A 144,179-nucleotide genomic window follows, 5' to 3' on the forward strand; every position below is an offset into this window, starting at 1 on the left:
GTTCTCAGTTTGTTGGTATAAATCGTTATCTATAAGGCCGTTACCATTAATTTTCTTGATTAGAATTGTAAGATTTAATAAGCAAAAAATGACAAGAATTCCATGTTTTGTAACCTGAAATACAAAAATTTTCGGCTCGCTCGCCAAAATTTATCACACAAAAAAAGATAAGAACAAAACGTGATGATGACGCGGAAATATACAAAAATTTTCGGCTCGCTCGCTGCGCTCGCTCGCCAAAATTTATCTAAATTTATTACATTTAAATCACCCTCAAAAGACCCCTTTTAAGTGCTTGAAAAAGCATATCATGTAGACTTTTTTAAAGTCCCTACCGGGATGGGCTTGGGGTTGAACACTTTTTCAGAAATTAGGGGCGCAATTTTCGCGCTTGCCCCGGGCGCCGTTTTCCCTAGATACGCCACTGCGGTAACCCCACCTGCTAAACACACAAACAAACAAACAAACAACTAAAAAATATCGGCATGAAATAATTATTAAGGAGAGAACTTGTTCTTGTTTTATTCAGGGAGGTGAGGCACCTCCTTGTTTTGTTTCAATAAAGAGCAATTTAGTAGTGATGTGTGAGCAAGTCAATAGGAAATTAATGAGGCGATCACACCTCATCAGATCGACGCATCCTCCCTTTGTGTATATACGGGGTCATTCACAGTCGAAAGCATAAGGATTGATGATGCATCCCCTAAATAGATTGTCTTTCGAATAAATTAAGAGTTCGAAGTGATGGAAAGAAAGGTCATTGATGTTCAATTTTGTCTCTTACAATAGTATAGGCCTGTATATTGAAATATCTGTCTTTAAATGCAAACCTATGAGAACATGAACGACAGAGAATTAAGATATTGAGAAGAATCATGGACCCACATTAGAGTACTAATCTATTTTCGATTGGAGCATAGGTGTTGACACGCGAAATGTTTTGCTACACGATGGCTCTGTTTTGGTTTACTAAAGCTGGAGGCCTATTAATTTTACAATTTTACTTTCCAATCAGCGGGCTGGCTGCAACTGACCTCCTTCCCCACCCCCGCCTCCGGTTCCGTTCCCCGGCTACATTGAGTGACCGATGAGACGCGAAATGCAGCTGGACACGAGTCTGAACACACATTGCTAGAAAACGGCTTTCTGATTTTTTTTTAATAGCTTTGGGTTCTCTGACACCACTACAGTGTATATCTCTCCATTTACCTATATCATCTTGCAGTGTATGTATGTATGTATGTATGTATGTATGCATGTATGTTGGTGGGTACGTAATTTGTATATGTATATATATATATATATATATATATATATATATATATAAACAAAGAAAGGGACGAAACCATAGCAGGGCTTTCTATAGCTCAGTCGGTAGAGCACCAGTCTGGTAATCCGGAGGTCTCGGGTTCGAATCCCGATGGAAACCCATTATAATATATACATACACTCTGTAATAAAGAGAGAGAGAGAGAGAGAGAGAGAGAGGGAGAGGGAGAGAGAAATGGAAATAAAGTTGAAAATTGAAATCACCCCTCCCACCCCCACCCCCCCCCCCCCCCAAAAAAAAAATGACCAACACAACAATACATTGTATTGTAAACATATCTGCATAATCTACACAAACTTTTCTGCATTCAGATCTCACCCCTTTAGTATTATATGTATTGATACTGAAGAATACTGATATATTACAAGAGCCTAGCACAAACACCTATAATGCACATGCTGCACGCCCACAGCTTACCCTACCCAGGGAGGTCCACGACTATACCACAGTAATAATCTACCTCCGAGAGGCAGACCTGAACTAAATTTCCCATGAGGCCGTCAGCCAAGTGAAGTGATACTAATGCTGACGGTCTCCTTCTTCGTTGTTAAATCGAATTTATTACCTTCTGTGATTTATACAACCGTATATGTTTCATGATGATTATGCTGCAGTATCACATGTTTATGAATTTCTCCTTTTTCTTTGTAATTTTGTCAGTTTTGTTCAATTCTTTACAACAAAGTAATTCTATATTGTTTTCACTTGAGAAGCAGAATAAGTGCAAATAAACGAACAATTATCGTTTTCCATATGTGCGATCTCTTCCGTTTGTCTTTATGTTCTGTATTTCTATTAACACACAAAATTGTTTTGATGTGAGACAAGACGGTGGCAACAACACCTAAAACATGCATTCACTGAAATATTCATGTTTCACGTCAGCTTTGAGTTAGTCACCTAAGCAGAGAGAGGATCACTCAATTGAACTTCTCGGCGATACTTATATACCGCCATCTTCGGTGAGACGTGGTAAGTCGCGGAATGGAGCTACCTGTGCATGGAGTATTAAACGGAAGGGTATTTTACATGGTGCGCACGAAACCCCAACAAAATATATGATACCTCTTCCTCCTTCTTCGTCCCATGTGTTGTATAAGTTTTGTTAACCCTCTCTGTGCCAAGGACATGTTACAGTGTGTGCTCTGCTATATGAGGTGTTCTTTATGAATCGCCACTCAAACCACACAAAGGATTAATGAGAAATTGACACACCTACTCACAAATCTCGTACTTGGGGGCATTTTATACAGTCCACTAGTCTAAAGTGAAGTATGATATTCGGCAGAAACTAATGGAATTTTTGCAATTGACTGTTGTTCTTATACAAGATTATGCAGCCATGTAACAAATAGAATCCCATTCAAAAAGTCATGGAAATTTTCCTCATCTGATATCATGGATATCACATGGTGTTATCACGTAAGCAGATAGTTAAAAGTTAAAGATTAAAAGTGGCGTTTCTGAAGTTTTTGATGAGGTTTCAGTGGATAAGATGAGCTATTGAATTTTCGTCTGAGGTACTTTTAATGTCGTTGGGGTTCACTAGCTTAGCTTTCGAGATAGTTTCTTTTGTAATAGTAAGTAGGCCTAAAGGGCAAAAATTCATAATATGTTCAAAGACTGGTTCATATTCAATTGCAATACGTGCAGTGAATAGCCAATTTGTCATTCGACATAATAATATGTATTGATCGATCAATGAAATCAAATGATGAGGTCATCGCATCAGGGCTATTACTATATCGGGCGAGCCTCTATGACACTTGGGATAGGATTCTAATTTGTCTCAGAGTCTGTTCTATCTTAACTTAATTTAAAAAAAAAGACTCTAAGAATGAAAGGGATCGTATAGTTTTGGTTGAGACCTAACTTCAAGTTTCTAACATTTTTGGTGAGATAGTGAGAAACCTCTCATGAAATATGAAAGAACATGTAATTCTACGAGGAATTCAAAGTTTATTTGATGAAAATTTGTTTTGAAATGGCTGAGATATCCTAACAGAGTGATCTGAATAAAATGTGGGACCCACCTTATTTCTGTGCCACATGAGACTCTCGGTATAGAAAGTCTTAATGGCTTTCAAATATTACATGACTAATAATAAGCCCCAAATAAACATGCAGTGATCTATTTTACGTAATGTATAGAAAGTTGTCGAAATGAGAGTAATATTGCTGCATCTTCCTGGGAACAATATGCAATTATGTACGGAATCTTCAGTTGCTAAAGGGTTAATGGAATTGCAGAGACATGATGTATACATGTAAAGAAAATTCCAAACAGAGAATAAATCAAATCAAATCATATCAAATCAAATCAAAACAAATCAAATCAAATCAAATCAAATCAAATCAAATCAAATCAAATCAAATCAAATCAAATCAAATCAAATCTAATGGAGTAGAGTTTGATAGCAAAACAAGCGTACTCCATTCGTGTAAACTTGAGATGTTTGCAATTAAAACCGCTAAAAACAACGGAATTAGTAAGTATATATGGGATATCTTTAATCATAGCTCCAAGATTTTTTGTTTTGTTTTGTTAAGAAACAAGTGAGGTATCAATGATGAGTTTTTTTTTTGTTTTTTTTTTGCTCTGTCTGGTGACAGACTTACTCTAAAATGTTTAAAAGATGTGCTTAACCTATGAAATCAAACTCTTCACATTATAGTACCCTGATGTTCAATCTATGCAGTTACAAAGTTAGGATTTAAACATCTTATCATACTGACATATCATTTTTACGTCCTCTATGCCTGAAACTCAAACTAAGAGATCACGCGTATTCTTCTAACATTAAAAGATAATCTTTATTTCTAATTGAACATGCGTTTGACATTAATAGCTTATCCTCTTAATGTTTTTTTTTTTCTCCGTGAGGTACACTGTCGCTGCAGGGACTATTCTATCGTCCCCGGAAAAAAAACCCAAACAAACAACAACAACAACAAAATTATAGGAACGTTCAGTTCAGCTCAGTTTGTTTTATATCTTCATTGGTAGAAACGAAATCCTTATGACAAAATCAACGACTTTCACATCAAACAAGAGTACTTGAAATAGATTTAATTACGGGTATGATATACGCATATGTTTTATCGTATCTTCACGAGGTATACAGATGGAGGAGACCGTTATCTCTAAGAAGTTCGCTTGACTGGAATAACGACCTCTTGGCGATATGGTTTCTCCAAATTCTTTCCTCTATTTTTCCCAAACACATACACAGAGACAAACGACCTGAACTTCCGAGTATTTCCAATATCTTTTAGTCGAGGAGGACAGCACAAAGGAAATACAACAAGACAAAAACGAATTGAAGGGAAAAATAAGGGCATATCTATACAAGTATATGGAAAAGTTTAAAGAAAAGAATTAAGTGCAAGAATTTGGAGCTATCATAATACAAGAGGGGAAAACAGCTTTGGTATATTGCGCTATCTGTTTCATACTTAACGTTTGTTAAGCATAAGTTTGTTAAGCCTAGACGTGTTGTGTAAACTGCTATCAAGGATTGTTGTGCCACAAGGTGAAAGAGTCTGAAGGGGGAAAAAAAATCCAATCACGGAGGCTCAACATTGTGACGTCACGAGAAACGAAGGAAGCCTGTGAAGTTGAATAGCTTTGAATGGTTCAGGTGTCAACGTTGTGTTGTTGTTGTTGTCTTTTTGCGGTGAGACGATTACAACAGAGAAATGGTACAGCTAATCAAACAAAGATGAACCCATGGAAATGACTGCGCACGCATTTCATAGAACGAACTGAAGGTGGACCACCTATTATTGTGGTATCCGCGAATTATTGTCGAGAGAAGTGCAAATCGGGATCATTCGTGGAACTTGCGCACAAATCGAAACACCGCCATTCCTTTCTGGGATCCTGCTACGCCTTTTGGCTTTAAGATTTCGGATACTCTTGATGACACGTCTTGAAATACATTCTCACGACTGACAAGATCCATTCTGAAAGAAAGGAGAAAAGCAAATAAGCAAGACTTGATTTGGTTCATACGAGAGAATTTCCGTGATAACCCACCACAGCAGACGACAATCTTTCGATAGTTGAAAATCGCTTACTATCGTGCTGTCTGCTACGGAGATAATATTGTGCTTAGCGAGCCGCGTGCGTATAGGTAAGGTGGACGTAGGAAGTCCCTGGAGCACCATGGAGGAATATAACGAGGACGAACCTGAATTTACTCCCGACCCAGAAGCTATGCTAGACGAAGCAATCGAGGAATCATGCCGCTGGATAAAGGTAGGGTAGAATTCAGTTTGATAGGTTTAGAGATCATAATTTGACGTATGATTTGTCTGTGCGCATAGGATGGGGAGGTGCGGTGTGCAGCCATGGGTAAGTGCGGTCAGGCCGTATGTACGGAGTGGCGCAGCTCCACATTACCCGGGCTGTCCCGCCCCGAAAACACGAGGCACACCAATACTTCCTGGTTCGTTCTATAAAGAGGCGCCAATACAAATCGTCCCTTTCCTTTTATTTGGCAGTTAACCCATTTGAAATGTCCTGCAAACTTTTCGAGTAAACACCACACACATTCCGCGAGTAGGTGAAACACTCATGTCGTAATGGAATGTTTACCGACTGGACATCCAAGCGGTGTTGTTGTTTTATCCCTGTGCAGTATAATTTCTCATCTCGTGGCTCCTCGTAAAGAAAACAAAATGTACCTATTCAGTGAATACATTAGAAGAGTTTACCCTTCCCTTAATATTATATAGACATTATTTAACCGCATATTGCTTGAATAGCGAATGGATCCATTAATCCGTAGTTTGAAATTTCAACCGGAACAAATTTAAAGTAAAGATCACGTTTTTAGTTTCTCCTACAGCGGCGATGCCCGAACAAAAGATGAGATTTCAATCGTATAGTTGTGGTCAACAAATTTCTAAATGACGGCCTTGCATGAGTACTGTATACAATATCGTCCAGTTTGTATAAATGCGACCTTGTAAAGATAGATATTCAGCACTCTGATCTATTGTGTCCAACCCCGCTTTATATTATGCTTTTAAGACAGTAACAAATCTATGCGCCCTTCAAACATAAGGGCTTATAATAAATGCTCTCGAACATTTCACTTCTTATGACTGATGGTGAACATGTCTACCTATGGAGCTCAGTAGCTCTATGGTCCATGATCATGATCATTTCTGAACGTTTAAGAACTGACAATTATTAGATGGCCACCAAAGTGTGTGTCCAAAATCGGGTGAATCAATTACTTTCCATCAGCTAACACACTAATGATCATTCAATGCAGTGGAGACTGCGCCAGTGTGATAGTCTTGGGAAGATTGCAGTATACGTGAACAGCGCAAGAACCCTTTGTAAGTTACGTCCGAGAATGAGATGTCAGGTGCGGCGGCTGACGTCTGGCAGAAATATGCGGAAAATGTTATAACGACCATACGGCTTCAACAGAAAGTGTACGTGACGTTCAAGTTTAATCGTGTGCCTATCCCGATGACAGAAAACTGCCCAGACTGCCGTCACGTTGGTATAGTCATGGACCTACTTTGTAGGTCCATGGTATAGTGAACGTCGATTAGTGACAGCGGTGATTTATTTATGATAGTCAGTTAAAGGGACCATTCCCTCCCCCCCCCCAAAAAAAAAAGAAAAAAAAAAGAAAAATGATTCCCGAAATTGATTATTCGTCTTCACTTATCGTGCAGACTTTTGCGGGGCTGATATCAATCATGAAAAACCACGCAGGCTTTTGTGAACTGACTTCAAACCTGCTTGGTTGTTTTCGTAATAAATTATATAGTACATTAAGTTCGACCAGTTAGTTCTAATATAATGGGGTATGTTATATATAAGGGTATACTCTTTCATCGATCACGATAGCAGTCTACGCAGACTTCTGATAAAGTAATGACATAAATAAGAAAGTTGCTCGTTTTGATGGGATCCTACATCTTGCTGGCATTTGAATCATTCGCCCCATGACACGTGATCATTATAACCTTCAAACTTGGACTGGAAAAGTTGAAAACGTTTTGACGTAAACAACATGCCACTATTTCATCTACTCATGACCTGTTAAGACAGAATTTCCGAAAGCGATAAACGTGTCTTAATGCCTGATTGAGTTATGTGGTATACTACTAAATTCATCATGTTATTCATCGAAGTCACTCTGAGAGTATAGCGCTGCTTCATCTTTACGATGTGAATCATGAAATATTTTCAATCAAGTATTACTTTTTATTTGAATCAGATTCCTCCGCGATTTCTTTATAAGCACAGCTACAAGTCGTAAAATCCCGCATAGCTTGATACTGCCTTGTCTTTCCGTATACGGGGTGATCAGTATGTTGATGGCAGGGAGGTGAAGGTAAGTTTATATTTAGTCTGTGTCCGAGAAAATCTGTCGGATTGAATGAACAAGAGACAAATCATACAGAAAAGTCTGATTCTCTCGATGTAGAAGACACGGCTTATTTTACGGTCTGCCGACAGAAATCATGGAAATAGACTGTCTGGTTGAGCGGGCCTCACCTTTCAATCACCTTGGCAAATGCAGCATGGCCAGAGTTACATGTATATTCCTTGATGCGACACAGACAATTTCGGACGGTTATGACCCATTCCGACATCATCCCAAGATTTCGACCTAGTACAGTGTATATAGTATAGGGTATAATCTTCCAACACGTTTCCATGTGAGGATACCAAAGAACAGTAGGAATTGGTATAATTATTGTGGTTGGAATTTGCTTGCTAATTTCCGGTTTGCTTGTATGTGTGTGTGTGTTTTGTGTGTGTGTGTGTGTGTGTGTGTGTGTGTGTGTGTGTGTGTGTGTGTGTGTGTGTTTTGGGTTTCTTTTTTTCATCACAGGGTCGAGCAGCAGAGGCTAGTAAATGTCTCTGAATAGCAATGATTTCTAACACTCTTTTGGAATGTTTACGTCTGTCATTCATCGTGAAGTTGTTTCAATTCAATTCAAATGATTTTATTTCCATGCAAAGTAAGGCAATATACATAGCGCTTACGCGAGTAAAGAATTTCAAATCATACAAATTTCAATAATGCATAATACAGTCATAGTAATTTTGTGTTTATATTTCGGTAAATGAAGACATAAGCAATTAAGACCATATTTTAACAATATTATTATGGAATAGAGAAATCAACTAGAAAAGCAGAGCCTGCAAATTTTGTGAATTGCTCTGAAAGATAAGGGCATCTCAAAATCAGTCTAGGACTCCATGCATGAAGATCTTGACATTATGACGTCAGACAAAACGGACAGAGAGAAAAGTCAAGGACAAGAACAAAAACAAGGACGGAACTGGCAGGAAAAACAAGCCAAAGATGGGCAATAGAAAGAAAAGGAAACAAAAATGAGTGTCTACAATTAGGCTCTTTCGAAAGATCTTCAAGGCATAAACGCTTGAGGTTCGATGAAGATTTGCCAACTAAATAAACCCTTGCACTATTGGCAATTCTAAATAACAGAAGTATATTTTTTGTTTTTTGTTTGGATGACAAAAGTCATTTTCCTAGTTTTGATTTGAAGGAAGGAAGAGTCAGAGCATCTGGGAGAGTGTTGTCAAGACTGTTCCAAATCTGGGGCCGGTGAAGTTGTTTGCATTCACTGTCAATAGCATTTTGTAAAGCTAGGCTTGAGACATTGAAGGTATCTCTCAGTCAGCCTAAAACATTAAAATATTCTATCTTAGCTGAAATGTTATTTAGGTCGTGAGCTCGGATCGAATGTTCTAGATAATAACATATCGTCAGCTTGAGTTGTCGGTCTTTACCACACTGAGACCGTTTCGATTCCCGACTCCCGTGAAGTTTCAAAAACTCAGAGCTACAACCTTTATAGGTCATCTTACTTCTAGAAAATGGTTGTTATGCATGAAATCAGATATCAACGAAAGTTTCAGCGAGAATCGAACACAACGTTGCGACAGTTCGGTGTTGGAGGACCTTTTGACAGTTTGAGGGTCAACAGATCATCTGACATGGCGTCATCCGGGGACTTCGAAATATCCGTGTAGGTCACGTGATCAAATTTGTCGCAAGCATCAAGTTCACCGGGTGTGTATACAAAATTGACAGGTTTGAAAATGTATGAAACTCAAAGATTCTATTTTCTCAACCTTTGAAGATCCATATTGACTTTAGCACTTACTTTCACGTACAACATTCTCGTTCGGGAAAATTTTCTGGAAACGTAATTCCCTTTGATTGCCTGCTTCATCGTGGGTTAGGCTTTCTAGCGAACATACTCTTACTGCAACTCAAATGATGTAACATAATCACAGATTCGGGTACTTCATACTCTACTTGCATGCCAAATACTGTTAACAGTAAGGAAAACTTCAGTGTCCAAAAGTAGACATGAAGACCCGCTTAAGGAAACATTGCAAACATGTTCGCTGCACACCAGGTTACACTGTTTTAGCTTCAGTTTGACATGTGTTTATTCGAGTCTACAGATTGTTATCTTCAGAGGAAATTTGCTGGAAACTTGGAGGACTTCCGAAAGAGGGCTGTAATCTTGCAAAGGGAAGCGTCGAGAAAATGTACTTTTGTTTTGCGCGTGCCCGCGGAGCATGTTCTCCAATGTTGCCTGCGTACTTATCCCGATGACCCCACCATTATCAATCTGTAGGCATATTGTATCGTCGGCATGTAACGGATCAGCAGCGAACACCAACCATTATTTGGCTATGAACAGGTTAAAGTCCAATGATATATTTATACAAAGGCTGTCGACATAACATCACGTCTTTCTCTTGTAATCTCCGAAGCTCGTATTTTCCCCCCTTAGCGATATGTATTCAGAGAGAATTCTACAGGCAGATTGATATTGACACTTCGCTGAAATATTTGATTAAAAATGATTAAAACCACACACTTCACTTCCTGCTTGCAATAGATAATCATGTGTACAGATGTTCATTGCTGATATCGTCAAAGTGTACTGGTTTGGAACGGCACATATTCAGAAAGAGAGACAGGCAGAAAGATGTGCACATTGGTTGTTTTCTGGTATGTTTCTTTACAAAAAAATTGATGTCAGCTATGAAATAAGTTTGATCTTTGTCCTTCTCGATAACATTGATAGGATATAGTCCATCGTGCCATCGGTTGTATGCCCTGTTTACCTCGTTCATTTTGCTCTTTATTCCTCTTATATATGGGAATAGATATTACTTTGTCACAAAGTTAGGCTTAAAATACCATTGTTGTTTTTGTGGTTATCGTCTGAATGTGGGTGCGGTGTCAACTGTATAGGGTCAATCTGCTTGATACGATTGGGAGGGACCTATAGGCCTGTAGGAAGCCCTCTTTTTCATTAGCCGAAATTGCATTCATTTGTGTTGGTACACTGTACTGATGAGACTGTATCAGGTTTTCTTTACTCAGGAGTCAACATAGTGTTGTCTATCGTTCAGCGTCATTTCCCTGTAATGCAAGAGCGTGTTAGAAAAACAACGTTATATACAGAGACGTATAGCTAATGCATGTATACTGACGAGATGGTTATGACTTGCTGTACGGCGCCACACTAGCCCAAGTTGAAGATAATATCAGGATTCAATAACGGTGTCTGTCATGGTTTTCTGTCGTATTGTTTCCATACATCATTCTGTTTAAGAATGTTTGCGCAGCTGTGATTACGACTGAGACGTGAGATTTCATTTCTGTGCAGGGTCATGACTTACAATCAAGTTCGCTAGCTTAAAACAATGAGGGCATTCTTACTCAAATTCATGAAATTCTTCCGTCGAGAGGTTTTTATGCAACTGATTGATAATCGATTACGCCGCTGAAGGGCAAATTGTCAATCAGAGAGTATTCTTGTAATTCGTTCATACATCAGCAAGTATACCTGTAGGCAATCCAAATTGCGATGCCTTATTTTTTTAAAGTTTAACACGACAGCTTCTATAAAAAGAGAAAATGGGTGACAATTTTATGGATACATTTTGCTATGTAATTCCGATGTCAAACATGTCCCAGTATGTTATCATATAGCCATCATGTTTTTCGCTGTCTCCTCATCATTAACAGGTCTGTTTGTGTCCAATTGCATGCAATGTCTGTATCTCTCTGCCTTTCGATGCATCTTTGTCTATCACAATACAAAGACACAAAACACGTACACAAAAAAAAAACAACAACGCGCAAACACACCCGCACACTAACGAACTTTCACACACCAACGCACTATTTTTTTTCTTATTTCTCTTGTCATTCTTCATAGTGCTATCGCAAGCGTGTCATCAAATGCGTCATGAATGCACATCTATAAAGAAATGGACCTGCGAGTAGCTACATAATATATGATAAGGTCTAGCTGCCACGAGACCAAGTTATGAATTGTGTGGCATCCTTCATTTTGTTATGTAATCGCAAAACGAAAAGAAATAAAAAGACTTTCCTTGAAATAACTACAATATATTTTACGAATGCCTTAATTGCTTTTTGTATCTTGGGTTACGTGCGTGCAAGAAACTTAGTATCATTCTGATCATGATCAGGACATAACAGTAGATCATATACTTTGGCGTCGAGAAATGTAATACCAGTGGCATAATCTCATAATCTCAACACAAGAGGTGTCTCGAAAAGTTAACACCAGAGTCACGTGACGACCACTACGACCCTTTTTAGTTCACGGATGGACGCCATGCTAATATAAAGCATGAGGGAATGCACCCTACAAGCTTTGCTTCTTCTGCATTCCTCCCCATCTCCTGCATTTTCGTAATTTCAGAATGTTTTTGTGTGTGTGCTTTTTTGTGCTTTTGTGCTTTTTTCTTTTTCACCTTGTCATTTGTATATCTATAAATTCCACTTATATCACATTTTGTAATATTCACATATATATGTATTTATATTTCATATGGAAGGAAAAATGTATTTTGGAGATGGAAAAAATAAATGAAATTAAATGAAATAAAAGAGAATGTGCACCTAGATTGGCCACTTCCGCTGTTTCGTCAAGGAGGTACTAGGCGAGAAATTACACTTAATACCTCTTTGGTTTCATCAAGTCCTTTTAAAATGGTCATCCGTGGGGGTGTGTTCTCCTGTGTTCAGATAAGTTGTTCATGCTCAAACTACCCCTCAACAAAGTTCGCCAAGGTATGGGGGTCTCCCAGTCGGCTAGTTCCCCATGGGCAGGCAGGTGAATGTGGAGCTGTCGACCAGCTCGGTTGTCGACGCATAGCTGACAGTTTTCCAAGCCTAGTTCTCTGGTTCGAAACACACATGCACTGTGGGAAAGAACTCTTCTCTCCAATAGAGTTATTTTTATTTTTTTTTCTTCTGTGATCGAATTCTTGCTCATGGACCAAAAAGCGTCTCTCTCCAGAGAAATAACAAAGGCCCTCCCACCAGCTCGCCCATTGTTCGAAATTCACGGTGGCTGGCGCTGATTCACGTGTATTATATGTTACATACCCACCTCGGTATTTCAAAATACCTTCCTAATGTCAACAGGGAAAGGGTTATTCCAGCTCACCCGAGTTAAATCAATAGCCTCGCATTCCTTGACGGCTGACAGTTAATATTTGCTCTCTTCTCCTTCTTCGCTCTTTCAATTATTTTTCTCTCTTTATCAACATATATCGCTCTTCTCTCTTTCCTTCCATTTCTTTGCTCATAAATTCGACAACGGTCTTTTACATACATGTACCAACATGACAAGGAAGCCGCAAGTAAACTGGTGCATTGGTAGCGATTCTATTATTTGACCAAGCCCTCTAAATGTTTGTGTCACGTTTTTGGTTTCTGTCGTGGATGTGGACTTACCAAAATAAAAAAACTGGGTCAATGGATCTACATGACATAAGAATTATTAGCTCAAAATAATCGTTTGATAGCCTATGAGGATGTGACAAATCAGGATGTTTTTTTTTTGTTGTCTCTCTCTCTCTCTATGCACCTTTCTCAAATGCTTAGGGCATCTTCAAATACTTAGTGCCTTATGTGAGAAAGTAGGTCACTGTATCACGGTATCACGTTTTGTTACAATGTCACAGTATTTTCCTGTGCGTGTATGTGTACGTTTAACGGTTTATGTTCTGTAAGTATATATGAAAAGTTTAATCGCAAAACGACTTAACTCCATTCTTGACAATTTGAGGTATTTGCGATTAAAGCTTCTAAAAAACAGCAAAAATAATAAGAAAATATGGAATATTCTTAATCGAAATTTGGAGAATATTACTTAATATAATGTCACAAGTGAGATATATCGCTGGAAAGTTTTTATTTTGCTCTGCCTAAATGATGAACTTACTTTGAATTGTTTAAGAATGCACGTAATCAGTTTTGGGATCGAACTCTTCATAATGTGTTACTGTGGAATGGAATAAACCTATTTCTATTCAAAATCCCTTTGTCGTGTTGTCATTTATGTGCTGCAAACGCTTGAAAAACATTCCGCATTACCTGCATGTTCTCCTCGCTTTCTCTTAAAGTATATAAAGACCAATAATTCGAGCTTTCATGATGAGCAAATCCCACAAAGACGTAGAGTCTAGAGCTGTCCCAAGGACGGTATGTTATCGTCAGTTTACTGCTTTGTTTGCCTACATTCGGAATCTTTAAAGGTTATCTGAAATACAAATGCATGTTGATTTGTGTTGATTTATGATACCCTCAACATCATTTTTGCGGTGAAACGAATATCTATATAGAAACATTCCTTAAACTAATTTTTCTTCTATTTTTCTCTAGATTACTTGGATACGCCCACAAAAAAAAAAATCCTTCCAAACCAATATTCCTGTTGTGACTTCATATGTCAACCATTGATAAAATACTGATATGTTTAACAAAAGGCATTGGGATGCACCTTCCCCTCGACCAACGGCGTAGCCAGGATTTCATCTTAGGGGGGGCGGTTAGTCTGCGAGGGAGCGAAGCGACCGAGCCCGAGCGAGCGGAGCGAGCGAGGGGGGGGGGGGGGGGGGAGGATGTAGGAGGAGGGGGGGTGTCCCCCCTCCCACGGTAAGAACTTTTTGCATTTTGTTGTTGTAAATGGTGCAATTTGATGCATGTTTTTGCGCGTTTTATCGACGTGAAACAGTCCCACTTGTTTATGGTAGCAGTTTATTTTGATGTAGATTATTATTGAACAATTTGCCTATAAAAGGATATAATTTAGATACACTTCTTGTATTAATTCTTTTCACTGAATATCATGGACGCGACTGAACCCGAGCGAGCGGAGCGAGCGAGGGGGTAGGGGAGGGTGTGGGAGGGGGGTGTTCCCCCTCCCACGGTAAGAACTTTTTCATTTTGATGTTGCAAATGGTGCAATTTGATGCATGTTTTTGCGCGTTTTATCGACGTGAAACAGTCCCACTTGTTTATGGTAGCAGTTTATTTTGATGAAGATTATTATTGAACAATTTGCCTATAAAAGGATATAATTTAGATACACTTCTTGTATTAATTCTTTTCACTGAATATCATGAACGCAACTGAACCCGAGCGAGCGGAGCGAGCGAGGGGGTAGGGGAGGGTGTGGGAGGGGGGTGTCCCCCCTCCCACGGTAAGAACTTTTTCATTTTGATGTTGCAAATGGTGCAATTTGATGCATGTTTTTGCGCGTTTTATCGACGTGAAACAGTCCCACTTGTTTAAGGTATATAGCAGTATATTTTAGTGTAGATTATTATTGAACAATTTGCCTATAAAATGGTATAATTTAAATACACCTCATGTATTAATTCTTTTCATTGAATATCATGAACGCGACTGAACCCTAGCGAGCGGAGCGAGCGAGGGGGGAGGGGAGGGTGTGGGAGGGGGGTGTCCCCCCTCCCACGGTAAGAACTTTTTGCATTTTGATTTTGCAGTGGTGCAATTTGATGCATGTTTTTGCGCGCTTTATCGACGTGAAACAGTCCCACTTGTTTAAGGTATATAGCAGTACATTTTAGTGTAGATTATTATTGAACAATTTGCCTATAAAATGGTATAATTTAAATACACTTCTTGTATTAAATCTTTTCACTGAATATCATGAACGCAACTGAACCCGAGCGAGTGGAGCGAGCGAAGGGGGAGGGGAGGGTGTGGGAGAGGGGGTTTGCCCCCTCCCACGATAAGAACTTTTTGCATTTTGATGTTGCAAATGGTGCAATTTGATGCATGTTTTTGCGCGTTTTATCGACGTGAAACAGTCCCACTTGTTTAAGGTATATAGCAGTATATTTCAGTGTAGATTATTATTGAACAATTTGCCTATAAAATGGTACAATTTAAATGTACTTCTTGTATTAATTCTTTTCATTGAATATCATGAACGCGACTGAACCCTAGTGAGCGGAGCGAGCGGAGCGAGCGAGGGGGGAGGGGAGGGTGTGGGAGGGGGTTTCCCCCTCCCACGGTAAGAACTTTTTGCATTTTGATTTTGCAATGGTGCAATTTGATGCTTGTTTTTGCGCGTTTTATCGACGTGAAACAGTCCCACTTGTTTATGGTAGCAGTATATTTTAGTGTAGATTATTATTGAACAATTTGCCTATAAAATGGTATAATTAAACACACTTATTGTATTAATCATTTTCACTGAATATCATGAACGCGACTGAACCCGAGCGAGAGGAGCGAGCGAAGGGGGAGGGGAGGGTGTGGGAGGGGGTTGTCCCCCCTCCCACGATAAGAACTTTTTGCATTTTGATATTGCAAATGGTGCAATTTGATGCATGTTTTTGCGCGTTTTATCGACGTGAAACAGTCCCGCTTTATAGCAGTATATTTTAGTGTAGATTATTATTGAACAATTTGCCTATAAAATGATATAATTTAAATACACTTCTTGTATTAATTCGTTTCACTGAATATCATGAACGCAACTGAACCCGAGCGAGTGGAGCGACCGAGGGGGGAGGGGAGGGTGTGGGAGGGGGTGTCCCCCCTCCCACGGTGAGAACTGTTTGCATTTTGATGTTGCAAATGGTGCAATTTGATGCATGTTTTTAACGAGTTTTTAACGAGTTGAAACAGTCCCACTTGTTTAAGGTTGCAGTATATTTTAGTGTAGATTATTATTGAACAATTTGCCTATCTCACCGGGTATAATTCAAATACACTAGTCTTCTTGTATTAATTCTTACACTGAATATCATGAACGCTGTCTGTTCAGCAATCAAACAGAAAAAGCATGCACACAAGGGTGTAGATAGGGGCATATCCCCTGCCACACGAAGGTGATTTTGCGTTTTCAGGCCTGAAATTCAGCGATCTGGTGCAAATTTTTGGTGCAATACTTTTTCATCGAAGTGTTAAAATCACGGAATTTAGCTCTTATTCCGAATGTGCACCATCTGTGTGTATATATAAAGTCTAGTGAGGTAGAGCTTAGGGGAAGGGGGATTCCCCCTCCCGCTCTCGGAGCTTTTGCGTTTTTAGAATTGAAATAAAGCGATCTGGGTATGGCCACAGTCTACTTCTATGCATGGCGGGGGGGGGGGGGGGGGGGGGCGAGCAGGAAGAAGACGTGGGCGAGTGTTATCTCCACCCTTCCCTTCCGATGGAGCTTTTGCCTTTTTAAGGTTGAAATTGAGATATCTCGTATACGCATATTTGATGGAATCAACATTTGGGAAATCACCAAAAAAAAAAAAACAAAAAAAAAAAACAAGCAAACAAACTGATGGGGGGGGGCTGAAGGAGGAAAGGGTCGATTAAAAGGGGAAATTCCCCTTATACATGAGGGAACCTTGAGTTTTCGGAATATAAGTGATAAGTCTTATGCACTCAGAATTATTCATAATTTTTTTGTAAATCTAAAAAGTGTACTTAGCTAGGGAAAGAGGCACAGAGGGGGAGGGTTTGGGAGGGGGATACCCCCTGCCAAGCACGAGAGATTTTGCATATTTTGAATTGAAATTCAACGATCTGGTGCACACTTTGAGTGAAATATTCAATAAAAATATCTTACTTGATGAAAGGTTGCAAAGGAGACCCGCTTCATGTGCATGCATACAGTATACACGCATTTTTTTTCCGCCTCCCAAATCCCCGGTCCAAATCTTAGGGGGGGCGACCGCCCCCATCGCCCCCCCTGGCTACGCCAGTGCCCTCGACTCAGCATAACTTGCATGTTTCTGTAATATTAATGTGACTAACAAAAGACATGGCGAGGGAACATGCAAGTTATGCTGAGTCAACGGGAAGGTGCATTCCAATGTCTTTTGTTAAACAGTACTTTGGCAATGATTGACAGATGAGGTCACAACAGGAATATTGGTTTGGAAGGATTTATTGTGGGCGTATCCAAGTAATCTGAAGAAAAAATAGAAGAAAAATTAATCAAAAATACATGGAATTATTCTAGATATTCGTTTTACCGCAGAAGTGATGTTAAGGTTATCATGAATTAACACAAATCAACATGCATTTAAATTCAGGGAACCCTTAAGATTGTTAGTAAAACTCCTCGAAATAGCACATTTGCTCTTGTTCACACTCTATACAATACTTTAGTGTCACAAAGATATTTTGACATTTTGAGAGACACTGAAGTGTGCCCTTGTGTCAAAGTTTTGCGCAGTTTATAGAAAGAGCATTATATCTGTTTTTGAAACCATAAGATCTCAATCCATGTATCTAACTTTTCCAATTGTCAAACCAAACACCTTGAAACATAAAACAGACATATCTCGACACACTTCACTTCCGTTTATACAGCCTTTATACTTCAAGCATTGTTTGTCTGATTTTTTTTTTATTATTCGGAAACCCTTAATAAACAGTTATATTCAAAACGAAATAACTTTGTGACGTATAAATTAAGGCACAGAAAACATTGATAGCGATGAATTTTCATCCTTTTTCTTTCCATTGGATATCTGTGGCGATAACACTCACACACACCCACACATACACACAAACCACAAACAAAAACAAAAACAAACTAGCAAACAAACATATAAAAGACACTTTCCTAAAGGACATGATCGTGGTCGGTCCACAGGTAGATAAAGTGTAGCACTTTTATTGTGGACACGTTCCCACATTGCTGACGCTTTCTGCAGGACAGCTGATAGGATACTAGTAGTACCTCTAAAGCAGCGACACGTAAGTCACACTCACTGCAATTGGCAGGAGAAATGGGGAAAATAACAAACATTTTCCTGTATGATTACGTAACCATGCACAAATCGGGCACTTCGAGTCAGAAGAAGATGCCAACACTATTAGATACATACTCCCTGTATGTTGTGACGGCTGTACGGGTGTCTAAAAGCCAGGCAGTTGGTTCACATGACATGTTATACACTGTTATTATACCCAACCATCTATACTTGTGCTAATTTTCATTGCAGCACACAACGATTTTATCTTCTTTTTCTTTACTTTTTTTCTTCAATTAGCTGATTTCACGCTTGTAGATGCGAGGATAGATTAATGATACGCTGGTTTTCACACTCTATTATTATACAGGTATAGATTAGTGTATTAATTCATGGTTATTTTTCTTTTGTTTTCTGATTCACTATGCACAGCGGTTGCAATTTCTTCTGTTTGCGCTGGAAAGAATTCAGTAGTATAGTTTACGGTTGAGACGGCAACTACTGATATCCTTGAAAATGTTCAATTATATTCATTGATTTGTGCAAACTTTATTATATTTTCAATAGCCAGGTGCGGGGTGGGGTTGGGGCAGATAGGTTGTGATGCACTACTCGATCATTATAACTTCTGTTTTGTTAATAGAATTCGTCTGCACGTTCTGTCGTTGTAGCACTTCTTTCATGATTTGATTTGCAGTGATATAGCGATGTTATGTTTTATTGCGCGAGATTCATTTGATTTATAGTTTGATTATACTGTACTGGACAATACTATACTTATGCGCGATAGCAAACATACATTATGCGAGTGAATAAATATTAAATACGTCCAAACGCATTGACACTGTATCAAAAGCAATTGTGTATATTATGGCCTTTCATTTGTATTGCTCTAATGTGTTTAACATCAAGATTATTATTATATTTCATTACATCTTATCAACCATTATCAAACAGATACAACGGCCAAAATACACAAAAAGGGTGTCTGAATTTTTCTTAATTCGAGGCTGTGATCGGGAAAACCGGGAAAGTGCAATCCCATCACAGATACAATTTGTAGGTGGATTAAAAACGCATGCTGGCAGCTCATGGAACTAAACAAACACACGGATTTCTTGTTTAGATGTAGCAGATCGTTGAAAGAGTGAGAAACGTGAAGACGTGGCAAAATTTCTCGGACAGGAAGCTGTAAGAATTCTCGTTTTTGTCATAGCAGTGTCAAGGTGAGAATGTCCCGGATGTCAACTTGTTTGTTCTCTGCAGCGATGCGCAGTCGTGCGCACCGTGTTTGACACGTATATGTCGCATCCCAATCGTGACTTTTCTTTGGGGAAAAAAAACATCATTTTCTATTATGTGCAATTCGACGTTCCATACCCATGAGACACCCCCAGCATTGTCAAGCGTCTGGTAGTCTCTAATATTGTAGTGAATGTTTGTTGTCTGAAACAACTTTTCCGGTCGTCGACAAGGTGAAAAAAAAGAGATCAATTAAGTTGAAGAGGTCATCTTCACTGGAGCTGATAAGGCTGGGCCTATGCTGAGTTCTGATTGAAGTAGTATAATGCATTATGTGTGATGTTGTACAAATTATTATAATATGAGGTCTTGCTTCAGTGGAAAGTTATAAAGTACCAGTTTCAATGACTATAATCTCTCAGCTTACTTGAAATGACGTCGTGAAAACAATTATTCAGACACAATAACTCTGAACGAACTTCCTCATCAATACCACTTTGCCTTTACGGGGGTGTAGAAAAGTACTTAAAACAATGAAGGCCTTATTGACACAGGGTATATAGGTTTTTTTAGCGTAGACATAAGCGCTATACTCTTCCCAAAGGCTTTTAGTCGGGCGGTGAGTTGGCTCAGTCGATAGCGCGTCTGCCTCACGTTCACGCGGCCCGGGTTCGAACCCGAGTATGGACTGAGCAATGTTGTGTGTAAGCATACCGTCCCCTCTAGCAAGAGGCAAAACACTCTGTCCCTCGGATAGGACATAAAATGGAGGTCCCGTGTATGAGTAACAACTCATGCACGTAAAAGATCCCGCTTCATTCATTCATCGCAAAGAGCAGGGTGTTTATATCCCAGTGAAGTGGTCCACCTCTCATCCAACTGGACCCCATGGAAGATCAGCTTATAGCTGAATCGATGGGCTATCCAGCCGTCTTCTCAGATGGAAAATGCACAAACAAACAAACAAACCACATCACATTACACGAATATTCATTCATGTGGGTCACGAAAATGTTGAATTTCAATATCATGGAGAGTGAAATATCGTGTAAAGCGTAGGGAGGGCATCGAATCCAACATCTCATTTGCAAGGGTCCATAGCGGTTAATGCCACTGAACCTCGCCCCCCCCCCCCCCCCACGTCGTGGCGTACGTCTTCTCAAGATCGAGAAATACGCAGTATGTGTCTTCTTGTTCGCTTTTCTTCGCGCGACTTTTTCGATGAGTGTGGCATTGTAGCAGGAATGTATTCCGCCCGGATTACACTGCTCGTCAAGTCGTGGAACAACAAGCGTGTCAAGCGGAGAATAGACCCTTACAATCTAATCCTGCCGGAAAATAACAACGGCTGTCCTTGAGGAGCGCTTTGCATCTCTACACGAGTGCATTTTCCCCTCATTCTTTCATTCGTATAAGTGGAGAAACAAACAAAACCAAAAGAAAATATCAGCGAACTTAAATCGCTGCAATGAAACGATGTGAGCCCTGTAATGTGGCGCACAATCATGGCTTATGTTCTGGGCACCTATTTCAGTGTCCCACGAAATCACGAATGGTAGCAACGGAAGCATCAAGGTACGGCATCAACCTCTTTATTTACTTAACGAAAAAGCCAGAGAAAGCGGTGGACGATGGGGGAACACCAATACACTAGTTTGAAACCTGACAAACATCTTCCCTTATCAATCATGATAATCATTAAATTCAGATAAACGGTTATTCTCACCTTACGAATTGGACGAACGTCCGCATTTGGATACGTCACTCTAGAACATTCCTTATGAAGGATTTGTTGATAACTTGTCGTTAACATCTGTTAACATTGATGTTCTGGCCCTATACGTAGTTTGAAATATCTTGGCCCTATAAAATCAAACGTCGCATCCAATAGCTCGTCATATCAATCAACTACTGTAATCTCTCTGAGTGGTAAAATTTGATTAATCTCTTTGGGTTCACAATTTTCACCACGTGGTGCTCATAATGCTTTAGCATATTTCCAGATTATTGGTGTTTCATCCTGAGAATTTAGATGTGATCAAGAATAAATTCGTCACCCCTCAAAATGTTAATGATTTCCTGATATATCAAGTTATGAATCAAGTTGAGTGTTTTATTAAAGTGAACCCACATTCATCAATCAAAATTCGGAGAAGATAGATATTGTACTTTAAAATTAAATTCATATATATTTTCCTTGTAAAAGTAGGAAAATCTCACCAGTCACCAGCATGATTAGTGCCAAACTGGCACTAAGAGAGACTTGTGGCGTTTAACCCTGTCCTCGGCAAATTACCAGCTCAACGTGACCGACATAGAACATTGTGGAATGATAGCAGGATAAAACAAGCCATACCGGTATTTTTTTAATGTTTGATCACTTTATAAACAAACAATTATGTAAATATATAATGTGTGATATAGACAGATAGATTTCTTGGTCGTGATGTTGTGAGCTGATCGTCACTATAGGTTGAAATGACTTAGGCCTACCTTTGAATCCCTGAATGACATCTATTTTACCCCATAAAGAGATTGTGAATCTCTATATTGGACCTCTGATGGGAAACGTATAGTTTCCATTTCAAAGGAGAATGACGCTTTATTAAAATCATAACTCCTATGTTATAGTTTTGTTTTTTAACTGAAAGCAAGAGCAGTTCACAGTGACTGAACATGGCCCGTCCAGCGCTCCCTGAATGCTGTCTGTCCAATTAAAGTCAACTACAATTGTATACTGTACCATCATCCTGGTCATCCCGCATTGTCGTCCCGCGGGATACTGCTGAGTTGGCCGTAATTGTGATTCAAAATGCTCCAGAATGATAGCAATTAATTATTTCATTTCGCTGCGAGAGATTTTAAGCTCATGGCCCATCAAGCTAACCAATAGATTGGATTTAAACATTTCATTAATGTTGTAGAAAGAAAAAAAACACAACAACAACAGTTGAATAGAATCAGAAGAGTTGAGACAGATTATGTAAATTAGAACATTCAGAGAGTTATGAAAGTATACAATGTTCAATGTCAGGTTGACAAAACGAATGTTTATGTGCAGTTGCCTACAGATGAGGGTCATTAAACATTGTATACATTCAGGTGCTCCCCAAGACTGTGTCGGAAGTGGTGCCGTATAATCGTTCTCTGGCTATGCTGCTGGTCTGCCCCAGTAGCGCATTAACAGTTGATATTGTCTATTCTACAGACAATCGCAATTCCAACGTCTTTATCGGGGACCTTATCCGTCCTCACGGAAGATTACCTGGTGGAGGAAGAGACGCAAAAATCGGATTTTTGAAAGAGGATTATTTCGAGCGAGTATAATATGGAGGAAAGGCATAAGATGAGAGCAATGTGGAAAGTGGTGAAGAAGGAAGCAAAAAGGTTGCTTTGATTAATGATAGACTGCTCTAGGTAGGCAGCGTTTGTCCAGACTGTCTCACCTCCCTGGTCTAAGCCCGCTCAAGGGGTTTGCTCTCCAAGAAGAAAGGTCGATATACTCGTGACTGCCTTCAACCATCTTCCGCCAGGTTACTTTGCGGCGCGTGCAGGAGGACAACGCGAAGTGCAAAGGGGACAAGTCACCGGGATGGTTGCCATATACCCTGTTTTAGATAATAATGGAATCGAACACGCGACCGTAATATTTTCATTGTTGGTTGTTGCCTGTGGTCATAGAACTGCTCCACATCCATCCCTCAGCCTCCACGCCCTTCAATAATAGGGGAGGGGGTGGCTCAAATGGCAGACGCTGATATTTGAGGAGGAAGTTATTACTATCGTTAATTTTTAGCGTTCATTCTGCTAGATGAATGATTGAGATTTGTTAAGAACAGAGAACATCATAGTACAGGCAAGATGATGCAAACATGCTAAGGTCTAGCTGGCAGAATTAAAAAAAAAGAAAGAAGAAGATACTTAACTTTGATATTTCTGATTGTCAGAAACACTCTAAACTCTACACCCAGAACATGTTGAATTTATAATGGACAAAATATTTTGATGGAAAATGAAGGATAAATATCATTCTATAAACGAGCAGTAGAAATGTAGAGTCCCCACTCGTATATACAACGAAATTATAACCACTATAGTGAGCAGGCTACAGTGTAATCATCACTATACGTTTTTGATGGCAAGTCGTCATACTTTCGTACCACACACAGTTTAAGACACGTGTTAACATGTTTCGCTTTCCCATCTTTTTCAACGCGTTAATATGGCGTTGTGACGTACATACAAGAATCAAAAGTTTCATCTCCTCTGCACGTCGCAAAACAGTACTGTGTACGACACATGATGTAATATAATTTACGAGCTATAGCGCCCTCAATGGATCTTTGAGTGCTTCAGACTAAACTGCCTACTTCTCGCACACCGCAGACTTTCTGAAAAGTGTCTTAGAGCAGAAGAACCTTGCAAATTTTAGGACTGAAGAGAAACAAGTTGGATTACTAAGATCTGAAACACAGAAAACATTTTTCTCTCGTTAACATAATTATGATAATGATTTGACATTACTTACCTAACACGTCAGAATTGCCAGCAGATGGGATACCTAAAGGTGTCCTTCAATCCCCTTAAAATCCTGTTTTAATGCTTGTTGATGTACAGATCTGTTGAATCCGAGTTGGCCTAGTGTGGCGCCCTATATTTTTTCCCCCTCAGGTCAGACCCAAATTCCTGCCAAAGAATCACTTTATTCAGACGTCTTTTGTACTACACGAGTTGATTTGTTTAGAATGCACATCATACCCTTCTCGAGAAACTTGGAAGTGCTACCTCGCCGCTTTATTGTTACAAATTGCATGGCTGCTCATGTCTGTAAAGGGGAAAAAAGAAGCTTCTTATCGGGGTTTGTGCATAACAAAAGATCTATACAGTCTACACCGTGACACAATAGAGACCGGTTCGGATTCAGCTCAAGCTCGATCGACCGCCATAAATCACGGGTTTGTAAAAGTGGATTGGTTCCAGACATATCATTCTAAACTAATTACCCTCAACTCAACTGATACGCTCCACAAACATTTTTGTGCCATCATCGGAAATGAATGTATCCACATTTACAATGAAGTATGAAAAGAGACCTCCGGATGATTTTCAGACTTTAAGATTTAAACAATAAACTGGTTATACTTGGTATAAAGAGTTTCAGAATTTATAATGATTGGGATGAGGAATGAGAATGATTTCAAAATTTGTATTAAATCACAATGAGCGAGGATGATATGGCAGCTTCATCATAAGAATGAAAGAGTGGGGGTTATAGGAAGCAGAACAAAAAAGAAAAAGAAAGCATGCATAAATTCTACGCAGTTGAACTTTTTAAGCAAGCGGTATTGTAATGGAATTTTATTGCTGCGTTTCTGAAATATATGAGCGTGCCATGTCATCACCTTTTTTTTCAGTGCAATTTCTTTTGGGGTTTTCAGGGTTATGTTGGCTTGGGCTTCTCAAGGAACACAATTAATTCCACAAATCTATACATCGATTTATGTATTTCATGATGTGAAATAATAATAAAAATTGTCTATTCTTCCCCTTTAATCATCAATGCTCGAATAAATCCGGATCAGATGAGAGTTCAAAGATATCTCTTTGAAATTCACTGAACTTGAGCAATAATGACATCTTGCACCTTTAGTAGTACAGTGTATAGTACTATAAGAGCTGACATGCTGCTCCTACACGGACAGTTGTGCTGAATGCTTCATCAAATAAAACTGCTTTTATAACAGAGTAGCTTGAATTATTTCAGTCTATGAGTATATTGTTGATTCACCGTAAACGGGATATAAACGGAATGTCATTTAGGTCTCCTGAATACATCAACGCCATTACTCATTGTAAGTTTCATGTTATCAATGGTATAGAACCTTTCCTGAATCCTACTAAACAGTTATATCAAACCAGAGCGAATGCATCTGAACATTCTTCTTTCGGACAAGCCAAAAACATTTTGTATCAAAAGAGAGGGATGGCAATGGGGGGGGGGGGGGGGAACTCATCGAGGCGTTTCAATTCGATGGGGACATTTTTATGTATTTATTTAGTGTTTGGTAAATTCTGCATCAATTCAGTCATCCTGAATGATTTTGTTTGCTCTACTCTTGATTCAACCAATACATCGTGGTCTGTGATTCGGTCCGTGGAGCAAGCGATCTTATCTCTTCCCATGCGTTCTAGCTGTCCCATTCCACTGGGCAGACTTTTTTCTTTATCAGCGACAAAACCACAATTCAATATGCTGAAGTATGATAATATGCGGAACGATAAATTTTAAAGTGGGACGGTGCAAAGTCTCGTACAAAACATTTCAACTATGTTACTCATCAACTTACCTTTGTTTTGAAGCAAAGCATATAGTAGTAATGATGGTATAGTAGTAGGAGTAGTAGTGGTGGTGGTGGTATAGTAGTAGTCGTAGTAGTCGTTGGTAGTATAAGTCGTAATAGTATACTACTACTAGACTACTACTACTACTACTACTACTACTTTATACTACTACTACGTTGGCAGTAGTCGTAGTATAGTAGTAGTCGTAGTAGTCGTGCTTAGTAGTATAGTAGTAGTAGTAGACGTAGTACAGTAGTAGTAGAAACGGGGAATATAAGCTTCAAAATGGTGGAGAAGCTAGGAAATTGGTGAAGGTAACAGTAGTGAGAGTATTAAGATGCAGATTGACATCGGGCCGTGGCAAGGTTCGACAAATCAAAACCAATGCATGGCCTTGACAATTAGCGCCTTATACTTGGTAGTAATTTTCCAGCAACAAATATCACTGTTCTTTTGATGGCCTACTTATGACCCCTTGGCACGATTCCTTCCCGTCACTGTAACTTGTGTCACTCAGAGTCAAACTGCCCACGCTCGTGTAAGTAGGTAGGGCGACCTCACCCTTCAATTGATCTTTGATGGAAGAATAGTACTTTGTTTGCAAATGCATTGTGGATCATCCATCAAAGTAAGTATTTAGTGCGCGGTCGGTTGAGTTCAACAAAATCATAAGACGAATGTGAAAGGAATGGAATCTTTATCCTCCGGATAGAAGGGTCTTTTTAGTCATTGTCACAATTTTTGCAATGGTAGTTTTCAATGGCAGCGTAGAAAAGAGTCTTTTCTCCCCTCCCCTCTCTCTTCTGTCTGCGATTTATGACCTATTTGTGCTTGGAAACCAAAAACTAATCTGACAATCTGAGTCGAGGCCCTTCCCTATACGAACTCTTCGTGGGTAATGCACGTACTTGACCATAAAATATGTCGTTTTTTTTGCCGACATCGATACAAAAGTGGGAGCAAAAAGTGCGATCAGCTTCATTGTTGTAACAGTGTCATCAGTCAGGGCCGGCGAAACTGGGGGGGGGGGGGGGTGCTTAATTGTATAATACAAAGGAATACATAGGGTCTAAACACTTGCCCCCCCCCCCCCACTTTTTGCCCCGGAAGTGGCAACAGAAAAGGCTCTTTTTGTTTTTACTTGTCAGCCGATTAATGAATCCCGGAAGTGGCATCACCAGAAATAATAAACTGCCTCCCCCCCCCCCCCCGTACTTTTAAAAACGTGGCGCCGATGTAGTAGGCGATTATGTCTCACTGGATGGTTTACTATCAGTCGCTGAAAATACACACACACACACAAACATAGATACGTGCATATACATAACGCTCTGTTTCTGATGTGTTTTTATCGCTGTTTCTTTCTATTGCACACTACACACTCTTTCCCACCGTGATTTTGATTTGATTCATTCAAGTCATCAAAAGACATATAACATAATTATACATAACTCAAATAAACTCACAGAATTATGATTGATGTATAAAACCATAAGGTATACGTACAATTATTCTGTGGCATTCTATGGTAAAATCGCAACCATAAACTCACTCATAATAACATTCTTTCTTTTACTGAAATTAAAACACCCTGACAACAAACATACATCATAAACTTACAAAGTTTGTGATTTGCACACAAACTAACTGCACAAAGTCAGAACACTTTTGGTACACCACAAAGTTCAAAGTTCAAAGTTCAAATTTATTTTCATTTCCATCAAATAAACAGAGAAAATTATATACAATGTATAAGCAGAACATAATTATTTGTAATAATTGCAAAAACGTAAATGAATAATGAATTGATGAAACTACAAACAGATATAAACCAAAATAAAAAAAAAACCGATTTCAACTGACATAAGGTCAAGTTAGGAAGGAAAAAAGAGGGGAAAAGAAAATGAACAGAAAAAGCTGCTAATATAGTTTTGCATTGATATTCATTCAAACATAATGTCCATGAAGAATGGAAACATTTTAACGCATTTTCCATAGTTCTAAAGTTTACATTATACATGCAGGGCCTATATTCTCCAACTGAGGACTTCAACGTTTGACCAGTGTCAGTGATCAGAGAAAGTGTGCAAGCCCGCTATTATAATACCATTATGATTCACTTTTCACGGCGCTAACAAAATGCACTCATAATACGCAAACACATGCAAACTATATACACACGCCCCCAAACAATATTCGTATCCTCTGTAGAATTCTTGTCCGCTTCGTATAGATGCTGTTTATCCGACCTTGTGTTTGCACTAGGCGATAGAATTGAAAACCATGAAAGGAACGCGTCATTTGTGATGACTGCTATCATATGTGCATCGTAGCAATTTATTCCATAGTGCAAAGTTGTTATTTCTTCCTAAAAAATATTCAAAGGAGGGTTCAATGACAAGGGAATTCATCGGCAAAGAATGTCGACCTAGTCAAAAATCCATGAGGCAAAGGTCATATCATTGGCGGGACTTTATGATATATAAATCCTTGGGTATTGTCACAATTTGTCAATATGTGCTACCTTGTCGTCAGCTTCCAGGTTTGTTGTTGCTGTCGTTATCACATCAGTCTGACTCCTGTACCTTTGTCTCACTCACTCCCTGTTGCTGTGCAGTCCGATCCGATTCATTGCCTCCTTCTAACTGCTATCATCAGATTCGAGGTCGCAGAAAGAGATCATGACGCTGTGCACCATCTAAACGACATAATCACTATAATGTATTTCCAAGAAATAAGTGATTCAACCACTTGTATTCATTTCATTTCATTTATTGTCAACCAACCTCGCAGAAAATAGTCTATAGGAAGACTCCATAACAGACAATAAGTCTTTTTTCACATTTGAAATACGCAGACGTTAGAAAGAAATGCCACAGGTTCTTGTTTGTTTGTTTTTTTTTTTCCCACCGTCAATTTCATTCACGGCGGCATAGAAATACGTCAGTATTTTATGTTTATATCCACTACCCAGTGTGGTCAACGGGAACGTCTATGAAGTACCCGTATGACGCCCTCAGAACCATGCAGGGTATACCCATATAATTATCAGTTAATTAATTTATATAATGTCCAAATGATTGATTGAAGTTGGCTCAATGTCATTATCAAATATGTTATCATTCACCGTTGTGGTGTGTGTTTATAATTTTTTTATTTTTGTAATTTTCTTTTATTCTAATGGAAAGAGTGTACCTTTACCAAGCAATTATGGCATAGACTACATTCTATTGTTTTGTATTGTATGGCGGGCTCTGTATCCTATCAAATTTCAGTCTATTCTGAGAATGCCGTTTGTATATTACACATTGATTGTTTCAAATGTGCGCTACTCTTGTAATGACAAGACAAGATTAATGCAAGACATGACAAACAGACTAACTTGCGCCGTGTAATGTTATGGAAGAACCAAGGAGCTTCAAACACGTCTGAAGCTCCTTGGAAGAACGGACTAGATTTTAGTGGACAATAACACTTTCAACTGATTTTTATCTGTTTACATGCAGGAAGTCACCTACCGTGACCTGTCACATCCATCCGACCTCCAGAAGTCACTAGCGAACGGCATGTTGCTGTGCGAGTAAGTCACAAGCCATCAAGTTTTGGAGGGATTTATCTTTGCTGCAGAAAATAAAATTGTCATTTTGTCATCAAGTCATGTCCATATCCCTAAATTCACTGCATGTCTCTTAATTTATGCACTACATATCTCTTATGCAATGTGAAATACTTATAAGAAACACTTTTCTCGGAGTTTCTGTTTGAAAAGTCACAATCTTCAGGTGTGGTGGTGAGTGCTAAGACCGATTTAAGTCGCACAAGAACAAATCAACATTGTAAAAACATCGGTGTTAGATTTAACACCACGGGTGTTAAATCTGTGTCTAAAGAAGTCAATTGGTAAATTATTTCGTAAACTTTATGTGGCATGATGCTAATTTTCTTATAATACATTAAATATTACCTCCAACAGATGATAGTCTGTCAGTTTATGCTCTTTGTTGTGCGGTAGCAACCCTATGTACTGTTCAACTCTGAGAGGATTCAGTTGAACTGAGTCTGACCTGTTATTGTCTGTCTTTTCAGTAAAAAAAAACGAAAAGAAAAGAAAAAGAAAGAGATTCCAGACATGGCTTTGGATGGTATGCGGTCAATAGTTCACCAACTTTGAGGGGAAGAAAAGATGATGGGCGGGTATTGACAATAGAAATCATAGATCAAGGGAAAGATATTTAGAATCATTTCTTTTCCTGTCTGTTTTATTTGTGTATGAAATTCAACTTTGTTTACTCCTGCTCAACAACACAGTGCTTCCAAAAATATTAGAATAAACCTGTCGATCAGTAGTGCATGCATGCCTTGATAAAGGTCTTTAATGATTGAACCTTACGCTCGAGAAATTTTAGGAATTCGAAAAGGAAAATTCGGTCTGCAAATTTCGTGCTCGTCCGCTTTCTTTTATCAGCTTGTTTATTTCTGTCACGGAATATAAGTCTGTATGGGAAACAAATTATATTGTGATTAAAGAGAGAAAACAATGATACGATTAAACAGGTACCTATGGCTGTTGGACCGATATTGTCATACCATCTTTGATAGCATTAAAACTTGAATCTATATATACTGTTAGGATTTATAAAATTTTATGTTCAATTATTGTTTCTCCGTAATCGGCAGCGATTTTTATCTGACACTCTTTTATGTTTGTTTGTTTTCTTTTCTTATACTGCCGTACTGAATAGATTGGTGCTGGCTATCAAGAGGGAAAGTGTAAAACGGCCAAATAAGTACACTCCAAAGGTAAGGAGTTCAATTTGACGCTATATCTCATACTTTGATTTAAATGTATGTACGAATCCTAACATTTTTTTTTTGTATGTGTATTATGTTTGAACGTTTTTATATTAAACTTTTGCTGGTAGTAACCAAGCGAAAATGTGGATATAAATCGAAATATACATTTAAAAGAAAATTAAAGAATAGTGTAAGGTTTTTTGGTGAAAGGATAAGAATTTGTCTCAACATAGTAGTCATTTATGAAGTCATGAAATAAGGGTAAGTGATGCATAACATTGTTTTTGTCGAAATCACTTTTCTATGATGATCAAAAAAAAAAGAGAAAGAAAAAGTGTTAAAATGTGGCAAACTAAATCTTAATACGCGTTCATTACTAACGGCAACATACATTACAGGCTGATATAAAGAAAAAAATATATATAAATGAATGAATTGCATATGTCACTTTCAAATAACCGTTGCTTGTAGAAACCAAAGAAGTTGCTATGATATTAGAAAAACAAAAATCGTCTGGAGTGCAAAGCCATTGGAGACATCAACAGCTCTGCTGGCGGGGTGTGAAGCAGCGCCCTCTTTAGACGAGTCTCTTGGCATTCGTCAGTCCTTGAGTTTTCACCACGGGAGTTCTACTTCTGTGATCTCTTCAGCTTGAGAGAATACGAACAAACTTTTTGCTACTTTTCATATCATTGAATACAGAACTAAATGAGAGCAAACCTTATTGATTATAGTATCGCACAGATAGAGCTTCTAAACTACTTCTTCATGAAAAAGTGTTCATATAGGGTAGGGGCAAAACCATTTATGTCATTGTGTGATTGTATTATGATTCTTTGAAAGACTGACAGGTATTGCCTACAATAGTTATGATTAAAGGCATGATAAAATGGGTGTCTGTTTCGAATTCTCTGAACGGATGTAAACTATTCTAAATGATAGATTGTGTTAATGTGGCTTGATTTCCATTCATAATCATGCAAGAACTCTTAAGAATTTGTATATGCACAATTTTATATGGTTTGTTCAATTTGCCTGTGTTTTATGGTATAAAAATACTAAATTCTGACGTATATCACCCCCACCCCAATTTCGAGGTGTTTCAGATATTTTCATTTAAGGGCACTTGACACTCGATAAGCATGTTTTGACTTGTGATTGTGGGTGAAAGAATATTTCGTCCATCTCGCCGCATAATTTACGCCGTGGCGATTCAACAATTCGTATATTATTCTATTCACCATCGCAGACGCTTATACGACATGACTATTGTGTCTTTTAAGCACCAGTTTTGCTAACTTCACTAACTACTTATAGGCCCACGTAGATATAAAAGAAATACGATAGGTCGTGCTGTTCTTACGAGATACCTCGGTGCCATTGCTACTGTCGAAACGTCAATCATTGCCTTATAATGTGGTATAGGCAAACTGAAGTGTTTCTGAAGAAATATGAAAACTCCATGCAGTATAAGGGGCATTTTATCATTTTTGAATCTTTCAAACGACATCATCCGATACGTCAAGCGTCCAGGATTGTAGGGGCTTGCCACGTATGATTCACTATGTGGAAAGATTACTAGTAGTAGACCCCAAGCTCTTCAGGCAGCAACAGTTTTCATGAGAAATGTATTAAGCATTTTAATTCTGTTAACCGCCAAAATGGAACAGAATATGGTTTTGTTTTTGTTTGTTTGTTTGTTTGGTTGGTTTGTTTTGTTTTTGTGTTTTACCCACTTGGTATCACGGGTGTCATAAAAATCGCCACCGACCTTTCTATCCTGAAACCTATATTGATGTCTGAAGGATTGTTTTTTTTTTTCTGTTCTTTTAATATGTATGATTATATATATATATATATATATATATATATATATATATATATATATATATATATATATAATCATTTTTTTCTTTGCAAGCGTGGTTATTATGAAAAGACGTCTAACGAGACCAGTGGTTCGGTCCTGTCTAATGATATAGACCTAATTATTTGTATCACCCTGCCTGCAAAGATTTATCCCTCGTTGCCTCGAACACCTCGATCGTGCTTAAAAAACAGAAAGCCGTAAAGAAAAATCCCAACATGGCAGCAGTGATAAAAGATGAAGTAAGCATGAAACAGAGAACACTCATCATCTGATTAACGAACAGGGAAGATAACCGTTCCTTCTAAACAAGATGGAATGTCACAATCTTGTCTATATTATTTCTCCGTTCTCAGACAATAAATTTCCAACCCACAGCAAGGTTTGTCTGATCAGGGAGGTGGGTACAGCGAACTGATTTAAGTCTCAGCACACCAACCTAAAATCATGACTGTGTACGCATGCATCGCTGACGTATGGGACTGAAACAGTTAATTAGGGCTCGATGTTTACGGTGATGGCCCTTCGAAGCGTTCGTTTACGGAAAACGGCGATTAGTCCCAAACAGCCATAATAGTCATCTATGATTTTCCCCTTTCCCTGTCTACGTTCTTCTTCGTCCCTGTCAGATATATTTGGTTTGGACATCATTAATTAGCACCATGCGCCCCACCCACCCGTGGTTAATTTGCTTCCAGACAATGAGATATTACACGTGCTAGTGGCGCAATCCCAAAGGCCGACAAACAGAACAACACTAATCTCTTCTCAGATTGTTTTGCATGTATACAATAGGCGTGGCATGCTATGGCAAAAATCAGTTAGAACACATCATTGCAAGGTCAGTTGCTCTTCCAAATTTTGATAAAAGATGAGGTTTACGACCCCACGTAATTTCTAGAAGCATGTTTCTTGAAATATCCGCGCTTTTTTTCGTTTGTGACCTGAAGGCCACACGTAGGCTAATAACGTACCGTTTCTGCGACCTCATGGTACCTGAGTGACTTCCGAAAAAAAAAAGTCGATGTGTATCTGTCATCAAAACACATCATAATGTAGCGGCTGCATGTAAAAGCGAATTTCTAACTAGTTATATATGTTAACAAATTCAAATCTTTCCATTCTGACTTATGCAGTGGTTATCTGAGTACATGATAGTGATGTTATGCTACAAGTACAACGACATAAAGGGTCATGCAGGTTTATGTGCATGAATAGGCCCATATGGATGTTTTTCGACTTTCATATGTGATTTATGTTTGCTCAAACACAGTTCTCAAGAAATCAACAATCGGGGGTGAACATGAGTATGATTAGATATTGTCATATTTAATCATGTTTACAATAGTTCATACAATGCGTATGTAACTTTTCTCTTTTGAATCAAATTGTTGAGACCTGGGAGGTGAAAAGAGACAGATCGAGCAGATCCATTATGTTTTCAATCGAATTCGAATCTATATATCCGTCAGCTATACAGTCTTGTAATTTTTACTGTGATAATAGATATCTAGCTTGCAGATCGTTTGTAAAATAATGTGTGTAGAGTAAAACTAAAAGAATGAGAAGCGGGATTTGGACTCTGATAACATTCTTTTTTCTACTGAAACAATGAAAAGAGTAGAGTGCAATTATAATGGTATAGTGTGATGTATTACCGTATACGTACGCCAAGCTCCAAAGAATACTGTGATCGAGCAAATTCAAATTTGCACATCAGTCAATACATGAGAAATGTTTGAATACTGCGTAGGTGCGATATTTGTGACGAATCACATTAAATTATTAGTGTATGATTCAAACATGCCTGCGTTTAGAGTGTGTTTACCATTCGTAATGCAGTCTCGTTTAAAAACAAATCTACCAATCCGACAGCACCACTGTTTGTACACATACTGTCAAAAAATGTCCGGAATGCGGTGGCAGGTGTAGTGGGTGATTCTATTTTTAAAAGGGATGAGTAACCTCAAATCATGTGCATATATTAGCAGAAAGTGAATCACGATAAAAAAATAAAACCAAATGCACCTTCGACTAATTTAATTTATTATATAGCTACATGTTGGACGCATAGATTTGTGAAGCTATCTTTTCATGAAAGAACATACAAAATACTCCTCGGTGGGAGCGCCTTTTTTGCGAAAATGGTATAAGCTGAATATTTGAGTGCGATCAATATCGTCTGATTTCTAGTCCACGGTGATTTCGTGGCTCCCCTACTAGCTTTGCACGCAAGGGGCTGGGGTACAGAGTAGTGCACCGAATAAACAGCGTGCACTGCTCTCCTTGTGATGGTACCATACGCGGAGTAGATGTGTCACACAGTCAGTCTCAAGGCCACACAACTCAACCACGTTGTTATTGCGAGCGTCGGTACTCCACTCCGCAGTAGTAGCACACGGCATTCAACCTGAGCGGCGATCGTGTGCGTGTGCCGCGTGCGTGAGGACACCAACCACCGTCGCCAACTGCGCTGTGTGTGCGTGCATGTATGTGCTGCATGCTGTGTGTGTATGTGACTGGAAGACAATCGAGGAGGGAGAGTCACCGACGCCTAGACTTCTGCGTTACTTCTAGAAAGGATTGGTGATTTTGTCTCGCAAGTCCTTAACTGACGCCATTAGCTGCATTTTTTAGTTCAACATCTACTCTGCCATTTGAAAGTGAGCAAGGTACGTAACATTACAGTAGCCTGTACATAAACACGTTGAAATCGAATCCGATGATGATCGTTGCGCGCAGGCGACCCCCTGCCTGCCTACACCCTGGCCTGGCTGGCCCCGGGGTCCGTTTCATGATGCGTGACATGAAGTCATCACAAAACTCAAAAGTAGGGCCTACTCAAAACCCAAAAATCTTTAGAGAAGAACTCTAACAGTGTTACATATAAATCTCAGAATGGCCAAAGTCGCTCATCCGTCGCTGTGATCAAAGGGTGACAGATTTTCAAAGAGAAGTGAAAAATCAATTTCATGAAGTCTCTCGTAACATAAGTAGAATCTAGTAGGCCCAGAAACTCGACTTTTTATACCAATCTTGTGAGCAAAACGTTTCATCATCGACCTTCAGCTACATCTGATCTGTAGCGCTGCTAGAAAGTTGTCCACAGCAAGAAACCACCCTCTCCAGCTCTTTGCAGCAGCTTACAATACAAAACAGATTATTCATAGTTAATTAGTAAATAATACAATGTATCTCTTAGACATTTATAATAATAGATATCTAGTTAGGAGAGTGGATCGTATCACCATGCTGGACACTTTTTTTAAACGTGGCTCCGAATTCTGTACTTGGACTCGGAGGATGACATTTTTGCCGAAAATAGTAGATTACCGGTATCTAGATCCTCTAATAAAATGTTAGATCTACCAGTTATTCACAAACCCAAAGTCCCGAAAATTACAAATTTGGCAGAACTATGATTATGAACATCATTCACAATTTTTGTAAAATAGACTTCAAATATACTCACCCCTCTCTAAAAAATTGTCTTTTTGCATTGTGTAAAAATTGAATTACAATTTGTATAAATCTAATTCCGGACATGATTTTTGTAATGGAATAATTGATGTCTTTCGCACCTTGTCCTTGCACCAGAATCACAATTCATACCCACGATTCACTGTACACATTCTTACCGAGCTGATGACAAAGAAAAAATCTGCAAAGGAGGCTCAAATTTTGTATTTTCCAGTAAAAATATCAAACATGAACATTACAAACAGTTCATGTGATAAAACCTTGTGATAAATCGACATCTTCTAAAATCTGAGGTGAAATGTGAATTTTTTAGCGTTTTTATATTTTTATGTCAATTTTTTTTTGCGATTTCATGCCATACAACGCTCTGTGAGGATCTACGAAGTCCCGTATGTATTGAATGTCATTAGTATGCAAAAATGTGTGCGTCCGGAATTAATGCTGTTCGGTAAATAATTGTAGAACTTTTGTGTCTAATAAATGTGAGTCACATAATAACCAATGCTTATATACGCCAAAGTCCTTTTTATCTTTTTAATTTTTCAGGAATTAAGATGCTGAAAGCGTTCAAGCAAGCATTTTTATTATGTTTGAGAATGTGTGAAAAAGCCCTAGGGTGGTCAACACAAGAATGATACCTATCTATGCCATGGATCATGATGGATACCTATGGATGATACTGAGTGTAGCTTGCAGGCTTTAGTTCAGGTCTACAATGTACTAGTAGATATTGTCAATAACTATAAGTTGGCTGGGTCATGGCCTGGTGGAATGGGTTTGTTCTTCCAAAGCTTGATGGATTTTGTGGCAGAGATCGTTCCCAATTTGTGGCACGAGGCGATGGGCTGTATTGAGTTGGTTACAGTATTTCTAACAGCACGTGCAGATTGCACGCATGCGGCGAATGCGTGTCTGATGTGCCATACATGTATGACGCAAACCGAAACATGGCCCTCTATTGTAGCCCTGTTTGCAGCCTCCCCTGGAGCATCGTGGAATTGTTCATTTTATGTATCATTTGTGGTGTTCGGAAGCAGACACTCTTTCTCCCAACAACTCAAATTGCCCTCAAAGAACACAATATATTTGTAAATTAGTATATCTTAGGCATACAGTATGTACATTTTCTTAAAACCTTACAAATGTAATTTACTGATTACTATTAGTATTAAAATTTCAAATGTACTGGCTTGAGAGGCTTCCATTTGGATTTCCAGTTTTTCTGGTAGAGAGCCTTGAGTGTGCTTAATAGTCCCACTTAGAACAGTTTAGGCAAAAGTTTTAGTGCGCAATGGGAAGTAAGAGTACTCTCCCACATGATTGGGCGTTCTCATCAACAAATGAAAATATGTCCCTGCCGCAAACGGAGATAATAGTTACTCTATATAGTGAAATTTGCCAGCTAATTCCATAGCCATCATACTCCATAGCATCAATGGTACTTCAGTGTACACAGTGTACCGTGCTGTTCGTAAAGACCATTCACATCCATAAACATGTAGACCATGCACATACAATTCACAATACCCGGTATGTGTAGATCCTGTCTGTTCATCATTACGTCTGCCAAGGAGGGTATGTTTTTGTCAGCGTTGGTTTGTCTGTGTGCATAATAACTTAAAAAGTTGTGAATGGATTTGGACGACACTTTGATAGGAAAAGTTGATAATGACTCAAAGTATGGATAATTACATTTTGGTAGTGATCTGGGAATTTTTATGAATTTTTGAAGGATTAAATTTTTTTTTTTTTTTTGGCAAATAGAGTCAACAAACTTAGGAGTTCAAGTTGCACCCATTTGAGGTTATAACATACCTTAACACCAAGGTCAGTGTTTGGTTGCTGGGTAATTGGAGTCCTTGCAGATCCAAGACCATTCCAAGGCATTGTGTATGCTCTAGCGAGTCTAATTTTTTGTGAATAATGACTTCCCACCAATTACACAAATGGTAAAATTTGTAATTGTGGAGTACAGCAATGTGCAAAGAAATGTATACGTGTACACTTCGCAATCATGTCGGGATCAGGGTAGATATTTTGGGGCATTGTTAACTTTGAATAGCACTTGTCTCTCAAAATTCACGAAAATAAAAAGCTCAAGAAATAAATGGAGTACCGGTAAAACATATTTTCGCGGCATGAAATTTTCGCGAATTGTAGCCGACGGCCTTTTTCGCGGCATGAAATTTTCACAAGTTGCCTCTAAATATTCAATGCATAGACAAGAACTTTCGTGTGCATTATGATTACGTTAATCTTGGCTCTCACAAAATTCACGAAATTAAAATGCACACGAACATTCCTCGTTTTGCAGTATAGTACATCACCTGTGGACATACCAGTGTTGTTGATCATCACATGTTGAATGCAGAGGGATTTTTATTTTGTGTTTTGTACATGTTTGTCAGAACCTGTTCTGTTTTCTGATGCTTGGATGTGTGCCTTCTGAAACATTAGTCAGGATCACCAACAAGGTTCTGATTTTTTTTTTCATGGCTTTTTACCATTTCAAATCATTTAAAGGGTATCTAACCATTGATATTTCTGATGCTTGGATGTGTGCCTTCTGAAAAATTGTGTAATAATCAGAACAAGGGACATTGTTACATACAATTGTATATCAAAGATACCAGGCATGTGCAATGTACATGTGGGTCTTTGCCATCATTAAAGCAAACTTATCTCCAAGTATTGTGATTTGATGACAAGAGTCTCGCATCTGGAGTAAAGTTTACGAAATATTAGACCGAGACTTCAAGTATGGATGACTCGGTATAGAGCAAGGTTTAGAGAGAATCTCAATTTTAGCGTCAGGCACCAGTGTGTCAGATTTGATGTGACAAGCTCCTGTGTAAATCTCCCCAGTAGATCACATTACCACGCCTGTTACAATTCCAGGGGTCACAGAGGTCAAAGCCAAGTTGTGGTGCCTACAAAATTTTTGTATTGCCCTCCCAATTACACTCTAGTTTGTGTGCCTTGGAACTAGGAGAAAAGGGAAAGAAATCATTTGCTGTAACTTGACCCAAGGGAGATCCTCCAGTTGTCATATGAAAGGACAATAAAATTACTGAGACAAATTCCTCCAAACTCGCAGTATCCCATATATGAGAATTTTGATCTCTCTTTCTTTTTAACCTTTTTTTTAGGGGGAGAGTGGAACCAACTACAATATACAGACTTTGTACATGTTATGGGTATCACAAGTTAGTTTGACCCTTCTCTGTGTCAGTTGTTTGTTTGCCCTGTGGGACATTCAGAATGACGTTCATCCAATGTACAATGTGACATTCCTGCTTCTTATCGAAAGTCCTCAGCGACACTGGTGTAGGATTTCCCTGCCCTGGAAGATTTTATGAGTGTATCTGACACATGCAACTGGTAGGCCTACATTGTGTATCCAACATTTGTCAATAAAGATATTTTCTTGTCCTGACATCTAATTCATTAGTGCTGTAAAACTATACATTTTTATGTGCACGAAACCTTCACAAATTTCACGAGCAGCCAAGATTTGCAGAAGTAAAATACATGCAAAAGTTTGTGTCTTCATAATTTCAATCAATTCAATCAATCATAGTTTATTTCCAATCATCGAAAATCAAAAAACATAGTACAAAGTATACATGTGATGAAATATTGTTCAAACGTTTGCATAAGATTCATGTAATATATATACGAGACATATTATAGAACAACATATAACATGTACAATATTTAGGAAAACACTGTATAAATACTTCGTGGGCGAGCGGAAAATAAATTCGATTATGGAAAATAGTGATCCACTAAAAAGCATAGCTTGTCGGACGTGGATCGCTAGACAAATAATGAGTAAATTATATACTATTCTATAACAATATACATGTAATTATTTTGAGATACACCGGTTGGGAAAAAATATAGAATACCAATGCTAGTGCCCGGATAATGCGTTGAATGCCAGTGGTAATTTGTGAAAGTTTCAAGCCGGGGAAAAAAAGGCTGTCGGCTCCAATTCACAGAAAATTCATGCTGCGATTCTCAAATGTTTTGGGTTTTACAGTACCTCTCCCATTGTGATGTATCCTGTCAGTGACAAAGGGATTTCGTACAGCCAAAATATTTGACATATTGATAGTGGGCGTCACAGAAATTACAAAACAGAACATAACAATGTATTCCAGTGTTATATGGGACATATATACCCGGAGGTTCACTCCTATACCACAAAGAGGACAGAGCATAAGAAAACACAAGAGTTAGATGAAAATTTGAATGATTTAAACAGTTACATCCATTGTCCATTTAGCCACCATTTAAATGAAGTAAATGAACAATGCATCCAAGGGTCTTCACACATTTGTAACCTGGATGAAAATTTGAATGATTCAAAGAGTTATATTAAATGGGTTAGTCAAATACCGGTTAGTGATTGGCTAAACACAGTCACGTGATGGAGGCACATTCGTTATGTTCCCCCATGGGCGAACATTTTTGTAATGTTCTCCCATGGGAAAACATTTTCATGTAACAAATGACAGAAGGCCTAGGACCGCGCGCGCACAGTGAATTTGGCTCTGCTGCTGCGCGAGCGAGCGATCGAGTGCATTGTTATAGTGCCTGTGGTTGACGTTGACATATTTGACCATTAAACCCATATAATATAACAGATGATGACTTTTGATGTCGGGAACATGTACCAAACGTTCCACCCTCAGGGTTTGAAATGCTATTTCGGGAGGCTATAAGTCCCTCGACTTCGTCTCCGGACTTATAACCTCCCTCATCAATAGCATTTCAAACCCTTCGGGTGGAACATTCGGTATGTTCCCTCCCCCGCCAGTCATCATCTACATAATGTTGTCCATTCGGCCACCATTTGAGTGAAGTAAATGAACATCATATCATTCCTAGAGTCTTCACACATTTGTAGCCTGCTGCATTTGAGTGTACCACATGGTAATACAATATATTTAGTGATGTACACATACATTGTACGTGTATGGTATGTGTGAGAATGTAAGGTGTTGCTAATTTCATCTGCATACATACTGAAATGATGACCAGGTCAAATAGAAGGGGTTTTGGGAGGTTTTGAGTTGTTTTTTTTTAATACAATTTTTATGCCTTAAGGGATATTGAGAGGTACAAGTATTATCAAAAACTTTTACCTGCAGATTTTGTGAGTGAATCTGCTGGCATGAAATTTTGGCAGTTCTGTTCATATGAAATCTTACACTTCATGCTGATTTTGTCTGACCTGCTTCCTAAAATACATTATGTGAGCCATTAGAATGTGATCAGTGTGCATAATGCATGATGAATATTTGAATCAAATTTTTGACACAACACATACATGCCTAAATACTATAGCAGGCTTGCAAATGGATTGGCTATCCCTTTGTACCCAACTGATCTCGTTTGTAGGAAGTAGATTGTGAAAGCAGTCCAAATCTGTCAAAGGAAATTGTAACAAATCAGCACACAGCACTGACAACTATCCTACAGTAAAACCACTTTTTCTGTTTCAAAAGGTTTTAGAGCTATTAAAATGCAAGCCTCGTAAAGTGATTGAAAAGAATGCAGAGCAAGCCCCAACATTTCTGTCCTCTCCCACTATGTATTACATAACCAACCTACAAGTATTATGTCCCTTTGTCTTGCCTCTTTCTTTCTTTTATCACATGTCTTTTGTCCAGTGCATTTGACAAAGGGCCCTCAGTTTTCTTCCCAGGAGAGGTTCTTTGCTACAAGGTACATGTAGTTTAGCTTGCAAAGACTTGTTACTTTATGCCACTGTATCACTGAATGCTTTGTGTGTTACAGTCTTCTTTTTTGTGGGCAGGAGGGTTGGTTTCTAAAAACGAGGTAATGATATTGCAAGCCCTTTAATCACAATGAGGTCGAAGTCAGTAGAGGTTTGAGGTTCACCTCCTGAACCAGTTCACAGTCTTTAATTAACCCATTGTAGACTTGTCCCAAGTACGTGTAAAGTCGTAACTTTATAGCATAAGATATTTTCAGGCCTACTGATTGTTCTTAATGTAGCAATTAATGCTTTAATGTTAATGCCATTAAGGCAAACTACATACTGTAGCACTCCTGTATGTATTATGGCTACTGCAATCATTGGATCCTGTTTGCCGTGCAATAGATGACAAATATGAATTTCTCAGTAAATATAGTGCACATCTCACAGACTTGATCTTGGCCACTTTTATGGCTCTCATGGAGAGTTGGTGGGGTGGGTTCTCCAATGCACAGTCAGTTCTATATATTTGATCTCGACTTTCCACGGAGAATGATAGAGATTCTCGTTAAAAACATGCCTGATTAGGCAGGTCGATTGGATTATAATGCGATAAAAACAAAGTCGTAACTTTATAGTATAAGATATTTTCAGGCCTACTGATTGTTCTTAATGTAGCAATTAATGCTTTAATGTTAATGCCATTAAGGCAAAGATTGCAGTAGCCATAATACATACAGGAGTGCTACAGTATGTAGTTTGTGATGTCAGGTATAAAGAAACCAATGTAGCATGCACCTGAAAGTGCATCATTATATGTATTGTCATATAGATTTTATAAATACACAAAAACATGAACACAAACTTCGAAACATGAACAGTAATCTGAAAGATGGTGAACTGTCCGTGAAATTTGTAAGTGTGTTTGTAACTCAGCAGAAGTGGTAAAGGATGAAACTAAGGGTAAAGGTAAAACCAGAAAGCGCATGCATTCGAATCTCGCAAATTTTGCGAGAGCCAAGACTCGCGAAATTACAATACACACAAAAGTTCTTGTCTACACTGTATGCTTTCAATGCCAGTGGCAATTTGCAAAAAAAATATACATATGCTGTGGAAAAGGCCATCAGCTCCAATTCGTAAAAATTTCATGCAGCAAAAATATCTTGCATTACAGTATCATAATGCATGTAAGGAAGGAAGCTCTCCACTACAAATTTTTACTTCTCCCATTTCATCTTTTCTCCTTTTATGCTGATGGATGGCATTACCTTGTTTTCTGACCGAGTACATATTGTTTGCTGGAATCAGCATTTCTACTTGACTCAGTTTTTCATTCGCTTCTTCATTTTCATAATTGGCACATGACAAAGTAACAATTTTGTAGCCTTAGGAGGATTAAATGAGAACAAGTTATAGTATGACTGTTGTACAGTAAGTAACAGAGGTAAAAGAAAAGCTCTTGATAACTTGGAGATGAAGCCGGCTGGTGATGTATATAACTTATTTTGACAGTAAAAGCATAACAGGGACAAAAGTTTTAAAGTGACATTCCATCCCCCCCCCCCCCCCCCCCCCCCTAACCAAGAATGCTCAGGTAGGATTGCAGGTAAACAAAAAAGTTATTTGTGAACCATTAGTTCTTAGAATCTGACACAAACATCAAGAGTTCTAATTTCATTTTGAGATCCCTGTGTGTTACCTGGAAACCATCCTCGGCTGATGTACATGTTTCAAAGTGTGGGTCTGCGACTGATAGACTACAGTACTACATACAGTAGTATGTGTATGTAATGCCTGGATGTTTCATTCAGCAAGTCTGGATAGTGCCTTGGTTGGAAGCATGTGTGCTGCTGCTGAAATGAGCTTGCCTTATTAGGTTTTGTCTGTGCAGAAATCCTTAAAAAGCAGTATTGTCTTTAATTTGAGAGCAGAGGAAAGATGGAGCTCACGATTACTCCCCATAATGACTACAGCTACAGCAGTGCAATATCAATATTTCTTTCTTTTTAAGCTGCCAATTTTTTTTTTCTCAGAATCAATGGCTACACTGACCAGTGATGAGGGCATTTTGAGCAGGAGGAAGTACTAGAATACCAGTATTTTCACAGTTGCAGGCATCATTGGATCCTGTTTGCCGTGCAATAGATGACAAATTTCTCAGTAAATATAGTGCACATCTCACAGACTTGATCTTGGCCACTAATATGGCTCTCATGGAGAGTTGGTGGGGTGGGTTCTCCCATGCACAGTCAGTTAGAACTATATATTTGATCTCGACTTTCCACGGAGAATGATAGAGATTCTCATTAAAAACATGCCTGATTAGGCAGGTCGATTGGATTATAATGCGATAAAAACTAATACATTTAATATCTTTAGGACCTATACAGTATCATGCAACTGAAAATTTGGTTCACTTACAGTATGATTAAAGTTGGGTCTCCACTGAAGTGCATAGGCCTACATACAATATGCACTGCAGTTCCCAATTATCACCAGGTAAGAACAGTACAACTTCGAAGTACAAATTTTACCATCACAGACTTTCTTCACAGTGTTTTATAGAAAAGAGCAAAAAAGTTCATTGTTGTCCCACTGGGGAATGTTACACCAGGATATCGAAGGAAAGCGAAACATGAGAGTAATATGTATAGGTAGCTGTGTCTAGTTTGTCGTGAATGTGATCTGTTTGAAACAAGAAATTTGCTTGCATCCTTGTATTTTTACTGGTAGACAGATCCTGCGTTACTGTTGATAACAAAACATGCTGTTGTATACATGTAGCATGGTGTGAGGTACATTTTTAGCTCAGTAAAGACCATGTACTCTCAGACCCTTTGCAGCAGCATGAGTGCTCACAGACAATGCACTTAAAGTCCTCATCACCTACTCACATGGAAGGAGTTTTTAAGTGAAATATGTCAATCCACATTTATATGTAAGTTGACTAATGACTGGAGTAAAGCAAGAAACCATACAAGTGTGTGAACAGAATGATAGACATTGCATTTAGCATGATGTGAGATAGTATAGAATTTCAAAGTTAAAAGCCCAATCCTCAACTCCACCAATATTTTATCATCCCTTTAAGTAAAAATGTGCATAAAAAATTGTCTGGGCAAATGTCTTTGGTATGGATGCTAAATCAAATCCAAGGGTACCATGAACTACTATAGCCTTCTTTTCATGTGACCATATCATTTCATCAAATGTTGAATTTTAATGAATTTGTGTTGAAAAAAAAAACCACACCCAAAAACAAAATTTGGAATGCTTAACTTAGTATGTACGTCTCCAGCAAAGTAACTTTATATCTTGAAAATATATGAATCAGTGATATTTGGCACTAAACAAAAAGGCACACAACCAGCAAGCAACAGTCAAGGAACCCAGCTAACTCTTTTATGGTGCTTCTCGTGCTGACCTCTTGACTAACCTACAAAATGGTTCCAACTGTCATGATATGGTGTGTTGCACGCAGTCATTAATCTTGAAGTTGACATCAAATATGCAATATATCATCTACTTTAGCCAGTTGAATTAAAAACCTACGCTACTCTGGGGGTAGGGGGATGGGTTATACTACTCGTTGCACTCATTAGTAATTCACATGCACTGGAGCTGTCCAGTGAATTGTGATCGATGGATACTTCATTCAGAGGTGGGGCAAGACTCCTTGTTTGGACTGGGCATGCTCTTCTCTTGTCAGTTCTATTGTTCCCACTCAGGATTGGAATGTTTGACCCTTTGTCCTCTGAATACAAAAAGGAGAAGGTATTAACTTTGCCCTTCTATGGAGTGACCTATAACATGGCAAACAGATTAACTGTGCAGCAGACCATGCTGACATTGACTAAATACTTCATCGAGTTCACACTGCTGTATTAAACTATAGGCAAATCAAAAACTAACAAGAACAAGGAAGCAAATTTTACTCCAAAACCAGCCAGGAAAACTACAGTATAAACTAGGGCACAAAGCAGTATTTAGAGTGCCTTGTAAATTTTCATTGAAGATTATCTGATATAAATTATGCTATTTTTATAGACTTAATTGTAGATTACAACACAAAAACTAGATGTATACTTGTGCATACTGTACAGCTTGTTGTGGATACAGTGCATGTGCATTTTGCAGTAAAGATAAAGCAGAGCTTGTACAACTGGTAGCATTTCTGCAAATAGTGAAATTGATGGAAATTTACGGAAAATACGATGTATACCAGTAAACCTCTTTATTGAAGCTCCTCATAATTTCAGCAGACATGAGTTTTCACTAAAAGGGGCATAACACCAATATGTGGGGACAATATTCTCGTTTTCAGATTTGTTGTTAAGAGCTTTAGAAATATAGACAGTGGTATTTCTGTTTTATGTCTTGAATTTCTTGTGAACAAAGCTGTATTTGTTCTACTGGCAAACCACAGAATTCTTGATGCGACCAATGAACATGTTTGTTACAAATTTAACATCTGAAAGCACTGTGTGTGCTTGTTTGTGTGTGTAGCAAAACAGTGTAGAAGTGGTGTCTTTCACAGGGGAGGTACTGTTAGGAGGAAGGAATACCATGGACTTCAGTGGTTTAGGACTCATTTCAAACAGACCAGTTGTACCAATTTGGAATGCTGCGGAACTTCATTCTGTTTGATATCAAATCATAAAGAAGTGTTCAGACTGAAGTCAATTCTCTCAACTTACCAATTTTTTTTCAGTGTGAAATACAGTGTATCTTTTGGATTTAATCCAGAGGAACAACTGCTAAAAAATGAGCTGAAGTAAGTGATACCCTCCTCCAATAGGGTAACCTTTAAAAAAAAATCAATGTGATTCAGTGGGAGACTCCTATCTAAAATGTAGTAACTACTACTGCATACGCCAATATTTTCGCGTACAGATATTTTCGCAAATCACGGTATCAGTGGCATTTTCCCGTGTTGTTAAATTCGCGATTGATAGTAGTAGTAGGGTCTACTGCCAAGTCCGAGAAACATGTTCAAACACTTGCCAACGCACTCATAACGTTTTTCCATTTGCATTGTGACTCTCAAACATGAAAATAGAAACGGCACAGTAGAAGATTTATAAAGTGAAACAATTACGGCACTCACAAGTACTCAGTACCTACCAAATGTTGCAACAGATAGACGACAAAGTTTCAGAGCTGCGCTAGCGCTAGCGAAAGTTTTACATACAGTATCCTATATACACGGCCCTGTCGTTGTACACAAGTGTCGCGCTAGCTACACCTACATTGTAGCTGCGCATGGCGTCTGCACGGCCCTGCGCACACGGCGTCTGGTCGGGCTACATGCATCTCTAGGCCTCACCCGTGTACCCAACCACGTCAAGCCGATGTTCGTTCACGTAGGGTAACATAGCACGGAGATTGCACATTTTAATGCACGTTTAGCATCGTACTGCACTATTCAAAGGTCTTCCACAATCGGTCGCACCGTAGTGTACGTACTACATATAGTAATATAACATGTGTACAGACTGGGCGATGTAACAGCCGCGTTCTGGTCCGGCCAGCGTTGGATGCATTTTGTCATCAATTTGCACATAAGGTATAACAGGGTAATATTTTTGCGTGTCTTTAATTTCGCAATCTGCCCGAAGCTCGCGAAATTCGCGAAAATAACAGCGTATACAGTATTCATTAATTAGTGCATTTCTACAAATGAACAAGAGTGTGATATGCTGCTGTGGTATGGGGTTTCAGTACTGAACTCTACTCTTGCTATTGAGGTAATGTTGGCACACATCTATCTGATGCTAGAGATTTATGTTTCTGTGCATGTAATATTTTCATTGCATTTCATCGTTTTTCAGTCTTTGCAAAGTTTTGGTGGAAAATATCTTGCTTGTGACAAAAAGAGTTTCTCCCCTTCCGAATCACAGCCCGATAAGACAGAATAGCAATGAGAACTACAAGTGTGAAAATGCTATCAATTACTCTTGACTTTGCTATTCACTTTTTATGTACTGTTAATGTGATTTAATGATGCCTGTAGTTCCTCAGGGGTCGAAGTCAGGAAGTCTTCCTTGGGAAAGGAAATTTGTGGGAAAAAATGAAAGTTTAACCATACATTTCATATGCATATCCTGCAATGTGTATACCGTATATAGGCCTAATGCTTTTCCTGTTTATCCCTGGATGCAATATCCCAGACAAGTCAGAGCACAATTTTGGCGCCAAAGTCAATGTAAATTTCCTGTGCTCTCCTGTAAAAGACCTATTAATGGGTAGTCAGTAAACCTTAGTACATTTGTATGTTTACTTTTTTTAATCCTATGCACTGTATTTCCTGTTATGTCAGGTTTAGCACAAGCAGGATGAAGGGGTTTAGGACCAGGATATCAGGGTATAGAATCAGGGTTTGTGTGTTCCAACAAAAGACTCCTGTTTGGATTGGAAAATGTGTGATGAAGGAAACAGTGTCAGACACTGTAACCGATTTTAATCAGGAGGAAACCAGCTACATTGTACATGTGCATTGTGTGATTGAACAGAGTGCCAATAAAAACTTAGAATCCAGTAAGGGATTTACACTTTAACCTGACTTGTTCATGATTATATTTCTGATTAAATATCTAGGATTATGAGTTCGTAATACTGTAATTCTTCATCAGGGAGTAGCGTATACAATAGAGTAATAATTCCTAGAAAAAGAGTTTGGGAATGAGACTAAAATTTTGAGAAGGTTGGAGAGTCAACAGCTTGACATTTACATGAAATGGAGGTGGGTAAACATGAGTTGGCTCAGTGGCACTGTGCAGGGAGGGTTGTGGATTCGTCAGAATGCGTGGATTTGTCTTTGTCACCAGAACTTTGAGTCAGTTTATGTGGGGATTCCACATGAATCAGTTCTGTCAACACATGGCTTGAATAACAGTGGCATTCTCTAGGCTGTTTGCTGTGTCACCCGGGACAGTCACATGGGTATTCACCTGTTTGGAATTGGTGCATTCATCTCTTCCCTTAGGAGTCAAGCAGTTTTCCTTCCTGTATGTTATTAGGAGCTCTTTCACATGAGGTGTGCGTTCACCTAGTCGCATGGTGCATTACTAGTACTGTACATTGTTTTAGTTCGAGAACATTCTGTTAACCATACTGCACACAAAACAATCATATGAGAGCATTCAGTATACAGGCCCTGGTTTATGACAAATCAAGTGTAATTATTGTGCAAGGAGTAGAAGGCTAATGGTATAGACTTGCCCATGATGGTCTTTGAAAAAGTTTTGTACATTGTGTTGATGATATGGACATATCTTCGCTGGTTTTGGAGATAGAATTTAGGAGGTCAACTTAATATGTGTCTGAACACAGCTCAGGCCTGAGGCTATACAGTGTTTGAGTATGACATCTTTCAGTCAAGAAAGAGTGTGTGCTATTTTCTTTATATGTGTGCATTGTAAATGTCAAAACAATTGGTTGTTTCATAATACAATAAGCAGTCACACCATAACGTTGCTACATACAGACTTCAAACATGGGAAAGTGGTCTCAAACAATGTACAGTAACAAAAGAAGTCCTTTAATAGTGTGAATACGTGTATAGTACCTCAGAGAGCTCTACAATCTTCTGCATCCTGCTTCTCACCTCCTTACTGACAACATTGGCAGATATCTATGCTAAAATCTGGCATAATTCCCCCAAGAGCGAGGGGATGTGGAGTATGGTTTTGCATGCTATCCATGTTGATTTACAGTACATGTTATACTGTAGGCCCTTCGTGGCTCATTTCTTCAGTCAAGCAAAGCATTGACAGTGTTTTTAGTGGTAGAATATGTCCGTAGACATGGAATCAAGTTTCATTGTTTACTTAATTACTGTAGTCATGTTCATTTGATCTTTCAGTCTGAAACACTGTAGTGTCAGATTTATGTCAATTATGAAAGTGAAGGGTGCTTCTACACAGCTTGGAGTGCAGTAACTAAAGACTTGTCAGTCATGTCAAAACTTGAGTCCTATCCTTTCTGTTAGACAATATGATTTACATGTGTACCTCGCCTTGTTTTACCCTTTAGAACTATGTAACTATGTACATACATGTAGATCTGTAGGCCTACTAGTCTTGTCGCATCAACATCGTGTATAAATCATGATTTATTATGATATAGAGTGTGTTTTCCCTGTGGGAGGTTTTCATCAGGGTGAATATCCACCATACTGTATGTATATCAATACCTGCCTACAGTAGTTCTTCAGATGTCATCTGCTTCCTGCTCTTGCACTGCCTACATGTACAATATAAATCAACAATCTTTGAAAGAGCATTACCATGCTCTTTACAATACCTGCACTTGCCATGTACAAAATACATGAATGTTGTGCTCCTCTGTAAGAAGAGGTATATTCCGCAGAACGCTGCATTCCAGTTTGTGCACTTTACCCCCATGTGCAGGAGCTCTACTTCCATTTCATAGCAAGCTTCATTATGGTGGTGATGAAGGTCAGATGTCATTGTTGGAGAATACTTTCAGGTGTCTGCTACCTCCAGTTCTTGGTCTGTGGTGCAAAGGTGTTGCACTTGCAGTCAGCTTTGAGTATATGTGCACATTACAATTGTACGTGGAAAATTTGCACTGTTTGTGGAGGTTTCGTGTGTCTTTTTACTACAATCAATAATCAAAGAGTAGATTACATGCTGTAAATAATAATACAATATTATGAGTGTGCTTCTCAACATAGCTCGATATTTCGCCAAGGCATTGTGTTCATATACTGTAGGCACCTGTACATCATACAAACATATTTTTAGAGTATTGTATTTCACAAAATGGGGCTTGTATCACAGTCTTGTGGGATGTTGAATTGACGATCAAGGACCACATTGACAAAACAAGAGAGAGGTGTTATCACTTTTCAAAAGAAAAGGTCTAATTTCCCAATCTTTTCCTGATTTTGTAATTTTAGCTGGGAATGAAACTTGGTTGATTTCAACAAGACTTTCACCTTTTGAATAATTACATGACATTCTTTTACCTCTATCTTCATCATTTAGAACTACTTGTACAATCTGTGTTAATATCACTGCCTTCGAAACTACGTTCTATTTTGAAAAGATTTCTGTACAAAATCTGAGGATTACATCTGTAAATTACTGAGGATAACATACCGTAAATTGTACATCAGAGGTGGGATTCACAGTCTGTTGTGTTACAGTGTACATACCAGTACAAATCCATGCTGTCTGTTGTTTAGGGTGATACATTTTATACCATCGCACAGCATAGAAGTTACATTTTTATAAGGTACCCTGTAAAGGAGCTGCTCAGATTCTGCCGGCTTCCATCGCATGCTCCAGTGTACATGTAGTTTGACTGGCAATATAAATTACAAACAGTAGGAATATGATCTATCCCTGCAGTGATTGAATGAGTAAGCAATGTCGTTGTAAATCAACAGTACAGTGCAAGCACATTCATCAATCATGCTTCTACACTGTATAAACATTCCTAGTTGTCAGTGCTTTTAGATTATAGATGCATGATACATGTACATGTATGACTACATACAAATTTGTACAATGTAGGGCCTAAATGTACATGTACACATAGTGTACTATAGCTACAATTGTAGGCATATGAATGTACTATAGCTACAGTGTGTACAATTTAGGCATATGAAAATTTGATAAAGTCTTTCTTCTCATGTAATGTCCCCAAAACATGGGAAAACTTTCCATTTTTTGTTGTTAGTGTGGACAGTTGTTTCATGAGTTACAATGGTACTGTATGTACATGTATCATTACAGTCAGTATTTAGGTGTTGAAAAAAATCCTCAAAATACATTATATAGAATTTTCCCATTATTTCATAGTGTAGTGATGAAAAACATATCAAACCACACTTGAAGGCAAGATGTTCCCTAATATTCAACAGAAGCTTATGAATGGTATATTTTTATGAGCTAAGTAAAATAATTTCCATGTTCTATCCTATTTTACAAACCAATTTGGTATTTGAGTTTTTCTGTATACTGCTAGTCTATCTATTCCATGTCCTGTATAAATTTCTGATATGGCATATAGTATATAAAGAAATATTCTTTGTATGTTTGTTTTCTGTGTACCTCACATTCTATGCCTCTACTGCCAAAGTGTTAAGAAGGCATGTATGTTTTGGGTTTGTCCATCCACCTGTAGTGTCTATTCTTTATGCCTTAAATCTGGTTTGTGTGATAAAAAATGATAGAGCTTATCGTCGATTTTGTTTATACTTGGCCAAGGTATATATACATACAGAGTGTACTACTGTACAGTACGTGTACATGAGTACATGAGGTAGGCCCATACTTTTACCAGTATAGATGAGAAGGTACTTTTTATAGGCAAAATTCCTTGAGGACAAAGGTAAAAGCTGAATGGGACTCATTGTACATATATATTTTTCTGTATTGCCTCAAATGAATGTACATGTAAATCTCGCTCTCACCAAGTTATTTCTTCCCTTTTCAGCAATACGTACATAATGTACTATGATCAGAACATCAGCAGCATTCCTATGTTTGAACATTAACCTTACCATGTTTTATGTTTCATGTCTAACTGAGTCAAACCTTAAAGTGATCTCGCATTATATGTTTAAATTTAATGCAATTTGGGTTTTTGTGTGGAAAAGCTCAATGAACAGAAAAATATGAAGTGTAAATTCCTCCGTGAAGTCTCCTGACTATCAGTGCAATGTCTGCTCTTCTCTGCAGCAAAATGTGAAAAATGTTTGTTTTCTTTTCTTTCGTTTGATTTGCAGGAAAATGTCAGGGAGTTTTTGAAGGCTTGTAAGGAAAAACTTGAATTGGAACCTTCCCAGTTATTTGCTCCAGATGATCTAGAAAGCACCTCCAGGAGATTGAGGTAAGACTATCGTCATGGTAACCGTAAACTAGGCATGGGGTATTGTGTTTCCCTGGATGTCCTTGCAGGGGATTTCATGGGGTCGCATTGGGCGTAAAGTGCGACATTGAGTGATAAGCTAGTGGGGAATTCGATGCAGGCTGTGCAGAAATGAGCAAGACATTCCACACACATTCTTCCTTATTCTCTTAGTCTGTAGTAACATTCCATATCGGATCATGTGACTCCCTTGTATCATATATCTTCTCAGTCGTGTCAGTTTATGCACTGTGTGTTGCCTCTTAAAGAAGAGAGCAGTGGTAATTGTATATCCTTAGCTTTTTTAGCCAGTATATTACATTGGCCATTATAAACCTGACGATCCATAAGGCCTGGGAAAACCCAGGGGTGGATGTAAACAAAAACAAACACACAAAAAAATGAACAAAAACAAAGTACTGTGCAAATGAGAATGGGACATTTTCATGTCATATAGGTCATAATGATGTTGCCATTGATACAGCATGTTTTCCAAAACTTCCCCCAGTCATCATCTTCAACAGAGTCACTCCTCTGTGTTGGTACACTGACTCTGCACAGTGAAATTGAGTGGAGAAAGTTAATGTCAGTGTTTTTAATATCCATGAAGAGAAGAAGTCATATCATTTCAAAAGCTCCTATAGGCCATGCATTGTACTTGTATGTTATTATTTTGAACCAGTTCTTGAGGACTTCTGTTGTCTTAATGCTTCATGAAATATTGTGTCCATGTTCACAAAAAGTGCTAATCATCATGTGAACATATCATAATGTCAACCTGACAGTAATTTTGGATATGTGTGCATGTAGTAAAAAGAAAAAAACAAACATCAATAACATTGGTGTCAGAATAGCATGTACAAGTAGTTCTATTCATGATGACACTTTTTTTTTTGTCAATAAGAAATGGTTGTTCAACAAAGATTTTGATCATGTACAAAGTAAGAGTTATTACAACATCATACAGCACTTTTGTTAAGATGTTAGATAAAGTTCCAATATGAATCTTCAAAGCCTTTTTTTTCTGTATTGATTTCATAATTGTATTGGTCGTCATTTCAGATTAATTTAGCTTCTTTTCATTTATTTGAGGCCCCACTAGTATTGTGGACAAAAATGAGGGTCGGTCACATTCAAGCATGCTTCATACCCACTGACAGGCAAATTTGTTGAGGTGCCACTGTGTATTTCTGCTGAACATCTGACAGAATAATTTAGACTTGATAGGTTTTCAATAGCTGCCACCGATATGAGAAATGGGCTATTGATTGATGTCTTGCCTCGGCTGAAGCATTATTCATCCAGCGTCAATGTGCTTTCCAGATATACGTTCATTATCAATTGAAATTCCATTTCAGGGCAGCTGGCTCGTGATATTGTGGTTACCGGGGAGGGCCGATCTTTTTTTCTCCCTCCAAAGCACTCTGCATATTTACATTGTATACATCTACTGACTGCAATTCAGTTTTGTGAGGTGTGTGCAGAGTGTAGTGGATGTATGTTGTTCCAAGTGTACATGATAGATAGTGACCATTTTTTTTTTTTTCAATGCACCCACACAATCTCACATGGTTCTAATAGACTTTTTGGGAGGAGACAGTGAGTGACACATTAGAATCTGATGAATCAGTACACTTCTGTCCATAACTATTCAACCAGAGATATGTAGTTTGATGAATCAGAGGTCACATTTGTTTTATTATAGAAAATGGAAAGTGATTACAGAAGTGAGATTTTATGTTGTGCTTCCCGTAATAAGAAGTATGGTTTTTTTTAAATTGTTATGAAATCTGTGAGTGCGATGCATTAATTTATGCAGCTTTATTGTGGAAACTCGATTTATTGTTGCACACCTTTAAAGTATAGTACAATGCACATGTATCCACATTGCGATCTATAATACCCAACAGGTCATTATGATATAATGAACCATTTTCATGTAAAAGATGAAATGTGATGATCAGGTCAATAAACACAACCAGTAATGACTGCAGAAAATGTCAACACATGCCCTGTCAACGAAATGAGATGTGCTCTGTCCTTAAACTTTGGTTATTGCATTTTATCATATCAAAGATCAATTACAATTGATTTGATGTCTTTTTTTGTGGTTTATTTTTTGTTTACTCTAAATGCATGCAAGGGTACATGTATGTCTTTGATTTTTCATTTGCAGAGACTTTTGTTTTGCAATGAAGATCTCTCTCTGACTTACTGTGGAAACAACAGACAAAACGATTCACCTTCTGTGAAAGTGTACATGGGCAAGGTGGCTATTGAAAAAAAATACTCTGACCTATAACTAATTTGCTAAACAAAGGCAAGCACTTTTGAAAGTTAAAATTTACTGGCAAACACTTTTGAAAGTTAAAATTTACTGGCAAACTTCAGTATTCATACGTTCTGTTGATTAATATGTGTACAATAGCCTTTCTGTAAGTGATACATGTATAGTAATGTTCATTTGGTACAATTGTACTTGCTCACATACAGTATGTAGCTGTGAGTACATGGGCGAAGGTTAATCTCTGAGCAAAGATGTGAGTTTATGTGTGTACAGCCTGTGTGTGGTAGCATGATACCAAGTGACGGTGTACAGTCATGTGATATCAACAGTGTATTTTCCCTGATTATAGCCAGAATCAGGGTGCAAATACCAATATTCAGCCAATAAGAGCAAACTGTACATATTTGCAAATGGCGAAATTTGATTGCCATACCCATGGTGTCCTGCAGCACAGTATTCTATAGACTCACTGTATGTGTCATTGTGTGTGTGTCAATGGGTGAGTTTGCTAGCATGCTTTAATCTTGAATACCAAATGGGGCACATGGAAAAAGGCAGTGGTACAATTGTAGTTGACAGTTACTCGGTTTAAAAAAACACCAAAAGGGCCTATTTTGTAGTACCAGTATGTCAGAATTTTGTCTCCAGACCCGGATATAATGACTTACAATTGGCATGTCACCACCATACATAATACAGTGTACATGTATGATAGATATTGACTTGGTTGGAAAGAATGTCAATGAATGTTGGAATTTTCAAAGTTTCAAGTGATTCACATTATGTAAGCAGTAAGATAGTACCTTGTAAGATCCTGAATAGCATTGCAAGGCTTATAAACTTCGCTTGACAGTAACTAGGTAGTAAGAATGCCCCAAATGTGTGAAATTGCCTCTGCTACTAAATGGACGACACGCCTCTGCTACTAAATGAACATCTTCATCACATCTTAACGAATGCTATGTTTCCTGTTTTCACATCTTTGTAGTTGGTCTCCAGCATCAGCCTCGCCCAAGTCAGACAGAGAGAAGCTGAAGAGTGTAAGCCAGTGTTTTTATTTTTCACTTTGTAGCTTTTGGACCATGCTCAGCTGAAAAGTAGAAGAATGGTATAAAAACATCTGTACATACCCCAGGGTACATACCCCAGGGTACACTATACAAGGTACACAACACACACGCACATGCACCAAAGCTGCCAAGTCTTCTGATTCTTGAGGCATCCTAAAATTTACATTATGCAGAGGCGTCAACTGTTTTTGCTGTATTTACAAGTAGTAGTGTGTTGTTGGTTTGTTTTTTGGTTTGTTTTTTTAAACCCAAAATAATGCAGGTTTCATAGAAAATCCTGTTTTTCCCAAATTTTATTATCATACATGTCTGTTGGAAGAACAGTAAAAATACTGTTTTTCAAAAAACAAACAAAAAAAAAAAGCTTTTGCAGCCATCAGAATACTGCAGTGCCATTTACAAGGTTTGCATCCCCTAGTACATGTACATGATGTTGATGTGTCTACAACCATGTTTGAAAAAGGGAAGATAAAAATCAGAGTTTTGGGAATTATTTGAGCCCACTGAGATGCATGTGACATGCAAGTATCTCCCTATCAATGGAATTTTCCTGATTTGATTGGTAAATGTTGGCAGCCTTGATACACACATCCAGTGTACATGTACACACACACACAGTTTAGACACATGATGCATTTATTGGTCATTCTTCTGTAGTGCTAATGTATTTGAGTTCATTGTGCATTTACTGTACCGTGAGACAATGTTTATGCTGTCCTATCCTGGATGTCATGGAATGTGAGCTCTTTGCATTGTAATCATGAAAATGTCTGGTATGTTTATAGCCAGTGGAAGAGGGTTTTCAATGACAAATGCAAGAAAAATCTATCTATTCTAACTTTGTACCGAAATTCCCATTGTGACTCCATTCTATACAATGCAAGCCCTTTGTATGTCCATGGAGCTACTGGTAGCTCCATATCACAAGGGGTATGACCTTCGTGCACTGTAGGCATGTCAAAACATTCCTGGTGGTCAATATGCACAATACATGAAGGAGAAAAGAGGCTGATGGGGTCGGATTGCACGACATGTGTAACTTCTGTAGGCCTACTATTTTGATGGCTTAATATTCCCTTGAATGAACAGGCTTTGTAGCAGTTTTCTGTCAAATTAGAGTGCTTAAAATCTGGGACCATTAACATCTTTATTAGATTTTGTCATGAAAATGGTTATTGCATTTGGAATAAAATGTTGTTCACTTACATTACAATGTACACATTGTATGTACCAGTACGCAGTATATAGGCCTACATGCGAACTCACTGTGCGGAAAATGTACAGAAGACAACAAAATATTGAAGCACTAGTTGTGTAGTCTTGCTTTCCTTACTATTGGTTTGCATTTCAAGTGTGTGCTCTGCCAAGTTTTGCCAAATTTTGATGTAATGACAGAGAAATGGAATAGAAGTGAGGAGCTCTGTCAATGACCCCCTAAATGAGCCCTATTGTTTGAAGGTCAGTGCTGTATGTCTAGTGATGTTCATTGCATCTTTGACTCATACACACAGTTGTTCATACCTTGACCCTGATATTCATTAACACAACGTAGGTGTGCATGAGGCTGTTTGTAAAAATAACATCTGTGCAAATCACTCATGAACTAATGCCTCAAAAAGTTAAGAGTGATCTGAATTATTCACTCCAAATGAATTGTGTAGGTCCACTTAGCATGATACTTTGCATACTTGTTTATACACTTGAACATTATTTGTTGTACACAAACCAGTGGCCCTGCACACACACTGGTAAGTCAAGGCTGCACACTGGCACTGGTCCGACGGTCCCTGACCAGTAAAAATCACTGTCGGACCAGTAACTTTTTCAGGAGTGGACCAGTAAAAAATGGAAAGACTGGGTACTTACTGGTCCGATGGACAGGCCAGACCAGTAGAAAAAAATGGGTTAGTGTGCGGCCCTGGGGGTAAGTGCATCCATCCTGTTGTGAATGCATTATTGTAGTGGTACAAAGTGTAGTTTGATTATCTTTTGTATCAGTTTATGCTGTTGTGATAAGTTAAGTTATTTCAGTGTATTTATGCATTTATGATGGCAGTTTACCCTCTTCTTCTACAGATTGTTACCACTGTGTACTGGATAGCAGAAGCCACTGAGAACATTCCATCATACACTGGGCCAAAGCTTGATTCATACGCCTTTGAATCGGTCATATTTGGAATCTACACACCAAGGGTAAGACACAGATGATCATTGTAAACAGTGTGCTGTCCCGCAATGATTGCCAATTTCCCCTTGAACGACACGCGACAGTCTGACTTTTTATTTTGTTATATAACCATTGGAGAAGGAGGAAGCTAGGTACATGTAGTGTTGGTCTATTTTGTGTTGTTTCATTCTGTGACCAGTTTTTTTTTTTTTTTTTTTCAGGCCAGTAGGGGACATTGTACATTTTTGTATCTCAGTCTGATTAAGAGGCAAGGTAGGAAAACAGATGTCAACTCTAATTTCACCGAGATGTGTGACATTCAGAAGGCAACATCCTGAAGGGGTTGGAAGACAGCCAATGCATTCACCAAGAAGTTAACAGGACTTCTGAAAAATTTCTGTCATGGTATACAAATAGTGTCACAGGTTACTGTTCAATCCTAGTGCTATTGATTTTACCTGAATATCTATTGGGCAGAAAAAAAAAGGAATATGTTTTCATAATTTCCAATCATTTGGCTCCCTGCATGTTGCTTTAGAAAACATAATATTCACGATGTTGATCTGTGGATTTTCCATGTTGATGATAGATATCTAATAGATTACTGAATCACAGATGTGCATTTTTATGATTACTCATTTAATCAGCAGTAAACTTTTTTTTTTACAGCTGGTGCCTCAAAGCATTCATGATTTAGGTCTAAACCTTTCAATTCTGCACGTATGGGAGAGTGACCTTACATGTGGATTTTATGGGGAAATGTTTAATAATCTTTTGCAAGGATCTTGAGAGGAGCATACAGTGATAAAGTCACACTCATTCTAAAATGACCTCTTCCGTTTTGAGTTCTCTCTACCTTCATATTCCATGTGTTGTAACAACATTAATGGTGTAAGATTTATTTACTTTCAAGGTTATATCACATTATTTGATGATTCTGTCTGGAATGTTAAATCAAGGACCCTCCCATGATATATCTTCTTTAACTTTTTTTTTACAAGAATAATCATAGGAATTCAAAGTCTTTGTCTTACCAAGTGAAATGCTTCCGTATAAATATAACCTGTACCTTTGTAGTTTGTGACTTAAATTTTCTGCTTGTAACGCTTGAGGCTCAATGATGCATCGAAAACAACTGGGATAATGTTTGATGTTGAATGTGTGTTTTTTTAAAACTCCATTATATTTTGGGGCTGTTTGCCGCAGTTGGAAACAGCTGAAAGTTGACCATGGCAGCTCAGAGATGTAAATGCATTTCAAAATGGCATTGCATTTATCTCCTCGCAGAAAGGCGATCGTGGTCTCAAACGCATTTCAAATGGCCCTTTGAATATTGTTTCAAATCAGAATTTCTAAATGCATTTGAAAACACAGTTGCATTTATCTATCACCCTAAAATGCCTCAAATGCATTTAGGATTGGGATTCTGCCTCAGAAAATTTGTAGATAAATGCACCCTGAATTTTCAAAATATATGTTGGAAATCTCAATCACTAGAAAACAGCAGTGGGTCCCACACAAGTTACAGAGTTTATTCATATTTGTGATTTGTTTTTTAGAAACAGTGCAAAAGCAGTCAATAATGCAAATTTTTGTTATCACATGTACAAAAATAGTAGGAAAAAAATCAGGCTTGACAAACTACCTAATACGAAATATTATGCATGGAATAACTTACACTTCACCTTTAAAGTAATGGCATTATCTTTGCAGGAACTCTGTGTACCATACTATTCAATGGTCATACGACATAGGGAGTTTATAGTGGACAGCAGTGTGCTTAGAAATTGGGACACATTAAAAAAGAGACTTTTGTGAACATGTATGCAATGCTACTATGTCCTTTTCTGCAGGAGACCCCGAAGTCAACAGCAAACAGCACAGATCAACAAAACGAAAGTCAAGAGGTGAAAGACGACCCATCTGATAGTGTCTTTGAGGAGAACTTTTTAAATCTTCCCGAGACGATAGTGTACAAGGAACCAAAGTGGAAAACTGATCTGAAAGCATTACAGACTGCTGACCCAGAAGGACCCATAAAACCTGTTCGTGGTCAATTAGTGGAATCTATTCAAGCAAACTTTGGGAGGGCAAACGGTGTCGACAATCACGCACCGGTTGCCTCTACCGAATCTCGTGCCGGGAATCCAGATGAAACTGGAAGCGGCGTTGTTCTGAGACAACCGAGCGCAGTGCGATTACGCAGAATGGAGAGGAAACTTGGAGCTGGCCGCAAGGGTCCTCCCACCTCGGCAAAGCCGCACACCCGCAGCCTGAGTCTGCCGGAGTCCTCCAATGTGACGATGCTGAGGCAGAATGCATTGGACTCCAATCACAACAGTGCCACGTACGAGGACCTTGATGATGACGATGAAGACCAGGACATGTGGAGATCGGTAAGAATTTAATCATACTAGCCTCTTGAACTAGCCTCTTAATCATTGCAGTGTATAGTGCTGACTGATGCATTTTTTTTTTTTTTTTTACAGCAAAGGATGTAATTGTAGAGCTGTGAATTGTGAAGTTAAGAATCTTTACAGGATAGGGCATAAAAAAAACACACAAACATTTATTTTACTATAGGATAGATAAGAAGTTCTGCAAAGGACATCAGAATGCCTAAGGCCATGACCTTTGGTGGCCTAGGATTAATTTAAGCCCTGGGTATGAAGGAAGAAATACATGATGCATGCATTATATTCTCAGTGATATAAAATGATTCTTTCAGGACAACATTGTCCTCCAAGTTTTAATATTCCAAGTATATTATGCATGACTAATTCAAAATGAACTATTTGATATGTAAAAACTTTCAAAATATCAATCTTTGTTAAAGATTCAAACTGCATTCAGAGCAAAGTTGTATGTGCCAATGTGCCACTTTCATGCACTTACAGTTGTATTATGCACTTGGTATGTTCTGTGCATGGGTGTGTGTCGTGTGAGTGTCTGCCTGTCTGTCTGTCTGTGTGTAGGGTCTGTAAATATGAAACATGTCCTTACCATTTTCTTTTTGCAATCCATGTCTTCTTATGCATGTCACTGTGTTGGCAGAGTTTCAACTCGTGGAAGATGAAGCGTAACCAGGTGGCCTCCAACGTCCTGGAGAGGAAGGCATTCAGGGAGGAGGTGGAGGTAGCGGAGCAGAACAAAGGCAAGAAGAAACCCAAGACTTTCAGGGAGATCGTGGAAGAGAAGTAAGTACTTCCTTAAATGGCATGTGAATTACTCTACATGATATTGTCTTGGGACCGAGGCTTGGATGCCCCAATTGTCATGTTGTGTGGGAAGCTGTCAAGCGAGGGATGCATTTTGCAAATTCTCGCTCCGGCATTATAAGCACCTCTTATTCTACTTTGTATTTCTGTGGTATGGACTAGATCTGAAAGTCATTGTTAATATGGAGCTAAGCACATTATGCCAAGTATATTATCCAATAAAACCCGATATATGCGTATATAGAGAAATTGGACTTTCATCTTTTGTGTGGCTCACATGATGGAGTGTATCCCTTTCACATCGACTCTTGTATTACCGGGCAAAATGCCAGATACCAGAAAATTTGTATAAATTTTTTGTTTGAACCTCAACTTTACATATCAGATCTATAGTTTTCTGCAGCTCGTTTAAAGAAAGTGTTCCAAAGAGACAGTTGTGTTTGAGTAACCAGTACAAGAAATAAGAGCAGCAGATCAGTGAAAGTTTGATAAAAAAGAACACATGACTGCCAAATTAAGTATCTCATTGGTATCTGAAATAGACAAGCATTACTCAAATACAGTGTAGTACATATTCCATACATGGAGGCGACTGATGAGCTATCATTTTTTGATGCATTTCTTTTGAAGTTCTTGACTCCACTCTATTTTCGAAATGTAACACAAACATTGACATCTACATTATAGTATGTATGTTCTTAATTTTCTGGATATGAGAATTTGTGGCATCAGTGACATATCATGTGTACTGTACGTAAGTTGTACAATGCAACTATTAAACATGCTCACATGATAAAGGCATCCCTTTTGAGGGGCCCATAGCTTGCCCTGTTAGTCCCCATGCTCTTGTTCAAGTGGTCACAACATACTGTGACAAGATTTTGCTCAAAGTTGAATTAATCTGGTGGTCCTATTGTGTTACACATTGCCCTGTTAGCATGTATTTCTTTGCCAGCCGTTTAGATTTTAGCTGACTTTGTTTGTTTGCCCTTGCTTCTTTCTGCTTATACTTGTCAGTAAATGTGGTTGATAGGATTATTGACTGTGTACGAGTACCCATGTTTCAAATCACCTTTGAAAAATTAGGAAGTTACTCCAGATCTGATACAGATTTAAAAGTTCTCTTCTGATGCAGATTTAAAAGTTCTCTAGGATATGTTCTTTGATGTCTGTATTATGACGAGGAAAAAGTGGCAGCAATGGGCTTGACATCTTTGCAGTGTCATCTGAAGGGCTTAAACATACTGCACATGGATCCATGCCTGATATCTACATCCATATTCACACACAAGAGTTATCAGCGTTTGCATTGTGATGCAGAAAATTGTTTTATTTGCCATCGTTCACACTTGTGCGGGACATATTATCATGAGAGTTTCAAACACAAAATCAACAGTATCTGGAACACGACCATGGGCATACTGATATGTATTATGGGATTTAGAATATTGCAAAAGTCTCCGCTTGACATAAGCACTCACACACTGCAAGGGAAATTATTGCAATGCTTAAAAAAAAAAGAAATTGTGGGTCAGATTTTTGCATTGCATTGCCAGTCGTGATAATCAGCACATCTTTTTGTGTACATATGAATTACGAGTTTATTCTCTTCGCGATGCAAAAGTTGATTTTCAAAACCATTAATTTTGGGTGTGTGTGAATGTGACTTATGTGCAGAGTAAGACAAGAGTGATGTGACATTTTAGTATCAAAGTGGGATGACTAATACAGGATCAAGAAGGAAAGATCACCCACCCAGTCTACTCTAGGTGACTGGGTGGAGTGTTTTAAATCTGGAGAATTATAGACAGATGGAGTGCTCTACAGTGCCTGGCAGGCAGTATCTGTTCATCGGCTCATGAAGGCCATGTAATAACTTGAAAAACATCTGGATGAATGCCATTGATATGATATTAATATGTGCTTTGCGATATTTCCCATTTGGTGTAGGAAGAAGACAGAAATGTTTTTGTGTTGGTGAGATTTGGACCTGGGTGTTGTTAGAGATTAATTTGTCAAGTTAGAACTGATATGGAGATTATGGGACGTACATGTAGACATTATGTTATATTGTATAATATACTACTAATGCACTATACTTCTTATGGAAGGAATGCCTGTTGACATATATTCTGTTTTCTTTTGCACCAATATGTATGGGACTTCACTCACTCCTATTCAAACACTGTATTTTTTCATATTTCTGTATACTCGAACATTGTTGTCCCCGCCGAACGAGTTCGAGCAGGGGACTATGAAACGGGCTCCGTACGTGTGTGTGTCCGTGTGTCTGTCCGTCCGTCTGTCTGTGCGTCCGTGTGTGATCAAAATGTTCAATTTGCTACTTCTCTGTCATTTATGAGCCAATTTTAATTCTGTTTGCTTTATATGATAGCACTACATGGGAGCTTTGAAACTTCTACACAGAATTTCAGTTGTGACCTTTGACCTTGACCTTTGACCTATATTGTACATTTTGCTTCAAAATGCTACTCCTTCGCCATTTCTAACCCGATTTCGATTCCGTTTGCTTTATGTGATGGCACTAGGTGAGGGCTTCAAAACTTCTACACAGAATTTTGACCTTTGACTTCTTTGACCTTTGACCTTGATTTTTGACCTATATTGTACATTGGCTACAAAATGCTACTCCTTCGCCATTTCTAACCCGATTTCGATTCCGTTTGCTTTATGTGATGGCACTAGGTGAGGGCTTCAAAACTTCTACACAGAATTTTGACCTTTGACTTCTTTGACCTTTGACCTTGATTTTTGACCTATATTGTACATTGGCTACAAAATGCTACTCCTTTGCCATTTCTAACCCGATTTCGATTCCGTTTGCTTTATGTGATGGCACTAGGTGAGGGCTTCAAAACTTCTACACAGAATTTTGACCTTTGACTTCTTTGACCTTTGACCTTGATTTTTGACCTATATTGTACATTGGCTACAAAATGCTACTCCTTCGCCATTTCTAACCCGATTTCGATTCCGTTTGCTTTATGTGATGGCACTAGGTGAGGGCTTCAAAACTTTTACACAGAATTTTGACCTTTGACTTCTTTGACCTTTGACCTTGATTTTTGACCTATATTGTACATTGGCTACAAAATGCTACTCCTTCGCCATTTCTAACCCGATTTCGATTCCGTTTGCTTTATGTGATGGCACTAGGTGAGGGCTTCAAAACTTCTACACAGAATTTTGACCTTTGACTTCTTTGACCTTTGACCTTGATTTTTGACCTATATTGTACATTGGCTACAAAATGCTACTCCTTCGCCATTTCTAACCCGATTTCGATTCCGTTTGCTTTATGTGATGGCACTAGGTGAGGGCTTCAAAACTTCTACACAGAATTTTGACCTTTGACTTCTTTGACCTTTGACCTTGATTTTTGACCTATATTGTACATTGGCTACAAAATGCTACTCCTTCGCCATTTCTAACCCGATTTCGATTCCGTTTGCTTTATGTGATGGCACTAGGTGAGGGCTTCAAAACTTCTACACAGAATTTTGACCTTTGACTTCTTTGACCTTTGACCTTGATTTTTGACCTATATTGTACATTGGCTACAAAATGCTACTCCTTCGCCATTTCTAACCCGATTTCGATTCCGTTTGCTTTTTGTGATGGCACTAGGTGAGGGCTTCAAAACTTCTACACAGAATTTTGACCTTTGACTTCTTTGACCTTTGACCTTGATTTTTTACCGATATTGTACATTTTGCTACTAAATGCTACTTCCGGCGGGGACATATTTTACGCACCGCGTAATTTCTACTTTTCCTTGTTAAAGTTGCTATGGCAGAAGTGATGTTAGGGCATCTGATCTGTTTTGTGTGTGTTTGTGTGTGTTTTTGCAAATTGCAGAAATTACTGTATATTGGTGAGCTGTAAGCTCCTTTAACAGATAATTAATTGGCCCTTCCCTGTGTCTGATCCATGAATAAGTTGAAGGCAAGTGACATTTTCGTGCCATCACCAGTTGAAGGAGAGGCTTGGTAATTTCAGAAGAGTGTGTTGTAAGAGTTCATGATGTGCCCAAGTACAGGCTACTGTCGTGTCTAGTTAGAGGATTACCTTGCCAGGTTTGCATTTGTTTTTGTAGCTTCAGTAATGAACTTAGAGCCGGGACGTACAGTAATTCTTGATATTGCAAACCTTTGGGGCTGTGTGTACTATTAACACCAAAGTATCATTAAGCCATGCAGGATATGGAAAGTTGTCATTACCACTGTGCAGAATTACCCCTAATAGTTTATATCCTCTGTATCCAGAACATTTGATTTATTTTTGAATCTCATATTATCTGTTACAAGTGCTAATTAACACATCAGGTCATGGAGTAATTTTGCGGCAGAAATTATCACCTTGTCCTCATTAGATCAAATGCTCTGAATTGTATTACATATCCTGTATTGCAGAAAAATGTCAGATGAAACTGGTTAAATTTGATAAATCTTCACAAAATCAAGGGAAAAAACTGCCAACTTAAAGAGAGAACCTAGGTTCATTCTTTTAAAATGTACTGCCAGGTTAAGTGTCAGCTATAAATTTAGCAATAGGCTTTTGATAACTCATAACCACATGCATGTATACTAGGGCTGAAATGAAAAAAAGCTTTAATTCTGACTTATGAAAACTAACAATGGATAATATACAAATAAACCAGGCCTGAGAGGTTTGGTTGAAACTCTGTGCATGAGGTGACATCAGTAGTACTATTTTCTTTGATAGGGGTGCATCCCCAAAGAAAATTGTGCTGCTGAAGTCACCGAAGGCACATGGTCTAATGAGAACCCTGAACAAAGGCCTGGTATATTTGTTTTATATCCCTCCCAGCAGTCCCAATGAATTTTTAAGAGTAACAGCAAAGTAAAGTGGGTGGTTGACTGATCTAAAGTCATTTTTTTCCACGCACAAAATTACAATGTGAAAGTGTATGCATCAACTGTGCGATGCCCTTTATCTCTTGAAGCGTAGACGTCGCGCGTTTGGTGGAAAACCATACTATGATGTGATGTCCCATGCACTAAAATAAGCGCTGGTGACTAGAGTGGTGCGTGTGCGCTTTCGAATATCAAATATCACCATGTTCGTGTGATATTTTTTTTGACAAGGATTTTCATGTTGAAAATATGTCTTGTCACTTTCAGTGCCCTCGAACAATCAGAGGACAAGAAATAATTTGTGAGGGATATAATAAACATTGTAAAGAGAAAAAACATCAACCAGACAAAATGTGGATTGTGGGATTGATGGGTAAAAAAGGCCACACACACACACACACACAAAAACGTGTTCTTAATTACTCATGGATGCAGTTGTAAACTAGTAAAAAAGAATTGCTTTTTTCCACAAATTTATATCATAATCTGCTTTTTATGTTTGTAAATGAGGCTCTCAGTGATTTTTATTAAGTGGAAGCAGGTGAAATTGCCTAGCTTGAATGCTCTGATTCCCAATCATGTTTTCTGAAACTTGCAAGAATTGGAATCTTCTGGAGCACGTTACATGGTTTGGGATGTAAGCACTACACTTTCGATGAAAAAAAAAAAAAGAAGGAGAAAATAGTTTGCAGGACATTAAGGATTTACTTTTCAAAAGAATTCTGCTCAAATGGTATCTTGTTGCAAACATTCTTAAGTTGTGGTATGCTGGAATGTTACTGCTAACTTTAAAACTAACAGTGAGCGACCTTTCGTTTTGACATTATCTCTGCATCTGTTTGCATACATTGTACAGGCACTCCATCCAGATGGCAAAATTAGATAACAAGGATTCGTTGGCTATATAAAAAAAAACATGCTCTACTTCCAGTCGTAACAGTGTAAGCAGTAGGGAGGTACAATACAAGAGAATAGAATTGAATGCAGTAAAGAGATAGGTCAAATAGATTTTAAACTCTCGAGCAAAAGATGTGAAAAAGTCAACTGATTTGATACTTGAAGTGAGAATGGTAGACCAGCATTAAAGTTGTTGTTGTTGTTGTTGTTTTTTTTTATTCTGTTCTAATGACTAGGGAAGTTCAGACTTTGTAGGAATTAGAGAACTGGAAAAAAAATGAAATTGCAGGTTATTTTGAACAAAATGAAGTTCCCTCTTGTCATTTTATCCAATAGCTTGTGCATTAGGCCTATGTGTGCTCTGATTTTATATGCAATAAAGAGCTCATTTTGATTGTGGTTTAGTTATTTTCATGTTTTTTGAAATCTGTTTTTGTCTGTGTGTTTTTATGTGTCATACATTATGTTCATGCATTGTGAACAAGATGAATATAGTGAATGTTTCTTTTGGTCTTATTTTTGTACTGTGCCTGTGTCACTATGTAAAGAAAAACCCCAAATTGCCACACTGCAAAATTGATATTGTGTGTGTGTTTTACTAGATCCTTATGTGACTATAAATTTTTACATCATATAGACTATTCTTATCTTTAACTATCTGAACCTTTTAATGAGATCTAAGGGACCATGTAGGTATGTGCTTGGTTGATAAAGATCTGTGAGGAGGCAGCCAAATGTTGCCTTGTACAGTGGATCCAGACTTCTAATCATGCAGAGACAACACTGCACAGTCCATTTCCCAATTAATCCCAGTGATCTCCCTCTTCTGATGAGAAGCTGAGTAACTGTGGCGATGTGTGTCTTGTGGCGATGACAGTAAATGTGTTCACCAGCATACACTGTCCTCTTATATACATGTACACTGTAGCTATAACTATATTCCGTATATACATATACAGGGTGTCTTCATTGTCTGAAGTGGCATTTTGATTCAAATTACTAGTTGGAGGAATTATATAGGAAGGAAATTAAGCTTGGATCCTTTTTACAGTGACTTGTCCAGTAATGGACTTGTCAGTTTCAATGTGCAGTATGTACATTACAGTTATGCATTTAAGGGGAATGGCTGTGTAACGCATATCAATATAGGTACAAGATAAAAATGTAATGTCCGTCATGTGTGATTTTTTCCTTGGCAATGGCTGTGATGAAATGATCATAATTCAATGTGTAAGCTAATTTGATTACTTTTGCGAGATACTTTGTGTACAGCGTACTGGATGTTGGAATTCACAAGTGATTAAGCCTTTATATTGAAGAAGTATGTGGGAAATTCATCCTACATTTTAGTATGGTATCTCTGCAGTCAGATTCCCATTTTCAACATACTGTAGAATAACATTACGATCACAAAGGCTTTGAAAGTGGATAGCTCTCTGCCTGTGCAATACTCCTGTGCAGAAGCCATTTTATCGCAAAAGGTGCTGCTGATGAGTTTGGGTCAATTATGCAGTATATGAGCCATGGCTGTCTTTATGAGTGCAACATTAATTTGTTTTGATGCATGAACCTCTGTGCAACATGGTGGCCAAATGATTTACACTCTGAGATGCCGACTGTAGACTTATTTCAGTATTTTGAACTGTTTTTTTTTCTTTTTGGCTGAAGAATACTTAGAGTTTTATAGAAAATATTGTTTTCACAAAATTGTATTTACTACACATGTCTACCAAAACGATGCCTTTTCAGCCGGAATACTGTATCGCTGTTTACAAGGTTGGCATCCCTGCATGCTGTAGATCTGCATTGTATTTGAAACACTCTGTATGTAAATTCAGCTGTAGCTTAGAACCTGTTGAGTTTTCAAATGTAGAGTAAATTGAACTTCTGGTGCAAGCTGTATCATAAATAGTTTCCATTGTAACCCTAGAGTATGACGTACCTTTAGATGTACATGAATTGTGCTGGACTGAGAATTACTGTACAATGATAACAAATTCCAGCAACAGGAATGTGTGTAAAAGAAGGTTTAAAAAGTATTGCAGGTAGGGGAACTTTTGTGCAACTGCTTTCTGTTGTGTACACTTAGTTTCAACATTAGTAAATATTGCTTGTTTGTGATTGCATGGATTACAATGTGTGATACACACAAAGAATTCTGTGTTCTGATATTTTTGTGATAGCACAATGGAACAGGCAACAAGCAAAAATTTCCACATTGAAATATTCTCTGTTTACAACAGTACATCATGGTCAGATGTAATCATATATCAAGATCTTCATGCCCTGTTCTTGTTTTCATATCTGTTTGTTTATCAGACAAAGGAGGGAGAAATTACTTGCCAAGAAACTGGAGCGTCGGAAGGACCTGGAGAAGGATGAAATTCACGCCATCCTGACCTCGGTGGATCTGGTGGACTCGTCGGAGAGCGAAGAGGAGAAGGAGCCAGAGGTTCAGGTGGAGGTACAGGAGGAGCAGCATACTCGCTTGGAACCAGTCACAGAGGTAAGGGCATGGAGGTACACTAGCCGGAGCAGCCGTGTCTCCCAGCTCCTGCAAGAAGCTCTCTGTAAATGTGTATGCTTTCTTCACATGATAACTTTCCTGACTTGGGGAGCACAGTTTACCCACTGAGATGCCTGTAACACTTGTGTACACATATGTCTCTCTGAAAATGTTGTGGGACTTGCCTGATTTTGATGTGCTTTAAAGAAATATGTATTGGAAGACCTGGGGCTCATTTCATGAAAAGTTGATATGATCGCAACTTGCTGGAATGGCAAATGTCATGGTAATGACAAGAATCCAGCTTCCTGATTGGCTGTTGCTGTTGGTAGTTGCCATTTCCGCGAGAGTTGCTATCCTAACATCTTTTATGAAATGGTCCCTGAGGTACATTTTGTAGCTGCAAATTGTTAGTTTAATGCTACACCCTCTCTATCCTTGCTTGGTCGTAAGTATGACTGGCTGCATGGAATTTCACTGGTCATGAATATTATACCAGTCATAATTATGTATGGGAACAGACTTTTAGAGCACATGCCTGTGATGGCTATTAGTTTTCTTTAGTTTATCAAGATTATTTTGTGTGATAAAGTTGAAACAGACAAAAAGGTAGAATTTCAAACATATTTTTTAAGTGTATAAGTTTATCTTGGGAATTTTTAATTTTCATTTTTAGCATGACAACCATAAAGAGTACACTATGTATACCCAGCATGCATTATGATAGATCCTGAATACATGATTACCGTGAAGTTGCACTGATTTTTATTTATTTGACAGTGCCCAAAGCCTGCCTTGTTCTATGTGGAGTAAATGCACTGAGCACAGAAACTGACTTGAAGAAGACATTGCAATGATTTTGTTGTGGTTATTTTGTTTAGACATGCCTTGATTAGTCAGTAACAGCACCTATGTTGCCCAGTACTGACTGTTATTGTCTTGATAATTATGCACACATGGGGATATCATTGTGACGTGTCTTGAGGGAATTTTGTTGTGGAAATTATAATCCTGTTCTCATTAAATTGGCAATACTGAATCTTAGTGCATATCATATAGTGGGAAAAGTTTAGATGAAACTGGTCAGATTGATGAAATCTGCATAAAATCAGAAAAGGTGAGTTATAGAAAATTGATCAATTGAAACAGAAATGATGAAGTTCTAATCTTTTGAATATGTTGCCAATTTGAGAATCAGTTACAAATTTAGTTCTTTACAGACAGAGGGTACTGTTACAAACAAAACAAAATATAGATGAATAATAAAAGGCTCAAACAAGTTTTGATGGTACAGTATACCTTCTGAAACAATAATTCCAAAAAGCAGCAAAACCACACAAAAGTGATTTCCGAGACATGATGGTTTATTTGAACATCATTCATAGAGTTGCAATTGTTTTGTATCATCTATGTTGTGATCTACATGGAAATTGAGCTTCATATATTCTGTGTGAAAGTGCATGTACCTATTCATTGAAGTTTTGTTGTTTTTTGTTGGTAGAGTATACTCATAGCATCGATGTCATCTTGTTGCTTTGGCTGTGTTTTGATGAAATCAAGTATTTAATTTGAATTGCATTGTTGGTTTGTCATGTTTTAATTTGAGCTCAATGTATTCTTGTGTTTTATTGCATTCGTATTTGTATTAAAAGAGCTTTTGGTTTGTCTCAGTACTCCTCTAATGACACATGTTTCCTTTTGCCCTCTCCCTCTTCAGAGCCAACCTAGATCCAACACCCTTCCAACCAGGGAGAAGAGGGCATTTTCCTCTTCTTCCTCCTCCTCTTCATCCTCCTTACCTCCCCACAAGCCTGCACCCATCACGGTTACCAGTACTACCACAACCAGTCACAAGCCTCCCCCCTCTGTTGCCCCTAAGCCTAAGTACCGACCCAGCGCAGGAGCCTTTCAACCCTACCGGCGAAGTCAATCCGTTAGTATACACCCCCATATTGGTTATCTTCCCTATCCCATTCCTTTTTTTCCCCCTTGCTCTCATTGTCTTGTCACAGTGTGCCATTGTCTTTCTGTGTATCCAATACCTGTATCCAATACCTGTGTACATGTCTGAATGTTTCTTGCATGTGGAAATAGTGCCTTTTGTGAATAATGTGCATTATTTCAGCTTTAACATCTATTCTGACTACTCACTTTGTCTTGGTGGAAGGCAGCTTTTTCTCATTAATTATTTGAGCATGTTTCTGTTGTCTTGCTTGCATTTGTCGTCCCTGCTGTATCCCATGCCATTTTCTTGTCGAAACTAATCAAAACTTTCTTTCTCAACAATGCATATGAGATTTATCTCTGGACTTGCGATCTAAACTGTAAATCTACTTTTGCTGATATTTGTCGGTAAGATTACTGTACATTCAGTGTAGTGGACAAGTTGTGGGATGACGATTATACTCACATATCACATACACTGTAATTCCCTTCAAAAGGTTACAGTACCATTTCATAAAGACATTCAGTGGATGGAAAATGATTTCTAAATTTGCAAAGCCTTTCTCTACATTTCACACAATCTTCAGTTGCCAACCGTGAATAAGAATGGAATACTTCCTACACTATGATCCTAACACATTTAAAAGATTAAATCATTTCTTTCCTACTTCAACTTAAATATGCTGCAGAAGTTGTGCAAACCTAGTCTGCCAAGATGTTGGCCCGTGCTAATTCACTCTACATCTTGGGCTAGGGTGTCGGCTGGAGGCTTTGTGAAGACACAGAATTATTACATCTTCAAAAAATACCTCGAACGTCAACAAATGTGGTCCACACAGATTCTTGAATTTAGCACAGACATGCAACCATTTTCTGTGAAAGAAGAATGAGTAACCGCAAAGTCACAGTCACCATGTACATGTACGGACTTATGCGAAGCCGATGGATTGAAGTTTTTTACAAAAATGAGTGACAAAAGTACGCACTTGTAATTGTTGAGAGCGTGCAGCAAATGTTTGTTTTGTTGTGACATCAGGGCCGTGCGATGGAACAAAAACTTTGAGTCAATCGTGAGTTTAACATAGGAGTCAATGGAAATGGTGACGTCAGCCATGTGCTATCCATGTTTTTGCTCAAACAAAATTGCACGGCTGACAGCCACAGCGTGCGATGGAACTTTTAACTAAATGTCACGTGATGGGCAATCGACCTTTTGGATAGCAACATTCTTTTTAGGTGTTGTATAAAAAAGAAAAAGTTTCGTAAAGTGGTAACCACAATAACCAACCATACCATTGAATAAGCTCTCATATCAACTTGTTTGAGGGAAAGACAAAGTGCCTTCTTTACGTTCAAAATCTATCTCTGAGAATTGAATCTTAGTTACGAAGAAAAAAAGATATTATTGGAGATGAAATTATTTTGACGGATGTTCTCTGCAGTAGAAAAAAGAGCAGTGATTTATCAAGTTTTCAGTGGCACCACTGTGAGTTAGGTTGAGTCACAAAGTTCTTTGGCAGAGAGGGCTGTGTATTGGAGCCAGGTTGATTTAATGTCTGTCTGAGCGGTGTAGGCACCACGGTGTTCATGTTGGAAACCAGCTTCTTCAGATTAGATCAGTGTTCATAATCATGTGATAAGCTATTAACCCCATCGAGCTGGCAGAACATGTGATTCATGACATGTTATTATTACTCACTCCAGAACAGGAACGATGTGTGGAGCAGGAATGCTGTAAGAGAAGTGTAGGGTAGGAGAATAAAGCAGTATACATTTTTGAAGAGCATTTCCAAGTCTCTTTTGATACATGTCTGTACCCTGCACAATTTTAAAGCACTTTGGTAGGGGGATGAAATCTCTGACAAAAATAGTTGTTTTTTTTATTATTATTATTATTATCATTATTATTATTATTATTATTATTAGTATCATCATCATCATATTATTATTATTATTATTTCTGTTCTTAGGATCTGGTCAACACATGAATTACAGTGTTAAGTTATGCGAATATTTTGTATGAGGTCAGATAGCAGTTTTTGTCTCTCTGAGCAATGTGATGTATGCATTTATATTTGTTTGTTTGGTTTTTTTTTGCGCATTTTGTTCTTGCATCTATGAAGTGCTCCAACATTCTTACAAATATTTTGCTGTGCTTTTTGTATCCACACACTAAAAAACAAACAAACAAACAAACAAACAAACAAACGAAAAACAAAACAAAACAAAAATGCACAAAAAAAAACTTAAAATGGGAGGCATGAGTGGTATGTGATTATGGTGAGTTTGGAAGCCAAATTTTGACCTGGAATAGTATGGAAATGGAGGTGACACCTGATCTAAACTGTGTGTAGTTGTAGGTAGAGATTACATCGCTGACAAACATGGTGAGCCAGTCTTTATTGTCTGGTGCAAAGATTACCTGAAACTTTCATCATGAATTTCTCCAATCTCGCTACCCGCTCTGTCTCATTTCCCCTCTCAAAGCCACCTAAATCGTACCACAAAATCACTGCGATTACGAGTTGTTTTGCAGAGAATGTGACAGTAAAATGCAGCTCAAGTTGCGTCATCCAAACTAGATTGACGTACATGATGTAAGAGCAGGTGATGGATTTCTGTACTGTTCATACTATCATTTCAAGTACTGTTGTATACCCTATTATTTTGTTACAACAAAATCATACACAACCCATGTGTAAACATTTTTTAAAAGTGTGAACAAATGTATTCGTTCGAACTTAAGTTTATTTTTCTTCAAGGAGATAAATACAGTGTAAGTGTGGTTTTGAAAGGTAAAATTGCTTTTATTTCCCAAATTCAATTGTTGTATGTGTCTGATTTTTGCTTCAAGAGTATGTTCTTTACTCTATGTCACTATGGATTTGGATTTGCGATGCGTGACAGGCAGCCATGAAAGTGAATTCTGACTTCCAACGTAAATCATTGATGATATGAAACCCATTCTCATCAGTTGTCATTAATGGTTGATTAGGGCTGGTATATTGTTTTGCATGTCATAAATGTTTCATATAATGCGCTTGGGTATATTTCCCTCACTTTCCCCAATCTGGAATCACTGATAAATTACTCATAAAGAAATTGAAGGCTTTCATTGATTCTTTTTATAGAATACCGACCCACAATACCATCACCAATTGCCAATGTGCCATTGAGATGAGTCTCACTGCATTACCAAACCTTGAAACTCTTTGCGAATAATTGGGGAAGGAAATGGGGAAATTTATATCTAATGATATCCACATACAACTGTTCCAAATTTGGGATATACACACGGTGAAATGATGTGTAGTGGTAGGGGAAAATGAATCACATCGGGGCACAAATCAAATTGATGCACTATTGTTTATTAATGGGATCTATGATTAGCAGTGATCAACCTCAACATTTGTGTGTAGGGCTGTTGGCTGTAAGCAATTAGTTTCATCCCCCCCCCCCCCCCCAATTGTTTATATTGATGCACTGGTGTACTCATTTCCTGTACTTTTTTTTTTTTTTTTTTTTAACGAGGAATTTCCAATGGTTGGCCAAATAAGTAAACCTGTATCTAAACTCATCACAATATCTTGTGAACCCTAGTTGGTAGATAGATCAAATTTGGTTTACTCAGAAAATGAACTGAAGGAAAAATAGAAAACCCACCTACAATTTTAATGCATCAGTATGATGATAAATGATGATAAAATATCTTTGAAAAATAATTTTCTAAAATGTTCAATTATTCAGTGACTGAACAAGATTAGATGTAAGTCATCAGTTAAGATGAACTATCAAGATTAAGGTCTGTGGAACATCATAAAAGAACACTTTGCCTGTAAAGGATCATTGTCTTTTTTTCTAAAGTAATCTGTTGAAATTTTGTATTTGTGTAAAGCATGTACATTGTGGTAAATGGATAGATCAATATACTTTATTCAAAATATGTGCAAAGTCTTGGCCAAAGATTGATGATATATATGTGCTCATACAATCCTATTGCAGTGTCGGCAAAATGAAAGGGGGACTTTTATTTCAGCAGTGAGAGTTTTCTGGAATGTATTTCAGTGAGCTTTTCTTTTTACTCCTGGAATATGTATGGATGACCTTATAGTACTACCCACACTCTTGTAACTTTCTTGTATTATACTGAACTTTATGTGTGCTTCAAAACTGGGTCACATGATCACTGCCTCAGGAGTGCACTGTTCTTTGGCTTTCATTTCACCATTGCAACAGGTGTTAATCTAGTGCAGGCTCATAAATTCTGCTGACAATATCTTTGTCTGAGAGGAGCATACCATACTAATGAGATGAGTGGTGTGGGAGAGCCACTTACAACCTGAATACTTGACTGTTAGTATAGGGTAGGGGAGAGGGGCATTTAACATTAGGAAATAGAAATTTCCTGCAGTAATTGTGAGCTCAATCTGAAGATGAAAGCTCACAAGTTATGTTTTGTTGAGGGTACTTTTTGTCTTCTTTAAAAAAAAAAAAATAATAATTTTTCTTGTGAATCCCGCCTTTTCTCAGTTAGAAGGCATACTAAGTAACATGTACATATGTACTATACAGTGTGTGCAGGTGTTCTTGACTTAATATAGCATATACTTCCACAGATTCTCAAGTGTTTGTCATAGATTTGCAGATAATGATACTCAGTGTGTAAGTTCTGACAGCTTCTTACCTCTCTCCTGTGCAGTACATCATGATGCATTTGTTTTGGTAGAAAATAACAGCGGTGAGTGAAGGGAATTGCACAGAGTAGTTCATACCAAATTGTGTTTTAAAAAACAAGACAAAATCCTTTCTGAATAAATGTCCAGAATTGTGATATTGATAAAAACCACCCCCCCCCCAAAAAAAAAAAAAAAAATAAATAAATAAAAAATGGCAGCAGAAAAATATAATAACCATGTAATCATATTTGTTTTAAAATGGAAAGGGGTAGTGAAGTTTATGGATGAAAAATCTGTGTTGAAAATGCTTCTTTAAGGTAGCCTGCTTTTCCTGATAGTGTCTGTAAAAAGGAAAATGATGTAGGCCTTTGTATGCAATGTGGAACAGGGTTGATGCCATATTCAATGCCTGTTACATTTTTTTTTTGTCGCACCTGACTATATTTGCACAAAGTAGATTAGCATACTTGTGAATTACCTAGTGAATTACCTGTAGAGAAGATAGTACGGTATTTGTATCTTTTCTACCCCCTCCCCTCCAGCACCCGCGATATGAAGCTTAATCATAAACCAGGAGAACCAATAGGGATTTGTGGCTAGGGATCGGCGCATGATATATTCTATTTTGGACAATTCTTCATGAGCCTCTATGACTGATTTTGATATGACGATTAGGTGTTGCGTAGTACTCATTAACGTATAGGCCAAATCAACAGCTGGAGTCAATGGATGGATTAAAGGGAACCATCAGCTTCCTAGTGGTCTTGGTTTATATGCCATGTTCTAACTGAAATCAAGTTTAGTTTTCTTCAGGAAAAACAAACAAACAACCCATCAACTGATTTTGTTCATTCTTTTTTTTTATGTACAAGTATGGCTAAGAGCCTGGTAATATTTTAGCTTCTATTTATAATGCCTCACCCCATCCAGTCCCAGAAATATGTTTACATGTTATGTCATTCTCAGAATTTTTGTTAGCTTTTTTCAGCCAAATGCAGTATTGCTACATTAAGACATTTATAATAAGGTGTATTCATAAGTAAACCATTCTTAGATATACAAACGTATGCAGAATATGGTTTGGCATTGTTTTAAAACCCAGTATACACATTTCATGTACACATTCTCTTCTTGATTTCAACATGTAAGTAAAAATATGTAAGTCCTCAATTCTAGGTGTGGATTCTTTTAGATGGTTTTTGCTACACTTTTTGTGTATCTTATTTTGATTACTAAGTATTTTAAGTATTCTAAATCAAATGAAATGAATAGGGTACCGGTATTGAATCCATAAATGTTTTATTTTCTTTCATTTCTTAAATCTATGACACAGTGCACTTGCTATCTTGATTTCATCTCATTTTCCTCATGTAATTTTCTGTCATATGTCATTTCAATTTAGGAAGTTATGGACTGCTATGTCTTATGCTTTACTTCACACCTATATGGCATCATTTGTACTAATTTCTCTTGTTTCTGCTTTTTACTTCTCCGATTAAGCATGCATGTGCATGAGCTTGTTATGTATAGACAGTGAATTGTTCATTAGAAATCCTGTGATTATCATGCTACTGGTATAGACTCTGATGTCTATCAGTATGGAAATGTGGGAGATGATAATTTTCTGAATCTCTGTGAGCCCAACTGCATGATTCATTGCAACAATTTAATGGCATTTGATGCCCTCCCTAAAATTAAAGAGATTGAAAATGTAGACTAATAAAAAAGATATGTTTATACAAATAACCATTGTGTGTTAAACTCGTACCATATAAAGAAGAATGTTACCAGGTAATTATGTGAGATTTTATTTCACATTTAGTGTACAGTTATGATTCCATCAAATTAACGCATGCATTTGCTGATTCTTCCTATCTTCTGACGTAGAAAATGTCAGTTTGGTTTTAACTTTTCTTCATCATGGTATAACTCGGTGTAATTTGTGATTTGTATGATTTTCATGGGGAGTGGATTTTTTTAGCTCACCAGCCTTCAGCTCGCATTTAATTCCTGTGCATCCTCTAGAGATGTTTTGCGAGTAATTATGAATTCAGGTAATGTTTACACCTACAAAAAAGGAAAAAAAAAAGAGAAAGAATTAAGCATGTGATCCATCACTGGGGACAGACTATGTCAGAAAGAACTGCAAATACCCTAAGTGAATTACTTGCATTACTTGTTGATGCAGGTTTGTTTTTATATTATTTGGTCTGAAATCTGATGAACCTTGTATTTTCTCCATCTGAACAGCTTAATGAAGGGGTGGATCTTCCAGAGAATGGTGATGCTGCAGACAGCAGGCGCGGGGAATCATCGTCACCATCCACCACTGCAGCTACCACGCCCTCGGAGGAGTCCTTCCCAGCCCGCTCCTTCCATGAGAAGATCCTGCGGGACCGGGAGAAGGAGAAGCAGCTGAAGGAGGATGTCAAGGTGGGCCAGGAGACGGCCCGACGCCCCACCCAGAAGCGCATGAGCCTCGGCATCATGGGGCGCATCGCTGCCTTCAACAGCGGCGAGGCGTTCAAGAAGAAGGGAGAGGACAGCGATGAGGAGTCGGAGCAACCACCCTCAAGAACCTCGGTGTCTCGACCACCCAAGCAGCAGGCGCCTCAGGTAACCGAGGTCAATGTGTAGATCAAACAGGGAATAATTTTCCTGGTATTGCATAGCACTTTGCTGTGCATTTTGGTGTGACTGCTGTACAAAAGGACATTTGTGTAAGCAATTTCATTACTTAGAATTATAAACTGCTACACTGTATGTACGAAACACATATCCATCAGATGAGAATTAGATTGCTATTCAGTCTGGAGATAGGAAATTTTTTCCCTGGTCAAAGTATTTAGTCTTTCCTTGTTGTTTGTTTTAGATCTCTCATCTTGAAATTTTATGTCCTACCCAGACTAATGGAGCAAACTGCAAGCATGTGTTAGTGAATTGGTTTGCATGTTTGCTTGTTTGCTTGTTTGTGTTCGTTGGATGATATATCACTCTGGCAATCAATGAATGAAATTAAAGAAGAAGCCTCCGTTAAATCAATCATGAACTGCAGGAGCCGGGAGCTTTTACAGAACTCACCATCAGCATGAGCCGGAGACCCAGGAGTGAGGGAGGCTTTGGCTTCACAGTGACTGGAGGCGTTGACAAGAAGAAACCTATCGTGGTCAAAGACATTGAACCAGGTGGGTAACATGCGTAGACAGGGACATTGCAAGCTGTGTGCAGAAACAATGGTGAAGGTGTGGAGCGTATGAGGAGGAGGCTGTTTGATGAATGCCAGTAATGAAAGATCCCTGCAGAATGGGAAAAATTAAGGACATTCATGTTGTGTCTCGTATAATGTTCGCCAAATCATGTAGTCTAATCATCACTGTTTTTGACAGATTACTGTAAATGCAGAAATTTTCACGGTTCATTCATTTTTGCATATTTCATGCTACTCTTGGCTGGCATGAATTCTAGAACCCGCAAATATATCTTCACAGTTCTCTCTGCATATTTTGAATGGGTTGACCATTGCACAGCGTGAATTTGAGAACTTGTGAATACGTTTTTGAGCTTCTCAGTGAAAAAAAAAAAAAAAAAATTAATCACATGAAAATATCAATGTTTGCAGTATTTTCTTTGTCTTGTGTCAAAGGTAGTCCAGCTCGTTTTTGTCCTTGTTAATCTCATGAGATCATGTCTCTTCATTTCAGGGAGTGCCGCGAAATTCAGCAAGCTGATGGTCGGTGACGAAATCATTGCTATAAATGGGGAGCGAACCAAGATGTTTGATCACGACGATTTCCAGTACAGCATCAGCCAGGCTGTGCTCTCGGGCAATCTCGACCTGAAAGTGCGGAGATACGACTCTAATGTTGGCGGAGACGGTGAGGATGATGACAATATTCCGCACATGGTGACACTGCGACAATTGCTCTCGCCTTATATTCTCCAAGGGCTTAGGGTCAGGGTTGTGACAGGGTTTTTGGTTTACAGTAATTTGATGTGAGGATTAGGATTGGGGTTAGGATTATGTTTGTGGGTAGAATTTATGTTTGGCTTAGCATGTATATATTTTATGGGAGCAATTGTCGCAGGAGCAAATATCATTGAATCTTCACACACTATATATGATGACATAAATGGTATCCCGGGGTACCAAATAAAAATCAGCCATTTTGTTGAATTTTTTTTTTTCAAAGGTTGTACCCTGGGTTGCCAAAAAGTGGCAATTATTTTGGTGCTGGAGCTAGCGCGCGTTAGCCACTGCACTGCACTGCACTGCACTGCACTGCACTGCACTGAAGCACGCGCTATTGCTAGCACAGTGTACCATGCATGCATAGTATAACATGCAGTAGCATGGGAATGACTATGTACACGCACACACAGTGCATGCATTTCTCTGCGGCTGTCCTCGAGTGGACGTGAGGTGGCGCTACACAACGTGATACCCCGGGGTACTACGGTACCCCGGGGTAGCGCGTGATGCATCATATGTCTACTTTGACAGGGAGTATGTCTCCATATTGGTTTAGGTCAAGCAGTCATTTGCAAGATTTTATATGATTTGTGTTTCCTGTGGTTCCCCATCCCCCACACCCTCTTTGATTGATATTCTACACCTCTCCAGATTCTATGCTTTGTGAGAACTGTGAAAAAAAAAAATCTTGTTTTCAAGAAGTGGATCCAGATCTCAAGCAGTCAGAAGAATTCTTCTCAAGGTTCTGGAAAATCCTTCAGAGAAAATGCTTCAACTTGCTGCAGAGAAATCAACCCAGTTTGCAGCAGGGTGCCTGTTTGTAGCAGGGGCAGTGTCATTCATTAATAACATAGCTAATGAACCTGTGTGCTTAGTCCCACTGAAGCACACAAGCAGGAGTTGCTTGCAAGTGTTATGGGAAAGTGACACCTGATTGGGCCTTTTCATCAATGAATGAAACGGCCCCTGCTACAAATTGGTACCCTGTCCAAGGCCTGTCGCAAACAGGGTTGTTTACTCTTTTAACAATTTGTAAGTTGAGTTTGGATGCAATGAAGATGGATTCTACTAATTGATGCTGGCTAAGTGAAAAACATTTGATGTAAATTTGGATAGTAATATTGCATGTAAAATACAATTAAAGAACAAGCCATGCGTGTGTACAGCATTTTTCCAAATTGTAATACACATCCTTGTTGAATCCTCGGGCAGGTTCCCACAGCCAACCCCGGACCATCTCTGCATCATCATCATCCTCCTACACTGACCACGCCCAGTCTCGCTTGTCTGCAAGGAGGGCGGAGGAAGAAGAGGAGAGGCGGAGAGAGGAGGAGAGACAGAGGGAGGAGGAGAGACAGAGGGAGGCAGAGATGCTGAGGAAAGAGGAGGAGAGGAGGAGGAGAGAAGAAGAAGAAGAAAGAAGACGGGAAGAAGAAAGGAGGCAGAGAGAGGAAGAAGAGGAAAGGAGGCGAAAGGAGGAAGAGGAGATTCAGATGGCGAGGAGACGGGAAGAGCGGCTGAAGAGGGAAGATGGCTCGACGAACTCCAGCCCATCCGGGAATGCTCTCTCTAGAGCCAAACAGCTTCTGGATGAGTTAGGTGACGATGAAACAAGGTGAGTCTTCGGAAGCTTACAAAACAAATGTTTGCTTATTTCACTGCAGTAACTTCCTTAATTGGTAGATTATTTACAATATTCAATATTATTGATTCTGTAAGCCACCAGTGGTACGATAAAGCATGCGAAGAAGATCACATGAATTTTGGTCGAATGAGAAGGCAAGTGCAAGTCTGACTCTTGCTCCCTTGCTCTCTTTCTCTCATAGCTCTGAGGAGACACCTCGTCAGGACCGGGGGGCTCTGGGTGACAGCTACACCAATGGTGACCTCAACGGGACGGCACCCAACTCCTGGAATGGATCCAACCAGAGAGATGAGGTGAGATCAAATTGGGTCAAAGCACATCATAGTGGACAAGCACCAATCATAGATGCACAACATTTTTTTGTAATCTCTCTGTAATATGTGTAGATATGGATGTAGGTCAAGTGACTTGTGAATTGCACAAAGCTGTCCAAGTGCTAGAAATTGTAACTTGAAATAATGCCATGCACTAACGAGGGCCTCAAATAAGAGAATATTTACTCTGACAGAGCTATTATTACATTACTACCAAATTACAAGTCACCCGCACATGAACCATTCAGTATGAATCTGCACAAATTTGCACTTAAACATTTTTATACACCAATACTAAATCACCATACAGTTCATGCAAGGGGATATACATATCTATGGTCATCTGTTGGGGTATTTAACTGCAAATGCATTTTTCTCTCACTACGTCAACTTACATGCTGTTGCAACATATTTTGATAGGTTTTGTGTGTATGTGTGTGTGTGTGTGTGTGTGTGTGTGTGTGCAGTCATAGGGGACTGCCATCAAAAGGTATTTATGTACTATATTTCCAGTCATCTTTTTGTTGTGTTGAGGTATAAGATGATGATGATGCAATTTGTTTCAAATTTCATTGGATTTAAAAAAAAAAAAAACTATGTAAAAAACTAGTTGTTACTCTGTCAAGTCTTCTGCCTTCATTTTCTTGCATGAGCCATCAGATAGTCAATTCCTTTGCTGCTAGAAATATTTGCATATTATCCCGATGCCCTCTCTACTTTGCATGAAATATTGTGATGAGCATGCCAAATGTTCCTTGTATATATGTATGCAACTCTTCCATTTCTCTTTCCCCACAAAACATCATTCCTCCACCTCCCCACCCCTCAGCCTCTCCATGAGGATGGTAGTGTAGAGTGCCATGAGCCCCCTACCAATGCACTGTCTTCATCATCTCCTAACCCCCCTTCTCCCCAGAACCTCCCTCAGTCCCCCTCGCCACCTCCTTCTCCCATATCCTCGCCTGTTCCCTCCCTCCCTCTCTCCGATGCACCTCCTCAAGATATGCCCCCTGCTGATGCAAGCAGCCCCACCCCAAGAGACCAACCACCCCACCACCAACACCCCCTCCACTCCGGGGAAGGCGATGCGACCCCGAGTGGGGAAGAGTGTGTGGATGGTGGTGTGGAGTTGGATGAGGAAAAGGAGGAGGAGGAGGAGGAGGCTCTTAAGGGCCGGGATGACCTAAATGAAACATTCGGCACTGAAGATTCATTCTTTGCCTCCGAGGTGAGTTCCAAGAGCCTTGAAGGTGTTTGCCCACTTCCATCCCTTGATCTTGCTTGCTGTGTTTTTGTGTTATAATTAGCGCAGTTTCAGCAAATGTTTCAAACTTTGGTGTTTGCGTAGTGTGTCTTTGTCTTGCATTCCAAATGCAATTTCTTTCAGTGTCCTTTGCAGTGAGTGGGAAAAACTAAACCAGTGTTACAGTGTGTTCTTGTTCTGAAGTTCTGACAAGTGTTGTTCTCTCCACTTCTATTGAAAAGACAGAAATTCCTTCTGTGTGGTTTGTAGCCTCTGTCTTGTATCATTTCACAAATACATTTTGTTGCCATCTTTCATCAGAAGTGTTTTTAGTCATGCAAACTCTTAATAGGACAGCGCACCCCACTTTTAAATAATATCTGATAAAAACATTCATTGTGGCTGGTCGGATGAACCTCGGCAACCAAAATTTCCTATCAAAGATCGTGAAATACAAGCTTCTGTTGTGAAATAGCAGTGCAGTTTATTTATTTTATTTCCACAGGGTAAATAAAAAAGAAATATAAACTTAAAATATGTGCAACTTACATCATGCAACATGCAATAAATATATAAAATGTATGTACCATATGTACTCTGTTCTACAGCGCCACAAGTATCTTTTTAGGTAGAATGAGTGCTTTATAAGAGTCTCTCTATTATTATTATTTCATTAAAATGTGGGGGAATCAACAATAGGCCATATTGGCCATTCAGAGGCTGATCATTGTCAATAAAAAATGGTACAATTACTCAGGTAGTGCAAATCCACTGTTACATCAAATGCAAGTCTGGTAGTGCAAATCCATCAGTTTGTTCTTGAACATATTACATTCTATCTATTCTAAAATATAACAATTTTAAATGATTATATCCATGATATATATGTGGATTATTGGTTTTCAGAAACTGCAGTCATTTATTTGCCCATAAAATCTTCGATTACACTGTGTATAATGTCAATGCTGGACTAATGTAGAGGAAATTTCATAGTCATCCCACGGGTTTGTCATATTATTTTATAAGTTGGTACACTGACTGTTGTATAGTCATGAATCCCATAGTGATAGTTTGATGTTGTTTGATGTCTAACTTGTTTGCATTCTGCATTTGAAGATTTCACTTCAAATATCTCCCTCTTTGGAATTGCTTTATTCTTCATTGGCCTGTACTGATTGCACAGTGTTGACAGGGCTTGTTTCACATGTATTTATATTATTTTCGTAGGGTTAAGTCTAACAAAATTTCCTTTCTATTTAATCTGAGCTACATGTCAAAAGAAATAGAGAGAGGTGTACAGAGGTACACAGCAGTATTCTGTGATCATTCTAAGAGCCTCTTTCAATGTTTGATTTGTTCATTGTCATTTCTAATGTATATACAGTAGAGGAATTAGGGAAAAGGCAATGTGCCAATAAAAGCTAAAACAACCTTGCATTGAGGTGCTTGTGCATGAGTGCGTGTGGGGGAGAGACAGAGAGAGAGAGCAACAATGGTATACATATTCTTAATGAATACAACCATAAGTTCTGACATCAAAAAGTAGTAGTGGTACCTACTACTCACTTTTTTCACAATCAAACACAAAATACAAGCATAGAAAGGGAAATGAAATGGCTGGTTTCGAGTATGCTTTGCTTTGAACAGTCTTGCCAACTTGGCACAGTTCATCTTCCCTGGGGTCCACTTCTTATGTAACATGTAAACAATAGGTGAAATTTAATTGGATTCATTCAGGCTTGTCGACTGCAAGTGTCTTGTTTCTTTGGAAATAGGTGTATGAGTGTGTCTTACACTCCGCCTGGTGTGGTCTGGGGAAATTAACAATCGTTTTGATGTCTGGAAATGCATGGGCCCTGCATACAGTGTTCACATGCCGTGTCTTGGCATACGATATTTCAAGAGATCACTGGAAGCTAATATTAGCTATCCACTGTTGGACTGACCACTGGCCGAAACTATTTTTAACCCGGAAACAGTGCCTAATTATCATATGGGTTTAATAATCCATTATGTGTCACTGACTGGATATGTACAGTCACGCGGTTTGGACTTGATATGGTGTGTTCTTTTGGGTAATGGAAGGCTTGATGGTGCACCACATATTCTTTCTTGGGTATCTATGTGGCCCTGAAAAGGGCCTAACCACTCCCGACGTTTTGATATTAAAGCATGTTCTTGCCGTTTTCGAGAGAATGGTTCTTTTATCACATCAAAGGTGAGGGGATATGGATTGATGAGACTCTAACAAAAACATTCTTCATGTGTAAAGATCTTTGCAGATATTTGTATTTGCTACCATCATTGATGAGATTGTTTGGTTTTTGTTTTTGAACAGTATCTGTATTGATTTACCACCTGTCTGTTTGAGTACAATTTAACCTTGGTGTTGGAAACATGATCAAGGCCCTGAGGATGGTCATGAATTCTTCTGTTACTCTTTGATTAACCCATACACTACATGTACACTAATCACTAACTTTCAACTATACAACACCTAAAAAGAATGTAGCTATCCGATTGGTCGATTGCTCATCATGTGACATGCAGTTAAATGTTCCACTGCACGCTGTCGCTTTCAGCTATGCAATTTTGTTTAAGCAAAAATGGATGTCGCACAACTGACATCACCAATTTCCTGTGACTCCCATGTTAAACTCACGATTGACTCAAAGTTTTTGTTCCATTGCACAGCTCTGATGTCACAGTAAACAGACCTTTGCCACACGCATTTTGGTCACTCGATCAGTACTGTATACAACTTCAATCAGTTTTGCATACCAGAAACTGTTTGACTTTGCTACCAATTTGCCTTTCAAGATCAAAAAATGGTTGCCATTTCTGTGCTAAATTTAAGAATCTGTTGAAGTCTGAGGTGTTGTATAAAACAAATAATGTATGGTCTTTATTCATGCAGTGGAACAAGATTTCACACTCCATGAAAGATGAGGCATCTATTCAACTCGGCTTCGCCTCGTTGAATCGAGCGCCTCTATCTTTCACCTCGGGCAAAATCTTGTGCCATCGCACTCGTGACCATTCACTGTTTGTATAATGTCACATTAAGAGGTTTTTACGCAGGGTTTGAAGTGCCAATGTTGTTTGGCGATGAATCCATTGAGTGTGTCACAGGACTTCAAATTGTCCTATGTTGTAAGCATTCAGACCCCACAGTTAGAAATTTCTGTGATGTTTTCTTCCACCACTTATCATTGTCATTGTATTGTCAACCACTACTGTAAAAGTGTAACTGATTTTGTATATAACATGTTTAATGAATGGCATTCACGATGAGTGTTTGACTTTATTAATATCTTCCTACCTTTTACAAGAAGTGCTCCATTAAGCCTTGGTGCCATTCATCTCCTACCAGACCAATTATATGGTCTTTGAAAACATTGGTGGATCTCAATGTTGATATAGATGCACTAAAAACAAACAACAACAATAACAAAGTAAATTATCCTTAGAAACTGTTGTTCAGTCAGTGGGAAATTTTATATGACTGACTCCATTTCCTGGTCATATTTGATTTGTGCATATATTCAAGCATTTGTAGATTGTGCATTTAACTTCTCATTAAGACCTCCTCATATTAAAGTGCCAAACAGTTTCAAAGAAATAAAATGAATGGGCTCAGTCCTATGGGCTAGATCAATCAAAGTCATAAGAGAACATTTTGCAGAAGTAACTTAATGTTTTTGGTAAAGGGAAAAAGAACACACAATGTATCTTTGATCCTTCTCCCCCCCCCCCCCCCCTCCCGAAAAAAAATAAATCAAATGGATATTTTAATGAAACATGAGCATGCATATGCCAGTTACGCAGAGGTCGTGGCTATTATAGTGCATAGATAATTTTAAAATGTGGTCAAATGGATGAAACATTTGATGGACTGCATTGTAGAGCAGTATATGAGGCATATCCATGTATGTTGAAATCAGGGTCTCATGTTGTGTTGGGTTTCCCGTCTCCGTGTTTTCTGTGAAGCAGGAGACAAAGGAGGATGAGGAGGAAGAGTTCACCAAGGAGGAGCAGCTGGAGGAGGCTATCATGGATCGGCTCCAGCGGGAGGAGAAGGAGGAGGACCAGAGGGAAGAGGTCCACCGGTTGATTGAGAAAGATGAGCAGGATAAGGTAAGCCACCCTCATCATGGTGCCAGAGATATGACTCAACATGTTGAAATCTTCCCATCTTTCCATCATTTTATATTATCTCATTGAATAGTCAGAGTGAGTAGATATCACAACTTGACTCATATTTATCTAGTATTTAATTATCACAATTTTTTTTTGTAATAGAATGTGATTACACAAAAAGAGTGTATCTCACTTTGTATGTATGCTATTAAAGATAAAGTTGTGTGTTGGTATTTCTGCACTTTTATTTTGTAACATGAGATCAATTTGTTTTGTATAGTCTGACATAATAGGTTACCATGGAAGCAAAATATTCCCTCCTGCTTGATCTGCCAAGTTTCATTCAATTTGACTTACCTTACAGTGATTTTTTTTTCCATGCCTCTGCCATGAAGTGTTGCTGGAAGCGTTCTGTTTTTGGGTTGTCCGTCCATCCCTCCTTCTGTCTTTCCATCCATAATCAGTTTTGTGGGCAGCGTAACTAAAGAATTGTTTGAGGTGTCCAAATGAGACTTGGCATGTATGTTTGTGTGAGTGGACAAAGTTGTTCTGATGATTTTTGAAGAGATTCTCTTAAAGGTATGTGCACACCTCTGTCTATTTTTCAGTAGATTATAAATAGCTCAAGTTTATTCACCTCTTGTATACTGTAATGAATCATTTGCCGAGATTAAAAAGTATTTGTTCCTATGTTTTAGTCACCAATAAAGGAGTCCATCGTGGCCCCCACAGTGCAGACGACTGAAGAATCAGCGCCTCCACCACCCAGCTTTTCCTCATCCCTAAAGATGAAGCCGACTGGATTCAGGAGTGTGAAGGGACCCAAGCCATTCATACCAGCCAACAAGGGGCCTCAGCCATTCAGGTAGGGCATCAACTCCAGCAGAATGCTGTGTGATGTTGTGAAATCTCGTCAATTCTGAACATATTGTATGCAGTGACTGGACATACATAGGAGGAATCCTCATGTGGTGTGTACAGCAGATCACATGGCTGGTATGCATGCCAATCCAGAAGTGATGCCACAAAGTAACAAAAATACAAGCAAATAAAATCCCCAAAGTATGTGTGCTGTACATTTTAAGTACTGCACAAACTTGGTGAATCATGCTGCACATTATAGCACTTGCAGGCAGACTATGAAGAATGCTTTTTGTTTTTATTTTTGTTTTGTTGTTTCGTGTTAACATAAAAATAAAGAATATAATTATATAATAGAATAGAGTAGATTAGAGTGTGCTCTGTTTCCGGTATTCTGTCACAGGTGTTGTTAGATTGAATAACTCCGAGTTCCATCATTATCTATCTCTGTGGCCCAAATATTACAATCAAATAATACCACCTGGGTGGGCCCCATGACCACATTATGTCTTATTTGTTGTTGTGCTTTTTGCTCCATTGGTCTGTTCTTTACAGGTTCATTGCTATGTCTCGTTTTGTCTTTCATTGTGCACCCAGACCGCAGGCTGTGCCCTCTGTTGTTAGCCATGGCACCGACATCAAGGAGAAAGTGAAGAAGGACCGCTCCGACTTCTTTCGTAAGAGCCCTGACCCAAAGGACATGCCCGTCTTTGGTTACTCAGGTAGTCCCTAAGAGTCATGCAGATGTGTTACCCTAGCCAAACAGTCAGGTGAACGCAGTACAGAGTCATGTGTTGGCTCACATGACCCACAACCTATCCCCGTCCCCCTAAGATATACATCGTGCCGATGAGCTCTCAGATATCAGTGCACTGGAAAGTCACACAACCTATACCAACCCTTTGCAAATTGTGTGTTCTGTGTGCTATGTTGATGTCAAGAATAGAATTGTGAAGAAGGATGTGTGCTCTCGGATTGTGATATAACTTTATCTCTTTATTGGCTGTGTTGATGGAACCCAAATAATACTTATTCTCCTTTCCTTGGTGCGTAACAGCATGCAACTGACGAAGAAGGAAGTGATATTGCATAAACGTGAAGGTGATTGAGGAGTGCATGTTTGTTTTGGGGATACAACTAGAGCTATTAAAAAATGTGTCTGTGAGCATGTATGAGTGGAAAGAAATGTGATGATAAACGCAAGTGTCAGTTGTCCCATATACCTGACTTCTTGCCCCGTATATTGCAAGAATTGATGATCGGAAGTTTGGCAGAAATTTAAGCCATGATTTAAAGTTTAATGTCAGAGGAGGGCTTATTGAGCCATATGTTAATTTTACTGAAGATAGTAAAAAAATACTTCATGCAGATAAAAAAAGCAGAAAGAGTGCATTCTGATGTTTTCATGCAGTGCTACAAATAATTTAAGTGCTGGTTATGATAGAGAGAAAAAGAAAAGAAAATATGACCCAGTCCAAAGGGGTTATAATTATCATGACATGGATGCCCCTTTCAACTCCAAATGATCCACTCATTGTTTAACATTTTATATGGCATGTAAATCTGTTTCAGGCTTCATTGTCTATACATGTCATATTCAAAATCTCTTGATGATGTAAACAAATCCACTATGATATTAAAACAACCCCCCAAAAGCCACTTTCACCGTGCTTTTAACTGTGCAGGAAAGATTTCTGTTCAGGCATCACATACATGTATATGCCACTGTTTCCTTTGTGAAGGATTTTGTACAGTGAGGTTCTCCCAATAATACTAGTTACAACTTTCTACCAATTGTCAGATGGAACTTTTTAGTAGACCAAAATTGGAGTGTGTGTGTGTGTGTGTGAGGGGGGGGGGGGGGGGGGGTGTTTGTGTCAATTGATATGTTCAGTTGGCAGTGCCTTCCAATATGGACATTTCGCACTTACACACCAGCTTGCAGTATACAAATGACGCACAGGTCTGAGTGCGTCAGTCGGAATTGTGTGCATAAGGTAACTATGGAATGCTTAACCCACGAGGCGAAGCCGAGTGGGTTTAGGCTAAATTCCATAGTTACCGCATGCACACTATATTCCGACTGACGCACGAAAAGACATGTGCGTCATCTGATTTATAGAATGGGTAATTTTCTTGTCAAAAACTCATTTTTCTATCGTGTTACCCGATGACAAAATTACTGGATGCATTTCCTTTTGGCTTGCCGTAAACAAGCATGCATCAGTTTTTACTGGACGCACGGCCAGCCATGCATCAGTATTTACTGGACGCATGGCCAACCTGAGTGCGCGAACGCTTGCTTAGTGCGCAAACCTTTGTTACAAGTACGCGTACTCTTGCTACAAGTGCGCGATTTACCACACGGTGACTCAGCGTACGTAGCGTGCGGCCAGTAAAAATCAACACATAGCTCTCGACCAATCAGATCGCAGGATTCTCGCTACCCATTCTATAATAGACACTGGAATTTGTGACGTTCTTGCTGCATTGGTACATTAGGCTTCAGATCATGTAAAAGGCATGTGAATTAAGTGCATAGGGACCAAAAGGTGTGGTGTCAGTACACAATTAAAAAAGTATGGCTTACATGAAGATCTACAGTTAGTTGTAACCCTTCAAAAAGTGAGGTCCACAATCAAGTGGCTTGTAAAATTTGACATGGCGGACAAGTCCATTTTTGAAGGCATTTGAAGGTGTGTTTGCATGTATGTATGTCGCTCTTCGTGTGAGTGTATTTGTGTATGAATGTGTGTGTGTGTGTGTGTTTGTGTGTGTGTGTGTAAAGTGAGCATATGTTTGTTGCTGGCTGATACTAAACTCTTGTACTGAAGCATGAATGCACTGTCATTTCCCAACATCAGTAATGACCAATCTGCCTGCAGCTGCTCAAATGAAGCAAATAAAACAACTCATTGCCGAGCTTTTGGGCAACAGGGTCAGACAAACATAATCATTCCCACCATTCTTCCTGTTCATGGCTCCAACTACCTGCTTTGTCCTTCTGTCGCAAGTAACAAACTGCTCCAAGGCACCGTTTCATGAAAGTAATCAGCCCTGACAAGTTGTCAGTATCTGACAATTACCATAGTAACAGTCAGTGACCAGAGCTTCTCAGCCAATCAAAACCGAGGATTTTACTGAAATTGTCAGAGACTGACAACTTTCATGAAATGGTGTCTAGGGTTCCTTTTCAAATGCACAGAGCCCCTGTTAGGTAATCAACTCTTGAATATTGTGTTTGATCTGAATGATGAATGCTAATCATTGGAGTATTTTAGTGGTCTTCTGTTATCTCTTAACAAGCACAGTCCATAAGGACTTTCAATGCACCCCTCACAAAAAAGAGCATGAACTTTGTTTTGATTTGAAGAAGTTCTTGTTCTTACCATAATTTGGGGAAACTGCTGCACATTTCCTTTACTTTTGGCTGTTTATATTCTGCGATTCTACGTGTACTTTGAATGAAACAGGGACAAGCACCATGAATATACCCTTTGATATTATCCCATTTTTGTTCAGAGTAAAAAACAAACAAACAAACATGCCCATCAAACAGGTGAAGGGGGATTTTTGGGCTTCTGTTGCGTAGATTTAATGCCACTGATATAGTTTGAATTTAAAAAAGATAAGCGTTGATAGGTAATGAAAAAATAAGTGGCAGAATGTTCCAGGAAATCTGAGACTGTTCAATACCCTTGATGTGAGGAAAGTAATACCAGCTGGCTAGATTGGTGCATGAGCTGGTAGCATAGGGGTTTTTAAATTATCTTCTTCACTCGACACATTCCGTCACTTTGGGTAATTGCTTGCTCTCTATCCTTCTTACTAACAGCGTCTGATCTCTTTGTTGCATCACAGATTAGTTAACACTGTAACAGTCTTGATATATCCTAGGTGATTCAAGTGTTATGTACACACATAGTGAAATATGCAATCACTTTTTAAACTGGTAAGCTTTGAGACACCAAGATAGTTCTTAATAGATATCTTTATCATGATGGATTATGATCGATATTGTACCAGTATTTTATGCTGTACATGAAATGCAAGATAAGTGGAATAAGATTGGTATTTTTGATAAGAAGTCGGTTTACATGGTCGAAATGAAAGAGTGCCTCAAATTCCATCTCCAAAAGTATCCTCTGCTTGAGTGAGAGGAAAAAATGTTTATTGCCACATATACTAGCTGATTTCATGAGAGTCCAGAGTTGATGAGTTACTAAATATCAATTACTTTCATCTAATAACTTCTGTGAAACATTTTTACTGTCGTGTTGTTTGATTTTTAGAGTTTTGTGTCTTTCTTTCTTGATATTTCATGTACAGATAATAGCATTCAAGTAGAAATCACATTTGAAGTTTGCTATGTATGTGTTACAGGTTTTCCCCTCTTAACCAGTAGTTGAAACTCTTTCCTTCAGTGAATTTGCTGCATGACCTGATTTGCGTCTGATATATTGTACATACTATATGTCTCCTCTACTGTCACTCCTCGTTGCTTGAAGAAGGAGAAACATGAAACTGCAGTGCTTTTTCCAAAGAATCATTGTGTAGTGTGAAAGCGTGCATTGAGTATTATGTCATTCATTCCATTATACATTCATTCCAAATACTCAAGTTGCCTTGTAGAATTCCCACAATAGATGAATCTAGAAGTATATACATGTATGAGTATGAATTGATACAACAGAGAGAGAGAAAAAAAATTGAACTTGGTTGTTATATTAGTTTAATACTAGAGATAGGGACCAAACACAATGTTTGCTGCTCCTTGACCTATATGTACCAGTATTTGTAATATCCTACATGTGTAATTTAGTATCCTCAGCTATTTACTAGTAGGAATCTCCATAGCAAAAGTTTTAACAATTTCCTGTCATGCACTGACTGCTCACTTTCATGGACTGCCATCACTTATATGTCTTTCTCATCGATATGTTACTTGTAATAAACCATTACCTTGAAAACCAGAGAGAGAGAAAAAAAAGGACAATTTGCACATATTTCAATTCTGGTTTGTTCTCAAAAGAGGTAAGGTCCCACCACTTTAACATGTAGAAATTAGTTCTGCTTTCATAAGCGCTTAACTTATGCCTGTCAAGAAACTCAGCAGTGCTTTCTTCATTGTCGCAACCCAAGGAAACTAACCACACCCCCAGTGCAGTAGGAGTATTTGAATGTAGAGAAAGAAATTGTCAGCATATACCTAGTTATCTTATCGTGGGTAGGTTCTCTTGGGATATCTCATTTTCATAAGGGACTCAATTTGCATCACTTGATTCAGCTGGCACTTATACAAAACTAGCAGCATCTGTCTGCTGCATAAGAAACAAAGAAAGGAAGAAAACAACCCAGATTCTGTTTTACATCACACTTCAGTGAATAGAACGTTGATGAAAAAACTTTTGTTTGAGGAGTGCTTTCCCTGGGATTACATAATGGGACCTGATCTGAGAGCCGGATAGTGAAATATTGTTGTATGTTGGCTAGTATTGCATTGAGGGAGGCAGAAATTAATGCCAATATTCAATGAATATCATTTCCCAAGTAGATGCCCAAAATTGGTTTACTATTAAGAACTCTAATGTGCTGAAACTGCATAGTTCACAACTTACTGTGAATATTATATGTGTGACCCAATGTGGGAGAAACTCACTGTGAATACTACATGTGTGACGTAATGTGGGAGACTCATTCTGATATGACATTTGACATCAACTGTTTGAAGTGCACCAGTGTCAACACCTTCTGATAAAGACTAATTCAAATTTGCCACCAGTTAGAGGAAATACAATTAAAAATTGATTTGACAACAGCAGTACAAGGAATAGGACAGGAAGCAATGTGGCTTTATGAAAATTATGGAACCCTGTGATGCACATTAGCCTCTTTTAAAGCCATGCTCAAAGCAAACCATGCTTACAGTAAGCCTTTGCTCGGTATAAGGCATACTTGGTGTAGGCCATTCATAGTGTGACCTGTACATGGTGTAAGCCATGCCCGGTGTTACACCGTGTATCAGGGAGCTCACTGTGGTACCTTGCCTCTCTGGTGTCCATACGATGGTGTTTGTGGTGCTGTTCATGCATTTATGGGATTTTTCCTCTGTATTTTCTGTGTGCATTGCTGCTGATTTCATCTCTACATGACCATATACTGTACATACCTGTCCAGAACAAGGAAGATCTTAATCTTTGGGCCATCCATCTCAAGGAATTCTTTCACAACATAGCAAGGACATTAATGTCCTTTCTTGGAGTTATCTGAAGCATGTTATGAGAAAAGGGCACCAAATCAAAATATTGCTCTGAGCTTCACACTCTATCTCTATAATCACATTTCTTCCCCTCATAGCATAATTTTTTTCCATTTTTAAAAGAAATATTTCTATGTATTGAAGCTCACTCATCACAACTTTTGTTACTGATCAGCCTTCTTGTGAAGTATTCATTTTCAGAATCTTGAGATATAAAATGCATAAAACTGACATGATCATGCATTGTGTAGAATGAAAGACACAATAGGAGCTGTGGCCTTTTGGGACATGACTTTTCTCTATTAAAATGGCCATCTTAATTTTCCAAATTTTCTTTTGATTATATTGCAAAGCCATTGCAATTAGACAATGAGATAACTTCTCATTGTGCAGGCATCATATTACTTATCTGCTTGTTCACTTTTCTACAATTCTTTTATTTTCTTTCTTTCTTTTCCTTGCCATGAAAGTACCTTTGCAAAGTGAGTTTAGGGAAGCAAAATTAGATAGAAAAAGAAACAATGAAGTAACTACTCCAAACGAGTAGAGGACTCCTGTGTAATCATGTAGAATGCTGTTACTGTATCTGTGGTACTTGTGATGTGAAATGTGTATGTTTATCTGTGTATCTGTGTGTCTTACAACCGTAGCTTTGGTGTGTATGTTTGTGTGTGTGTGTGTGTGTGTGTGTGTGTGTGTGTGTGCATGTGTGTGTATGTGTGTGTGTGAATGAGGGGGGGGGGGGGACCTGACTGAGGACATCTATAGGACAAAATGGAATGCTTGAAAAAAGACACATAACACCCAATTTATGCCATAGATAGATACCAATATTTCACATACAACTGCCATGCAGTGTGAAGTTATGCAACTGAATGCATGCTTTGTGTGTGTGTGTGTGTGTGTATTTGTGTTATATGTGTTTTTGAGTTTGATTGGATCAAATACCAGCAACAATGATGTGGAATTTTGTACAGTTGACACAAAGATTTTCCTGTTGTGTTGGAAGAAATCCTGGAAGTGTTCATGATTGCATTGATGAATCCTGAAAAGAGTTCTCTGATACTAATATTCATCACAGAATGAGAACATGAGTTTTGTCGTGATTTTCTCTTACCTTGTCATTGACGTTTACATTTGCCACATAATACATACATCCTCCAAGGTTGTTGGCAATGCCTTTGTGTTCATTCTTGTTGGCATGTGTGGGAATCCTGCATGGAGATTATGTGGGTCTCTGTTAGTGGATGTGTGTGGATGTATGTGAGGTATCATCATCCATCCTGACCTATGACCCCATTGCATGCCCTCCTCCCATATCCCACCTCACCCCACCCCTCCCCCTCTCCTCTCCCCCTCTCCTCCTCACCCCACCCCACCCCTTCCCTTCCCTTCAGATGAATATATTGCATATTTAAAGACACATTCAGCATCTTTTGCAATGCTGCAAACAACACTTCCATTACCACATCTATGTTCCAACATGATCCCCAAAGATGATGTCACTAGTACCCTGCCAACCTAATACCCAGAATCCTTAGCTTTACCCATAATACCACAGCTGCCATCTCTCCGCCCTTCCTTCCCATGAGCCATTTCATCGGGACAATGATCTCTGTAGCTATAGCAACTGGATTCCACCTGGTAAGTTTGTCATTAGAAATGCGATATGAAATCAAACACACTGCATGCTCTACTAACTACCTGAGCCAGAGACAGGGTAAATATTATTTTTGATTTTCTTAGCATAGTTTGGTGTGAATATGATTTTTAAGAAGCAAGTAAGCATGTCTGTAATCATCCTAAATGATTGTCATAATATTTTGTAGTGCTTTTTGTTACTTTTAGTTATGAATATGTTGGATTGGCATGATTTTTATGTAATTTCACCTTGAATACTCAAATACTTCATTAAGTTTGCAGTACAGGTGTAGATTTCAGTTCAATAATTGAATATGGTAATGTTTGGAATTGTTATTTAAATTTTGTAATGCAGTCATTGAAATTGATAGTATTCTGTGTAGTAAGAATGTCTTTCTGCGTGGAAATGCTTTCTGAATATCGTGGTTGTAAAGAAACATTGATATCATTAATCATTTACCAGATCTGGAAAAAATTTATGAAATTGAAAGCAGTCAATCGAAAATAAATTTGTAGCGAAGCGACGTGCAATTTGCAGTCAATTCTGTCACATTCCCTGTGATGAAAGGTGGATAATTTGCTTCTGATAAGTACGCTGGTAGGTAACTTCTTCAATTGTCAATAGAACTTATGGCCAGGAAAATGACATGTAAATTTTGCAATTGTGCTGGAGAAAGAACTTATAATCTGATTTTTATTCTGCTATTGTAATGATTAATAATGATAATAGTAAACTTTTTGCATCATGTATAGTACAGATCTGGCCTTGACCATTGTGCAGCTTTGTCTTCTTTTTCTTTTTCTTTTTTTCTTTTGCATCATTTTTTATAGTCATCTAAAACTACCCTCGCTTATACATGGCCAAAATTTATAGAAGGCTTGACTTCATTTGCAAATGCTTGCATGTTTAGACAACACTATGTATAAGATTAATATCTGTTTTCCTCAAATGTCAGTTCATGAGTGCATGCTATTGTCATAATTTGCATGTTTCCAGTTTCCCACGTTATGTTTAGACGTGTGAAGTTATGGCATGTATATTCTATTTTGGGATAAAAGAAATCATTTGTGGATGTGGGGATATTTTTTTTCACGTTTTTGAGGGAAGTCACATGCTTGACGTCGCTGATATTGATCGTATTCTGGTGCCTCTGAGGAATATCAAAACTTATTATATTCATTGTCTTGTAAAAAGTTTTTCTTCATGAAAATGTATCCAAGTAGAGATTCGAACAGTGTAATTTGATTCAATCATCAAAACTGATAAAATTTTGAGTTAACTTTAAGAACCGTCAAATTACATAATGAATGTCAGTGAATGTTAATTAATCATCAAACGTGGAATTTGGATGGGCACCTCAACAAAACCCTGTGGGTCTTTTTGCTGTGTTTACCCCTGTGTGATTTTGCTCAACTCATTTTGCCCCTGCTATGCCCCCAAGTGTACATTTTTGTGAAAGATGTATTTTCTTTTATGACATTTCGCATTATAAAAAGTATTTCAGCTAAGTGCACTGGGAAACAATATATTCCTTGCCTGAAAAGATATCCAAAAAAAAAAGATTTGATTCCGTCCCATCCCCTTCTCCCATTTTTTCCCCGAAGTGATGCCTAAAGTGCTAACATTCCCCTTTTAAGGCCCACTGCTACACTCCTTACCTGTGAAGAGCTCAGAAAATTTACTGGTTTGAGATGGTGTATTGCAGCATCCTTTAATTTGATAACTTGCAGTGTTGTTTGTTTTGTTTTGTTCAGTTTTGATTTTGGGGGGAGTGAGATGTAAAATATATTCTGTAAATTGTATGTTACAGTGGCCATTGCATATCAGGACACATAACAAAATGGTATAAGTGGACCTTCTGCATGAAAAAAAAAAGAATCAAACATTCAGCCTACAAGTATACATCTCACTGTTTGTCATTTTCCTCCATTAAATTAGCTGATGAGCAGGAGAAATCCACTCCAGAGGAGCAAAACGTGGAAGATCTGTGGAAACGGGTCGAGCAGCCTAACGTGGAGACTGTTCCTGCTTCGGAGAATGAGGTCCAGATGCGTTCCAAACCCGCAAGCAGCAGGGATAATGCCAATCGGAAGAGTTTCAACATTGATGAGGAGCGGCAGCGCCTCGAGAAGTGGCAGAAAGAGCAAGAGAGACTCCGGCAGGAGCAGTACGAGCAGGAGCAGAGGAGACTCCAAGAAGAACAGGAGAAGGACCTCCAGAGGGCTGAGATCATGGCCAGGAGGAAACAGGAGGAGGAGTTGAAAGCCCTGCAAGTGAGGAAACGGATGCTGCAGAAAAAGGCCCAGGAGGAGCTCAAGAAACGGGAGGAGGAGATGTTGGAGAAGGAGCGACAGGAACGGGAGAGGAGGCGGATCCAGCAGATGGAACAGGAGGAGAAGGAGAGGATCAGGAGGGAAGAAGAAGAGCGGTTAAGGTTGGAGCAGGAGGAGGAAGAACGGCGAGAGCAAGAAGAGCGGGAGAGGAAGGAGGCAGAATGGAGACGAGAGGAGGAGCTGATGCTCGTCAAGAGGAGAAAGGAAGAGGAGAAGCGCCGAGAGGAGCAAGAGAAGAAGCGCATTCAGGAAGAAAGGGAAGCCAGAGAGCGGAAAGCCAGAGAGAAAATACAGAAAGAGAAGGAGGAATATGAAAAGCTACTGAAGGAGAGGGAAGAGGAGATGCAACGGATCGCTCGTGAGCAGGAGGAAAGACAAAGAGCAACACGGGAGAAAGACGAACGCGAAAGACAGGCTCGGGAGCAGGAGGAGAAAGAGAGGCTTGCTAGACAACGACAGGAAAGGGAGCGTATTGAGCGGGAAAGAGAAAAACGCCAACGCTTGCTGCAAGAACAGGCAGAGAGGCAGGAGAAAGCCAGCTCACATCGACCTTTTGCCAGCGACATCATCCAGCCGCAAATGCAGCAGAGGCAGGAGTCTGCCCCTCCTTCGAGTGGTCCGCACAGGAGACAACCATCAGAGGACGACATGTACCAGCGCATCCGGGAAGAGGAGCGGGAGCGCATCAGGCAGGAGGAGAGGGAGCGTCTCCGCAGGGAGTGGGAGCAGCTGGAGCAGGAGAAGCTGCAGCAGCAGGAGAGGCACAAACAGGAGGAGGAGCAGATAGAGCGCCTGAGGAGAGAGCAGGCAGAGCTCCAGCGAGAGAGGGAACGGCTGGAGCAGCAGCAGAAGGAGGAGAAGGAGAGACTGGCCAGGCAGAGGGAGGCATTCCTGAAGTCCTCCAGCGACGAGGTCTTCCAGGATGACAACCTGGACAAGATGAACAGCATCAATCGGAAGAACAAGCAGCTGTCTGAGGAGGACCCGCCCCTGAAGGCTGCTCACCTCCAGGCTCCAGGGAAGGACATCATTGATAGAAGGATGGTTCCAGAGAGGGATAGCAAGCCAGGACAAGTCTACATGTCCATGCACAGGGGTGAGTTCAGTGTGCCTCAATCTCCTTTTAATCAGCAGGAGTCAGCCAAATAAGCATACACACAAATGAGGTCTTTGTAAAACTGGATGTGTTATGCAGATATATGTCATGTGACAAGTTTGTCAGTCATGTTGAAAAACTTGCAATGGTAATGCACTCTTTGCTTTAAACCAAGCTATCAGTAATTGTTGCCCTCCTTGCCCTCACCCCAATTTTCATGCTGTCTTATATATGCTGATATCATGCTGTATAAGATATTTCATGCATAATATGGGAATGGTTTCCCTCCTAAGGCAATTGGAAATTCAAAATTTCACTTGCAGATTTTCGTATTTTCTGTTGACGAGTCTTGCGTCTGCAAATTTTCAGAAATGCAGAAGTCAGAGAGAGTTATGGTACACATGCTGCATGTACCAAAAAGGAAATTAGCATTGTCTACTTCTAGCAACAAACGGCACATCACGATTCCATGGCCCCATATTGTAGAATCTGCATTGTTATATGTCTCTTGCCAAAATATCCCTTTTTTTCCCCCAGATGACAATCTACCGGTAGAGAAGCATTGGCTTGTTGAAGAGGCAAAGAGGAGACACCACAACTACATCTCAAAATCGACAGACTCCCTGGTGATTCAGCCGAGGAAAGACAGCCTGGATCACGAGCCAGTTCTGGAGAGAAAGCTCTACGGTGAAGAGAATGCCGCCCCCACCCCAAACATCTACCACACCAAGCCTTATGAAACAGACTACAGAAAACCAGGTGCGTTTGCCATAATATGCTTTAACACATATAGCACATACAATGTAAAGCTTGTAAGTTTTTCACAGAAAATGTGAATGCGTTTTGCCTTGATTTCATTATACAGTATGTCCCCCCAAAAATTACAATCGGATTATTGCATTCGTAAATACCAATATGATTAAACTGTCTAAAAGCTACTTCGGGGTCATGAAATATGATATCTAAGCTATATTTTGCAGAAAACCCCGTTCAGTTTGGTTAAGTGGTCACAGAGAAATGTGGATCGTTGTAAATTATGTCATGGGTCTGATTCTTCCAAGTGTAGCACATGGATGCTCTCGGATCTGCATAATGTGTGAACACAATGGACAGAACTTGGAGGGAAGGGATTCCTGACATGCCCTACAAAACTCCTAATTTCTTTGTGACCACTGAAGCAAATCGGATGGGGTTTTCTGTAAGATGTGGGTAATAAGTTATAGTTTCATACCCTGATATTTTGTTTGGATTGATTCACTATTTTTAAAGTAATCATTGCGGAGGGTACCATTGTAATTTTTTTGGGTGGGACATACGGTATAAGATTTTTAAGAAGTAAGTGCCACACTGGTTTAAGTGAGGACCAGATTGTAAATATCTAAATGTAAGCACTCAAAAGTAGAATCCTTTTGGTTAGATTATCTATCTTTACCTTTCTCAACTGCAATATTCAGAAAGAAAATCACTGTCACTGAAAATTATGTTACATATTCCAGAGCCCCCAGGATTTGAGCAAGAGATTCCCACACGTATCCCACCCCCTCATCGGGATCAAGGCTCTCTTCCCCGCCCTGCAAAGCACCCTCATGAATCGCAGCAGTCCCCAACGTCAGCGGACACCAACCGCTGGGATGCGCCCCGCCACAAGTACGAGACACAGCCGGAGTTCCGACAAGTTCAGCGCCGCATGCACGGCCAGCCCGACCCCGAGCGCAAGCAGAAGATGCACCACCGCCGCTCCATGCCGGACCTGAGTGATAAGCGGAGCTTCATGGCACCCACTGCTCGCATCATGGACGAGCCGTCCTCGCTCAGGGGATCCGCTGTCGGGGGCCCACCCAGAGGGGGACTCATACAGCCACAGCTACAGCAGCAGCAGCGGGCGGGACCTCCTGGAGTGAGGGGTGGCCCACCACACCATATGGGACCAGCTGGGGACCAGAGGCGAGGGGGACCAGCCCCAGGTCCAGATAGCTTGATTCAGGTGAGTGTCAGAAACAAAATGACCCCCCCCCCCCCCCCCCCCCCCCATTTAAGCATGGAAGAGTTTGTGTGCATATGATGGTGTCTGCTAGCCAGTTGGCTATGAGCATAGAATAGGAAAAGATTTCCCAGCAAAAGACTAACATCAGGGGCATGAATGAGACCCAATTTAAACTCATGGGAGCTTTTGTTTTCTAGTGATTCATTCCTCACCTTCAACAAGCACACACTGTAATCAACTGCATGTCAGATTTTTTTTTTTTTTGGGGGGGGGGGGGGGGGGGGGTGGGGGGTATTTTTGCACATTCTATGGAAAATTGTTCAAACAGTGGCAATGCACAATAACTGCTCATCTATCTATTTGTTTATTGTCATGATTGTCAAATTTTATTTTAGATCTGTCCAAAGATACACATGTCATTTTCAAAAAGTCAACACCAAGACAAGAATGAAAGTGTATCATCAGTATAGATTTTGATGGTTTTTTGGGTTTTTTTTTTTTGTCTTGTGTCAAGTTGATCTTCAATTTGTAGCTTACAAGTGCGCATATAAGTACCAATTTCTTTTGGAATCATTTTAGAAGTCTAATGCGGTGAATGTATAATACTAAATTTCTCCACCATAATCTTATCAAGTAGAGATCTTATGATTTGGACACTAAGAAAAAAAGGATGTTTGTTTCTGTAATTTTCATTTATATTTGTATGTCACGATAGCATGCATCGTAACACTACACATGCTGTATATACTGCACTGTACACTTAATTATTTGTCAATGCACGGTAAAAAATGACATCAGTGTTACTACAGAGTTGATAATTGAAGTGTTAAGATAACTTGGGGGTATACCAGTATGTGACTAGTGAGAATAATGACATGAATTACCCAGTGTGGTGTATTATGGGCACTTCAAGGAAGTTTTTGTCATGTTTCTGGGATATCGCAAGTTTAAAACTCCATTTTTGTTTGTTTGTCAAATGTTTGCCCACATTTTTTTCTTTTAGAAAAGTTTTATAAAAGAAAAGAAAATGCTCTTTTGTGATATGTTAAAAGTGTTATGTTTTTTTGTAAACCTTTGAGGACTAATTGAGTAAGTTTCATTTTTGAAAGGGGAGAAATGCAGTCAGTGTTATTTGTGATATAATTGGCTGTAATGAGGTGCCAGTAGGTTGTCATGTCAGAGACTATGATTTAAAGAATCTCTAACTCCCCTTTTTTGTGGTCAATATTTCTTGAGGTTGCACTGCTTTTTGTGTTCTAAATTTAAGCAAATCATTCTTCTTTTTCAATTCCTGTTCTTGGTTACACATTTCCTTAAAAAAAAAGAAGAAATGAAATACACTTACAGTATGACCACTTATTTCATTTGGTGTTGAAATGGATTAATTCCTACAATTCATAAATTTGGACAAGCTAGCTTGCGTGCTACATGGATTGACTGTTTTTGCTATTGTGTTAACTACTGCAGTTACAGCATGCAGAAGACTGTCCTTGATTTTTATATTATCCCAAATTACTGTTTCCCACCCATCTATAATGAGGAAAGTTACCCACCTTACATCCATTAACTTAATACTACACCAACTGTAATTTAACATTGTATTGATGTAAGAGCACTTACTTAGAAACTTGACAATGTGCGTATGGGTACATGGGACAACAGGTAGAGAGATGTTTTATTAGAGATGAACAGAAAAGTAACCATTTACAGACTGTAATGCCCTGGTTTCAAAAGTACAGATTTTTACGATAGACAACTGTGACATGAAAAGGAACTTCGTGATTGATATTTCTCACATCACTGTGCATAATTGCTAGTTTTTATCCTCTGAGAATACATTGCCATCTGACTCTATATCTTTGTGTGTATTTGGAATGATGTTGCCCAATGTGCACCTTCTTCCTTGGACCAGAGCATCGTGCAGCGAGCTGCCCAGAAGAAGGCCCTCGGTGGCAGGGAGTCCCCCCACCGGCCTCCCAGTTCCCTGTCCTCACACAGCGACAGGTAGACACACCTCAACCAGTGGCTGCTGGCTCTGTCTACACTTTAACCCAATTGGCCGGCTCCCTCTTTTTAATATCATGCAGCCTTTGTAGCTTGTTTTTCTCTCCTGCAAAGTGTATAACTCCAAAGTACGCTTCTTCCAGTCTCGCATACACTAGCTTATTTATACATTTCCATCAGCAGGCAAAGGAGGTGAGCTTTCAAACCTAGCTGCATTTCGTTTGTTGCATGTAGTTTCTTCTTCCCCTTACTAATATCACAGGGGTATATTTCTCTCTGAGGCATGGATGGAGAGCTAAAACGTAAACATTAGTTTATAGGTGTTGACAAGTATCATAGGGGAACATAGATACAATGCCCCCAAAGTATGGTTTCTCCCTTTATCTAACAGCTTATACAGTTGTTTTGTTCTACTGACACAACTAACATGTCTGTTTTTATCCCAGCAGGGATTCAATGTGACTTTGAATCAAATGGCGTCAATGCCTTCCTAAAGTTCGAGGAAAAACGAGGCATTTCCCCCTCATGAGAAACATGAAACGAAACAAAATCTAAGAGGATAATCTTTACCTCAATTCTTCATTCCGTTTCTCCCACATCCCAGCCCCATGACCATCGTAGGGGGCCAAAGAGCCCACCGGTCCAGGTGAGAGGTAGCGGAGGTCCCCCGCCCCAGTCACGTGCCCCACCCCGGCAGCAACAACAGCCTCTTCACTCACAAGCCCCAGGGCGGGGCCAGCCTGGCCCCAGATCATCTGCCTTCCAGCAGCCCAATAAGAACCCCCCTCCGGGGCGGTCAGTGAGCGGGAAAGTCCAGTGCTCCAATTGTGGCAAATCACTGGGGCGGGGCGCTGCTATGATCATTGAGTCGCTGGGCCTTCACTTTCACCTTGAATGCTTTAGGGTGGGTAAAAAAAAAAAATGCTAGTTGATAAAGGTTCCTAACATGCAACATCTCTTCTGTAGTACATGTATCTGCTGACTGTCCACACACCTAACAAAATAGAATTCTTCAGCAGGTTTTCAAGCAGTCACTTTAAACCAAATCCCAGTGTGACGTGTTGTTTTTTTTTTTTTGTTTCAATAAAGAACTTGTAAGACTGATTCTGCGTCTCTTTAATGACAAAATGCCAGGCTTTCACGCAAGGTAGTTTTTTGTTGTTTTTTTTTTTTTTTTGCATCACTCATAAAAGCACCTCATGTCACCAAGAATTCAAATTCTGGAGTGTCACTCATACTTCATGCAATCCTCATCACCCTATCACGTACACTGCACCAAACACAAAACAACCATTTTGAAAGCAAAGCAGAACAATGTCATAAAATGCGGTAATTCTGATTTTCATCATTGGATACTACATCTTGCAAGCATCCTTTGTAATTTGAACTTTAAAAAAAGAAAAGAATGATGAATATAGAACAGATTCTGTTTACAATTCACTGCAAATGTTCACGTGCTAAATTCATTTCTTGCAATTTCTGATGCTGTGTGTTTGTGGATTGTTTTCCTGATTTGCAGCCTTCGTTCTCGACTCAATCTATTTTTCTGCAAATTCTTAATGTCTGTTAAACTACTCTTGGCTGTACAGAATGGAATAAAAAAAAAAGAAAACTTTTCTCAAAGAATTCATGTAACATTGGTGTCTTTGAAATAGTAAGCTTGACTAATTGATCCTTTTATCTTTCTTCTGAATGCAGAGCAACTATTTCTTTGTGCAGAGGTTCCTCTCAATTTTCCTTCAAATCTGATGAAATATTTTATAAATAATGTCGTAAGCAGTTGCATAATTCTAAATAAAGATATCTCCATGGATGGTGCAATTCTCTTGATTTCAACAATTTCTATGTAATTTGCCCATTTTAGCAGAATATTATAGTGAAGTTGGCCTTGCAGATACTTAAAGTATATGTATGTTGTTTCCAAATGCTTCGGATTTTAACACTCATGCTCTATTATGCTACTGGTTTTGACATATTCCCAAAAGCAATGCAAGAAAGCCAGTTTAGAAAAAAAGAAATTGTAGAAATCATTAGAAAAGACATAAATGAAAAGCCTTAGTACTTTCTGCTCTCCCTTACTGCAAACTTAGACTTGGTGCACCTTTTGCTGCTAGATTTTCAATTCTAAATTCTCTGTGCAAACATTGTGCTCGATTAATCATTGAAACACAGTGTGCTTGTTTGCCAGCCTTATCTCTTTCCACAAAATTTACCTCTGGATTTCATTTGTCAATAAATAACACACATGTTTTGAGATCTCACCACCTGTGTGTCTCACTAACATGAGAAATGAAAACATTCCAAAGTTGCGTGCACTTTTTATGGATATAAGTGAAATGGATTTTGTGATCATTGCATTGTGCTCATTATATGTAATATTTATGGCACAAAAACTGTTGCGTAAGGTGATTTGAATGATGAGAAAACCTTATCAGGGCAATTACCCCCCAGTTAAATACTGGTTAGTGATAATGTTAAAATAAAGATTAGGGTTAGGTTTAGGGTTGTAGTTTGGGTTAGGGTTTTAGGATTAGGTTCAGGATTAGGATTAGAGTTAGGGTCAGGGGAAGGGTCTGGGGTAAGTTTTCATTAATTATCACAGTAATTTCTGATGTGGGTGTTATATAACCATAAGCAAAACGGAAGACTAAACAAAAGTAAGCTATCTTATATCCTTCATGAAAAGAAATAAAAAAACAAATTTCAGGCAATTCTAGGTTTGTTTGACTACCAAGGAATCCAGATCTTTTGGTTTGTTTGCGTGTTTTCTCAGTAATTTATTTTGAAATCACTAAATTTGTTCTTATGTTTCATAAGCTGTTTAAAAATACAAAAGCTCAACTCTATCTCAATCTGTATCCCTCATAGATTTCAGTGACAGTGTGTCTAGTGAATGTTGTTGATAGAAGCATACTTAATGTCTTCATAAATCAAAGCATTACGTGAACATTCGTAGGTTACTACCTGCCCATAAGTTTAAAGAAGAGATATTTGAGAAATATCCATCATGACGAGTTTCCTCACCCATGTACACTGTTTTGTGTGCCCACAGTGCTGCGTCTGCAACATCCAGCTCGGAAATGGAACTAAGGGCACTGACGTTCGGATCCGAGCCAACAAGCTACACTGCCAAAACTGCTACAGCAACGATGCCGGTAAGGCCCCCCCCCCCCCCCCCCCCCCCACATTCACCCAAGTCTTGTCTTGCCTCGCAGTGTCTTAATCCCACACCTCTCCAAGTTTGAGAATGAAACTGACCTAGATATCAATCTCAAAAGCAGCACCATATTTATAGAAGAGAAACTGGTGGGGATAACAGCCATACCATCATGATTCACATTGTATTCAGTCGCTGATGGTGTACTGTTCATTTGTAGTGGAAAGATGGATGACTTATTAAAATCACATTAGATTAGTGCAATCAAGTCATTGAGTCACTACTGCATCATCTTTCTTCAAAAATGCGAAGAGCATTGATTTATTGCAATCACTTTTTCATCCAAGTTAAATTTGCCCTCTGGCTTCAAATTATGACTATATATCTCATAAGGTTCAGTTCCAATAACCATTGTTTCTACACATCCCACATTTTAATTTCTTGTTGGCAGGCTTCGAGTTCACAGAAGTATGACAGAAAACACTGAGCGAGGCAGCTGGAGTTAAAGAAGAAGGAAAGGGCGCCCTCAAGGAGTGAGAAGGCTGCGAGAATAGTCTAGATCGACTGAGAAAAGAATGAGAGCGAGGGACACAGAGTCCTGTTTTTTAACATGTGTGTGATGGTGCAAATGTGAGACACACAAATGTATGCTTATTTCAGAAAGAACTTTCACATGTTTAGAAGATGTATTCTCAGCCAGGTGTTTCTTTGCCAGTTATAAGGTATTAGGAGTTAACTAGTAGAACACGTAGGTTTCGTGCCGTTGGAAAGTCATCAACACTAACACATTCACAGCTGTTTTCTTCCGTCGACAGATAGAAGTACAAAGTCTGCACACATTTCATCATTATGGAAATAAGTCATTAATGTGAAAGTTCCAATGAACATCAGTAAAATTGCACTCTCAAATCATAAACATGCAAGATTCTGAGTGGTTTTTGATTGACTGATTTTTTTTTTGTTAAGGATGGGCGTGGTAAAAGTTTATACATGGTGAGGTGCAAATTTGAGATTTGTGGATGTGTCAGCATCCAGTTGGCTTTTTGTCTGTTTTTTGTGTAGTGTAATTTTTGTCCAAGTGGCTGCAAACTACAATGTTTTTCATATATTGACTGAAATCCAGTGTGTATTCATTAGGCAGGAGTAGTACCCAATATGACCTCCCAACATTTGTAGTGTATTTGATGAATGGAATCCCTTTAGCACAAAGTTTTATTATCAAAAGTGGTACTTTGTTTTACACACTTCAGCACATTCTATGAGTGAAAGCTCAGTTGAACCTAGCTCATTCCTCATTTCATTTCATGATGCTAAAAGAAAAACAACAACCTTATGGCAGGAATTCACAAAGGCAGTTTAAATCTAGTCTGGTTTATGCCAATCCTGATTGCATAAATGCACATGACATATCACCTATGTCAACAGACATCTAATAATGGATGCGCACCAACATGTACTTATATCGTGCTTGTTTTAGTCCATAGATTTAAACCATGGATTTGATTTAAGCTGCTTTTGTGAATTCGGGCCTGCATATTTCCTTTATTCAGACTGACCAAATCGTATCCTGTGTCTATTGTAAAGAATTGAAGTGTACTTTATACCTTGTTGCCTTGACATGTTTACATGATGTTTGGAAATTTTGTGACTTGTCTTGTCCGTGGAGCTAATATCTCAATGCTTTATCCACAATATTCCAGCATTGAAGTACTTTTAGTCATCATAAAAATCATGACAGCCTGCTGTGAGTTGAATAATGCATTTTATTAAGGTTGAATATGCTGAACTGCCAATTGTCATTTTCAGTGTCAGGTGTAATAGGAGTCTGCCAAGTCCCGCAGAGTATCTATGTGCTGACATTGTCCTGTATTCATGACTTGTATTCAGATCTCATCATTTCCTGGCTTTTGTCACTTTATACAATGATGCTACGTGGGGTATCTATGTCATGAATGGAAATTTTTAAGGAGTTTTGTAAACAGTGGTCACATCTTACTCTTTGTATTTTGATTGCAAGTGGTCTCCAACTTGACCAAATGGGTATCAAGGGCCCATTCATAGTCCTTAGCTGTCTGTGAATTTTTGCCCTCGGCAAACGAGCAGGTGGGTTTTTAGCACCTTCCAGAGTTCTTGAAAAACATGAAAATTGTTGCCTGTACTCACAAAAACATGCAGTGATATGAACGGTCATGTAGGATATGATGACCCTTATGTGGGTCGCATGCCATGCAGACGTAGAGTAATCCTATGTCACATAGTCCTGAGATATTCCTTAAAAAAAAAAAAGATTTCCATAATCATCTAGACACTGAACAGATTATACCAGCTTTTGGCACTGAGATTGCTGACTCAGAGTGTGTGTTGATGCTGATTACACACACCATGCATTGCAGTCTCTGAACTGTTCTTGCTGTCACTTCCTGATGTGGGCACAGTCATAGATACCTCCTGTACATATTCACTCCACCTGAAGGAGCTATGTTGTATAACCAGAATGAGAAGCACGTATTAAGTCGTCGGGTGCCCGTGCATTGGCCGCTAACGCAATACAAATTGTATTGCGTTAGCGGCCAATGCACGGGCACCCGACGAAGTATTCAGAAGGTAGCTTACCTTTGTGCAAGTGGGTATTCATATCGCAAGCAAATTATTGATACCTTGGATAGTTGAATATCCCAGTCTGTATTCTTCATCCTTCATGAGAAAAGCCAAAGCTTTGTACTTCTTTTTTCATCAATTTCCTGTTGTGGTAGCAATTTATCATTTAATGAATAGCACAAGGGATAATGTGTACAAAACCAAGAAAAAATATATATATGGCATGGTGTAATATTAGTGAAGAGGGCTATTTCATTAAGATGTTTGCAATTATTGTGAGTTAGAGTAGTTGCAGTTACCATGGCAACCATCTATCAGCCTCATTTCAGTTCTGAGCTGTGATAAGTGCAATTATCATAACTTGAAACAATTGCAGACATATGTTTGAAATTGGCCTCTGATATGGATAATAGTTATGTTTCTATTTATCAATTACAAAAATGTTTATTTTGCAAAGTGTTGCATTTGAGAAAACAGTTTCGGTAAAGTTTGTCATTTTTTATGACTATATTGGTTTTTATATAGTTTTGATGATTCTGTGTATGTGAAGTTGCAAGAAAGTGTTGATTTAAAGAAGTAGTAGTGTATTGTAGTGGGTGGTTGGAAATATTGATTTACAGCATTTGTTTGTACAGATTTGCTTTGCAAATTGAGCAATGTATCCAATTTGATGTGTTTTAATGAAAGTAGAGACATTGTGAAGGTATGTTAGACATGACATTCACCAGCTTATGTTTTGAATTTGGCTCAGCAATCAAGCTTAAATAGCTCAATATTTATGGGAAATGAAGGTCAAATATCCACTTATTCACATTATCCATGACTGTATATCGTGTGTGATCAGTGTGAAAAGAAAAACCACACCATTATTATATTTTGTGTTTTAGTGCTACCAATGGATATTGTTATGTATAGAGGGATTTTGAGTTCTTTTGTGTGTTTTTTTTTATTCATTTGTAAAACTCATCACATCCACAAAAATTGCAATTGGGTGTTAATCACAGAAGTGAAATTATATATTAACATATTATTGAGGTAGATTTTTACTTGTGTATATTTCTTTATCAATTTGTACATATCTCTCCCTCTCTCATGTTGTGATAGTTTGATTTTTCAAAGGCATGTCAGTATAATTGTGTATGAATGTTTGTATGAAGTCCTGATCCATGCTCTTTGTAGTGTAGATTCTGTAAAGTCTTCCATCATTGTATTCCAACCACCAACGAAATGTCCATGCGTGAAAGATAATCAACCAATCATGTTGGTTTGTACTTAACCACGTTTTGCCAAGAGATCGAAAGAAATGTAAGAAAGATGCACAATGCAAACTTGAGCCTCAAGTCAGAAAATAATCAGTATGATACATGTAGTGCTCTTTGCTTAACCAGTCAATATTTTGATATATTTCTAAGGGAATAGAACTACACTTACATACAATATACTGCACCTTTTTTTTTTCATAGACATGTCAATATGTATTCTTTCCCAGTGTACAGGTGATGAGGTTGAGTTTGATCCTTCGATATTTGTTCATGCATTCCCATTGAAATTGTGACTTCCAACCGTACAATTTGATATTCAATTGAGCCACTTTATTAGGATGTTTTGGCTGCGAGTATGTTTTTTGACAGAGAAAGGGAAAAAAAAAAAAAAAACATCCATTCCTTTTTGTGCTACAATCAGAAAATTATCAATCACAGTGTACCAATTTATATATTTTCTCACAATATACAGAAGAGAGAAAACTTTTTTACACAAGTTTTTTGTTTGTTTGTTTGTTTTCTAGCATTGTGATTGATACAGTACTGTGAAGCGGGAATCTCAGAGCAAAGTTATTCATTCTTGGCTTTTGGGGTTGATCTGTAAAACACGAGTGCCTTGAATTTTGACCTTATTGTCAGAAGTAATGACAAAATATCAGTGGAAATATCGTGCGCCATTTTTTTTTTTTTGTCCACTTTATAGGAATCCACTCCAAACTGCAAGCTGAAGATCACATTTATCATTTACCATCAGTGAGAACGAAGTGACTTTGTATTCTAACCATGCTGTGTAGTGTACATGCATCTTGTGTGTGTCGATCTCAGTGACCTTCTGTCCTTGTATATAAGAAATGTTTTCATTGCATTATATCATAAAATAAAATCAAACAACAGATTGGTGAGATGGGAAGTTTCTGTTGTATCACTGGATTTAATTTCCTGATGTCTGTGTTAGCTGGAGACTGTGAACATGCGACCTTTATTATCTGATGTTAACTACCAGATCGAAGCCCCAGTACAGTGGTTCTTCGACAGGAATATGTACTGTACAGGCTGTATATTTTGTGAGGTTTTTATTTTCACAAATTTTGCCAGTTGGGTGCTATTCATGAATTACTCGGCATGCAAATTTATTTACTCTGACCGTGACATGAATGGGAGGTGCATGCACATGTACATGTCTCCCTTCCATTCTGTACTTGGCAATCGCAAATTTAACTACATGTACTCACAAAATTTTCGGGAAGTCCCAATTCACCAAAAAGGATAAATACATGTAGACTCATAAAATATTTGTGACTGTGCGCATCACAAAACCAACAAAAAGTTGCACCCCTTGATTTTATGTGAGGACTAAAAAATGGTGAAACCGGTCAGCCAAGTCAATCTTGAGTTTATCATAGAGCTATTCTTCTACCAAATGAAATGAAAGTGTGTCTTCAGCAGTTTTTCTACAACCTTTTTTTTTTTTGTCTATAGAGTAGTGTGATCATGACAGGTATGTCTTAGAGGTCCCTTTTCATTTCTTGAAAATCCTGTGCACACTCTTCACTTACGATTTAACTCTAATAACTTTTGAAAGGATAATGCTACTGCTTTGAAAGTTGGCATTATTTATAGACAGATTGTGTTAATACAGCATGCACAATTTCAGCATAATCTGATAGTCCCTTCATTTGTGTTGCTACAGTGGTTTACATTCCTTTTTTTTTTTTGTCCCATTCATTGCACAGCGATCACAGCTTGGTAAAGGTTAACAGCTTGAATAGACCATGTACTTCAGAGCCTCTTTTCTCAGATCACACTTTTCCAGATTTTGTGCTTTCTTTCCGTTATTTAGATAGATTAAGAGAGTCCATTTGAAATGAGTTATATAATATGTATATCATTGTAAAGCTTAGAGTCTGCTCTTTCAGAATCTGCCCTCAACTAAAAATCCATGTCTGGAGACTTTTTGTTGGTTTTGTGATGCAGGGTCACATATGGTGTATACTGTAAAGGTGTGTATTTTTGTGTGAGTGTAGATATATATATAATATATATATATATATATATCTATTTATTTATTTATTTATATATGTGTATATATATATATATACATATATATGGCTGAAAAAAAGGGAAAATATAAAATGCTTAAGACTACATGTGTATGAATACTTAAAGATAATAAAAAGTTTTGGTACCTCAAAAGTTTCCCTGAATTTCCTAGTCTTGGTTTGCATTTCAGGTTAAAGTACGTTGTCTGTGAGAATTACTCGCCCCAAAGTGCTCTCATGTCTTAGTAATCATACAATAATGGTTTTGTACCAGAGCCGTCGCGGTACCTTGCGATAACTATTGTACGAAACCACTGACTGCGACCAGCAGCGTGCAGCCAATTGTACGCATAGCTAACTGCGACCAGCAGCCCCATACTCATAGCGTAATGGGGCTTCGCATTGTAGCATTCAGGATCATGACAGAATTAGTATCGCGGGTAAATGTCAAATTACAATCCAAAAATTTCTTCGATTTGAAGACTTACCAATTAAGTTGAAGTATTGAAAATAGGCTTCGAACAACGTTTGGTTCTGCCAATAGTCCCTTTCTGTTCGAATTGATGACTGAATGTGACTCGGTCGAGAGGACCTTGGGAGAGCTACATACACTGAATACTACGGCCAGCGCATGCGCACACAAACATCTTATCCGTTCATGGATTTGAAATTTGCGCGCATGTGATGTGTTCGCATGCACTGGCTGTAGTATTCAATGTATGTAGCTCTCCCAAGGTCCTGTTGACCGAGTCGCATTCAGTCATCAATTCGAACAGAAAGGGACTATAGGCAGAACCAAACGTTGCCCGAAGCCTGTTTTCAATACTTCAACTTAATTGGTAAGTCTTCAAATTGAAGAATTTTTGGGATTTTAAGTTGACATTTACCCTGCGATACTAAATCTGTCATGATCCTGAATGCTACAATGCGAAGCCCGATTACGCTATGCGTATGGGACTGCTGGTCGCTATGCGTATGGGGCTGCTGGTCGCAGTTAATTGCATGATTACTAAGACATGAGAGCACTTTGGGGCGAGTAAGTCTCACAGTGTTAGTTACGTGAAAGGTACTTTACCCTGAAACACAAACTAAGACAAGGAAATTCAAGGAAACTTTTGAGGTACCAAAACTTGTTATTATCTTTAACACAAAACACCAACATACACATACAAAATGTACCTCCATGTATAGAGATGTGTTTGCCATCATTTTCAAGTTTATATGTATACAGTATGGCAACATACACGTGTACACGTACAACAGACACATGCCTTAACCCTAAAGGGGCCGGGGGGGCAGAATCCGCCCCCCCCCCCCTCGACGTTTTGCGCTATAATTCTGTAACGCGAGAAGACCTCGTCGCAAGGCTTCTTGACTTTCTTTGTTCAAGTCTCTCGCAACTTTTGAGACCAAATTTGCAACGTCTGTGCATACTTTTACGAAGCCACGCCCATTTTTGAAATGGCATGTCGCCCCAAAACTGGCACAATTTTGTGATTTTGTGTACATTTCCTATGGAAAACAGTGCTCTGTCATGAAAGTCATAAAAACCTGATTATTTTTCCAATTGATCACTTTCATTGATTAATTTTATGCTTATCATGGTAGAAACGTGGTCAGTGACAATTTACAATGAAAAAACAAAGAAAAAAAAACAAAAGTTGAAAAACAAATAAATACATAAGAAATTCTGAAAACAATAAAATACATAAGAATTGGAATGACTTTTGGAAGTTTTGGTGATGTGCAAATGTTGAATATGCCTACACAGATTTACAGACCAAAAAGTAGGCTCTCAATGCTTTTAATTAGGCTAAAATATGATCTTGAGCTTAATTTGCATAATTAATTAAAATCAAAAATTGATTGTTTCAAAAAACATCATGGCATAATCTTGTAGATTATGACGTGGATGTCATGCATGCCAAATTTCGTCACGATTGCACCTGTCTTAGCATAGCCAAAAAAGCCCAGCCTGATTAGGGTTAACACTTCATACACATGTAATAATAATGTGAACAAGTGGATTTCTTTTCTTTTTTTTCTTTTTTTTTTTGCGGGGGGGGGGGGGGGGGGGAGGGGAGGGGTGCAATTATGGTTGGGATATTTGTTATACATGTAATATTACAGCTTAAAAATAAATCTTGTCGTGTTACAATTACACAAACAAAAAATACAGATGTACATATCAAGCATTCAGAATTTAGACCAGCAAACAAACTGCACTTGAAGCACTTTGGGATTGCTTTGTTTTATTATTTTGAATGTTTTATTTCATCAGATTTCACCTTACACACTCTGAAAGAACTGCCCTGTATGCACAGATCTGGTATACATTACTATGCATTACACATATTAATTGGGATGTGTATCAAATATTGACATACTGTGATCACAGATCTACTTGAGTCAGTGACCTGCATTACTGCACGGTACTCAGTCACACTTTTATCAAATGTCCACTGTGAGGAATCATCTTTACAAAAATATATATATAAATAAATAGAAATGTCTCTAAGGCGACTGATATGTCACAACCACCTCATAATCTTTTCTCAAGAGGTCTCTTGACAATGTGAGGCATATACATTCCTTGAACTAGGTTTCACTTGCATAGCTAAATTGTTTCAGAGAGTAAGTATTGGGAACTTGAAAATTTTCATTTGACATTTGACCCTTGCCATTTGACCCCACGGCCCACAACTTTCTGCAATCACAACTGGTAGTAACTGGTAATATCCAAATTTTCATAACAAGATTTTAAGCTATTTTCAAAATATGAGAAAATAGTGATATTTTTACACTTTCATTTGACCTTTGACCCCAACGGCCCAAGTCTTTCCCCATAAAATTATATTGTGCAGTAACACATGTATACCTAGTATTAATCCAAGTGTATGCATGTTCCAAGGCCTTCACATCGACACTTTGTGGTGGAGGCATAGAAAAAAAAAAAGCTTAAAAACTCATCAAATGATCATGCTTCATACATAAAAACATACTGGTACAACTTCACTGCTGTACTTTATGAAAGCCAGGACATAGAAGACTGGGCTGTGCATTTTTGCCACTGGATGTTCTATCATAAGTCTTTTTCTCATTTGATATGAGTGATATAAGATCATGTATATAGGCCAATAGTGAGTAACACTTTCACAGCAGAAGTAGGTTTATGACATTGCTAATTTACCATTCAAAAATATGCTGATTTTGTAATATCCCTATTTATTATTTCTTTAAAGGGAATCTGGAGGCACACTGATAAACCTTCAATTTCTTTTTTAAAACATCACACAAGAAAACATAAAACATCGAAGCTTTGAACTGGGTAATCACATGTGAAAACAATACATTTAGAAAAGCATGCTGGTATCAGAATACACAGAATCGTAGTCTCTAACACTTCAATTTTACCTCTCATTAACACAACCAAGGGATGACATACTGTATGAACTCGAAGTTATCTTGAGATACATGTGTCAGGTCAACTTCAATATGCACACAAAATTAGGGCACATTTGGACAAACAGTTCAGGAGATACATGAACAAAGAAAAATTGTTTGGGTGTAGATGTGAGAAAGTGGCAGCCACACAATATTTTGTATATATATATATATATATATATTTCTTTTTGGTTTATTGGCGCTTTTAAATCATTCTGATTATCTGCGCCATGTCTTCTCCACACTATAGTAGGAGTCCATGAACGAGTCTATGAGCTCAGTTCAGTTGATTACGTCATGCTCACTCTGTTGGATACTTGGATACTTTGAATTTAAGCAAGAGGACTTTGGCATGAAAATAAAAGAAAAAAGTCATGACACCAAGTGTTAAAGGAGCCATTTTTGCAGTCAAATGTAGATTTTAAAGTATCAACTTTGACCTAGCTCAGATCTTACTGTGTCATAGTCACATACAGGCTTCAGCTTGGTAATGGTTGGATGCATTGCTACCCGGTTAACAGTAGGTGGTGTGAGATGAGGGTAAGCAGGGTTTCATAAATACTCTGAGAAATATCACTCCTCAAAGGCAGTACCAGCTGTTGTATACCTGCCACTATCACTTCATTCATACTTCATTCCAGCTGCTTCGACTCAAGAAATCAACAATCAAATAGACAAGTTAATCAACACTCAACTGACGTCAGAACAGATTGATTACATTGAAAAGACAACAGTAAACCAAAGTCAGTCACCTGAATGGAAAGATTTAAGAACAGGTTGCATTACAGCAAGCATCACACATGAAGTACTCCACACCAACCAAAACACACCTGCAATGTCACTTATAACTAGAATCTGCAATCCATCAATCCATGAGTTACATCATCCAGCAATACAGTGGGGGAATGCAAATGAAGAAAAGGCCATCAACACATACCTCTCATCCCTACAAAAACAGCATGTAAATGTCTCCATCAATAAAACTGGACTTGGGTTGTTGCAAGATGTGCATTTCCTCGGAGCATCCCCTGATGCAATAGGCAAGTGAGATTGCCACGGCCATTTCACAGTGGAAGTAAAATGTCCGTACAGTAGGCGGGAAGCGGCAAACACCAAGAATCATTTTGGCAAAGACTCTTGATAATGATATCATAGACGTTGCAGTATCCTTCGATGGTACCTGGCATCACCATGGTTTCAAATCCAGCTGAGGCGTGGGTGCAGTCATGTCAACTGATACCTGAGGCGTAATCCTGGATGCAGACTTTGTTCCGTCTAAAGAGTATTTCGAGTGTTCTCGAATGGGATCAGAAGATCCAGAGAGTGACAGACATGATTTTGGAGCATTGACATTGACCAAGATTGCTGTAGAGCTGTCGAAACCTCTCTTCACTGACGACGAATGACTGGAGAAGAGTGTGAATGGATGGACTGACAGGCAGCGACTCAACCTGTAGTGCAGACACTACATTACCACTTCTTCAACATGGTTGGGGTTCCCAGGTCTCAACAGGGGGCCATGTGGAAGGTGGCTGTAAAGGCCATTGACCAGCACACTCGGTACTTGCGTCGCAAGAGGAAGGACTTGACTGCCGATGAGAGAGCTGCCATTAACGACAGGCGACATCAAGTGCAAATGAGACAAACAAGGGAATGACTTGTACTTCCTGAACTTATAACCATGACTTGACACCCACATTCACCGACCTTAAACAATGACATGACACCCATATTCATCGACCTTAAACCATGACATGACACCATCGCGTGTCAGAAACGTAACATAATGATCGACCTACATACCCGATAAATGGCATGTGAGATTGAATAAAGATCAATGTATATATTCATTCACAAATAACTGCGTCCCCGTTTTTTTTTGTGAGTTTGTTTTTGGTGAGCTCCGTCATTGAACATGTTGATAACGAGTCGTTTTTCCATAGTTTGGTGTGTCTGAAAAAAAAATGGTGATGAGCGTGCAATTTGTGTATTGTCCCCCGCGACAGTGTTCATACACCGACTGTGAACGAGAAAAGAACAAAATCATTTCATGTCAATAAAAATAATGCATCATCCTAATTTACGTATTTGTATATGATGCCTTTCCTTATTATTTTCTCGTATAAAAACATACCAACATTCTTCAACCATGATTATTGTGAGCCTAGATTGTCATAAATACTTCTTGTAAGGAAATCTTCTTTAAAATCATGGTGAACTGTTATATCATTTACTGGAATCCGAGTTAATTATTCTGTTTTGTGTAGGCGCCTATTCATGATTGTCATCAAAACACAAATGTTGCCGTCTTCAAACCTAGTTAGTGAACTCCCAATTATATCTTAAAGGAATATTTATCTTTCTGTGACAGTACACAAACTTGCTTCAGGGAAACTCCCATGGAGCTGTCCAACTTGGACGGTCCGTAGGCAGTGTGGTTGGTCCCCCGTGAGAAAGTTGATTTTCAGTCGTTTGATTTATTTTATATATCGACTTTGGATCTGAAAGAAAAAAAGCACATACAGACTATTTTGCACATGCTGATTTATTTCAGATCCAAAGTCGGTGAGTCGTGCGACCGAAAGTCTTGTAGTGTGCGCTTTCCTTTAGGCTACACGTTACATACACTAGCCCGGTCCCAGGCCTCTTGACCTTGCTTGAACATGGCCAGCCGTGCTAAGCGCTTGAGTTGTTAAGTTAAATTGAAGTTGTGTGGTAAGAGTCCTAGGGTGGTATTCTGAAATCCTTCCCAGGAAGATAGTATTGCAACCACGCCACACCAAAAATTGGAATACAGTATGATGTGCTGGAGATGCTGAATTTGACATTGCCAGTCAACTCAATTACAAATGTAACGTATCTGTTATTGTAGATGAGATGAAGATCAAGTCTGGGCTTGTGTACTCCAATTCAACTGTCCAACTTTTTGGATACACAAGATGTAGGCAAAGTTAGCCGGGAACTAGCCGAGTATAACAAAATGTCAAAGAAAAAGATGGATGATCCCAGAGAGACTGAAGTGGCCACACATGCCTGCACAGTAGTGGTTCAAGGTTTATTTAAAATGGTATGTGTCAACCAATTGCCTTCTTCCCTACCAAGGCATTAAAGGGGATGGCTAGTAACTGATCAGTGGGAATTGGTGGGAATGCTGGGGGATGATTGTTCCGATCCTTGTGGGATACATTTAAGAGTACATTATATACTATTGTTGTGTGAAAATTATTTACTTCAGAATGGTCTCATATTCAAGTAATGTGCAGTTTAATGTTTCCAGGTTAGCATGCCGTGGTCGGCGTGGCAATCGCTTGGCAAAAAATACAAAGTTGCTAAAGGTTAAAGAACAGAAGTTCTAACAAGCGTTCGCTCCATCTTTATGAAATCGTGAGTAATTTATCCATCTATAGTGATAAGAAGTGTTTTGCGCTATCATCCATTATAAAATGGGTTCAAGAATGTAGCCAATAGGAAGCACTGAAATGAGACACACCTCCTTCCTTTACTTCAGTACAATTGCACTGCCTGTAATCCTATGGTAGATTGCCGATCGTCTGTGCGCGAGGCGGCTCCTTTGATGAATTGCATGCATACGCGCTGTCAATCCTGTAAACAACTTCTAGTTCGGGCTGCCGGCCGGCCGGCCTGTCTTCCCTTGTGCATAACATGTGTGGCGTACGTACGTATACTCTACTATACGTACACTTTGTACAGTACAGTAGACCAAGCGTTATGGGACCGGACGCGTACATGGAGTCACTTTGAAGAGCAAATCCAACAATTTAGCAGGTTAATTCTCACGCCGTTTTCAGAGTATGTTGTCTAGTAGGCCTATATGAGGAGTCTATATCAAGTCTTTAAGGTAAAGGGTGCATATTCTATGTAAAATAAGTAAGTTTTCATGCGGGAACTTAAGTGTCCGGAAACCCAACCCCCCATTATACTTATACTGTATGTGCGGGACTTCCGCGAGTGCGACGTGCGTAAATGTTTGGGACGAACATCTTCGGACGTCTTGACCCACAAAGGTACGTGAAAAACGCTGAAAAATGATGTTAGTTTTCGAATTTTCGACCCATTTTATAAAACAAATGATGCACAGGATTATTTCGTGGCGTTAGTGGAGGCGTAGCTCACTCTCGGGCATTTACAATGTAGTGCAACATGCACTCGGCTTCGCCTCGTGCATGTTTCACAATTGTAAATACCCTCGAGTGCACCACGCCTACACTAACACACTCTATCCTGTGCATCATTTGTATATTGTTTTTATTTGGGAAGAAAATTTGATGGTATCGTTAATTGATTGATGGTATAAAATGCATGCAATGCTACCAAGCAGAACACATGATTTATTATAGAGATGCGTTATTGTCGGCAGGTTTTGTGTAGTCCTACACGTATATTTTTGTGTCGCCCTCTCGCAAAATAGCGACGAGTTACCACACATCCTTCTCCTTGTGACCTTGCTTGAGCTCTGCCAGTTCTTAACATCATCTAAACAACCGACAAACGGATTTTAACTAAACTTGGAGGGAAAATCTATATGGGGTGGGGACTTACAGATGTACAAGTGGTGAGTGTAGCTCCCCAGAGGGCTCTGGGGTAGCATCTTTTGTTTAATTTACAAAAATGCCCCAAATTTGGCAATACTACATGTGCTAGAATGAGCGCTAGACCCACAAGCTCTTTGTATGTATGCTAATCCGAATATTGTCAAGATGTCACAACTTCTCTTTTACTTCTAATGATTTCATTAAATCATCTCAAGTGTAAATTCCCCAAAACAAGTTACTCGCAAAAAAAAAAAAAAAAAATGTATGAACATGGCTGAATCTCAAAATAAATTCATCATTGGGTATATCTTTTTAAACTGTATTCATTTGTTGTTCACAGGTCTTTGTTGTTGAAAATGTCATAAAACTTGATAATCTGAATCAATCTCTTGAATGCAGTCATGCCGTCAAACCCCCATTTGAGACGAGACCCCATTGGTAAATGAAGCTGATGGGGTGCTATACCCCCCTAACGAGTCCTCGTTTGAGAAGTGGGAGGATATGTATTTGCCCATTGCAAAATAACTTTCTACTCAGGCGTGGCAAACCTGGAGGCCAAGCCAGGGTTTAATGACTACAACAGCTGTCATATTACGTAAGAGCATGATAAGGATATCTGCCTGCGGCAGACCATTCAAAAGGCCTGTCTTCATCAGCCCGAAGTTTCGAAATAGTGCGCTATCTTGCGGTTACCAAACTAGTCCGATGTCAAAATAACGCGCTATCTGTGTAGTGAAGACGCAAATAGCGCGCTATTTGATCAGGAAATTTTCCCCAAAAATCTTGGTCTAGTTCGTGAGCTAGAGCGCTATTTCGTGAGATAGCGCGCTATTTGGGGAGCGTCTCCATCAGCCCGAAATTTTTTCGCTCCCATAATACTAAGTGCGCTTCCGGTGAGCCAGCGTGTGTTTGTAAACAACATCGCTAGTACAGTATGCGTTGTAGTTCACTGTATAAGGATCACACGTGCGTGCGTTCTACGATCTTACAGCTACTACCTGCATGCTACATTGCGTTATGTTCTACATCTTCGAACTTGTTTACTCCGTACTTCGTACTTTTCATGCTGGTTGTATCTTCTTCTTCTTGTACTAACGTTAGGCAGAACCTCCTGAGAGAAATCTTCTGTGTTTTGTTGAATATTTAGAGTGAGTTTGTGCTTGTTTTGTGATCAGTTGACGAGGAGCTCGATGTGCGTAAAGTAAGTGCACTAATCACTTTAGTGGACTACACAACTACAGCGGTAGCTTTATACAAGATGTCTCACTGGACAGAGGAGCAAGTTGCCGTATTGATTTCACTGTGGAGGGAAGACGCCGTGTTCGAACAGATTGCCAGTACTACAACTCGAGGGAAGAAGATTTATGAAAATCTGAGCAAAGAGCCTGCAGCTTGTAGCATAACAAAGACAGTTCAACAAGTTAAGAGTAAAATTAAGAACCTTAAATCAGAGTATAAAAAAGAAAAGGACTACTTGAACCGCAGTGGACGCGACAGAAAGCCTACAGGGAAGTTTTATGAAATAATGGACGAAATTCTGGGAAACAGGCCGGCCATTTCCCCGCAAGGCCGTGTTCGTGAAAAGATGACGGCTATTTCGCGTTCGAGTACGGAGGAGCCTTGTTCCAGCAGCGACGGCGGCGTTCATGCAGCCGAGTCTGAGGCTGAACCTGCAGGGGCGGCAGCTGAAGCAGGGGACCAACGTGATGAGCTTCTGATTCCCCGCCCAGGGACGGGTGAGGCTGTGGAGGTGCACGAGACCCCAATGGACACAGATTCTGACGAGGAACTTGTACTTGGTACTACTGGTACTGGTAGGTCAACATGACTATTGAAGTGGGCCCGTGGGCCGTATTCTTAACATACGTATGCATTGCACTACGTATACTTACTACTGAGTACTGGTGTCTATGGCTACATGTACATGTATGCGCAGTACTGTACACCTTCAGCCTTCTATGTCATAAAATCAGCTTTTACACAGGCTAGAACTAGAGTTCTGTTTTGTTGAAAATAAACATGCATTGCTTAGTTATGCTTGGTCTCTCATCCAAACCTGCTTACTGTGTAATATGAGGCTCTTCATATGTCATTTTGCAAGAGTTCATCATGGTGATTCAAAGACAAAAGGGCCCCCTGCTCATCCAGTCGTACCTACAAACGTGAACTTGTCATACCTGGTTATAATGTAAAACTGTACATGGTATTCAAGAAGTATGATGATCTTGTTTTCGTGATTGGGGAACATTTTGATATGTGTTACAAAGGACATACAGGTACGATACCGGTACCAAATTTTACAAGTCCTATATCTGTACCTAAGTTGGTTGTTAATTGTCAGTACATTTACCATTATTCGTCAACAGCAGATGATGATCGTGGAATAGTGGACTGTGGAGATGATGATGATACACAAGTCGATTTGGCAGGCAGTAAGTACAAGCTTGTACTTTGTAATCTTATGGTTCACAGTGTAGATTTTTAAGTTACAGCTCAACATATTTTTATTATCTGATTATCATGCTTGTTCTTACTACTGCTACTGGACTTTGACATAAATCTGTCGCAACTTAGCCCATGTTGCCCATACTACATGTATGTATGTGGGTATGCAGACTTAGAGTCCCACGTTATGTGAGATTTATGACATTTTTTGTCATGCCTTGTTTATCGGAGTAAAAATATATGGAAAGTTACTTATTCATTGCATTGTTACATGGCATATCTATTTGAAAAAAAAAAAAATGTGACTGTAGGCCTAAACTCTATTTTCTTTGACTATTTCTTCTGTGATCAATATATTAACAGACCTAAGGAAAATGTTTTAACATGCTTTAATTATGTGGATGTTTTACTCTTTATTCTAACAGGCAGTGACCATACTCCTACACTGGGTGAAGGTACAGCTAAGAGAAAATGAAAAGGTATATATAGCCAATCAAATAATGAAGTTAAAAGTCAAGAAATCTTACAACAGCCTATTGCATTAGAGACACTTGTTTTAATGCAAAGTGCAGAGGATTAGTGAAAACTTTTTCCCTTTTTGTTTGAATTTTTTACTCTTTGTTGGAAATGTTGTCTTCAATAAAATATGCAAAAAAGAGGAAAATTAGTTGTATCTTTGCTGACATTCTTTCCTTTTTTTTTCTTTTTGTGGATGAAATTATCAGTATTTTACCAATATTCTATAGGAGTAACGAAGCCTCCCCAGTCTCCTTTCCCCATTTTAAAAGTGTTAGATGAAGAAAGCTTATAAGGAAATTACTGTAAAAAAAAGTAACGTAAGTACTGCGTACTACTAGTATTTCATGACATACTAATAGGGTACATATATTGTATGTAAGCTGTTCATATTACTGCCTTGAAATGCTGGCTTCATATGTCAGCAATGCTGCATGGACAGTATTTGACTTTCAACTGTATTCTTTCTTAAAGGCCTTGAATGTGTATTTTAGTTCTCTAGATACTCAGATAATCAGGTTGAGTGAAATAATTGTTACTGAAGTAATACGACTAAAAAAGGTATGTAAGTTAGATGTTGAAGTTGAAAAGGGTGTGAGCTTTGTATCCCGGTACAGTCTTTGTCGTAGTCAATTTGTCAAATGTGATTGCAGGGAAAGCAATGACATGTACATGTATGTATATGACTACACACAACAAGCACAGTCTAGGGATGATTAATGACACAGGACAATGACAACATATGAAGAAGGGATGGATAAGAAGTCAGGGGCAGGGAGCCAAACATGTATTTACATGGAAGGGGGTAAAAGCAAGAGATAAACAGACAAAAGGCAGAGGTGGGCCAGTGATGATCACAAGGATCATAGCGGCAACCTGTGAGAGATAAAGTTGAATAGGGAGGCAACATCAAACAAGATCAGGAACAACAGAAGGATAAAGAATATGAAAACAGCGAAATATGTGTAATACAGTAACAGCTTCAGGGGGGGGGGGACAATTTTCTATATTCTTTCTAAAGTTCTCAATTTCATATTCTATTGAGAAATTCTATGGTCATCCGTTTTAAACTTAGAACAAAAAAATTTGACCTATAAATAACGAAAATACAGGAATAAGAAGGAGAGCATTGTAGAAGTTTGCCGATGCTGACAATACATGCGTACACAGATCGACCACCTGCAAGCATGCGCAATATGCCCTTACTCGCGCATTGATATGATAATCATTGCGATCGGCATTAGATTTTATGTTGATGTACAATTCAAAAAGTATGAGGTTTCCGTGACAATTATGCTCAAACATCCCAATTTGAGGAGAACTTTTGCTTTGCATTCTTTGGACTGTGCTTCTCGCATACGTTTTGCTTCTGCTGAACGCATTTTTGTAATTTGTTGACAACATGCTTCATTCCGAAAAAGAGTATTTATGGCAAAGAAGCGAAGGAGTAGCAATTGTAATGGAGCCATAGCCAGTCATGGACACTCAGCGTGCGGCAACCCTGATGGACGAGTAAAAAGGACTCTTAGCTTTTTTTCTGTTCTCTTTCCTTTTATATTACATTTTCCTTGGAAAAAAATATTTTCCCTTTCTTCTTTCTCATTTCCTCCTTCATTTTTCCTCTTCTTTCTTTTTCCCTTTCCCTTCCCCTTTCTTTCTTCTTTCCTCTCCTTTTATTTTCCTCTGTGAATTTTTGAAATTCATTAGGGGCAGTCTAGCCCCTGCCCCCCTCCCCACTGTGACGCCACACGGTAACTAGGTATGATCGAAAGCAAAAAGTCTATAGAATAAAACTGCACAAGTTTGGTCGAGATGAAAACAATTCAGGAAACAGAATAACATATATAGGGAATGAAAGTATGAGACATCTTCAAATAATGATTATTAGATAAAACTACAGATTTCTCCTTATTTTGTTTATCAAGAGGGCCCATCGTAAGTCTGAAAAAAAGTTCTTTCTGTAGAAAGACGCAGAGAAAGTGAGTCTGAATAAAAGAAAAATACCAGAAAGAAAGAAATCGAAGAAAAAAAAAAGAAAAAAAGAAAGAATGAATGAATACAAAGAAAGAAGGAATTAAAGAAAGAAAGAAACATAGAAAAAAAAGAAAGAATGAGTACAAAGAAAGAAGGAATTCAGAGAAAAGAAAGAAAGAAAGAAAGTAAAAAATGAATGAAGAAAGAAGGGGAGGAAGGAAGGAAGGGAAAGAGAGAGAAAGAAAGAAAATGAATGAAGAAAGAAATGAAGAGGAAAGAAAGAGAGAAAAAGAAAATAAGAGAAAGAAAGAGAAAGAGAAAAAGAAAGATAGAATGAACACTATCTTAGCATGTATTTTTTAAGGCACGTGCTCGTTCATTAACACTCTTAAAATCATTATTATTAACGATATTATTATCATTATTGTCCAATTTCTCATTTTTTAAATATTTCTATTAACATGACTATTTTTATTTTCATTATCATCACCACCACCATCATTAGTAGTTTAGATTGGAATGAATTAGAATGTAGTTTGGAATTTCTTGGGTTTTTTTTAAACCCCACCTTATCTAAAAATAGATTGACGACCCTGGGAGGAGTAATTGTTCCTTATGTTGTAGTCAAGCACGTGGTTTCGGTCTTGATTTTTAAAAGGCACATGCATATGCACATATCTTTAATATCAATGTCGCAGTCGAACTAGACCAAAATGGAAATCTTTGAGAGTAATCGAGGTGGAGTGAAAATATCGTTTAAGGGGCATGCTTACGTTCGTAAAAGAAACCTGCAAGACGGTCGAATAAGATGGCAGTGCGAGAAACAAAGGAGTGTCCACCATGCAGTGGGGCGATCACCACTAATGGCCCACCGGCATACATAAACCCTGATGACCAAGTAGGACACAACCACGAACCAATGCCGGCGCGCGCCGGTATATTACAGGTCCGGGGGGCCATAAGGAGGACTGCCTGTGATGTTAAAGGACAAGTTCACCTTCATAAACATATGGATTGAGAAAATGCAACAATATTAGTAGAACACATCAATGAAAGTTTGAGGAAAATTGGACAATCGATGCAAAAGTTATGAATTTTTTAAATTTTTGTGTTGGAACCGCTGGATGAGGAGACTACTATGGCTTGTGAGTCATATGCGTACAACAGTATAAAGAAAATGTAAAAGAAAATTCAACATATTTTCACTTTTTTCGCATAATAAAACAGCACTTGACTTGCCTCTTTCTAAAGGCAGGGGGAATAATATTACCCATAACATTTGTCGGTAACGAGTTAGGGGAATGTGTACTTTTTTCAAAAGATGAAAATTTGTGAAATTCTCTTTATATTTTCCTTATATTGTTGTACGCATGTGACATCTAAGTTATTCATACACTGCAGTAGTCTTCTCATCCAGCGGGTACTGCACAAAAACTTCAAAAATTCATAACTTTTGAACGGATTGTCTGATTTTCCTCAAACTTTCGATGATGTGTTCTACTAATATTGCTACATTCTCTCAATCCTTATGTTTATGAAGGTGAACTTGTCCTTTAATTCCCGGCCAACCCTTCAGGTCATTGCCAACCAGCTACTGGCCGCACCCAACAGGGAGGTGAGAGGAAACCTCCCTGCACCCAACGAGGTACGCGAGGACATCGGACCATTAGCCGCGGTTATCAGAGATGTACAGCGACAGAGGTAACGTATGACGTGCAATCAGAAAAATAAAATTTAAATGCAAAATGACAAACACTTTCTTCAGAGCAATTCGTCGGAGCAATTGTCGTAGGAACAATTATCGCCGGAGCAAATGTCGGCGGAGCATTTGACGCCAGAGCAGTTGTCGCAGGAGCAATTGCCCACGGAGCAATTGTCGCAGGAGCAATTGTCCCTGGAGCAAATTGTCGCACATTAGGAGCAATTGTCGTAGGAGCAATTATCGCCGGAGCAAATGTCGCTGGAGCATTTGACGCCAGAGGAATTGTCGTATAGGAGCAATTGTCACAGGAGCAATTGTCACCAGAGCAAATATCGCCGGAGCATTTGTCGGCGGAGCAAATGTCGGCGGAGCATTTGTCGCCGGAGCAAATATCGCTGGAGCATTTGTCGCGGAGCAAATGTCGCGGAGCATTTGTCGCATTTTTCGGAGTAATTGTCGTCAGAGTATTTGTCGCAGGAGCATATGTCGTGTCACCGGCGGTGACTGATGCTTAGATTAGGCCAGGTTCAAGAAACAGGTGTTTTATATCTTTGTTTTTAAGACCTTGATTGCCAAGATATACACTGGCATTGTCTACAGGGGTGTAGCTTCTTCAAATGAGAGATTTGCCTCATGTAAGATCTTTGTCCTTTTTGTACCATATGTAGGAAACACCAATAATGGTTGCCAACCATTTAAGACACCTCCAGCTACTCCAAAGACTGAGAGAGGTATTATTTTGTTTCATTTTTTTTGGTGCTTGCCTAAATATAACACTTCATATTTTCCTAAGGATGATACAGTGTGGAAGTAGGAAAACATGGCTTCTTCAAAATGATGATTCACTTAATAATGAGTAAGACATACATGGCTTAACTTATTTTTCAGGTGGCCAGCTGGGCCACTTAACCACGATGATTGGTGGCCAAATTCAATTTTGGATACGATTGCAATACAGAATGTAAGCACATAATTCTGACTTTTCACAAATAACTTTAATCATGAAACATTGCTTTGACTATTTTGAGTGGCCAGCTGGGCCACAAAGGGCTCAGTTTTTGGTGCCTCGAGAAAACTTTTGTTTTGCCAGTGGCAACCGAGCCACTGCTAGACATACATAATCTAACTAAATTATTATTCTTCCAAATCACACATACATCAGCATGCGGTGATGCTTCTTATAATCATAATTCTCAACTTAAATGTATGGCAAATTAGAGTAGTGGGCATTGACATTTTCAAGATCAACTATTCAATTCTGTGTATTCTACTGACTGGACTATGTAAGTACTGTACAACTGATCATTTGACTCAAGAAATTAATCACCAGTTGACAGTTGACAATTTAACTGACATTAGTAATGACAATTTCTTGTCTTTCTGTATTTCATTTTTATTTCCTTGTCCTATTGCAGTGAATTAGATGGACAATCAAGCCGCATATTACTGTTTTAAGCGTATACAATAATGCTCTCCCCAATTGTTCACCTTAAAGTTGTTCAAGGTGTCAGGTTGGGTGTATCCGTTACCAGGGTGCTGAAGTACGAGGGGGACTTTTTCAATTAGTTAAGATGAAATAACACCAACACTAAATACTGACTGATCATGAGGATAGTAGTAAGCAGAAATGCTCACTCCCAAGGAGTTGTTTATACCGACCCTGCTATCACTCTTGGATACAATGTAGAGCTGAGGTGAACAGCACCAAGGAAATGTTAACAGAACAGTAGGTATTTGTTTCACAAACCTCATTATTGAATATGTTTTATGACCAACAAGGAGAATCATTTTGTTTTACCACATAATGTATTTCTCACTACTAGTATATCATTGTCCAAATCATTCCTCCGTACATGCCCAGAGAGATGAAAGGCAGCGGAGAAGATTAGCTGACATGCTGAATCCATTTGAACTGTATGAGGATGAAGCTTTTCAAGTGCGCTACATGATTTCGAAAGAAACTGCACTCCACCTCATCGACATGCTTGAAGGTGATCTGAGGAGGGACACAGATTGGAATGATGCACGACCTGTGTGCAGGTGTTGACCACTCTCCGCTTTTATGCCATTGGTAAGTTCATAAATTTTTGTTCATTAAATTTTTACAAATTTCATTTTATATGTTTGCCCTTTTGTTGTTGTTGTGTTTTGAGTGGTGAGGGGATCTATAACCAATCTCTGTGGGACCATCCATAATGGGAGGGAGCTGGAGGTTCCCCAAGGTTGGTAACACAGGAGATTACAATGTATGTGTACCCTGGCGAGCACTAGACCTTCATACTCTCTCTTAAATGCAAGAAAGTGCATGAAAGAAGAATAGATACAAGAGGACCACCACCAAATAGCACAAAAGGGAGACGGACATGGAGCTGGCCAATTCAATGATTAAGATTTTTGTCAAAATGTATGTGAGAAATTGAAATCTGAACAAAAATAGAGGTAAAAAATGTTAACAATTGGAAAATATTTCCTTCATGCAAAACAAGAAATAATAATTCTTCCAAGAATATACTGAATAAATTGTATCATTTGGAGGAAGATCTAAATTCTCAGATGGATTAGTGATTCTTCACTAGGACATACTTAATATAGGTAAGACTTGCTTCATCAGAGTACAATTTTAGAGGAAAATGACCATCGGCATCTTTTGATTCCTGCGATTCACAAAGAGATGTATTTCGCTCTGCTGTTTTCACTAGGATGAGGGACATGCACTATGGGACCACACATCACCAAAGTAGCTCAGGTCTGCAGCTCAAAGTAAGATTGGGCTATATTGTTTGTGACATCGAGTGATATTGAGAAATATGTACTCCCATTTTTGAAAACTTTACTTGTTTCCAAACAAAACTGTCACTACTTTGCTGGATAAAATCCTCCCCAAATAAGGCTCAGATTGCAACAAAATGAACAAAAAAAAGTGCATGTATACATCAGTCCTATAAGAATGAACATACTGTGCATTATCCTTGTTTCCTATTTTGTTTCTTCTCTTTTACCTCAGGCCCAACATCTATAGTGATGTCAGGCACGTTACGGAAAAATATGAGGACGCTCTCCGATGGCTGCTACCTGAGCTGGAAGACAGAGGAGAGATGTACAAAAAGATCATTCTGTACACAAATTCAATGAAAACAAGTGCCAGTATCTTCAACTGGATTGTTAGTAACCTCACCAGGAAGACGTGTTGCCACGAAACTGAGCAGCATCATGTCATCGAAATGCTACATAGCAGAACTACGCCTGGAAAGGCGAAGGAGATAATTGCAGGCATCAGTGCGCCGGGGGGCTGCCTCAGGGTCGTCATCGCCACCGTTGCCTTCGGGCTTGGGGTAGACATCGATGACATAGACGTTGTCGTCAACTGGGGCATCGGCAATGCTCTTACATACTGGCAGGAGGTTGGTCGGTGTGCGAGAGATGGCAGGAGAGGCGAGGCCATCCTCTTCTGCTACAGGAGGTCATTGAGCATGTGTGGTGACAACATCATGAGGGACATGGTAACAACTACTGCCTGTCTTCGTGCTACCATACTGAGTCAGTTCATTTTACCTGGCATGAACCTGCCTCCAATGGAGTGTTCAGTGTCAGAGCAAGTGCAAAGACAGCAGTCAATGCAGCAAATGCCAATGCTGCTCCAATTGTCGTCTGATGTGCTACTGTCACTTCTCATCTAAACAACCCACCTCGGCATCTAACATATTCCTGAGAAGGCCTGGAACAGAGTTCAAAAAATCTTTCTCGTCGTTGATGGAGGCCCAGACTTCAACCCAAACCACACCATCAATGCTTTTTTTTTTTTACGGGCATTTCTTCAGAGACGTTTACCTGGACACCATGCCCTTGTGACTCCATGATGAACCCTGTGGAACACCTGTGGACCCCCTGCACCAAGGCCCTTACCAGCATTTACTTGATCCTCCCTGATGAGAATCAGCCCAATGTCACCAGAAAATTTGAGAAGCAGAAAGTAAGAAGGAACACACTTTGTTCAATGCCACAATGACTGACATAAAGGATGTTCACTGGCATCACCTTTCATTTTCCAGCAAGCAAGTGATGATCGTTGCAGAGCCCAGCGGCAGAGATCAATGGCCTTATGGAAGAGACGACTACATGAAAGAAACCACTGGGGGATCAGAAAGGAGACTGAGAGGGGGCACCATTGATGCCGAGTACATGTTTATTCACCAACATACGGAGAGGCATGTCGGATCTGTTTTGAAATGGTCAACATATCCAAACGAGTGTCTGATTAAAGGGTATCCAATAAGGGCGTAACTGATTTTGCGAGCAAAACAGTATGAGCCACAGAACGGGACACACTGTCAGATATTTTTTCTTTTTTTTATACAAAAGTGGTGATTATGCTATTTCAAATAGATGAAAGTAGACATAGACACCACTCGGATGAGGCCTGAAACTGCCCTTGAGTAAAAATATCATCATAGATCAACAAAACTAAAAATTGTTAACTTGACCAAAAAAAAGTCAGCTCCAACCATTTTTCTACATGTTTGGTGCAAACAACCTTGCCTCTGGATTGTGGTGGGTAGATGGTAATATGTTTTCATCATTTGTACCAAAGTGGCAGGGAAATATTTTATTATGCTACAATTATCTTTTCACGTATCTTGCCTTGTTGGGACTGTGAGGATTTGTACAACTTGTCTGTGACATACAATCAAAAACTGAAAAACCTGCTCTGCCAACCAAAGAGCTGTCTTGTATTTGACTGTTGCAACCACTTTGAGTAAAATGATGATGTGTTTTCAGCAGATGGTTTACATCTGAATCACTTGGGCAAGAAATTATTTGCAGAACAACTTCACTGTTTTCTTGAGAAATTGACAGGACCAATTGAACTAATAAAACCTCAGTGCATTCCATGGATTCCCAAAGAGTGAAAAATTCTGAAACGCCCGCAGTCAACACCAAAGAAGACCATCTTGTCCCCATGGGAATCAACAGATCTTAACATGTATCTTTATGATCAACAAGAAAAATATGGAACCTTGCACTGCAGACCTGGCAGGAGGAAGCAAAAAAAAAACCACCCCAAACAATGCAAACATCGTCTGGACCAGGATGGGTTCAAAAGTCCTGTCCAATCTTCAGCCACAAAACACAGAAAGTCTTCGAGTATGAGCAGATACATGTGCCCGCAAAATTTAGTGCAACAATAACAAATGTGAACACCACGACACCAACATCGACTAAGTCTTTCTGGTCCCAGCTACATCACAAAAGTTATTATGTATTTGATTCTCATTCCAGGAGTCCTGATGGATGCTTGGTACAAGATGGATGCAGAGTCTTACTCAGCATTTCATCAAGGCAAGGTATACAGCTATACTGTTTAGATCCGGCCAATTTGGACTATTTTCATTAATTGATTATTGGATGTGTTGTCAATGGTGTGTTCTCTAGTGTCCTCTAGGTAGGCAGCAAGCTAACAGACCCTCAAAAAGAAATAAACCCCCTACTGAAACCTATTTGTCAAACACAGATTCAGCCCTTTCCCCGGGAGCAGAGGTTGGGGTGGGCTAGATAGGAACTCATGACCTTCGCATTATCAGCACAAAAAAGTTCTTTCTGATACAAATTTTTGGAAAGACGGTTTTGACCCGTGGCAAAAGGTTTGTCCCATCCTCGACCACCTCAGTCGCCCTAGTCAGTGTGAGAGCGTGGATTGCATGAGAGCTGTGTATTTACTATAACGTAAGAGTTGTAGATTTTTACATTTCCAATGTTGAAGCTTGTCAAGTAGTACAAACAAACCCAAACAACAAAAATGACTACTGCCACCACCCTAAGACAAACTGACTTTCTGCCACCAATATTTACTTGACCGTAACGAATGCTCAGCACACATGTTTTCATTTGAAGACCATCTTGACGGACATGACACTGACCCATCCAAAACTGACGATTTGCCGACGTAGTTGAGACATTTCAGCGCACGCTAGCCGGACAGGCAAGACTTTGGATAGACAATCTAACATTTAAGGACTTTAATGACATGAAAGAAACATTTATTTGACAATTTAGTCCTGCTAAATCAGACTTCACCAAAGTATGTGACTTTAACACATAAAACATGACTGACAGAGAGAGTACTGGGGCATTCCTCCAATGACTCCGTGTAGCAGCCTCTTACACTGACTATGGGGAAATCCAAATTAGACACAGACGTTTGGACTTGTTACCCCACAACTGTCATACCGCCATTCTTATGTCGGCATTGACTACAACCCAGAACTACGACGACATAGCTGCCAAAGCGCAACTTAACCTTGACATACAAAACAAACGAACCATCACTAAAGACTCGACCTTCGCCACACAAAGCGAAATTGACCAACTAAAGGACGACCTGAACTCTCTTAAACTCACTAACACACATGGCCAGACCCGTGGACGAGCTCGAGACAGAGGACGGGGACCCCCCCACTCGAGCTCCGCCGGTAGAAATCGCAAGCGTTTGAGGTATCTTCACTAGTACAGACATGTCATCAAAATGTCTCAAGCTGGTGAGGAAACCTTAAGTGCAACTAGTGCACCCCTTGAGGACAAGTTAGACAAGTTTCTGAAAGAGAGTGGTTTGACAATAGACCAGTTAGAAGAGTTGGTGAAGGATAGTGCTAAACCTAGCCCTCCGCCAGCTCCACCCCCTGTAGTTAGCAATGGAAAGGACTGACATATCCAAGATATTGCTCATGATGGACACAGAAAGGATATCAGAATTTAAAGGATGGAAGATTCAAGACATACAACTTGATGGTGAGGCAATAGCATTTATTACATATTTAGCTCTATTTTATCTGAGGCGTGGGTGCAGTCATGTCAATTGATACAAGCGAAATCCTGGATGCGGTTGTTCTGTCTAAAGAGTATGTCGAGTGTTCTCGAACAGAGAGTGACAGACATGATTTTGGAGCATTGACATTGACCAAGACTGCTGTAAAGCTGTCGAAACCTCTCTTCACTGACGACGAATGACTGGAGAAGAGTGTGAATGGATGGACTGACAGGCAGCGACTCCACCGGGACAGAGTGTAGACACTACGTCACCACTTCTTCAACATGGTCGCGGCCTGTTCCCAGGTCTCAACAGGTCTCAACAGGTCTCAACAGGGGGCCGTGTGGAAGGTGGCTATAAAGGCCAGTGACCAGCACACTCTGTACTTGCGTTGCATGAGGAAGGACTTGACTGCCGACGAGAGAGCTGCCGTTAACGACAGGCGATATCACCGACCTTAAACCATGACATAACACCATCGGGTGTCAGAGACGATCAAGTGTCAGAAACGTAACATAATGATCGACCTACAAACCCGATAAATGGCATGTGAGATTGAATAAAGATCAATGTATATATTCATTCACAAATAACTGCGTCCCCCTGTTTTTTTGTGAGTTTGTTTTTGGTGAGCTCCGTCTTTGAACATGTTGATAACGAGTCGTGTTCCCATAGTTTGGTGTGTCTGCAAAAAAAATGGTGATGAGCGTGCAATTTGTGTATTGTCCCCCGCGACAGTGTTCATACACCGATTGTGAACGAGAAAAGAACAAAATCATATCATGTCAATAAAAATAATGCATCATCCTAATTTACGTATTTGTATATGATGCCTTTCCTTATTATTTTCTCGTATAAAAACATACCAACATTCTTCAACCATGATTATTGTGAGCCTAGATTGTCATAAATACTTCTTGTAAGAAAATCTTCTTTTAAATCATAGTGAACTGTAATATCATTTACTGGAATCCGAGTTAATTATTCTGTTTTGTGTAGGCGCCTATTCATGATTGTCACCAAAACACAAATGTTGCCGTCTTCAAACCTAGTTAGTGAACTCCCAATTATATCTTAAAGGAACATTTATCTTTCTGTGACAGTACACAAACTTGCTTCAGGGAAGCTCCCATGGAGCTGTCCAACTTGGACGGTCCGTAGGCAGTGTGGTTGGTCCCCCGCGAGAAAGCAAATGATCCCCTGCAAGAAAGTTGATTTTCAGTCGTTTGATTTTTTTTTATATATCGACTTTGGATCTGAAAGAAAAAAGCACATACAGACTATTTTGCACATGCTGATTTATTTCAGATCATGGAGCTACATGTAGCTCCATGTTCAGATCCACAGTCAGTGAGTCGTGCGACCGAAAGTCTTGTAGTGTGCGCTTTCCTTTAGGCTACACATTACATACACTAGCCCGGTCCCAGGCTTCTTGACCTTGCTTGAACATGGCCAGCCTTGCTAACAAATTGAAGTTGTGTGGTAAGAAAGGAAGAAAGTATTGCAGCCATGCCACACCAAAAATTGGAATACAGTATGATGTGCTGGAGACGCTGAATTTGACATTGCCAGTCAACCCAATTACAAATGTAATGTATGGTAGCCCTACTACATATCGACCACCTTCTTTTAAACCGACCGCGTATAATTCGCGCACTGAACACTTAGTACGCACTTCTCTGGGCGCAAAGCACATAAAAATGGATTGGCTTTGATGTAAGAAGAGGATGGTGTGGGAAAACGCGATAATTCACTGTTCATTAATGGTTTTAATCAAGGACAAAATTTCGAATGAATATTTTCACCGAATCGTAATGAGGGCACAATGTAATGTCTATGGAAGTTTCTAAAAGGCTTCTAAAAAGCTTCGTACAACACGGTGTTCAATACAACTCGGTTTGCGTGCATTGTCAATGCAAAAACAGCGGTCGATCCTAATAACGCGATTTACCGCGGGGAGCTGAAACGAGGCCACGCAAGTTCGTCGGCGATATTTTTGCACTGAAACTTCGAATCGAAAAGGGAATAACGGCATTTGATAGAGCTGGATTTTCTCAATCACGTAGGTCAAGTTTTTTACGTGAATTTCAGTGTTAAATATTCTTATCAAGCAAATAAACATTAGGCGGTCGATGAGTAGTAGGTCCAACCCTATCTGTTATTGTAGATGAGATGAAGATCAAGTCTGGGCTTGTGTACTCCAATTCAACTGTCCAACTTTTTGGATACACAAGATGTAGGCAAAGTTAGCCAGGAACTAGCCGAGTATAACAAAATGTCAAAGAAAAAGATGGATGATCCCAGAGAGACTGAAGTGGCCACACATGCCTGCACAGTAGTGGTTCAAGATCTATCTAAAATGGTATGTGTCAACCAATTGCCTTCTTCCCTACCAAGGCATTAAAGGGGATGGCTAGTAACTGATCAGTGGGAATCGGTGGGAATGCTGGGGGATGATTGTTCCAATCCTTGTGGGATACATTTAAGAGTACATTATATATCTATTGTTGTGTGAATATTATTTAGTTCAGAATGGTCTCATATTCAAGTAATGTGCAGTTTAATGCTTCCAGGTTAGCATGCCTGTAGAGTGACAGGGCAATCGTTAACGGGTCGTTAACGATCGCCCCGTAACTGTACTGTACTGTCACATTACTTGAATATGAGATCCGTCCAAGCTGCCATCCCCGTGCACTGGCAGCTAGGCAGGTAGCGTACCCCGCAACGGTGGTTCTTATGGTGAATTTATAGATCATGACTCAAACCTCAGGTTTGAAACCATGGTTTCAACTTGCGATTCACAAAGGTGTTTTCAGCAGAAACCATGGTTTCTCCGCAGTCTTCTACGTCATGATTTTGAGTCAACTGTTTGGGGTGGTCTGAAACAGGGGACTCAACTGAAACCATGGTTTTAACCAATCACAGAGCAGTATTTTTGGACTTACTTTTGCAGACGAGAGTTGGTGGTCAGCGTGGCAATCGCTTGGCAAAAAATACAAAGTTGCTAAAGGTTAAAGAACAGAAGTTCTAACAAGCGTTCGCTCCATCTTTATGAAATCGTGAGTAATTTATCCATTTATAGTGATAAGAAGTGTTTTGCGCTATCATCCATTGTTTTTATTTGTGAAGAAAATTTGATGGTATCGTTAATTGATTGATGGTATAAAATGTATGCAATGCTACCAAGCAGAACATATGATTAATTATAGAGATGCGTTATTGTCAGCAGGCTTTGTGTAGTCCTACATGTATATTTTTGTGTCGCCCTCTCGCACAATAGCGGCGAGTTACCACACATCCTTCTCCTTGTGACCTTGCTTGAGCTCTGCCAGTTCTTAACATCATCTAAACAACCGACAAATGGATTTTAACTAAACTTGGAGGGAAAATCTTACAGATGTACAAGTGGTGAGTGTAGCTCCCCAGGGGGCTCTGGGGTAGCATCTTTTGTTTCTTTTACAAAAATGCCCCAAATTTGGCAATACTACATGTGCTAGTATGAGTGCTAGACCCACAAGCTCTTTGTATGTATGCTAATCCAAATATTGTCAAGATGTCACAACTTCTCTTTTACTTTTGATTTCATTAAATCATCTCAAGTATAAATTCCCCAAAACAAGTTACTCGCAAAAAAAAAAAATGTATGAACATGGCTGAATCTCAAAATAAATTCATCATTGGGTATATCTTTTTAAACTGTATTAATTTGTTGTTCACGGGTCTTTGTTGTTGAAAATGTCATAAAACTTGATAATCTGAATCAATCTCTTGAATGCAGTCATGCCGTCAAACCCCCATTTGAGACGAGACCCCATTGCCAAACGAAGCTGATGGGGTGCTATACCCCCCTAATGAGTCCTCGTTTAAGAAGTATTTGCCCATTGCAAAATAACTTTCTACTCAGGCGTGGCAAACCTGGAGGCCAAGCCAGGGTTTAATGACTACAACAGCTGTCATATTACGTAAGAGCATGATAAGGATATCTGCCTGTGGCAGACCATTCAAAAGGCCTGTCTTCATCAGCCCGAAGTTTCGAAATAGCGCCCTATCTTGCGGTTACCAAACTAGTCCGATGTCAAAATAACGCGCTATCTGTGTAGTGAAGACACAAATAGCGCGCTATTTGATCAGGAAATTTTCCCCAAAAATCTTGGTCTAGTTCGTGAGCTAGAGCGCTATTTCGTGAGATAGCGCGCTATTTGGGGAGCGTCTCCATCAGCCCGAAATTTTCTCGCTCCCATAATACTATGTGCGCTTCCGGTGAGCCAGCGTGTGTTTGTAAACAACATCACTAGTACAGTATGCGTTGTAGTTTACCGTATAAGGATCACACGTGCGTGCGTTCTACGATCTTACAGCTACTACCTGCATGCTACATTGCGTTATGTTCTACATCTTCGAACTTGTTTACTCCCTACTTCGTACTTTTCATGCTGGTTGTACCTTCTTCTTCTTGTACTAACGTTAGGCAGAACCTCCTGAGAGAAATCTTCTGTGTTTTGTTAAATATTTAGAGTGAGTTTGTGCTTGTTTTGTGATCAGTTGACGAGGAGCTCGATGTGCGTAAAGTAAGTGCACTAATCACTTTAGTGGACTACACAACTACAGCGGTATCTTTATACAAGATGTCTCACTGGACAGAGGAGCAAGTTGCCGTATTGATTTCACTGTGGAGGGAAGACGCCGTGTTTGAACAGATCGCCAGTACTACAACTCGAGGGAAGAAGATTTATGAAAATCTGAGCAAAGAGCTTGCAGCTTGTAGCATAACAAAGACAGTTCAACAAGTTAAGAGTAAAATTAAGAGCCTTAAATCAGAGTATAAAAAAGAAAAGGACTACTTGAACCGCAGTGGACGCGACAGAAAGCTTACAGGGAAGTTTTATGAAATAATGGACGAAATTCTGGGAAACAGGCCGGCCATTTCCCCGCAAGGCCGTGTTCGTGAAAACATGACGGCTATTTCGCGTTCGAGTACGGAGGAGCCTTGTTCCAGCAGCGACGGTGGCGTTTATGCAGCCGAGTCTGAGGCTGAACCTGCAGGGGCGGCAGCTGAAGCAGGGGACCAACGTGATGAGCTTCTGATTCCCCGCCCAGGGACGGGTGAGGCTGTGGAGGTGCACAAGACCCCAATGGACACAGATTCTGTTGAGGAACTTGTACTTGGTACTACTGGTACTGGTAGGTCAACATGACTATTGAAGTGGGCCCGTGGGCCGTATTCTTAACATACGTATGCACTGCACTACGTATACTTACTACTGAAGCGCAGTACTGTACACCTTCAGCCTTCATGTCATAAAATCAGCTTTTACACAGGCTAGAACTAGAGTTCTGTTTTGTTGAAAATAAACATGCATTGCTTAGTTATGCTTGGTCTCTCATCCAAACCTGCTTACTGTGTAATACGAAGCTCTTCATACGTCATTTTGCAAGAGTTCATCATGGTGATTCAAAGACAAAAGGGCCCCCTGCTCATCCAGTCGTACGTACAAACATGAACTTGTCATACCTGGTTATAATGTAAAACTGTACATGGTATTCAAGAAGTATGATGATCTTGTTTTCGTGATTGGGGAACAGTTTGATATGTGTTACAAAGGACATACAGGTACGATACTGGTACCAAATTTTACAAGTCCTATATCTGTACCTAAGTTGGTTGTTAATTGTCAGTACATTTACCATTATTCGTCAACAGCAGATGGGCAATTCCGCGGTTAGTAACGTTACATTTTAGGGACATTCTCATGATTTAGATTAGACTCATTTCTCTATCTGTGGATGTGAAGTCTCAATAATGTCACCAGAGATCATTCTAGTGTAGACCTAGAACAGAGCAAAGAATGAAATCATTTCATGAATTATTTTAGAAGAAAGGTCTGCTTTTAATGCTGGTTAGTAACGTTACAAAAAAAGGACATAAAAAATTGATGAGCATCTTTGAACAAAAAGTTTGCTAAAACTGGTATAGCTTGAAATATATCAACACTTATTTTTCATTTCTAGCTTTAAGGGCAATATCTATCCCAAATATCCTTTCTCATTATAACTTTGTTTGAAAATTAAGTAAAAAAATCATGGTTAGTAACGTTACGGTTAGTAACGTTACGGTTTGTCCAGTGATTACAGAATTGTGTGTTAACTCAAATCATTACATGTTTCCCCATGAGAATGCAAAGTTAAAGCTAAGAAACATCAGATAAGACATGAAACTCTTATTTCAATCATCAAACTCATGCAGTATAGTACCATTGTAGTTGTACATGTTAAAAAAGACTAGAAAAAAAGTTTGCATAAATTACAAACTAAAAAAAAAGTACCACTTTTAAAGACTAGGTCAAGTGATATTCACAGTTTCATAACTTTGCCAATCACTGTTCATCATGACTCACAGTAATTCACAAAAGCAGCCTGTTTTATTGAGCAAAACAGTTAATGTGTTCCTTATCAAGAGTACCTTTAATAAAGGGGAAAGAAATCAAAGAGCAAAACTAATGTACCGGTATGTAATGTGTACAGTGTATGGCCAATTGTGGTGTGCGTAGTCATTGCACAATAGGAATCCAGCATAATGCAATGTTTTATATTATTGTGAAAGTAGTTTAAGTCATATGACATTAACTCAAATAATACAGTGTATTAGTTGAATTCATGTTTATTCAAGTCTAGGGACATGTATTTTTTTTTTCTTTTAGACCAGTTTGAATGTCTAATCTCTGCATTGTTCTGAAAATAAAAGTCTGTTCGCTGTACCTGAAGCGTAATTAACCGTGACAAACCATTGTATGATAATTTCAAATTGGGACAGAAAATTTGAAGTGATGGCCTCAATTGTTTTTAACACTACTTTTCCACACAAAATACTCTGCTGGCCCACAGATTCCATTAATTGCCCCTTCACATGGGAAGTGGTTAAAAAAAAAATAAAAATTGCTCAGTGTGCACCTTGTGAGCCTTCTGTAGTGATGCGAATGCTGTAGACCCCCCCCCCCCAACATTTCCCGCCACGATTCCGCAATGCGCAAAGATTTTGCCGCATCGTCTCATGACTTTTTTCATTGAAGTCTCCCGCATATTTTGAGACCAAATTTGCGACGTCCGGGTACACCGTTCTGCAGTTATGTAATGTTTTGCATAAATGCATGTCGACCTGAAAACAGCTCAAATTCATGATATCGTGTGCAAATCCAGTGCAAATTGTGTTTTTTCATTAATTTGATATTAATTAGATTGTTTCAACCTTTGACCAGTGAAATTAATCAATTGTAATGTAGATAAGCTTGAAAAAGTGCCTGCAACAAATTTTGGCAAAAAAACCCGATAGAAAACAAAAGGTTAAAAAACATTAAAATACATAAGAAATTAACAAAACAATAAAAAACAAAAGAAACTGATTTTGATTTTGCTATTTTTTTGCAAGAAAATTGTTTGATGTGTCTTGAGGAACTCTTACACAAAAATTTAGCAATCCTTCAGTCTTTTTTATGGCATTATAGGTGAAAATATGATTTCATGCATAAATTTGCATAATTAATTTACTAAAAAAAAAAAGCCATTATCTTTTTACTGTATGACCACGTAATCTTGTAGTTGACATCTGGCTTTATCATCAGGCAAAATTTTGCCAGACCAGGACCTGTCCATTGGAGTCTTATTCACTTATTTCATGGTTAGTAACGTTACAATACACACAGGCTGTGGTTAGTAACGTTACACATTTTGACTGCTGTTATTTCTAACTTTTATAATGATTAGTAATACTTATTTTTATATTTCAGTTAGTCATTGGACACAGCAGGAAAAATTGAAATATTATCATTCATAGACACTTTATACTCTCTGGAGGTAAATAATTTCACTTTTTGGTTAGTAACGTTACATGACTGTCCGATGGTTGGGGAAATGCACATATGTTTGCATTTCGAAGACATGTAAGTTGATTTTACTTAATCTATCCATGAAAGCACAGCATTGCCTCTATGAATTCAATATTTGTGGCTAGAAAATAGCATTTAACTTGACTAGCTATCTTCTTTGCCATTATGGAGATTTTGCTGATGAAATTCAATCTGAAAGATTACTTGTTCAAAATTGGTGAATTCAATACCTAAAACTATCAAGATACCCTGAAAAATAGTTTTTCCTGAATTATCAATGTGTTCTTTCTGAAGTCAAACACAAAAATCAAGGAAAAAACCAAATTGAAATTTTATGGTCATGTCCCTCTAACTGCGGAATTGCCCAGATGATGATCGTGGAATAGTGGACTGTGGAGATGATGATGATACACAAGTCGATTTGGCAGGCAGTAAGTACAAGCTTGTACTTTGTAATCTTATGGTTCACAGTGTAGATTTTTAAAGTTACAGCTCAACATATTTTTATTATCTGATTATCATGCTTGTTCTTAGTACTGCTACTGGACTTTGACATAAATCTGTCGCAACTTAGCCCATGTTGCCCATACTACATGTATGTATGTATGTGGGTATGCAGACTTAGAGTCCATGTGATGTGAGATTTATGGCATTTTTTGTGATACCTTGTTTATCGTAGTAAAAATATATGGAAAGATACTTATTCATTGCATTGTTACATGGCATATTTATTTGAAGAAAAAAAATGTGACTGTAGGCCTAAACTCTATTTTCTTTGACTATTCCATCTGTGATCAATATATCAACAGACCTAAGGAAAATGTTTTAACATGCTTTAATTATGTGGATGTTTTACTCTTTATTCTAACAGGCAGTGACCATACTCCTAAACTGGGTGAAGGTACAGCTAAGAGGAAACGAAAAGGTATATAGAGCCAATCAAATAATGAAGTTAAAAGTCAAGAAATCTTACAGCAGCCTATTGCATTAGAGACACTTGTTTTAATGCAAAGTGCAGAGGATTAGTGAAAACTTGTTTCCCTTTTTGTTTGAATTTTTTACTCTTTGTTGGAAATGTTGTCTTAAATAAAATATGCAAAAAAGAGGAAAATTAGTTGTATCTTTGCTGACATTCTTTCCATTTTTTTTTTTTGGTAGATGAAATTATCAGTATATTACTGATATTCTATAGGAGTAACGAAGCCTCCCCAGTCTCCTTTCCCCATTTTAAAAGTGTTAGATGAAGAAAGCTTATAAGGAAATTACTGTTAAAAAAAGTAACGTAAGTACTGCATACTACTAGTATTTCATGACATACTAATAGGGTATATATATTGTATGTAAGCTGTTCATATTACTGCCTTGAAATGCTGGCTTCATATGTCAGCAATGCTGCATGGACAGTATTTGACTTTCAACTGTATTCTTTCTTAAAGGCCTTGAATGTGTATTTTAGTTCTCTAGATACTCAGATAATCAGGTTGAGTGAAATAATTGTTACTGAAGTAATACGACTAAGAAGGTATGTAAGTTAGATGTTGAAGTTGAAAAGGGTGTGAGCTTTGTATCCCAGTAGAGTCTTTGTTGTAGTCAATTTGTCAAACGTGATTGCAGGGAAAGCAATGACATGTACATGTATGTATATGACTACACACAACAAGCACAGTCTAGGGATGATTAATGACACAGGACAATGACAACATATGAAGAAGGGATGGATAAGAAGTCAGGGGCAGGGAGCCAAACATGTATTTACATGGAAGGGGGTAAAAGCAAGAGATAAACAGACAAAAGGCTGAGGTGGGCCAGTGATGATCACAAGGATCATAGCGGCAGCCTGTGAGAGATAAAGTTGAATAGGGAGGCAACATCAAACAAGATCAGGAACAACAGA

General features: G+C 38.9%; 1 protein-coding gene across 1 annotated transcript; it reads left to right on the forward strand.

The window, feature by feature from the left end:
- The first annotated feature begins 5,203 nt into the window (after positions 1 to 5,203).
- LOC139725836 (uncharacterized) lies at positions 5,204 to 109,538 on the forward strand. Its single transcript, XM_071636915.1, has 25 exons — positions 5,204 to 5,591; positions 29,510 to 29,583; positions 30,746 to 30,803; positions 52,638 to 52,741; positions 56,035 to 56,086; positions 58,193 to 58,309; positions 60,137 to 60,679; positions 61,338 to 61,480; positions 69,616 to 69,802; positions 71,520 to 71,735; positions 78,673 to 79,038; positions 79,478 to 79,607; positions 80,124 to 80,284; positions 81,537 to 81,541; positions 81,615 to 82,007; positions 82,219 to 82,330; positions 87,588 to 87,731; positions 88,433 to 88,599; positions 89,193 to 89,317; positions 98,435 to 99,925; positions 100,463 to 100,684; positions 101,422 to 101,909; positions 104,518 to 104,817; positions 106,966 to 107,068; positions 107,522 to 109,538. The coding sequence occupies exons 1-25, from the start codon at positions 5,499 to 5,501 to the stop codon at positions 107,542 to 107,544; spliced, it is 5,817 nt and encodes a 1,938-aa protein (XP_071493016.1). The 5' UTR covers positions 5,204 to 5,498; the 3' UTR covers positions 107,545 to 109,538.
- The last annotated feature ends 34,641 nt before the right edge of the window (positions 109,539 to 144,179 follow it).

The sequence above is a fragment of the Diadema antillarum genome, unplaced genomic scaffold, assembly GCF_040938485.1.
Source record: "Diadema antillarum isolate AM-2024a unplaced genomic scaffold, OU_Dant_1.0 seq00000061_RagTag, whole genome shotgun sequence".
Taxonomy (NCBI): Eukaryota; Metazoa; Echinodermata; class Echinoidea; order Diadematoida; family Diadematidae; genus Diadema; species Diadema antillarum.

Excerpts from the sequence above, each read along its gene's own strand:
- LOC139725836 (XM_071636915.1), top strand. The coding sequence starts at position 5,499 with ATGGAGGAATATAACGAGGACGAACCTGAATTTACTCCCGACCCAGAA. Across the intron at positions 79,608-80,123 it reads GGTCAAAGACATTGAACCAG|GGAGTGCCGCGAAATTCAGC; the intron begins GTGGGTAACATG and ends TCTTCATTTCAG. Across the intron at positions 100,685-101,421 it reads AACAGACTACAGAAAACCAG|AGCCCCCAGGATTTGAGCAA; the intron begins GTGCGTTTGCCA and ends TACATATTCCAG.